At 38.3% G+C, this 104,615-nt stretch overlaps 2 protein-coding genes across 3 annotated transcripts; one reads left to right on the forward strand and one right to left on the reverse strand.

Annotated features, from left to right (window-relative positions):
- The first annotated feature begins 1,010 nt into the window (after positions 1-1,010).
- Positions 1,011-66,479, forward strand: LOC131572728 (leucine-rich repeat serine/threonine-protein kinase 2-like). The gene is made up of 51 exons (XM_058826035.1): positions 1,011-1,491; positions 1,585-1,670; positions 5,907-6,013; positions 9,031-9,119; positions 9,508-9,642; positions 11,267-11,401; positions 14,802-14,933; positions 17,419-17,538; positions 18,660-18,784; positions 20,627-20,706; positions 21,449-21,555; positions 23,211-23,340; positions 23,893-24,017; positions 25,626-25,759; positions 27,236-27,380; positions 27,666-27,805; positions 29,166-29,294; positions 29,386-29,556; positions 30,812-31,067; positions 31,295-31,483; positions 32,919-33,040; positions 33,815-33,884; positions 34,325-34,545; positions 35,067-35,317; positions 36,451-36,599; positions 38,394-38,487; positions 39,524-39,710; positions 40,096-40,277; positions 40,798-41,027; positions 42,028-42,155; positions 43,212-43,430; positions 45,588-45,789; positions 46,455-46,543; positions 47,149-47,336; positions 48,270-48,424; positions 49,326-49,472; positions 49,626-49,817; positions 50,541-50,687; positions 51,023-51,123; positions 51,298-51,488; positions 52,189-52,349; positions 53,159-53,329; positions 54,691-54,791; positions 55,254-55,448; positions 56,424-56,617; positions 56,930-57,002; positions 57,815-57,999; positions 58,771-58,923; positions 59,620-59,828; positions 62,808-62,882; positions 64,749-66,479. The coding sequence occupies exons 1-51, from the start codon at positions 1,332-1,334 to the stop codon at positions 64,868-64,870; spliced, it is 7,599 nt and encodes a 2,532-aa protein (XP_058682018.1). The 5' UTR covers positions 1,011-1,331; the 3' UTR covers positions 64,871-66,479.
- A 7,950-nt stretch (positions 66,480-74,429) lies between these two features.
- Positions 74,430-98,424, reverse strand: LOC131572732 (endoplasmic reticulum-Golgi intermediate compartment protein 2-like). 2 transcript variants are annotated; one of them, XM_058826040.1, is made up of 14 exons: positions 98,273-98,424; positions 92,935-93,080; positions 90,021-90,129; positions 88,495-88,541; positions 87,452-87,522; positions 86,857-86,897; positions 86,066-86,167; positions 84,516-84,611; positions 83,719-83,774; positions 82,644-82,742; positions 81,417-81,514; positions 77,930-78,092; positions 76,992-77,071; positions 74,430-76,177 (listed from the first exon to the last, which is right to left on the reverse strand). In XM_058826040.1, the coding sequence occupies exons 2-14, from the start codon at positions 93,038-93,040 to the stop codon at positions 76,112-76,114; spliced, it is 1,134 nt and encodes a 377-aa protein (XP_058682023.1). In that variant the 5' UTR covers positions 93,041-93,080; positions 98,273-98,424; the 3' UTR covers positions 74,430-76,111. The 2 variants fall into 2 exon arrangements, with proteins under 2 accessions (XP_058682023.1, XP_058682022.1); XM_058826039.1 differs by lacking the exon at positions 98,273-98,424 and adding an exon at positions 95,319-95,500.
- Between the last annotated feature and the right edge of the window lie 6,191 nt (positions 98,425-104,615).

The following is a 104,615-nucleotide window of genomic DNA, read 5'->3' on the forward strand; positions in this document are numbered from 1 at the left end:
TATTAACATATCTTCACTGGAATTTCCCAGAAAAATCCAGGAAAACTACAATATAGATGCTTACCAAGACTACCTCATTCTTTCCATTCTCCTCTTTTCTAATCAATATGCTTCAGACAACTTTTGTCAAACTCTACCAGACTTCCAGAGACTAGCAGAAGCTGGCATCCTCTCCAACCAGCACTCCAGGGAACTGCTACCTGCAGAGAAATGAACCTTGGGAGACACCTATCTCTAGAAATTAGTTCCTATATTTATTCAGGAACCTCAGAAACATTTAGCAGTTTTTTATTGTTTACCAACATAATGGAAAGAAGAGGAAACATTAACTCAGGCTCAAGATGTCTAGCTCAGGAATCTACAACCACAACAAAGTATTTACTAGAAGAACTACAAGTGATCTAGGACTTTGAGCCAGCTGCAAACTGGAACAAGCAGAGACTTCAACAACACAGCATTTACCATCAATGTGGGTAGAAGACACACACTGAAGATTTCAGACATCTGTGGTTTCAGGCAAGAGTAATGTGGTGGGGGCCAAAAAGGACTGTGGTGGGTTAACCCCATCTGGACACCAGCTTCTCAGCAAAGCCACTCTCTAACTCACCTTATCTAGAGGAGGGAGAGAAAACATAGCGAAAGGCTCATGGGTCAACACAAGGACAGGGAGAGATCACTCACCAATCACTATTACAGGCAAAACAGACTCAACTGGGGGAAACTAGCTTATTGCCAAACAAATTAGAGTAGAGCAATTAGAGATGGAAATGAAGTCTTAAAACACCTTCACCTCACTCCTCCCTTCTTCCAAGGCCCAATTCCACACTCTCCCACAGGGCGCAGCCTTTCAGGAGCAGACTGCCTTAATGTAGATATCCAACAGGGTTACAGATCCTCACCCAACCCATACACCAAACCCACCCATCCCACACCACCGCTGGCCGGTTTTTATAGCGAGGCACTGCCGGGCAGACCGCGGGTTCTGCTCGGCAGCTGTATTGGGCAGCCGCGTCGTCAATCACGGTGAGGGGGAGCTGCCCTCGGGCCGGTTCTGTGTGCCGGGCGCTTGCGCGGGGCCCGCGGGCGTTTCCCAGGGGTTACCGGGGGCCGCCCGCCCGCGGGGGCCGGTCCTTGGCCGTGTCCATGGAGCAGCGCCGTGGGAGGGGCCGGAGGCCGCGGCGGGGGCGGCTCGGGAGGGCCGGGTGACGGCGGCCGGGCGGCGGCAGTGCGGGGCCGCAGCAGCGGGATAGGCCCGCACCGCCCAGCCCAGCCCAGCCCTGCGCTCGTCCCGCCGAGCGGCGGATGGGCACAGAGAGGACAGCGGGTCGGCCATGGCCAGTGGCGGCCCCGAGGAAGGGGAGGCAGTGGCGGGGGAGGAGCAGGCCCTGACGAAACTGGTCGTCCGGCTTCAAAACGTCCAGGAGAGGAAGCGGCTGGAGACGCTGGTGCAGACCCTGAGCGACCTGCTGGAGCTGGCGGCCCGGCAGAGCGGTGAGCGCCTGCCCTGCCCTGCCCTGCCTCGCCCGGTCCCGCCCGCCGCCGGTCGCTAACGCGGTCTCTCTGTCTGTCTCTGTCCCCCCACAGCTCCCCGGCTCTTCAGCGGCAAAAATGTCCACGTGCCCCTGCTGCTGGTGGTGGATCTGTACCCGGGAGCGGCGGGCGTGCAGCAGGTCAGGGGCCGGGCGGGTCGGGGCCGCTTTCCCCGCTCCGGCTGCGCTCCGGGATGAGCGAACGCCGGCCCGTCCCGGGATAAAAGTTCTTGTTCCGCTTGTCGATTTCTCCTTAACTTGCTGTCTGTCTCCTGGGCCGCTTCATGAAGTGCTCTGAGCTGTAGAAGGGCGCTGTCACCGCTGGCATTTAAAGGGACCAAGCGCTCCAGCTTATTGCAGGCGCCACTGGCTGCGTCTCTGTTTTTACCGGCAGGAGACGAAATAGGAAATAAAAATTAAGCCGTGTGAATACTGTGTAATATAGGGTTCTAAATTACCAATAATGTTATCTAATATAATTTTGACGTGTCCATATTGAATTTTGCCGTGGTTAGACAACTTTCTGAAAAGCACTATTTTATACTATGAATTCATATATATGTAGCCATATCGTTGAGACTTGTGCTAGCACAGCTTTTTAAAGGCAGGGGGGAATATTTTAGCTACGAGTAAGTTCTGCAATTTAAGGTTTTGCCTGCCTGCTCCTGTAATTTAACATTGGCCCATTTGGACTGGGTGTGGCACTTGCACAATTTGATGTTATGGTAGAGCTGCCAGACTTGTCATATGAAACAGCTTCTTCCTGGCAGGCATATATTAAATTTCTGACTATGCTATGCATAGAGGATGTTTATAAGCTCCAGATTTCTGTGCATCTCACTTGATTTTATTTTTTTTTTTATTCTTAAGCACCTTTATATAGTCACAATATTTTGGGCATGTTTTGGGATTTTTTCAATTCAACTGGAAGGCAAAACATGAATTATATTGCAAATGCCTCTTAATAATGTATTTTAAGGTTTTGGGTTTGGGGGTTTTTCTGTGTACTAGACCTTAGCTAGAGGTCAAAAGCCCAAAATCTAGATTAAGTGTGAAATTGTATTTCTGTAGTGATTAATCTGAAATAAGTGTTCTTGAGATTTCTTTGAAAACTAAATAGTTGTGTCTTAATGTTTTACTTACTTTACTGTATGATTTTCAGGTTTTTAACAAATACAGGAATATGAATCAGCAGTTATTTTCAAGATAAAGTACATTAATTTATAAAACCTCTGCCCAGAAGTCTAAACTTGGAAGTAAAACATAAATCAAAACAAGAAGTAGGTGTGAAATGATAGGACAAGACTCTCAGAGTTGCATAAGGAAGATAGTGATTAATTTTCATTTTAAAGCTCTTAAAATACCTAATTCTAACGCAGAATTTTAAAATTAATTTTAATCTTCTTCCTGCCTACATTTGCAGTCATACAGTTTAGAAGTTCTGGACCTCCTTTGCATTACTGTGTTGTGTTGCAGTGGGAAATTCATAGCCAGTGCAAAGCTCAAATTCCATTCCTCATAAAATGTCTTGGGCAGCTCTTCTTTCACATTCAGTTTTGATGTTTACAAACATTCACACTGTAAGTAGAGCTCTGTCTTCTTGCTTCATTCACTGCTATTTGTTTGTAATCTTTTTTAATAAATTCTCACTTTACAGCAGTGGCGAAGTTAATGAGGCCCTGATTTCAGTGCAGTCTCTTTGCACTATTAACGATTTTTTTATTGAATAAATAATTAACCATCCTCCTTTTTCTTTTGGCATTGTAAAAAAATTGACTCACGTAAGAGAATAAACACAGTCAGAGGCATACCTAAAATGAGAATTTACTTTGCCTCCCCTCCTTAACTGGTTACAAAGCATCATGGGTTGCTGCTGTTCCACTAACTTGTACAGGGTTAATTTGCCTAGTAGGTCAATATTGTAAGAGCTGGCCAAGTCAGACTGCAGGCCTAAACCCTGCAGGCTCCTTCAGAAGTAGTAAGGTACAGGTGTGGAAAGCCAGTAGTTCCTGTAAGTAAAATATATGTCTTTAAGTAAATAGGGTAGTTTTCTGCAGTTTCTCTGGCAATGATTGGAGCAGCTGAGAAACTCTAGAGCAAAATATGAGTGCACTTGTTTAAAGAGCAGTCAGCAGAGCTACATAGATGGTGGGACCTAATATTAATTAATTGCATGCTAGAAACAAAAAGGGTCTGGTTTAAAAATAATGAGCTTCAGTGCTGCTACCAACTATTTCTGTATGTTGGGATTTATTTGAGTCTTTATAAGGACATGTTTGTTTGCTTTATTTCCCTTCCCTGTAACCTTCAGGATTTCTGTTATTTGAAAGACCTTGCTTTCTTACTTAATTATCAAACAGCTAATAAGCTCTCTGTTACCTCAGGTTGTGACTTTAATATTGTAAAATAGACCACATATCGGCAGGTCAGATGTTTCCATTGGTCTTCTCTGGATCACAGATTTGATAAATGTTTGTCAGTACTTGGAGTCCTAACAATACAAATGAAAATGTTCAATGGGAATATAAAATTCATCAGAAACAGTTAATACAAAAAGAAATTTTCTAAAGTAATTAAGCAAGTTTTCATCAGATTCTAAATTTTATAAGAACAGTTAGAATGCTCTTATAAAGTGGGACTTCTAAGATAAAATATTTTCTAAGGAATAAGCAGTTTATCAATTAATAGTCACTTCTACAAGGTTTTTGAAATTTGTACCTGATTGACTATCACAAATAAACTATTTTGTTTGCAACATGGAAAATTAGGGAATTGCATGCCCTCATCTTGGACCAATGGTTATTAAGACTATTCATTGTACCTACACTTAGTAAGGACTCAGTTACACAGACCAGCCTGAATGTCCATAGTAAGACATTTGTAGTCACATGCAGGGCAAGGCAGCTTGCTATCCAAGGAAGAGAAGTGCATGGAAATTGGCTCACAGTCAAGCTCAATCTGCAGACATTAGTGTTGTAATTGGCTTAAAACATTTGTCTCTGCAAATCTAAACTGAAACAGGAACAAAAGTCCTGCAGATATGGGCTATGCTCACACTGCAACCAAATGTGTGAAAGACAAAAGCAGAATTCCAGTCCCCAGGGAGCTACATCACCTTTTACACACTCTACAAAGCTGTCAGGAAAGCTGTCTAGATTCAGGCTTATGCTATTCCTGTGGGTGGCTACACTACCAGACTTGTAATTCCATGTCTCTAGTCTTACTGATTGCAGGGTTAGGGATCATGCACTTTATATGAACTTCGTTGTTAAACACTTTGGAGGTAGCCATTTACATTCCTGTTGTTTGCTGTCCCATCTTGACCTCTTTGCTTTACTTAACTCTTCTGTGAAAAAGCGATCCAGTTATGTATAGAGTCTTTGTTACATATATATCTTCTGCCTTGACTCTATTCTTAAAGCACAGCCTTGTCACAGGCCTGCCTCCACTTTTTAATTTACTTATAGGCTCAAGGAAACTCACATGCCTTGTTATAATTCCTTTTTGTAAAATCTGCTTCATCTTGACTTTTGACATTTCACTGTTCACTTCTTTCAATAGAGGGATTTTCTTTCATCAGTTATTTCTTTGTACAGACTTTGCTTACTCCTTCCTCACTGCAGCCTATTCAGTCATATCAGCCTGTAGATATTCATAAAAGAGCAGATTTCTCTGATACAGAAGATCAAAGAGGAGCATTTTTAGCTTTTGGCATTATTTACAGATGTTTGAAAGTCAAAGAATGGAATAGGATGGAACAGGTAGTTCTTAAGAACAAATACATTTGGTTTAGTTGTCTTTCACTCCTTATGATCTCAAAACTTCTACTGCCTTTGTTATATTTTGAAAGCACACAGAACTGAGGGTTGATGGCAAGAATATGAAATGTATGGTGATTGTTTATGTATCTCATCCCCATTTAAAACATTGAAGACCTTTAAAAATGTATACTTTCTTACAATTTGCAATTAAATGGCAAATTCTTAGGAAAACACACTTTTTTTTTTTTTTTTGTTAAATGTGAACCACCTGTAATAGTACAGGGGTTTTCCCTGGCCTGTGGTAACATACTATGGATCACATCGTATGTTTCTGTTTAACAGCAGCTCATTTAACTGTGTGCCCTTTATCCTCAAGCAGTGCTGAAGCAGATTGAGAGTGATGTGTTCCTGCAAGCAATGCAATCAGAATAATTAACATATGTTTTACTTCCACTTTTAACTTTCCATGCCATTTGTCTTGTGTTAATTATTTTTCCCTTACTGATTTAGCTAGGTAACAGAACAGGTGTCTTGCAAAAGCCAAGGATATTAGAAGACAATGTAAAACTTCCAAGCAGAATATCTATTCTAAAATAGCTGTATTTTTGTTTTACAGATGGGCTGGTCACTTCTTTGTAAATTAATAGAAATTTGTCCAAGTACTCTACAAAACATGGCTCCTAAGGATGTTGGGAAGGACTGGGAAGTACTGGGTGTTCACCAGTAAGTATTTTGTATACAAAGAGTCTGCTAGAGTGCTTGGTCATTTTGGCAGCATATATATGCAATTAAATATATAAAGTTATTACATCAGCTTTTTTTGTGCATTTCTTCAGCCTTCAGAATGTGACACACAAATAGAGATCTTATCTGTGTATTTAAATACCTGGTGCAGAAAGTAAAGGAGATTGAGACAGGCCCTTTTTAGTGACACTCGGTGACAGAATGAGAAGCAAAGGGCCCAGATTGAAATACAGGAATTTCCACTTACACATTAAAAAAATCCTAAGTAACGTTTTTGGCAGAGGTAGTATCACCTGGATGTTTGTGTGTGTTTTTTCAAATGTGAGGAATTATATCCACAAACTTAAGTAGTGTAAATCAAGAGGAGGAGGTTTTGTCACACCTCTTATTATTGTCTTAAAGATAAGTATTTACACTGATCACCTCAACTACCTGTGAGTTCAGTGGATACAATTACCTTCAGAAGTAATGGTTTGTTCTTTTTAGTAAATGGAGCAAATTGTGGGTTGGACTTGCTCAACTCTGGTCTATCAGCTGTCAAAGGAAGCCTAAGCAAATCTTCTTCTGGATGTCTGTGATTAGATGGGATGAACAGCCACATAAGTTGGCTGAATAGCACAAATTCTAATTCTATTCCCAGTAGCACAAATGCTAATTATAGATGTAGGCAGAATGTGCACGGAGGTTGGTTTGGGAACTTGGTTAGGTGTTCTTACTCTTGGACAGATTGCTGCCTTCAGGGCTGATAATGACAGCAGCAAGAACATACAGCCTTATAACCCCGTGAATCTGCCTCCATAGTTCTCACCACACACTTCCTTGGAAAGGTTGCTATTGAAAAATAGCATGAAGATGCATTTTGACTTTGTGGGGGTTTGTTTACTTGTTTTATAGTGGCTAGAATACATGGCAGTAGGGGAGTGAACTCCCTTGAAAGATGTGTTGGCAGTTTTTGTTGGAAAGCAAAAGTGACTTGGGTTGCTTTTCATGAACAAGAGATAACTAAGCTGAAGCTGCACATGCTAGTTGCAATTTCTTTGGCAGCTTAAAAGCTTGTATCCTGAGAGCTGGAGATACTGCTGCTCATTCTCAGGTCCCAGAAAAATTACTTTCTGGGACTGATCTTTCCCACAGCCTCCTCCGCGCCCACGCAATGTGTACAGTTAACAAAGCATCCTTTTCAAACTCAAACTTCACTAAAGATCTGATGATAGCATTGCTGTACATGATTCCTTCTCTGTACCAATATTTTAGCCAACTATATATCCCTGTCTGATATTCTGACAGTTTCCCTTGCTGTGGGAAGACTTAGTGGAGGAGTAGGCTCAGGCATTTCTGTCAGTGCCAAAGGCAGAGCAAGCAAGCTAAATTATGTCTCATGTTCTCTGAGCATGGATTGTACTAGAATTGCAGTGAATCAACACCATAATGAATAGATGCTGTTTACAGCAAGGCAGGAAACTGTTACAATAGATAAGAAAAGGTCATTTTTTTTCAGGAGATTTTTCCCTTTTGTGTATGTAATTATTTCAGGAGAATAGGAATATTAAACTAGAAAAAGCATTTCTTTCTTTTGTCTCTCAGCTATGATCCAACTTGACTACACTGCAGTTACATTTACAAATGGTAGTTTGCTATTGATTTAGGTGTTTCTGACAGTCAGTGTAATAAATAATTAAATAGTTGCTGTAACTGTAAAGAGAAAGAGAATTTCCTTCAGTGTATTTGCATTCTTTCCACAAGCTTATATAGACTTCATGAGATGTTTTGTAATCTCCTATGTTAAACTTCCCTACAGCAGAAGAAGTTTATAAAGGTTTACATCCTTCCTCTTGGTTATACTTGAAATAGGAGGATGTATAGGAGGGAATTTTCTAAAATTATACCTATAGCTGATATTATACCTCTCATCAGATTTTGTCTCTCTTGTCTATTTTGGTCATCATGGCTATGACACTAGTGCTACAACAGAGGAGAGAGAAGCTAGCTGCATCGTAGCATGAAGGGAAAACAGCGATACATTAATTCCAGCTTATAAGTTTAGACTTCAGCAAGGCAGACAACGTCACTGCCAGAGCTGGGATATGAAATTTGGATGAAACTTCAAGTGCTGCTTATGTTTCTCAAGACAGGTCAAGAATATCAACTAAAGTATCACAAACTACTGCACAATCTATTTTTATTAGATATTATATATGCAAAGATTCATATTTGAAGATTATTAAAATTTCAGAATGAAGCTCTCTAAAATAAGGAAAAGTAAAAAAAATAAAGTTTCTTTAGTTTTTTGTGTGTAAGTCTATGCATTTTAATTTAGGTTTTAATTACAGTGCCCCCATATTCTGAGATCTGCTTCATTCAGTGTGGTATCAATGCTTTTAGAATTATATTTTTTGAAGAGGTGTTACAGATTTTTAGTCACTCTTTACAGATGGTAGTCTGAGTAAAGTATGTTAGAAATATCTATATAAATATAGTAGTATATATATAATAATATAGTAGTACTTATATATAATTAATAGTAGGGCTGAAACGTAGGGTAGAGTTCATCAAGATGCTGTTCAAGTTCTTCAGCCAGGAAACTGCTTCTTCTCTTCCACCAGACCTTGGTTGTTCAGTGTAACTGAGCTCTTGCTGCAAGCAGAGCAACGCTGTGCTGTCCCAGCACTTTGGAGAGTAACCACCTCCTAAATGACCCTGCAGAATTAATTTGTATAACTGACTGAAAATTAAAGTAAATTGGATAAATTATGCATCAGTATTTTAATGAACTATGATCACAGTTGAAATTCTGGTATTACTTCATTGGTAACTTGAAAAAAATATAAACTGAAATAAAAGGGTTTTTGACAAATTATTTGAGAGCTTTTTAAGGTTTTGCTAATTTCTGCAACTACTTCTGTTTTCAAAGTAAATATCTGATAAAAATTTGTGTTTGTCAGTATTTCTTTAGCTGTAACTCTTTTCTTCTTTTTTTTTTTGTCTTCAATTTTTAGGCAGATTCTTAAAATGCTTACAGTCCACAAAGGAAATAAAAATCTATCAGTAATAGGACTAAAAGCATTAAATCTACTCCTCATGTCAGGTATTGTGTGCTTTACTTTCCTATTTCATCTATGCCTTTAAAACACAGAGGTGATATGAAGTGTGTGCCTGTACATGGCAGACTGGATTTTTCTGTTTTACTCCATGAAGTCACTTGTCATGTGTTGTTGTATACAAAATAATGAGTACTATTTTGCACCTTTTTACCAGATAGGCATGAACTGTCTTTTGGTGGTGAAGTTTTAGAACATCAGTACTATTTTAAAATGCTACCTTTAGAGAGAACTTTGTCATGGGTTATACAAAGCTGGATTTGAACTGTCAGCTTAAACTTTAAGGACAGTATTAAAGAATTCTGTGTTTTATGGTGTTTCAATGAAAATGTCAATAAATAATCAGTGCAACATGTAATCTCTTCTGCTGTTCAGACATAATTGCTTTCCTGCTCTTGGAAGAAGAGGTGGATGTGTTTTCATTGGTGTTTAATGCCATGCACACCTTCCCTAAAAATGAAGAGATCCAACAGCATGGATGTAAAGCATTACACAAACTTTTTGAGAAAGGTATTTTATCTTGTAGTTTATGGCGTTATAAAAATGTATAGATTGGGAGGGATGACAGATATTAATTTAAATGCAATAAATGAATTCTTGCATTCTGGACTGGTTTGTGGATTATGTTTGTGCTTAAATGAGCTAGGACAAAACAGACTTTCCAAGCAATATCACAAATTCTATAAATCAGAGCAATGAATATGACATCTTTAAAAATTCAAAATGTCCTTTCATTTCTAAATCCACAGTTAGCTGAAAAGATGGGATTTAACACTGGTCAGTAGCTAGAATAAAGAATAGTGACATTTGATTTGAATTCTCCAAAACAGGATTGTGTATTTAAAGACTGGTAAATTTTAGTAACATGAACAGTTCTGAAAGCAAGCAAAATGTTTGTACTTTAGAAAAATACTTGGTTCTGCTTTTTACCCTGACAATGCTAAAAGGGGATAATGTGTCCATACAATATTCCCATTTATTCTGAAAAATGAAGTCACCATGTATTGAATTTTTGCAGAAATTTCAGGAACTGTGCATGTTACGGCCAGAAGTGCCCTTGTAGTCCCCTTGCTTTGAATTTAATTTCTTGAGTCAAAATAAATATTGAGAAATGCTATCGCTCTGCTGTACTCCTTTGCTTCAAAGATAGTCTTCAGTTCTTCAGATTGGTTCTTTTTGGCACCATTATATATTGCTTTTTTAAGTCTTTTTCCCACATGTGTGCTTGGAATTATCTTCTCTGTTCCTTTTCTTCTTCCTGTCCCTAAATACTTTTGCCCTGCTATATTTTCTCTTCAGTCTCCACAGAAGTCTGAACTTCTCATGTTTTCTGTGCATGGTTTTTGTAAGTGCCAGATTTTGACAGATCTGGCTGCAGGTACAGACCTGCATACCTTCTTCTTGATGGCAGCATCAATGTGACAAGTTCCTAGGCTACTCCTGCCTTGTTTCCTCTACCTCTGAGCCACCATGTCATTTTTTGTTATGTGGATGTTTGCATAACCTTATCTTGACCAGATTCAGAAAACAATTCTGCTTGTGAAATTTAAAAGGTGCTCTCTCTCATCCTGGGTCAGTTGCTTTATGTGGTTCATTGCACAGCCACACAGTTATGTCAGTATGAATAAGAGGGGCCAGGGAGAGAAAAACCTTAAGCCATTAAGTTAAGCATGGCTTTATGGAAAAAAGACCATTATTTTAAAAAAAAAATAAAAAATTAGGGTATGCAAAATGGCATTCCCTAATTTTTATTTTTTTTTTCACGGTGTGTTTAGCTTTTCCCTCACTTATATACTATCTTGGTTTGGACTATCTCTGGAAACTTGGTTTGGATTACCATTCTGTGAGAAAGGCTAAAAGACTTCAAAAATACAGATTCACAAGGTAGCATTTAGAAGTCAGAACTCAATTACATAAAGTGTAAGCTAGAAAAAGGTGTTCATAAAGTAGCTCAGTTTTTAGTTAAAAAAGCTATAATCATGAAAGATGATGTGTATGGAGAGTACTTTACTTTCTGTGAAACATAGAAACTAAATATAAGGAAACCTGATAAAAACAGTTGTCTTTTCTCATTATGTACCAGGATAAGAATTATTTCCTCAAAATGTACTTTATCTCTTGCCTTTCAATTTAGTTCCAGAAGAGCAGCTGACTGAATTTGTTGAAAGCAAAGATCACATGATCATACTGAAAGTGTTTAAAGAGTTTCCAGAGAAAGAAGAGGTGATTCTTCCTGCACTTCATTCATTACATTCCTTAGCTGGTCCACGTAAGTGTTAGAAGTTATTTTCAATTCCTTTTCTCCCACAGTGTGCAACAGCTCATGCTTTCTGTCACTGTAAAAAGTAATCTTTGTGTGGCTGCAAAAAATCATTGAGAACTGTTTTGGAGTTGCCAGACAAATCATCTTCCTGTTTTCTTTGGGAAAGACCTTTTTTTTAATGAGATATTTTTTATATTTAACCATTAAAGCAGAAGTCTCTCCTTGGAGTAAGTGGTAGCAAAGATGCTTATCATGGTTGTAGAGACTGAAGTTCAAGACCCTGCCCTGTCATCTTTTACTACTTGAAGAATAAGAAATATTTATGGACTAAATAAATCTTCAATGAGTTCAGGTCACAGGTAAAGAATATTCTCTGCAAAGTCTGTCCCACAAAGGGAAAATTGCCAGTACAAATTCAGTGGCCAGGCCTGGGAAAAGATATCTGAGTTCAGACACCTGCTGTGGTCATTCCATGGTGGCTGCAATTAGTAGCACTGTGCATGTGGTAGTCTTACAATGTCCTCAGTTGTTGTGCAGTAAGACTGGAAGAAAATGTCTTTGTTATATCTTTTCTTCTGGTAACAGCAGTCCCTGTTCTATGCAAAATCACATCCTGAGAAATGTGTTGGACGATTTGTGTCAATTTGTTGGCAGCAATCTGATCTTGTTGACACACAGGCAGCTTTTGTCAGCTTCCTGCTGACAAACTTTAGAAAGCGTAGAGCAGGGTTCTGCTCGCCATGTCTTTCATGAAGTGCATAATGTCATATCTCCTGCAAATGTGTTTACTTACAAAGCCTTGCTTGTACATCCTCTCTGCCTCTATAGGAGCTGTGCTGGCCCCATGAATGCTCACTGAACAAGAACTAGACTGGAGTGTCCTGCATTTCATCAGACTCCAACCTATCTAGTTCCTATTTCTCAAAAGTCTTGCTGTTCCAGTTCGTGTTTAAAAAGTTTAGTATTTCTTGGGTGAGGAATAATTTTACCCTAGCACAGAAGTTACTGCAGTTTTCTAGAGAAGAGGATGCCAGATTTTAAGTTCTTTTCAAAGCAGTAAATATTTATACAAAGTATAACAAGACAAGGCATGAAAAAGACCTGCTCTAAAGTAGGTATTTAATACTCTCATTTCTAATATGAAATATTGAAACTAGCCAGAGGAACAGAGACTACTTGCACATGAATGTGCAAAGCCGTAATTCGTACTCTTAGTTGGTGACATCCCTAAAGAACTCAACAAAATATTATGTTCTTTTAAGGCCACCACAGAGAAGATAATTCAGTGTAAGTGCACAGTGTGCTTTAACTGGTAGCAAAATGTCTCCCCATACCCTGAAGTTCAAGTCTCTATTCTGAATGACTACCTCACTATGCCTTCTTTCATTAATACATACTTAGACTTGGTTCTGGCTCATGTCATAAGAAATTGTAGGGTAAGGGTTTATTCTAAGCTGTACAAGAACTCTTAAATCTCAGTAGTATTTGTGGCATGAGAAAAATGCTTTACTGGTGACTGTCCTCCGAAGTGGAGTGGTGGATCACAGAATGTTACCCATCTAAATGGCAGGCATAGGGAACCAGACAGGCTTGGGCTCTGTTTAGCAGGGAGAAACAGTCACCTCAAGAGGAAATTTACCTAACCCTAAACCAGCTGGGATGAGTCGCCATACGGAGTGCTCAGATCTTGTCATCAGTTGTTGAGAGAATCTAGATGACCAAGTTTTGGTGGTTAAGATTAAATGAGATCCGTTCCACCTCTTTCTGTAACTTGTTCTAGAAAACGGTGACGCTTCTGCAGATGTGCCATTGCTTGGATCTTGCAGATTTCAACATGCAGTTCATTATGCTGTCTCCATAGTGATCAGTTTTGGAATCGTCTGACTCTTACTATATTCATAAGTATCACCTTTGAAATCATAACATAATGTGGAGTGATGCAATACTGTCTTGTGGAATGTGTGTTTTCAGCTGAGAATGACATGATAAATCGCTAAAGTTCTATTAAAGCATTGTGAAGGGTACCTTCCTTCTCTATCAAATACAGTGCTTCAGAAGTGCTTCCCACTAAGAGCTTGCTTTTTCATCCAGTAGGTTGTCATTATTTAATATTTAGAGAAGTATTATTTTAAAGATTTGCTGCTCTTTTAAAAAGGGTAATTATCTTTAATAATATAGTTGTGAATATTTCTCTTATGTTGTATCCAGGGAAGCCAAGCTGCTGAAGAACAATTAAGAAAATTTATAGACCTCAGCAGAGTAATGCTAACTCCTCTGGAGTCTGTGACAGGGAGTTCATTCATTTGGGCCAGGATTTTGGCCAGGATTTCTTGGGTTCATATTTTGTCTCATACTCTGGATAGAAATACTACAAGGATGCTTTCATACACTGTGTTTTAACTACCATGATGCTGTTGTGTCTGAAATTACAGTATATGGGATCACTCTGTCCTGAGTTGTAATGGATACATTCTGTCTTTGTATGGGCTTACGTGATTGTCAGTTGGTTTCTGTATCTAGCCTGAGTAATAAACAGTAAACTGGGTGAGAGTGACCAAGCTCTGGCACAGTTTTCTTGGAGGGGCTGTGAAGTTTCCATCCTTGGAAATCCTCAGGAGCCATCTGGACAACCTGCTGTAGGCAGCCCTGCTTGAACACGTGGGTTGGACACGGTGACCTTTCAGTTGTTCCTTCCAACATCAGCCTTCTGTGATTCTGTGAAATACAGGGTGTGCAATGGCTTTCAAAATATTGCAGGAATATTAGATGAAAATTTCAGTACTCTCAGTACACAACAGGTATACACTACTTGCCCCCTAAAGAAAGGAGAACTCAGAAATACGTGATTAAATCAAATAAATTACTACAGAATAAATTTTATGAGATAAAAGTTTTGAATTTGTTTCTTAATTTTATGCTCCTGAAATACTGTAAAATGTGTACTTGATCACAATCACATTACAAACACTATTTATAACACTGATACAGTATTTATAAAACATTTTGTTTGCATGTAAGAAAAAAGGTACCTAAAATTAGTTTGGGAGGAGGCTTCTGTTACATGGCTTGACACGGAATGGGAGAAAACCAAAATTGTTAATCTGAATTTTGAGTCCACATTGAAAACCATTAGCTAGATAGGAAGAAAAACCCTAGCAGTTATTTACCATTCTCTAGGTGAGAAAGTATTGTTTTAATGAATAATTTCAAAATTATCATAATAATTTTTGTCTTTTATGGCCATATCAAGAAATAAAGCCACTTTTCTTTGAAGATGCAAGGTAAAAACTGCAATACAGTCACAGTTCTCTAAATAAATCTATTTAACTAGTCTGAATGAGGATCCAGTTAACTTTTTTTTTCCTCTCTCGTAACAAGAAGTTTTTGTTTCTGTTTCTTACTTCAGCCAGCAATGTTGAAGTGCTCATGTCGGGAAATGTTCGCTGCTACAATGTTATAGTGGAAATGATGACAAGTTTCCCCAGTAGTGAAAGAGTTCAGGAAGTGAGTTGCTGTTTGTTGCACAAGCTTACATTGGGTAAGTTGACAAAGTTGTTTATATAAAGTCAGTTTTTTGTGTGTGTGTCAGAGTTGGAGTTAACTGGGAGCGTTACAGGCAACAACAGCTACTCCAGTAAATCCTCAGGGTGGTGCATAGATCCATGTGTCTAATGATGCAAAACCCTGGCCACAGTCAATATGGTGTCTTTATGAGGTAAATATAAGTAACAATGAGAATCTGCCATAAAAGACTCAAGTTAGGGGGAAGTAATGAGACAAAAAAGGGTGAGAAGCACAATAGGAGAATGGAAAATTAGTAGGTCTGATTCTGTATAAAGTTATTGTAGAAAAGAAGAAAATTACTTAGATATTTCATTTTTTTGAAGTGCCAGTGGTGAATGTGTGTTAAACAGCTGGTGCTATAGAATTATTTGAAAAGCGTTCTCTAAAACTCTAGTTTTCCTCCTTGCAATGCATTTATTTTCAGAGACCTGTGCTGCATTCCTGACAGTGATGATGCCTGTCTTGGGGCCCCGCTGTGCTGCAGCAGTGAATGAATCACTGGGTTCTGGACTTGCCTTGACTTAAACAAAAGTACTTCAGTTGTCTGGCCTAAAATGGGCTGGTGTCACAGCAAGAGAAATCATGTCAGTGGCAAAAAGTTGTGCCTCTTGGCAGCTCTGTTCTCACACTTGTGACTATAATAAATCTGTTTGAACACTTGCCTATGTAGCAGGTAGTTCAAATGAAAATAAACATGTTTTTTCCCCTGCTGCATACAAACCCACTATGAGCAGCTGTCTGAGCAGCCCTCACTCCATGGCTGGTTCTTCTTCACCAAGAGTTAGACTTCGCAGTTTTTGCAGGTGGTGGCCTGAAGCTACTGCAGATGCTGGTATCAGTGCATGACTCCCCGTAATAAAGTCAGTCCCATCCTTTCACCATCTGTTTACACTTCTTCATGTAGATATGGTAGAAAATACAGATCAGACCTGAGTGCAATCCAGAGCAATTTCCCATTCCCCTTCAGAAAGCCAGATACAATTTCTAAGAAAATGTGGTGGCTGCTGAGGTGGTAATTGCCGGGGTTTTTTGGCAAGAGGTGATGCTAACCTAGAACAGTTTGCTGTGCAAGGCTAACTAAAGCTAGGCAGGGAAGCCAAGCACTTGTGGGGATACAGCAACTTGGTTGACAGGTCTTGATCTTGCCATAAGTGCAACCAGCCTGGTTTCAATCAGATGTTTGCCATATGTTTATGCTGACCAACAACGAAGAGTGGCAGAAAAGCAGCCACAAGATCCATTTCTTCTTTGAGCCCCACATCTTAATTAATATGGAGCAATTGGAGTAGAGTTATGGAAGAGATGTTCACAGCACCACACTGTTGTGGGAACAGATGTGAAATGGGTAGATGCTCCTGGAAATAGTCTGGAAGATTTTCACGTGTATAGCTAGTGCTGCTTCCCAGATTATTCTGTTGGACACTCTTTCTAAACCTGGGTTAACTGGCAGTGAAATGGTGAAGTCAGCATCTGCTAGCTTCCAAAATCACCATCATGCATTCTTGCTGATCTGGTAATGGCTATTCTAGAATTTTAAGTGGCTGGCACCTGTTTGGCCAGCTGCAAGTCCAACAGAATTACTCATCACATAGGCTAGGTTTATTAATTTCTTTACATAAGTAATGCATTTACACAAACTTACCTTTTCCATTAAAATATATTAAGAAACAGCAATGCTGATATAACATGACCACACAACTGATTTTTCGTATTACTACTCCAATTCTTATTTTTGCTAATCAAGATTTAAATTAATTTGAATTTCAAAATAGCTATCAAATATTGATATTTGATTGCTATTTGAATATCAAAATTGGCTCTCAAACCATATTTGACAGAATGTTGGTCTATTATTTTCTACATGATACTTCCAAACAAGGAATTATTTGCATTTGCTTGCTTTTTGGAGAGTGCCTTATATTCAGTTTATAATAAAAAATACTGTACAACTTCAAATAATTGTTATTCTCTAAATATATTTATTATTCAAAGGCTTTCTCCTGTTCCAGAAAGAATACATTCTATATTTATAATGCTGGCCTTGATTTATTTAATGAGGAGGGCAAAACCAGAGAATAAAGGGTTATTCTAGGGTTAAATTACTTTTTTCATAGGATACATCAAATCATTGCAGGAATTCAGGAACAGGACTGCATTTGCTTCCTGTGATACACCAACTGTATTTGTCTTATTTTGATGACTGTTTGTGTTTCATTCTGCATTAAACCTCTGCCTCTTGTAAAAAAAATAATTAAGGCCCACAAAGAATGTAGATCCCAACTGGTTTTTATCCTTAACCTCTTCCTTTCAAAAATAAAATTTTGGTGTGTCAAGCCCCATAGTAAGAAAACCAACATTTGGTACCAAGTTTGTGCATTGCGTGCTGAGAAATTTATGTTAAATGCATGTAAAGCTCTAGATATGTGTTTGTATTAATTTGTTATCTTATGTGGTTTCAGGAAATTTTTTCAATATCCTTGTATTACATAAGGTTCCAGAAGTCATTGTGAAGGCTGTTACAGCATATCCTGAAAATGCAAAGTTACAAGCTGCCGCTCTCAGTTGTTTAGCTCTTCTAAGTGAGTAAATCTCTGTCTACTTGTTAGTTTTTTCATTCTAGTAATTTCCTGTAATAATATCAAACTCCATTTCATTAACACAAAAGCCTCAGGCAGGACAGCTTCAACAAAGCTGGATTTCCTATATAATTACAGTTTACTGTTTCACTATGATAAGACTGTGTTCATATCATATGCCAAACATCTGCACAGTGTTCAGAGCTGGTAAGTTATATTGACAGAGCAGAACAGAGGAAACTGTTTATTCATAGGCAAATTTTGGATAATCCCTTCTTAACATAAAGTTTCCAGTGTTACCAGCACTAATTTGATGTTGTGTTTGCCAGATATGACAGTACCTGTATTGTGACAATTGATAACAACACAAAATCAATGCTTGTGCTTGAGTTCTGAAATCAATTAAAAGATATAAAGTTTTCCTTGAATACAGTTCAGACAGAAATTAGTTATCTAGTGGGAAAGAGCTAAGAATCTGATGTTCTTTGTCCTTGAGTAATTGTTCCATATAAAAGTCAGTAGAAATGCTGTTTAAGAGTCCCCAGCATAGCAAAGATTAGAAATCAGTACACATTCCATTGTGCCTCAGATATTATGCTCACTGTTGGTATCTCTTTTTTTCCCCTTAACTGGTGAAAAATCACAGGTAGAAAATTATATATTTCAAATTGTGTTGCACTTTCTGGAACCAGATATTTCTCTTTTAGCAACTACCATTTGCATTTTGTTTTTTAACAGCATTGCTTCAGAGTGTAGGTGGCTCTGAAATAAGTGGTTCCATGCAATGATTCACAGTTATATTTTATGTCTGTGGTATTCTGTACATAAATATACAACAAGAAGAAGTACATGCAGATCTTTTCAGAGCCAAAGCCTAGACTGATCTGTAACTGTGTGACTCATTTACTATGCTACACTTCAGTTTTTAATTCCCTTTATAACCTGGAAGATATTTTTCAAGTCTCAGAGTTTATATCAAAAGATTTCTCCCTTCCCAGAAAAGGCTTATCTTCCCACTGATTTTTACACATTGCCATTGTGAGTGCCTTCATGACTACAGAAAGGTTGACATAGGTGTTTTGGTTTCACAGTAAGAATTATTTGTAAATATTTTATATTTCAAGCTGAAACAATATTCTTAAACCGGGACTTAGAGGAAAGAAAAGAAGAGGAGGAGGAAGAGAAGTTATGCTGGTTGGAAGCATGTTACAGAGCATTAGAACTGCACCGAAAAAATACAGATGTGCTGGTGAGAAATTATGGATGATGGGAATATGGAAAAAACTGTATTATGTATTGAATAAAGTGTTTAGAAATATGCTTTTCTATATCCTCAGGCAAAAAAAGGCCTTAATGTAGTGTCGTGGTTTTAAACCAGTAACTAAAAAATTACTTATTTCTTGCTGTGAGATATGGATTAAAACAAGAGCAAAACAGGCTTAAAACTTAAAAGGAATAAAGACAGTTTATTAACAAACTACAATAAGAACACCAGAATAAACTTTCAGAAAACCCTTTTATCTCCCATCACTTGACTATTTCTTTGTACACATGACAACATAGAGACAAAAAACTTTAGAACCTTGGTGGTTAAAAACAGTCCCAATTCTTGCTAGAGTTTTTTCATCAGTCTTTGTAGAGAAACAGAAGTCTCTTTCTGCTAATCTATGGAGTTTCTCACAGGAAAACTATTTTTGTTATAGTTTTCTATTTCTCTAATGCCAGCTGCCCAGAAATCTGTCATTAGAGTTCACTCCTCCCATTTCACATCACTCTGAGGTGTGTATGGGCCATGAGTCTGGGGATGTCATTTTAAGGATGAGTTATTCAAAGGCAGAAGTCCTCTTCATCTGTCTCTGACAGCGTTCCTGGAAAACAGCTTTCCCCTTGCCCCCCCAAGGCTTCAAAATCTTCACTCTACCTATTTCCAGCAACCCACAGTATCACAACCACTCTCTCTTTTTCTCAAAAGTCCACACTTTGAACACTCTATTCCTCCCATACTCTAGTCATGAATTAAAGGAGTCTTTTTAAACTACTATTGTCCATCTCCATAGCTTTAACAGAAAGATATTTCAGCTGTAAGCATCTCCTTATTCCCTCTTTCTTATTTAAACTTAACTCTTTTCTTCACTGTTTTTGGTGGTTCTATGATGTCTTCTGCATGTTAATTGTCTCTCTTTCTCTGTCTTTCTGGGAAAAAGGAGTAATCTGTACGTTTATCCAGGTAGTAAAAGAATTAAAAGCTTTAGGAAAGCTGCAAAAGTTCATGGTGTCAGGTTTCAGTCCAGCACCAGAAACTGAAAACTAAACCAGGCTGCCAGCTCTGCTTTCCTTTCCTCCCCCCCCCCCCCCACTTCCCCCTCGTCCTCTGCGGCCTTATCCGGCCAAGGGGTGGGGGGGAATGGAAGAGGCTACCACAGAGCCTCGTTACCTTCTCAGAAGCCGGAAACCAAAGAGAACAAGAGACCTCTGACTGTACATCTTAAGGGGGTGTTTACAAGTTGAATTCACTTTTTAATGGTCAGAACTGCTGTCAATTCTTAGAAATGACTGATAATTGGTCAGGAGGAAAAACTCCCATCAGCCACCGGCAGCTTCAACTTCCTTAGCTCTCAAAGCTGTCTTAAAGGTAAAGCTACCCCATGACATGTAGGGATTAGATTTAGAATAAATCTTACCTTTCCTGCCTTTCTTTGTTCATCTCAAGAGGTTTTAGTTACTTCTACAGATCAAATGTAGGTAGGTAAGATGAGGCTTGTACTTGAAACTTTGGCCATGCAAAGATTGCTGTTTACATACCTCCTTTGTATCCAGCAACCAAACACAGGCCCATCAGAAGAAGAATTAGTCTTGGTCTAAAATAGATATCAAAATGCAAATCAAATAATGAGACTGTCACACGTTTGTAACTTGGGCCTGTCTGAGCTATAAAGAACAGTTAGAGTGTACATTTTGTTCTGTTTCTACATAAAGTATCTTGTACCTCTTTTGTGAACTGAAAAGCAGTCAAACTATTTAAGATTTTTCATATATTTTTAATCTTCTAGAGGTATGTTTTCTTAATCTTCTTCTCTTGGCTTATATTTAGGAAGCTGCGTGCTGGGCTTTGAAAAGTCTGTTTCTGTATCAACGCAACCTTCATGAGAAGATTGGAGATGGAGATAATCAGTCAGTGTTGTCGTAAACTGGATTTTTGGAAATTAAAAGAAATGAATGCCTGTTATTAAGCCATTTGACATTACACTTTTCAATTGGTTTTAGTTCTGTAGTAGATGGAATGCGTGATGGTCAACCACACCTGGGAAAGTTTCTTTGAAAGTGTGCTAAGCTTGACTCAGGAAAACTTGCTAGTGTTTTCATAAAGGGTCAGAACACAGCCTGTTAGAACTAATTGTTACAGTTCATAAGGAATTTTGTCTTCAGTTACAAGAGGGATAAAGAATGTAAAAATTGGGAAAACAGGCAAGATTAAGATACCTAGCATGTAAGGAGTGTAGAAAAACAGTCCTCATTTTCCCACAAATCAGATGAAAAGGCATTGTAGAAGGAGTGCTGCCTCGTTAGGGATAGTCTACTGGGCATGGATAAGATACAAATTTCCGTTTTACTTAAACTGTTTCTCAGAGTTCCTTAAAATTTTAGTTGCTCAATTTTTGTAAGCCTGTTCATACCCCTTTCTGGACCTCAGATCCCTTGGAAAGCGGGGCTCCAAGAAATTCAGAGAGACTCAGAGTAGATAAAGTTGCATAGGTTACAAAGAGTTTTCTGTCAGCTGTTGCTCTGGAAACATATGAGCAATCACCTGAAATTTTCATTATGTTATGTAATACCTTCTTAGGAAAATGAACTGCAATTAAGAAGTAACTACTGTAATACAGTCAATGTGCAGTGATTTGTTTCTCTCTGAAAGGTTCCCAATAGACAGAGCAGTGATGCTTTCCATGCTGATGCACTCCTCTTCAAAAGAAGTGTTTCAGGCAGCTTCTAGTACCTTGGCAATTTTGTCACAACAAAATGGTAAGGGACTTATAATTATCTTTTCTTTCTCATTCAGCAGAAAGTTAGTGCAAAAATATTAAAGAGAATTTAGTGTACTGTTGAATGAATACAATACTTCCTGTGATTAGAATATTACGTTGTGATAAGTATGAAGTTTATTCCTTGCTTTGAAAAAGTTATTGTTGGCAAGTATCAAAAAATATGAGGAAATAAGGAGCTCTCTGCCAGTTTTTGTGTTGCAATTTCTACTTTTTGGATCAGGAGACATGAAAAAAGTGTGCTCTCTTTTTATGCTTGTTTAAATATCACATGTTTGAATTTCATCAAGAGCAGCATTTGTTGAAAAATCACATGAATAAGGAACCCAGCCCAACAAATACACTTTATTGCTTAACACAGTCCTGTTGACTTCAGTGGATCAAATTGTGTAGAAACTTAAGCATGTGCATGACAGTTTTCAAGATTGCTTTACTCCTGATCGTGTCCCTAACATGGTTTCCTAACTTTTTTCAATTTGCAGACCCCCTCAAAATTTTTCAGTGGAGATGTGGATCCCTGAGTAGAGTATTTAAGCCTACTGACAGTTGGCCTGCTTTTATTAGATAACTTGCACAGAATCTTTTGAAATGGCTATGGACCTCAAGTGGTTTGCAGACTGCACATTGAAAACCACTGGCTAGATAGGAAGAAAAATCCTAGCAGTTAATTACCATTCTCTAGGTGAGAAAGCATTGTTTTATCACCAGTTTATTGAGACATCCAAGTACATAAAACCTAACACAGAAAAGGTTTTATAATTATTTATGAGATCAATATGTATCTACACTGAGAAATAGATCTCATAAATGTATGCATACTATTGTCATATACTTTCATAGTATACATGTCAGGTACTTTCATAATGTTACTGACATGTGTAGCTCTGATTCCTTTTGGAAATTTAAAGCAAGTTTTTCTTCTTTTTTTCTTTTTAATTTTAATTTATTTTTTTTTTCACCCTGAGTGAATGTGCTTACAGCAGATATGATAGATGTAAAGAAGCTTAGTAAAACCTTCTGGCATAATGCAGTATTGTTTGAGCTAACCATCTGAAGTGGATGTACTGAACTGGGGATAACAAGATTCAGTAGTAGTTACTATGATAATTTTAATAGTATCCTAATTTTTTTTAGTTAAAGTTATAGCTACAACATGTGCTTGGATATTTGAATTTGAAAAAAAAAAAAAAAAAAAAAAGAATTAACGAAGTAAATAGAATGAATAAATATAAGATATTTTTGAAGTTTAATTTTGGAAGTTAGAAGGTTTTTTAAAGTTTTAAACTCTAGTTTTCCTACATGATCACAGAATGCAATTACAATGAAAAAGTTTAAGAATAAACATTTCTGAAAATAAAAGTAAGGCTATACATTCTCCTTCCCATATGTTAACTTTACCTAAGTAAAGATAGCAGATGTATAGAAACTTATCAGACAGTCAGAAATTATAATGTGTTTGATTAAGCTATGCTAACAGAAGTCAGCTTCAGCTCAAATGGTTTCCCATTTTAATTTATACTATTATGTCTGTTTGCTGAGGCAAAAACATTAAAAAAAAAAAAGGAAAATAAAAATTGGTTTTGAGAAGTACACAGAAAGAAAGATTTACAGAATGCTTGCTATTTTGTGTTTTAGTAAATATTAGGAAGACACTTCTGGCAAAAGGCATACATATGAATGTCTTGGATATAATGAGGAAGCATCCGCATTCTCCTGAAGTGGTTGAAAGTGCCTGCAGGCTTCTGAATCATGTTTTTGAAGGAAGGTAATAAATTTAGAAATGCATGTCCACTTCCATGGTGAAGGGTTTTGAGATTCAATGCCATAAGTGATTACATTTAAATTTTTGACTGATTGTAAAATTGACCACAGCCTGACAGCCCTGTTTAAGACATGGAATTCTGTAAGCCCTGTAGTCAAATGCCCGAGTGGGTGTGTGTAGGGAGCTGCATGTTCTTTCCTTCATGGTTCTTGAGCAGTGAGATTCGAATAGACAATCGCTGGGTGGTCTCCCCTCCTCTTAGCTACACTGAATTCCGTTGAGAGATAAGAAATTTCCAACAAAAATTACTTCTGATTATTAAAATAGCATTTTGTTAATACTACTTTCTTGTTGGCTAGGATGCAATTATTTACATAGACTGAATTAATTGAATGGCATGAAAATAATTTGCTATGATGAAGTTAAGTACCATAGTTTAATTTATGTTTCAGATTTAGTGTTCCAAAGGGTTATCACACAGTGTTAATAAAGGACAAATATATGCAAAATTTAGAAGTGCATTTTTGAAACTTATTTTATAAAAATTATTTTCAGTTTCCCTCATCTGGATGTAATGACAGTGGCAGTATCAGAAGTTGTAAAAGCCATGAGGAAACATGAAAAATCACTCTCTGTACAACTGGAAGCATTTCGAGTCCTTTTACACTTCATGATGCCCAGTAAGTCATCCAAAGGCATGCACCAAATCAGAGAATAGAATCAGATAGCTGGCTTGTAGTCTTTCTTATTTAATGATGCAACTTTTAATGGGACTTCAAAAAGCTATTGTAGTTCTGTGCAGAGCAGAGAACAGCTGTAATTCTTTAGTAACATACAAGATGGGAGAAAATATTTTTGAGGTATTGAAGGTAACAGATCAAAATGATCACTGCTGATTTCCCCTTGATTTCATCACTGAAGAATTAGCTCCATTACTTCTGAGGAATTCAGGGAATGAGTGTGGAGCTATTGGTGTCATTGTGGTTTGCATCATCAATTCCCTTGAAGTGAGAACAAACCATGATAATGACATGAGCATTGTTGTACCACAAAATGCAATTGTTTTGATTGTATCTCTTGGAAGGAAAATAAAAACTGGACAATGATCTTTATATTTAAAGATATAAAATATACAGTTATATACTACTTTCTATCAAAAAGGAGAAACCAAACTGACTAATTTAGAAATTCCTTTCCAAAAACCCTCTCTTTATTAGCAATCCAGAGGGGAGAAAAATGTTCTTTATTAGTTCTATGCCTTTAGTAGAATTTTGGAAAAGTTTTAACTCTTTTTTTCAGTGTACTGCTATATATCCTGTTTTTTTCCCCTGGTATTGAGTGTAGGAGTACAGACATGGGGTACTTGTGTTTTTTTCAGAACAACTTTTTCCAAGTATCTCTCAGCAGTTTTGGCTGAACATTTACAAAACTAATAACTATGAAAATAGTAACCTGGTTAATATGTAGACTGACTGCAGGTTTTCAGTTTCCTTCTATTATTTGAGTTCCAATCCTAATACTTTCCTCTTTTTTCAATGAAGAGCAAGATTTAGACTTGATATATGTGTTCTAACAAGGCACTTTGATTGCCAGTGTCCTGAAAATTAGGCCCTTCTAAAGTGTAATCAAACACAGAGAGCACAAACTGGATGTTGAAACTTGGAGATTAATTAGGGAAAAAAAAGTAATTAATGGGAAAAATAGTAATCACAATAAATATGAATGCTGAACTGACTTTGAAAGGATTTCTGCGTACTCTGGGTAGTGTCGCTTAACTGCAAGTGCCAAAAGCTACAAGAAGATAAATCTGAAAAACCTTTCTCTGGTTTTTTTTATATGCTCACATTGCACTTAATGCCATCTGTGTGTAAAATTTGTCCTGTGATGTGCTACCAAGTGAGCAAGAACAAATACTTTATAGCTTCTCTGTAGTGTCTCCTTACCAGAAGGAAGAGGCATTCTGAAGTAGGTATCAGGAAACTCCATAGCTCAAAAAACTAATATATTGCAATGTACCTTAGAGCAGATTCTTTGGCACAGTTTGTATTTTCATAGTAAACAGTGAGGAAATGTGTGGTGAAATTTTCCTTTCAAACACAGTGTACTCAGATTACAATGTAAATCTGGAGGGATTCCAGTCTTGGCAATACAGTGTTTTGAAAATACCATAAGATCTGAAATATGCTCTCTGAGTCACCTCAGTGTTCATTTGATTGTTACATCGTATTATATGGTGGGGAGAATATGAAATCTGCTGTTCTGAGGAAGGCTGTTTTCCATTGTTGCAGGTACAAAGAATGAACACCAGAATGGTTCTTCCAGAGATGTGGGAGATGCTGCTTTTGCACTTACAGGAAAAGTCATTAAAAGCCAGTGTCTGTTGGAAGGAACTCACTCATTGGTGCTTAATGCTTTAAACAGGGTATGGTTAAAGCTTTATTCTAATGGATTTTTGTCATTGTTTTACACTTGAAATGGTGAATCATTTGTAAGTTTTAGTTCTGCACTGATTTTCCTACTGATTTGATAGAATTAAACTCCAAAGTTTCATGAATCTTTTAGGGTTTCTTCTTGCTTTCTTTTCTGGAGTGTATTAGATGATTCTTTATACAGTAATTCCAAAGGATATTAATTTTTTAAAAAGCTAGGTTTTTTTCCTATAATACAGTTTATTTGCTCTTGTTTTTTTCTTAAAACAGGCTAGTGTGTATATGAAAATTGTCCTTATGCCTACACCTGAGCTACACGTAGAACTGGGTGGACAACTCAGTTGTCTGCATTCTTTTCACTGTTCAACTTTTTCCAGCCCCTGTAAAGTAGAATGATCTCTGCCTTGAAGGAGAAGCTGAAAAAATGAAAGGCTGAAGCAGACTCAGTCTCTGCAAAGGAAACACCTGGAATTTTGCACAGCAAATTAACCTTAAATCGTAGTGATTGGAAATATTTAACTTCATGGCCTTCAGATGAATCCGATCTCTACAAGGTTTTCAAGTTTCACATGATCAAAATGGAGAAATTCCTAATTTTTCAGAAGTCACTCTCAGGAATATTAAGCTTGCCAAACAGATTCAGTCAAGGAAATTTATGTCTCTTACATTTATTATAGAAGTCAGAGCAAATAATGTATCAGTGAAGTAGTTCTAGGCTGTCTAAAGGCCATCTTGACCTGAAGATAACAGATGTAGGAGCTAACAAAGGAGGTAAAATAATTTTTGCTTCAGAAGGTCTTCAGTATTTCATGATCATCCTGATTGCATTTTCCAGTGCAACTGGTTTGTTGTTTGGGGTACTACAATATCAGCCAGAAGGACTAGAAATTGACACATTTAATTAAAAACTAGAGGTAGAATAAGGAGGAAGATGGGCATGATAGCACTGAAATAATTTTGCAGATTTGTTATCGTTGTGGCACTCAGATCTAGGCCTCATCTAGGTTTCCTCCATCTAAAAGTGGGGGATGGTAATAGGTGTATTACTTCATATCTTTTTCTTTTCATATTTTTTCAGTTGCCATCATGTTTATCACTTGTTCCAGTTCTCAAAAAAACAAAAAACCCTACATATTTTTTATTTTACTACCACAGAGGAAGTACAGTTTCTCCCTCTGCTTGACCTGTGTAAACTTATCAATGAGAATTTAACGGGGGAAAAAAAAATCCAGTCAGAAAAGTAGCTATAGATAATTTTCATAATCAAAGATGAAAATCTGGGGAAGTTATAAGCAGCTAAAACTGATGGTTGATAAGAAAATCTTTTTGCAATTGTGATTGTTGTTATTTGTCACATACTTAAGACCAGCATTCACTTGCTACAGAGCAACTTTAAGAGCAAGCAACTCTTCTGTTGCTATTGTGAACAGAACAGTCTTGATCTGATTTTATCTTCCTTTCTCTATTAGTTTATTGGAAATCCTAGCATTCAGAAGTGTGGATTAAAACTACTTGGTTCTGTAGCTGAGTGCACTGGTGCACTAGAAATTTTAACCCAGCAAGGAGCTACTGACACTGTGCTTCACACCCTGCAGATGTACCCAGATGAACAAGGTAGGGAATGTGTTTTATCAGCAGAATGCGAATGGCATGGTAGGAGGGTTTGTAAGAGATCTGTTGCTCTCCTTAGTGCTGCATGTGATGTAGGTTGCATGGCAAGAGAAGGCTGCAGTGCTGCACAGTCCTCAGATTCACCCACGTTGTAGTTATGCCTGGCCCTATAATAGCTTCTGCAAGTAACTTTCTGGAATGTTACTGAAAGACTAATTTAATCATCAGTTCATTCCACTCAGAATGTCGGAATTATCAGTGTCTGAATAATATTTATTTTTCTCCTAGATATACAGTGTTTGGGTTTGAGTCTTCTGCGCTCTTTGATTACAAGGAAGAGTTTGTGTATTGCAACTATGCATGTCCTGTCAGCAGTTCTGGTTTCTACTCTGCGACGATTTAAAGAAGTCACTGAAATCCAGATGCATGTATGTGTCAGTTCTGTCTTTGAAGATGAAAACAAAACTCAAAACCATAGAAAATTATTTTAATATAGTTACATTTGAAGTACAATTCTGTATTTTACTTACTTGATTTTGATTTTATTAAAACTATTAGATTAGTATAAACCTTTGTTAATTAAACTGAGACTTTTGTTGTAGAGATGGTTTCCTTAGAGGCATATATTCAATCCAGAATGCATAAGCATGAAGTATTTATCTAAAACTTCTGAGATCTGCAAACTAAAACAAATTTCTCAGTCATGATCCATAATTCTGTCAATCTGTAACCATTTCATGAAGTAACTGTCATTAGAGTACTGATTGCCCTTCTTTGAGAAGTCATAGAAGATGGTTTAGTTCCAAGCCTTGTAACCAGGAATAAACTTAGTGTAGGAATGCTGTATTTAACAAAAGATATTACTAGAATACTGTCAGACTTTGGACCCACATCTGTATACGGAAGGAGAGTTCTTTGTCTGCAAACACACATTTAATCCTTGTGTAAAGTTCTGTTTCCTCTGCTTCAGAAGTTTTCCCTGTTTGATACTAGTTTCATGTTTGTAGTGGGATAGAGTTTGCATGTGACATCAGCTTTCTGTGAGAGTTTCTATATTTCTCTTTCAGATGAATATGGAAATATCACAAGTCCAGCCTCCCTTCTTTGCTGCTATTTTTCCCCCAATCTTTCCACATTTAGCTTAGCGACCAATGTAGAGAGAAATAAAAACAAAATGCTGAAATAAGGAAGTTACTTTAAGTGATTTAGTTTCAGTTGGCTTTGGACAAAGAGCCCATCATTTACCTAGTTCACCCTTCTAGGTGAACTTTACTAGCAGAATCATGAGATAATTTTGTATTTCTTCTTAGTTTTTAGGTACACCTGTTAATCTTTTCATTTAGCCCAGTAGTTCTTTTCAATTTCAAAGTAATTCAGTGTGTTGCTTACAGAACACACTGGAACAGGGTATGTATCTTCATTCCATATCCTTACAAAGAGATTGTTTCCTCTTTACATTTTCAGGAAATCACAAGTACATTTGTCACTGCCAGGCAGGACATTGTCAGATGTTGTGGTGCATATTTGACTTTTCAAAGTGTCAGTTAATATCTGCTTAAGTGGGTCAGCTAAACAAGCATGAAACTACAATTATATAAACAGAGACACCTGCTATTTCTGCCTTCTCTCCCAATCTTCTCCTATTTGTTAACTATTGCATGTTTAAAAGTAAGACAAAAAAATTAAAGCACTAATCTTTTGGTTGAAATTTGATTTTGTTGCGTGACCTGTTTTAAAGTGACACTTTTTAAAACTGTACTTCTTTCAATGTTTTCATTGTGTTCTTAGGGTTTTCATGCAATCTTGGCGATTCTTGGTTTGTCACCTTGTTTTGCAAAGCTGCTGGTAAATGAATCATTTGATACAATCATTTTTTACCAGATGTCTATGTGTTTCACTGACCAGCGAGATCAACAGGTATCTTCTTTCTCTGACGGTTCCACAGCTGAAAAATGTTGGATGTTGGTGCTTTTTTGTCCTAACTTTTATTGTTTGTCTTCTCATTCAGTTCCAAAGCCTGTGTTGTAAATGTTTTGCTAAAATAGCTGAAAATGATGATTTAAAAAATACAATGCTGGAAAAAGCATGTATGGAGTATAACAGTATTATGGCTGAATGTTTACTTCTACTGGGAGCTGATATTAATAGGAAGACAAAGACAAACTCTTTGATCTATCAGGTAATACATGGAAATGTATATACAATTGTATTGCGTAAAATGTTGTGCTTTTGGGTTCCTTTCTGTTGTAATGTAAATATTTATTTGGCAGAACACAGAAAACAGAGGCTGCTGCCACATACCTACAAGTGTTTCTTGCTAACTGTGACCACCTTTAAATTTCACTTTTTTTTTTTTTTAAGTGATATGCATAAGCACTTCTTTATTTTGATTCAGTGTGAAAGTTTTAAATAGTCTGAGAGAACCCCACCAATACTGCCTGAAAGGAATTAGGAAGTGTTCAGTTCTGCTGGTAGAACTGTCTGAGTGATGAAGCACAGCTGGGTTTGGAACTGACGATACATTCATAGAGTGTGAGGCAAATCAGTGATAGCAAACCACAGTGGACATATACATGGAAGTAGCTGAAAATATTTCTAGAAAGTATTTTTAATATTCACAATCAACACTAATCTATGTAGCAATGCAGGCTTGGAGATTGGGAGGAGCTGACTGAACCATAGAAACATAAAGGTTGGAAAAGACCTCCATGATAGTGAAGTCCAAATTTTGGCTGAACACCATGTTGCCAACTAAGCCAGAGCACTAAGTGCCACATCCAGGTGTTTCTTGGACAATTCCAGGGATGGGGACTCCACCACTTAGGGTTTCAGTGCTTAACCGCCCTATGAAGAAATGTGAAGAAATTCTTCCTGATGTTCAACCTGAACCTATCCTTGAGCAGCTTGAGGCCTCTTGTCCTGTCACTGGTTACCTGAGAGAAGTGGCTGATCCCTACCTGGCTACACTTTCCTTTCAGGTAGTTAAAGCCAGTAGAGCTGAGCTCACTATCATTAGGCAAGGCTTGATGAAACTGATTGTTGCTGCCTGTTCTTTAAATATCCAGATGATAACCCCTAAGTGTCTGTTTTCCAGTAAACAAATAAATAAATAAATGGAGTTGCAATAGACCACATGCAATAACCAAACTAGATAAATTACCATTCATTTCTGCCTGAAAATTGTGTGCACTCATGACAAAAATTACAGTTGCAGATCTAAAGCATTTGATACATTTGGGCAAATCCTTCATGAGAGCGGCAATTGGTACTCAGATGCCTTAGGCAAACATATGCTCCAAGGAGTGACAAATAATTGAGAAAGAGACACAATCCTTATGACAAAGTCACTCTGAGACGAGCATCTTAAGGCAGTCTGAGCTGTTACTTGAATGCTTCATATTCTTGGTTTGTTTTAATTGTTTTTCTTGTTTTAGGTTTGTGAGAAAGGAAATAATCCTAAATTGGTGGAATTGTTATTAGCCAGTGGTGCTCGAGAACAGGATGTTCGGAGTGCTTTGACCATCAGTATAAAGAGAGGAGATAGCCAAATCATCAGCTTGCTCTTAAAGAAGCTTAGCCTTGATGTCACCAACAGCAGTATATGTCTTGGAGGATTTGGTTTTGGCAGATTAGAGCCTTCCTGGCTCATTCCTTTGTTCCCAGATAAACTTACTCAAACAAAAAAACAGAGTGAGTATATATAGAAATTGCTGTATGAAATGTGTCAGTATCTTTTGATGATACTATGAATGTGGTTTTGGTGAAGACTTTCAGTTCAGAATCTCTTCATAGCATTCAGCTTACTCTAGAAAGTTTGGCAAAACTTTAAAATAAATCAAGTTATTTCTGTTAATTTTTTGAAGCTACTTAGATTTCTTGAAGATTATTTTTATCTTTTCCATTTCTTGTACATACAGGTGCAGGTTCTGCACTGGCAAGGATGGTGCTCAAATTCCAGATGAAAAACATTTCAGAGGATAGATCAAGAGCCTCCTCTGATCCAAATTTGTCTGAAGATGGAGTGGATAGAAATTACGATTGGAATTTCATACCTGACCCATTAGTGGACAGTATTTTTCCTTTGACTGATGACATTGATAGTGAAGGTAATTTTTTTCTTTTCTTTTTTTGCTTTTTATAATCCCAGTTTAATGTGCTAGGGCTAGACTATAGCCATAAATCAGCTGTTTATTTGTGTTTGAGATTTAACACTTCCCACGAAGAAAAAAGCTGCTATCTAAAATTTTGTTTGGGCTAACATTGGAAAATAATTTGTGATGAGTATGTGCTTCATCTACGAAACTTGAAGAAGACCTTGAGGACCTTGAAGAATTTTATTTAGTCATACATTTAGAATTATTTTGTCATGCGTTCAGTTTTTGTAGAGAGAAAGAGTAGAGAGATTCTTGCAGCTGAATTTAGATTTTGACTTTTTCTGTCTGTTTCTGAGATGCCTTTTTAGTCTATGACAAAAAGCAAGAGCTTCAGGAGCCCAGTTTGTCTCATCATGAAGTCAGGTATATTGCAATCTAGAAACCCCTCTGTTCCCTGGGTAGTCTGTAAATAATGTTCATACAACCAGATCCGGTATAGAGGACTACGTTATTAACAAATAGAGTAGTTGAAACAAGTCCTATCCCAAAGATAACTAATTGATCAGAAAGTGTAAATGACAGGTTTATGTTCAGCCCAACACCATTCTTTGTAACCAGGTCATTTGTATGCCTTTAACTTCTAGAAAGACAGCATATCTGTCTATAATACCTGCCACTTAATACAGAAAGTAGCCTTAATTTTTACAACATCTTTTTTGTTCAAATTTTGCTTTTGTTTTAGAACAGCTGGTTACTTAAAATCATCACAGATGAAGAATTTGAATTTTGGAGTCAGAGAATCCTAAGGAACTTTTTGATTCTACTTTGTTCTTTTCCTTACATCATTCAGCACCACTTTTTATTTCTGTATGTCTCTTTGTTGCCCCATGTAGAAAAGTTGTTATTATGAAAAAATGTAGGAGTGAAGTAAAAAAAGTGAAAAGTTTAAAGTTAAAAGTTAGAAGTTAAAAGTAGCTTTGAGAAGAGGAACATCAAATGTCTTCAGATGACACCAAATGCCTCCTGAATCGCCAAATCTAGAGTGGCATTTGATGTTTCATTCTCAGTAAATGTGGGAGTGCAAATTTATCTGTTGAAATACAACTCTTTTCTATTTTAAAAAGTTACTTACACTGAAGTAGCAGAAGGATGTGCTATGAAACATACATAATAATCCCAACCCAATGGGAATTTTGTATCATAAATCATCAGTGCTATCAGCTGCAGGTCCTACTTGAAGATTGTCAGGTGAGTATGGCCCCTCTGCTCTAAAACACATTGACAACATTCTTGGCCTATTGCACACAGAATTGACCTGTGAGATCCTGCCAGTATTGATGCTTTTGAAATGCATCTCTTATTTGTATGTCAGCATCTGTATTAAAGTTGAATTCTGAGCCTCATCTCTGAATACATTTTCTTACCTATTTCTGTTCCTGTGTTCAAGGAAGTGAAGGTTCACTTTTCACAAAAAAGAAGTCCAATTCCATTGCAGTTGCCGATTTATATTGTAGAGAAATGGCATGTCAGAGAGGTTCTCCTACTTTGCTGCGACATTCCTACTCTGTGGTAAGTCAGATCCATGCTCATTCCAGGCTTTTAAGTCCATCTGCATAGCCTACTCCAAAATTTTTAATAATCAGGTTTTAGGAAAGGTCATGTAACCATATGGGCTTTGTCTCACTGTTGCCATGCAGTGTTTCCTTGTATTGTGGTGTGCTGTATGGATGAGTTTATCAAAAAAGGATAAACAATGGATGAGTTTAGCAAAAATTTATCGTCACTAAAAAGTATCTTTTAGTATCAAACATCCTTTTGAAGTGTTCAAATTTCCAGTCTGGTGTTCAAATGGAAATACAGGGATCATGGGCCCATTCACAAAGACTTAACTTCCCCTTAGTGAAGCTGATCTTCAGTAACGTTCAATAGAGAGAGGCTGATTCCCTAAGAAGACAAAAGAGGACAAATTGGTGGAATCAAAGTTAGGTTCCTTTGGAAAAGCTTGTCTCTTTCCGTTGACTGTAAGGGAAACTAGAGAGACTGGCTTTCCTAGAGAAAGTTATGTTGTGTAATACTCTGCTCCATCCTATTACTGCACCCTGGTGAAAGTCATTCTGGGTTGCCAGAAATGCACTATTTCTAAATCTACCATTCTTTCATATTGCATGGTTCAATATATTTCATATAGATGAAATGGTTATTTTGAGTGCAAGTGTATAGTTTTTTTGTGTTCTCCCTAAAAGTTCTGATAAAAAGAAATCACAATAAAAAGAATTTTACTGAATTTGGATGATTTCAGAACATTCATATGTTCCTAAATGGTTTTTCTCTTGGATTTTGCAGGGACCTGGCTCAGATCATGAACCATTAATGAAACAAAGACGAAAATTCTTGCTCTCAGATGAATCCCCCAGTAAGTAAACTATACAATTTAAAGTATATAACACATTTTGCATCCTTAATGCTTTCACAAGCATAGCATGCAACAATTTGAGACAGATTATATATATATTTTTAAGAGGAGTATACATTTTGGAAGTACATATAATGCATATATAGGAGTTTTTATTTCTTGATCTCTACAAATAATTTATGTAGGCAGTGGAATTTCATGAGTGCCCTTATAGGCTTTCAAAAGCTCTTTTTGGTGTGCAGTGCATAACCATTCATCTCTTCCCCTTCACTACTGTCTTAAAAATTTCTGAGTCTTAATAGAATTCTTCATGGATTTGTATCTTAACCAATATCCAAACATTCACTGTCTTCTGCATTTTTTGATCCCAAGGTAAATGACTGTAATTTGACCTAAACAATAAATGCAATCATGGTATTTTCACATTTTTGTTTTAATAGAAGGCATCTCGAAATTGTCATCACATATAAGACCATCAGACAGTCTTTCTTCATTGATCTCAGAGAAAGAATATATTAAATCACTAGATCTTTCATCAAATGAGTTGGAGAACATTGATGCCATCAGCCAGAATAGCTGCTTAACTAGTCATCTGGAACACCTTGAGAAACTGGAGCTCCACCAAAATGCTCTTACAAACATTCCAGAACAACTGTGTGAAGTAATTCTCCATATTTTTATGTAACACAAGTTGAAATTAATTAGTGTTGATCGCTAATAATGTAATCCATATGTAATAATGTATCCATAGCAATATTATTCGAGAATATGGGTGTATATTTTGGCATGCCTCATATATTTACTCAACTTTCATTCAGTGGATTCATGTTCATTAGAAATAAAAGTGTTTTCATGGGATTGTTTTAAGTCATTTACTGCAGAGATGTGTGATTACTTTAAGATGTGTGATATTAAGTAGCACAATAATGGCAATGGAACAGAGAACTGCAGGCAATTAATACCTTAAATTTTATGAAATTGAGCTGGTTTTTTTTGAATAATGCCCTATACTTTATTTTTTCATAGAAATATTATAGGTCACATTGGTGTGTTTGCTATTTTCTGCTACTTTTGCATGTGAGATAAATATAAATAAATTAATAATTTGTATAAAAATATAACTCAAATACATATAAATTCATATTTTTTAACTTTTTCAAACAAATTATCCTTTTCTTTCAGAACTTGAAATGCTTGACTTACTTGGATTTGCACAGTAACCGATTTAGTTCTTTCCCAATTTACTTACTGAAAATGAATTGTATTGCAAATCTTGATATCTCACGAAATGACATTGGACCTTCCTTTGCTTTGGATCCTTGCCTCAGATGTCCAACTCTAAAGCAACTTAATCTTTCATACAATCAGCTGGTGTGCACTCCTGAATTTCTTACAAGTGTTGCTGAAAATCTGGAACAGCTCTTGCTGGAAGGGTGAGTAGCATGAGTAAATGGACTGTAGTACAACAAACATAATAGGAAATAAAAGATTTGTCATGCAGAATGATGACTCTTATAGCAAGGAAATGATTGTTTAATCACTAGTGAAACACTGTCATTGTCTTCCAAATGTGTAAATTGCTACAGTTTTCGTAGTTGGATTGCAAAGTACAAGACATGAGAATGACTTTGGACCTTGATAGAATCTAATAGCATTGCTGTTCCATTAACATACTAAATATGTTGTAGTTCAGTTTCTTTCTGCTACTGTACTATTAATCCACAGGGCTGTGTAGTCTGACATATTCAACTAGGTTTTCTGTATACACAGTACAGTTTCCACTGTATTTCATACGCTTTAAAGCTTTTTTGGAAGTGATAGTAATGTAATTTTAGGTATTGGTATGGATATGTTTTAAATGACAGAATCACATAAAACATGTAGCTTTTTGTTTGCCAGCACTTATTATCATATTTCTTAGTGAGGAAATTCATACCTATGTGGAATTCTTAAGAATGCAATTGGTGATAGCTCTGTAAACTGCAGAGACTGTCTCATTCATTTCCTACAGTTCATGCTAAATAAGAGGGTGAACTTCGTTAGTAATACTACCCTGGCAAAACAGTGGATGGATCTTTTATCTCTGTATTTTTGGGATCTTCTACTTCCTCTTTCTAGTGTTCTTCTCCCCAGAATACATTGTATAAAATTATATACCCGTCCTGAAATGCATTCCATACAGGAATCCTTTTTTAAATTTTTTTTTATGTTGTTAGTAATTCTGTAATTATGATATTGCAAACACATATTTTTAGTACACAGGACCTCTCAGAAATGCAACAATCCTCTTTGTGGGGGATTGAACTCCATTATTTAATCAGAAAAATTAAACCTTGCAATACGTTTTCACACTTGGTCTCCAAATTAATTAAACTGATTTTAGTATCAGTCATGGTGTTCCATGTTGCCACATGTACTAATGTTTTTCTGACTGGTCAGTCTTTATGTAGATTTTTCTTTTTGTTTTACTGCTGTGAGGATGACTTTGTCAAATCAACACTACTTTCACCTTTTACCTAATAGTTTCTAAATAAAAAATGGATTGTCTTTTTTCTTGTTATCATAGAAACAAAATTTCATGCTTATGTTCACCCCTATGCTTGAAGGACCTGAAAATTTTAAACATTAGCAAGAACAGTATTTCATCCCTTGCTGAGAATGTCTTCATGGGCTGTACAAAACTGGAGCAGCTCAATGCCAGGATGAATGTTCTTGGTAAGTACCTGTGAAAACAGGATTCGCCTTCTGGAAACTATTCCAAGTCACAAAATTCCTCTGCCACCAACATTAGGAGTCTTGGGAGAACAGAAAAGAGTAATGCCACATGCACATGTCCTTGTTTATACAGTGTCCTAAGCATTAGCTTTTGATCACTGAAGCAGAGGAGTATGCTTCCAGTCATTTGATCTGACTCACCTAACTCATCTTGTTCCTACTTGTTCCTACTTGTTCCACTTGCAGTGGATGCTGTAAAAATGATTGACTGTACTTGAGATTGTACACACTGTTGAGGAAGGTTCAAAGAATAGAAAATCATTCAGATTTAGCTTTCAAATCTAGTACTAATACAGGTTTAATTTTGTATATATACAGGTTTTAATTTTGTTTTGATTTGTACTGTAATACATAGATGCATGCTGGCTTGTACCAGCAATAGTGTGTCCAGCAGGACCAGGGCAGTGATTGTCCCCCTCTACTCAGCACTGGGAGGCCACAACTCAAATCCTCTGTTCAGTTTTGGGCCTCTCACTTCAAGCAAGACCTTGAGGTGCTGGAGTGAATCCAAGGAAGGGCAGAGGAGCTGGTGAAGGGTCTAGAGCACAAGTCTGATGGGGAGCATCAGGGGGAACTGTAGCACTCCCTACAGCTGCCTGAAAGGAGGCTGCAGCCAGGTGGGAGTCAGTCTCTTCTTCTGAGGAACAGGCAGTAGGACAAGAGAAAATGGCCTCAAGTCGTGCCTGGGGGGGTTAGATTAGGTTTTAGTGAAAATTTCTTCATTGAAGGAGGCAGTGAAATAGGCTGCACAAAGAAGTGGTTTAGTCACCACCTCTGAAGGTATTTAAAAAACACGTGAATATGTGGCCTTTAAGTTTTTAGTGGTGGAGTTGGCAGTGCAGGGTTAATGGTTAGGCACAATGGTCTTAGAGGTCTTTTCCAACCTAAATGATGCTATAATTAAATATTTACTACACTATATCCAGCATTATATTCAGAACAAGAGTGAATGTTTGATTCAGTTGTCTGCATGCAGGTGTCATTTGAGATGCCCTGAATCATCCCCCTGGGCTTACAGCATCTGATCCAGAAAAAGCAGAAATAGCTCCTGTGTTATATCTTTAAACCTTGTGCAGACAGCTAGGTAGCACAGAGCAGATCCCCTACACTAGAACCCAGTGTTAAGGAACTGAATTGAGTCCATCCAGAGTGTGTTTCAGTGGCTTAGCATATTTTTTGCAAAAGTGTCAAAATCACTTTATTTATGCAAATTAAAAATTATACAAATTAGATTTTCAGTGATACTGTGGGAGTTCATAAGTTACTGTTAGAATTTATTCTTTCTTCAAGACATAAAATCTTCCATCTAGAAATTATTGTCACATTATTTCAGAAGGTAACTCTTAGAATTGCATTAAACACAGCTGAACCACTAGATTCATTCTTATAAGAATGAATAAGACTGAATGGATAAATAAGAGCAAATAAATCCTAGGTCACATGGGAATCTTTTGTTTACTTGCAGTACAGTAAAGTATAAGTAAGATTATTTTGGTGTTTAATGCCACTAGGTGATGAAGGATACAAATGTATAATTTGTTAAAAGCCAATACATTACTTTTGGCAGTTTAGTTTTTAATAAGCTTTAAAAACAGGATTCAAACTCTGCCTTTAGTAGGTGAGACATTTTAATGAAAATAATAGAGTGACCTTTTAGTCTCTCTAAACTCCAGTCTTAAAAATTATTTAAACCATTTTTAAAAATCATAGGATTAACCTCTTTTTTTGCTCTAGAAAAAATACCTGACTTGTCATCCAGCATAACAAGCTTAAAATTATCCCAGAATTGTTTTAATAATGTTCCAGAAGCAATTCTTCTTCTACCACAGTAAGTTACTCTTTTATTCATTGATGTTAATGTCAAGTTCTAGATAAAGAAAATCTGATGACAAAATTGTTGTTAGCATGTTTTACTGATTTTTTAGGGAATCCTCACTGGTTGAATGAGAACTTCGTAGCTTTTAAACTGAAGACAACATTTTCTTCATTATTCTGAAAAATTCTGTTCCTCAGATTCAAATCACTATTGTTAAAAATATTACTTGACAGCTGAAGCTGACAATTCTTGCTGAGAATACTAGAATTAATCTCATATTTCCTTGGAACCAACAACAAAAAGATAGTAGCAATTTTTCCTTTTTGAGTTCTGCAGACTTTTGCACAAGACTACTGAGATTAGTTTTTCACTTCCCAAATAGCATGGGTTACTTACTCTCAAAGAAAACCACTTCCTCTAGAGTTGTGATAAAGATGCATGTGATATTTATTTCACTATACCTTCAAAGCATTACTTATGTGAAAAATGGACTTCTGCTTTTTTTATAGAAAAATTGCTGACCTTAACAGATCACTAGAATTAGACTGTGGGGGGAGTGCTTGGAAGGGATGATCCAGCAGGTGTGGGGAGATGTGAGTGCTGAGGGCACCATAGAGAGAGCAGATCCACAGATTTGGGAATTTATATGAATGAAATTAACATGATATTGCACAGTTTCAGCATACTAATATTCACAGCAGATTTAGTGGATGTGTTAAAAAAAAATCCAGTTTTCAGGTTCTGCATCTCCCAGCTCAGACAAATTAAGGTGTTGTTGCTTGCATTTTTGTGTGTTTCATGTTTCATGGTAATGCAAACAGCATATTTGTCCAATAGGTGTAGGTGAACTGTGTAATTTCTGCTCATGTATTTGCAAACATATCTACTTGTATTTGGATTTTAGAATCCAAATCCAAATTCTGAAAACCATCTCTTCGGATAGCTAATCTACTTGTTTATTAAAAATTAATACAGCTTTGGTTCCAGCTAACCTGGGTTTTATTTTTCCTTTTGCTAACTTCTCTCTTTTTTATTTTCATGCTTTTAGTTTGCGGTCAGTGGATTTAAGCCAAAACAAGATTGTAAGCCTGCCTGGACCAATGCACTGGAAATCACTAAATTTAAGGGAGCTGTTATTTAATCATAACCAAATAGATGTCTTGGACTTGAGTGAAAAGGCATGTGCATGGTCTAGACTAGAAAAGCTACACCTCTCCCACAACAAGTTAAAGGAGGTAAAGTGTAAGATTCTGCCTAAAGAAAATTTAAATGCTTTTCAGTTGAATGCAATTTTAAAATATTCATTTGATTTTCGTGTCACTTCTCATACCATTTTACATTGTATTAGTGAAATGGTATATAAGTGCAAATAGTACTCTCTGTGAAGGAAAATCGCTGTATTCTCTTCAGCTTTTCTTCCTGGAATGTATCATATAATCAGCTTGTATACTGAATTACTTATAAAGTCTTTTCTCTCCTCCTGTGGGATATTAGGCCTGTTTATTAAAAAAAAATAACTACAGCAGTAAAAATAATACCTAGTTCTGTTAAATAATTAATGTATTTTTGTTCCTCATTTTTTAAAACATTTATTTGCCCATTAAATGTTCTTTTATTTAGATTCCTCCTCAGATTGGCTTCCTAGAGAATTTGACTTCTCTGGATGTAAGTCATAATCCTGATCTGAGATTCTTTCCTGATGAAATGGGAAGACTGTCCAAAGTCTGGGATCTTCCTTTGGAAGGACTCCATCTTAATTTAGACTTCAAGCATGTGGGATGCAAAGCCAGAGACATTATCAGGTTTGTTGCCCTATTGTTCTTGAATATTTCTGGTTTGCTTTCTTTTGCAGTAAGCATTGAGAAGGTAACAAGCTGTTTTGAAAAGACATGCTGGTTTGTCATATGAAATCCAGTATGCTGCTCTGTGGAAGGTTATGATACCTACACACACAGATAAAATAGATTAGAGTGATTTAGACCATACTAGTGTTACCTCTTGAACTTGATGCTTCTGTAAACTGTGCAAAAAATGGTGCTTACCAATTATTTGTAATATGTTTATTGTGTTCCACAGTGCACTGCACAGAGCACTGTTTTGGGGTAATTACAAAACAACAACAACAAAAAAGACATATTCTGAATTAAACCTCAGCTTTCAAATCAGAAATTAGAGTAGACAGTTAAGAGAACAGTAATATCAAAAAGGTACTGAAAATTTGAAGAAAATTGTATATTTCTAGATTTTTCTTTGTTCCTGTGTTCTGTTGGTCTTTTTCTCTGTTACACACTTCTGTGAGTTTTGCAATTTTTTTTCTACCAGATTTCTTCAACAACGACTGAAGAAGGCTGTGCCTTATAACAGAATGAAGCTCATGATTGTTGGAAACACTGGCAGTGGGAAAACTACCCTGCTCCAACAACTAATGAAAAGCAAACGAACAGAACTGGGTTCTCCAAAAGCGACAGTAGGCATTGATGTAAAAGACTGGATCATTCAAGGGAAAGGCAAAATGAAGAAGGAGCTTATATTAAATGTGTGGGACTTTGGAGGTATTTCCTGGGTTTATTTTCCTTTACTATTGTCTTTTCTAGCTTTTTAATGCATTATTTATTCTTAGAGTCAGCCTGTGGTAATTCAAACTGGGGACAGTAGAATCACAAAGGTACACCAAAAGTCCAACAACCACTTATAAATTAGTGAATTCTGTAAATTAGCAACTAATCCCTCAAATTTAATATAAAGCCTCAGGAATTTTTTATCGCCAGATGAGGTTTGACCACTCATTTCAACTATAATACTTCAGAATAATCTTTCAGAATAGTAAGAAACTGCTTGTAATCACCAGAAGAATCTTTCATTCAACTCTGTTTCTCCCTTTTGTAGTCCAGGTCTCTCTAGGCTCTGCAGTATCACAGGTTTGGAAGGTCACAGACAACACAGCACTTAGGATGGGTCTTTGAACCTTGTGTTTCTGGAAAACTTTGAGTTTGGGGGACTATAAAAGCACTTCTAAAATCCAGGGCTATTTGAGGCCATAGAAAAGTTATTTTTAAACAGAGGTCTGTCATCTTCTACATACAGTCTATCACAATGCATAAGCACAGACCAGTGCCATTCAAGCTGGATGTCCAGCTTTAGCTGTACTTTTAAGTGCTTAATTATGTGAATGTATTTTGAAATTGCTGCAAGTATAGGAGAAGGGAAAGGAAGAAGGTAGAAGAAAAGGAAAGAGTGAGGGAGAAATTCAGTATTGGAGTTTTAAAAGAATCACAACCTTTTAAGTTGTCTATGCAGAAACCATGTTTATCCAGTTAAATCTTACACTTGATATAAAACCAGCATGTGTTTTTTAACATTACACTTCAATCAATCACAGAGTGCCTTCATAAAATTCATAGTTATTATGGCTTCCTGTCAATTTATATACATTTCTGCAAACATTGATTTCATTTGTGAACTTGTGGTCTGGGGACGTGTTCCTCTGCTTTTTTGTGATCTGAAGATGTTCAGTCAAGGAAGTACAAAACAATGAAAATTTTTGATCATTAGGACAAGAAGAGTTCTACAGTACCCATCCTCATTTCATGACCCAGAGGGCTTTATATCTTGCTGTTTATGATCTCAGCAAAGGACAAGCAGAGGTGGATGCTATGAAGCCATGGCTTTTTAACATCAAGGTAAGACATACAGAACAGAATTCTCCTTTCCAGGAGGCTGTAGGTGAACAGCAAATTAACCATAAATATTTATATAGGGGAAGAAGGAAAAAAAAATATTCAGAAAGTAAGAATAGTAATATTAAACAAGAGCTGAAATACGTCATGTATTGGATATGAAAGTAGTTTTAGACATAAAAAGATATGATCAGCACAGTTTTGGACTTAAAATTGTACAAAGTGATGTGCAAAAGAATAGTTTGTATATTCTGGCAATATTTTGAATTTACTGATAAAAATAAGAAAGGAGTTGTATTAAAAAAATGAGTTAAACTTGCATTTTTCTTTTACACCAGTAAAAATGTTGGGGAAGCCAGAATTAGACTAATTTAAAACTGACTAGATACAGGTTTGAAATCATGCTATTAAGTGTATGCTTAGTGTCATATTATTAATAGGAATTTTTCCAGAACTATGGTAGGGAATTGACCTGAGAATCTGCCTGTATATTTTTCATTTTTTTCTAAGTGTTTATTTCCATTTATGGAGCCATTCCATGTTGAGTGAGCATTACTTGTCTTTTCTTTTTGTAGGATGCTTAGCCATGACTGGGCAATACACTCACATAAAGAGTTTGTTTACTGATCCTGTTGATGAACTTGTCTTTTTCACTCTTTTCACCTTGGGCAGTGATACAGACACAGTGTTACAATCAGGATAGTGTTGATGAAAATCAGTTCTGATGTGTTCTTTGCTATGCAGTACTTGCTGATGTTTCACTACTGCCTTGTTCCAATGACAGCTAGCAAAGTACCATTTCTTTTGGCTTTTCAATTTTTTTTGGATGGTCTTAACAAATAATGTCCCTCTGTTTTCTGCCAATAGTGTTAATCTGCAAAGAATGAAATCCAGATGTACACTTCTTCCATTTAGAAAAAGCTGATTTTTTAATATTTCTGTTTTGAAATAGGCAGCTCTCTGAATGTTTCACTAAATTGATCACATTTTATATGAATATAAAACACTAAAATCAACATTCACTATCAAGTTAATCAATAGTATGGATCTCACTGACAGGCTCGAGCATCAACATCCCCTGTCATCCTTGTTGGCACTCATTTGGATGTTTCTGATGAAATGCAACGTAAGGCCTGTATGAGTAAAATTACAAGAGAGCTGTTGAACAAGCGAGGCTTCCCAGCAATCCAGGATTACCATTTTGTCAATGCTACAGAGGAATCCGATTCCATTATCAGACTTCGGAAAATCATCATAAAGGAGAGTCTTCACTTCAAGGTAGGCTACATGCTGTTTTTAATGTTGAAAACATTAAAAAACTTCTTTTACTTAAGTGAATACATTTTTGAACATTAATGCATAGTTAAATAAATTTTGTGTGTGATAGTAAAGTCATGTTACCTGCTATAAAATGTTACACACAGCAGAATAATGAAGGAAAATTGCCAGGTTTGTTTTAATTTGATTTTCTTACCAAAAAATCAACTTATTAAAAAACCCAGCTAAGTTCTGTTTTCAAGCACTAGGGCCATAAATCAAGTATTTAATTAAAAATGAGCCTCTTTGTCTTACAAAGAAATTTAATTAAAAGCTTGGTTTCTTGGGCGACATCGTGTAATTACAGTAAGTGTTGCAAAATTTCAGGGGACAGGAAATAAGATATTGTAGTTTGGGAAATAAGATATTGGTTGGGAAAACCAACCAATTTTCCATTTACTGATTTCATTTTACATAACATGAAACTATTTCTGTAAACAGGAAAGTGAATTAAACCAGGAAAGGAAGATCCTATGGGGGCTGAGTGGTCCTCCTAGATTGGAATATCTGTACTTGTAATTCGGTTGTCTCCAAAGTTATCCCAGTTCATTCCCTGCTATAGCCTTAGCCACAGCATGAAGCCCTTAGTGTGAGTGAAGAGATCAGCCCAGGCATGGAGCTTATAGAAAGACAGAATCTCATCTGTGACAAAAGGATATACTTTTTTTTTTTTTTTTTAATTTATGCAGCACATTTTTCATTTATGTCCTAACACATTAAAGAGAAAAGGTGATGTCCTGTGCTACTTAAATCAATGGCAGAGCTTCATAAATCATTCCAGAACCCAAATTTCTTTCAAATGACTGCTTGGAAGATTTTATAGAGCAAATGATGTATTTATGACTAGCCTCACACCAGTGGTGTTACAAATGAGTTAAAGTGTACACACCTCTCTTGGTTCTTTCAGGAATTAGCAATTTAGCCATATCCAAAATCTCCTTAACTTCGTTCCACAGTGCAAAAAGCAGCTAACCAGTCCTAAATGGCAAGGAGGTGCCCTCTTCAAGCGAAATGGATTCAATTCCTCTTCTCATACATCCAGTAGGCATAAATAGAGCTGGTGTTTTTATGTGGCTCTATGTCCCACCATACTTATTCAACACTCCAGAAATGTTCTGCTTTTTGAAAAATGTTTTTCCTTTAATGTCTGCATCTCTTGTGACTATGACTTAAACTGATGTTTATACTTCCACACAGATGTAAGGTGGCCTGAAGGAAATGAGATAATTACCGTAAATGACATAGGTGGTTTGTGAAAGGAATGTTACAAGATATCTGCTTAGAGGTTAGACAAAATGAATTAAGTATTTAGCATTGTCATGAAGTACTCTGAAGTCTTTGAAATTACATAAGGTTCTAATTTCATCTGCACAAGTACCAATTATATTTTTGACACATTAAAAACATCACAGTGCATTGGTGAGAGAATGATTGCAGTTAAGAAGCCAGTTTGTAAATATTGAGAAACTTGTTTCCTATTTCCTCAGAAAGTTTAGTAGGTCAGCACGCATGGAGAAAGGAAAACCTGACTGGGTACTAGTGATTGCCAAGTATCAAAGGAACAGAGGCTCAGGAAACAGGCACAAAGCACCCATTTGTGTCAGTCATGTGGCTAAATTAATTTCATTCTACTCTCTTGTCCACTGACTGCCAACAGTGGAGACTTTTAATTGAGCTACTACTCTCTTCCCCACAGTTCACCTAAAAACACAACTAGAGATATTGCATATTACAAGAAGTATAGGGTTTTTTTATTAATTTGTCTATTGTTTTGTCTTAACTGAAGATGTATATCATCTGCTCATACAGTGAATATTTTCCTTTTTCTTTGAACCAAAGCTTCTCTTTGAAATAATGTCTTTTGAGAAACCTCCTTTATTTATTATGTACTAGCAATATCGAAATATTGTCTTCTCTGAGTATTTATTTATAGAAAGACATTATAGTTCTGAAAAAATAATTACTTATGTCTACCTTTATTGATCACGTTAGTCAATAAATGAGTGTTCTTCTTTTCTGCTACTATTGAGTGGACATACACTTTATATCTTTGTTTTATTTTATGCATTTTACATGAATAAATTAACACATTTTAAATTATTATTCCTAATTTTACAGATCAGAGATCAACCAGTAGTTGGTCAGCTAATTCCTGACAGCTACCTGGAGCTGGAAAAGAGAATTTTGCTGGAACGTAAAAATGTCCCAGGGGAATTTCCTGTAATTGATCAGAAACGCTTGCTGGAGCTGGTACAGGAAGGCCAGTTACAGCTGGATGAAAATGAACTCCCTCATGCAATTCACTTTCTGAATGAATCAGGTAAAATATTCTCTTTGATGTGTGTTTGTTAGCACTTTGCTTTAAATCTGCAGCTGATAGATCTGTACATGTTTTTAAGTCTTTCACAAGGTTGCCACAAAATGGTAAGCTGAAGTGTCTAAGCTTAGGTAACATTAGTTTGTTAAACCACAGTGTTAGGAAGGGAGTTCCATGGCTTGTAGGATCAGTACTGTAACAGTTTATATCTCTTGCTCTCTCTTACGCCTCCTTGAAAACGTTCCGCTGCTGGTTAGGCAGCACAGTTGCTGAAGAAAGATGCAATTGCTCCAATAGCTCAAATGGAATGGTGGTCAGAGGAACACATGTAACAGCTTATCTCAGTACAGTATTGACTTCCTAAAATTAAATAATAAACCACACAGAGCTTAGCAAAGAAAACAAGTCACATTAAAAAGCTAACAAAAAGTCTGAAAATAAAGGTAAAGCTGAGCAAGTCATGCTTGCATTCTACTATTTTGAGATACTGACATAAAGATAGCTGAATTTGTTAATTAAATTTGTTAATTTGTTAATTAAATTTGTTAATTTGTTAATTAAATTGTTTATGCCAAATCTTATAATAAAAATAGCCCAGAGTGGAGTGCTTACTTTGCTTAATATTGATCTTGAGCAATGCATTGCTAATTACAGTATTCTTTGTGCAGGTGTTCTTCTTCATTTCCAAGACCCAGCACTACAGCTAAGAGATCTGTATTTCGTAGATCCAAAGTGGCTGTGTAAAATCATGGCACAGGTCAGACTGATTGCTTTTTGTGTATACATTTATGGTACATTTTTCCTTGTCTAAAGCCACTGTAACTCATCAGTGTTCCTTCTTCACCATTTCTTTCTTGTTTCATGATCTAGAATTTTCTCAAGACCCACATTTTTTTACCTGGTTCTTTCTGTATGTTGCTTTCTGGACAACTGACTGTGTCATGGCTTGTCTGTTCTTACATTGTAATGTCCAACATAATTTAAACTGCAATGGACACAAGAATACATGTAGAATAGAAAATCCCCACAGATGCAAGGTAATCCTGCAATATGTTGCCGCAGGTTGGGATGAAAGCTGGAACTTTGGGCTAAAGGCTCTAAGAAGGGGGAAGAATTGTAATTGTATGCTAGGTACAGATGGCAGAGAAAAGTGAGTGGATAAGGAGCTGGAATGGAAGAGCAGCAGACTGACTGCTTAAGTGAGACTATCGTCAAAATATTGTTCTAGAAACACTCTCAAAATTTATTATATATATTCAGATTTTCTAACCTCTTTCATTAGAAACTTTCATTAGAAACTTCATTAGAAACTTTCATCTAATGATGAATGTACACCTGAAATTGTTTCACTTTTTTTAAAAGATTCTGATGGTGAAAGTTGAAGGCTCTTCTAAATACCCTAAGGGAATTGTAAAGCGTTCAGATGTGGAAAAATTCCTTTTGAAGAAGAGCAAGTTCCCTAAAATCTATATGTCACAATATTTTAAACTTCTGGAAAAGTTTCAGATTGCTTTGCCATTAGGAGAGGACCAACTACTAATCCCAAGCAGGTAAGCAAGGAGCTAAACTCACAAATGACAGCCATAAAGAGAGATCTAAATAGAAACCTCTCATCAGGCTAACTAGTTTCACTGATCATCAGAGCAATTTTTGGTACATGAAAGCATGATGTACTCTGTATATTACATTTAGTAAGTACTTTCAGAAGAGATATGTTAAACTAATCTTGTAGCAGACAAAGCTTATGTTGCATCAATATGGTGGGTAAATGGAAACTATAAATGATAGAATACTTTAAGAGAATAGCACTTCTTTTACAATTACCATACTTCAGGACTACAGAAAGGAGATTATAATTTAGTGTCACACACAAGTGTGCCAGCATTACAGATGTTTATTGCAATATAAAAGACAGCAAAACATTTCCATAACCTATTCGTGTGAAGTGAGAACCACAGACGGGTTACTCAGAGGCAGTATCTCCTTCAAAAAGTGTAGATCCTAAATGTGGTGACAAAAAAATTGTTATGACTTTGACTGTGGTATTTTTGTTTTTTCTGAAGCAGATAACTCAGTTTCTCTGCCTCAGTTACAGATTTCCCTAATGTGTTCAGTAATATTTATGCTGCCAAATGGAGAGAGTGTTGCATGGCTGCACTGATTAGGATTTTTATGTCCTTCAAAGCCCTGGGTTAGGAAGGTTTTATCTGAATGTCTTACCTGCCTTATGTATGTTCCAGATTTTCCTCATATTCACATGAAATATCTGATGATCTGTGAGGTGCTGTTGGGTTTAAATTACAGTCAGAACTTCACTTTGACACAAGCAAGGAGCATAAACAAATACACTATCTGTTAGCTCCCTGACCAACAGAATCATGCATTCATTAATAAATAATGCATTTTACATGATAAATAATATATGTCATCAGCTCAGATATATTACATCATCGAATACTGTCTTAATATTTTTATTCTTTCAGTTTGTCTGATCACAGACCTGTTATAGAGCTTCCCCACTGTGAAAATTCAGAAATTATCATCAGACTTTATGAGATGCCGTACTTTCCTATGGGATTTTGGTCCAGGCTGATCAACAGGTTGCTTGAGATATCACCTTACATGCTATCAGGAAGAGGTACAAATCTTTATCTTCAAAAGGAATAGTGTGCAAGTTTGCCTTGAATGCCAACACCTGCATGTTAAAGCTTTAGTCCCCAGCACTGTTTTGCTTTAGCTAAATTCTGAACACTTGCAAGAAAAAGACAGTGGTCATTTGTGTAACAGAAGTATCCAGGAACAGATAGTGCATGATCTTCACAGTGGTATACAAAAGAAGGTAAAGGTTGCAAGTGGTCCATTTCTCTCCTTCACATTCTAGAGGTAGGGGAGATCCTCATGTTTATGCAATAATGCTATTTGCTTCCACAAAAAATACAGGAAGGGATATGTCTTCCACACAGAAAAACAAACTGCTTCTCTTCAGGTTCATTATTTCTCACTTTATTTAAGTCTCAAAGCTTTGTATTTATCAGAAGGAGGGGAAATGCCTTTACTTTTTTCTAAGAATTCCATGCTTTCACATGCTAATAATATTTTACAAATATTACTTGTAAATGCCTAATGTTCTGGCATTCAAGTTTCTTCTGAGCATCAAATTCCAGTTGCATCCTGCTATTTCATGAGTATGTGACAGGAAAAATTTAAATCAGAGCTTTTTTCATATTTTGCCTGAGATACTCTGTGCTTGAACCTGAATGTACCTAAGCATTTCTGTAATGCCTACCTGCTGCATGACTCACCATCTGATTAAATACTTACAGTTTGTGGGTATGCCTTCTGAAGCTGAACACAAGTTGACATATATTTAGTTTTTGTAGGGCTATGCTGCCTGCAAGGTTGTAGCCTGTATTTTGTTTGGGTAGGTATAACCTTGTAATCATAACTATGTATTCAAAGTACTGTGAATTATTCTGAATATTTTAAAATTGACATTTATATTGGAAATCAGGCTTTTAATCTAATTTTGTATTTTCTAGAGCGAGCTCTTCGTCCTAATAGAATGTACTGGAGACAAGGCATCTACTTGAACTGGTCTCCTGAAGCTTATTGTCTAGTGGAATCAGCAGTATTTGACAACAACCCAGACAGTTTTTTGAAAATTACAGCACCTTCTTGCAGAAAAGGTTAATTATTCTTGAGCCTGAATTTTGCTCCAGTTTGATTGCAGCTTGGCATTTTGGTTTGTTGTGCTTTTGCCTTTGGAATATAAAGTTTATCTTTGCAATTAAAAGTATGGTAGATTGGGTCTGTAATTTCCCTCTTTTTGTTTCTTAAAGGGTGCATTCTTTTGGGGCAAGTTGTGGATCACATAGATTCTCTTATGGAAGAATGGTTTCCAGGTTTGTTGGAAATAGATGTGTGTGGTGAAGGGGAAACACTGTTGAAGAAGTGGGCTCTGTACAGCTTTCAAGATGGTGAAGAACACCAAAAAATACTGCTTGATGACTTGCTTAGGAAGGCTGAAGAAGGTATATATTTCTGCCATTTGAGGTATATAGAGGTACACTTGTATCTACCCAAATACTGTGCAATATCCCCTTTATAGCATTTGGGTACTTCATGGTATTTAAGAATGTTTCATTTCTGTAAGAAAACGTTGCAGTGTAAGTCGAAAGCAACTTGGGAGGTTTATGTGAGAGCTATCCAGTATATATAAGTATAGAATATGAAATAGATTGCATCTACTCTGTGTAGTTACATAAAAATAGCAATAATAGAAAGAATAATTTTGTCTTAATACTGATAATGCAGCTTCAATCTTGGAACTGAATCCAGAAGATAGTAAAACTAATACTTGATCTCTTGGTTGGATCACATAGCACAGTAATTTAAAAGACAATATTCAGTATGGCATTCTACATACTAACAGCATTCTTTCTTTTTACAGACAAAAAAATGATCTCTTGGTTAGTTTAGTGGTGTTACATAGCAGCAAATGTCTTCACTTTTGATTGGTACATATATAGAACCTTGAAAATACTTAAACATGTAGGAGCCAAGAATTTGAATGGCAAGCTTAATTAGTATGTATGTCTGTGTGTATGCATATATAGATATATGTAAGCACATATATGAATCTAATTTTCGGTACATTGATCTTCTGCATTCTTGGAGATCCTCATGCCTTTCAGTGCTTTTTTAGTGATGCCTACCCTTCCTTTCTTTTTCATTTTCTCTTTCGTTTTTCTAAGGTGACCTTTTGGTAAATCCAGACCAACCAAGACAGACCATTCCAATTGCTCAGATTGCTCCTGATCTGATACTGGCTGATTTGCCTAGAAATATTATGTTGAACAACGATGACCTGGAATTTGATGAAGCTCCTGAATTTCTCTTAGGTAAGCATTATTTTGTATGGTGGGGTTTTTTTAACAGAGATTATGCAAACAACTCTATTGAAGTTGGTTCTGCAACATATGAAAAGCATTTTAGAGATTTCTTTTCTGAAGAAATGTATTATTTTAAGGTATTCTGAATTTCAAGTTATTGAGTTTTGAATTTTCCATTAACTTGTGTGCTAGGACACTGTTTCTTTTGTGTTTAGTTTACTGATCATGAATCTTAACACTGTAGATGATCAACATATTTTAAAACTGAATTCCTTCAGCTATTATTTTGGACAAATGGTTGTTATCCCTTTTTTATAATGCTCTTCAATTTTGTTGTTCAAAAGGTGATGGTGGCTTTGGATCTGTGTACCGTGCATCCTATGGTGGTGAAGAGGTTGCTGTAAAGATTTTCAATAAACATACTTCCCTCAGGCTCCTAAGACAAGTAAGAAATACTGCCTGTTGTTCTCTAGTGCTGCTCTTGGAATACCAACCCTAGTGAAGAGTTCTAAAAGTTTAAGTAAATTGCACTTCCTCACTCCAAAACATTCCTCAGTTTATTTCAGATATAGAGATTATGCTATTTGCACTGTTTCATCTGATTTTACCCTTTATACAGGAGCTTGCAGTGCTTTGTCACCTTCACCACCCCAGTTTAGTGTCTTTGCTGGCTGCTGCAATCCGTCCCCGGATGTTGGTGATGGAATTGGCCCTCAAAGGGTCTCTTGATCGTTTGCTTCAACAAGACAATGCAAGTTTAACTAGAACACTTCAGCACAGGATAGCTCTACATGTAGCAGATGGCTTAAGGTAAATGTGTCTTCTGCATTGCTGTAAAAAGAGGATAGACCTTCAAAGACATTATACTGCAAATGAAAAGCTTCTGTTCTCTCACATCTCAGGCAGAATATTTCCTGGGTCAGACAAATGCTTGTATTTTTATGGTTGATTGGCTGATATGTAATATATACTTTCATCACCTGGATTTTTTCTTGCTAATAAGTGATGCTTACATGAATAGAGAAATTGCAAGACTGGGTACAGTTTCCATGTGGCTGTTAATTTCTTACTGAAATGTCAAAGATGTTAATTTAGTGCATTTTTCAAGTTCTGAAAGTCCATGAATCACCTCACCTCATTGCAGTGTGACTTTAAAATTACAAAACCTGCAAGAGAGTTAAGCTTAAGGTTCTAGGATGCATTTTCAAACTATCAGTGACTCTTCAGATGAAACTTGATACTAAAATACAACGCAGTGGTACTAAAATACTGGTACATTGCAATGGTACTAAAATACCAAAACACAGTGTAAACAGTAAATAGTATTTGAGAACAATTCTAAATTCATTATCCAGAAATGCTGTGTCATGTTGGTGATGCTGACATTTTTAACACAATATTTCATGTGTGAAAACACAGTTTACTGTTTTGGGAATAATGCACTCAGTGTGTGTATACAGATGCATCCCTAACTTATGAATGCTTTCAATAAATATTTTTTGATTACTAGGTACCTGCATTCAGCAATGATTATCTACCGTGATTTAAAGCCTCACAATGTGTTGCTCTTTACCTTATATCCCAATTCAGCTGTTATTGCAAAAATAGCTGACTATGGCATTGCCCAGTATTGTTGCCGAATGGGAATAAAAACCTCTGAAGGCACACCAGGTATGGAGATATGATTTGATTTAAAGTCCATTATGTCCAAAAATAGCTAATACATTTTTCATGCAGTCTGTAAGAAGTAACTTGGATCTATATTCTAGTCAAAAGTCACTAAAAGTAGTCCTATTCATATTACAAGTTGTGATGCCAGATTTATACCTCTTGGCCTTTCCACCTGTTCATGTTTTAACATCTTTTAGAAGAATCAAGGGATGTATTAAAGGTTTAAGAAGAAGAAATTAAATTACATGTATTCATAATAATTTTTCATTGTCTTGTTTTAATATGGTTATTGTGCTATTGAAATTATACTACTAAAATATTTTGCTTTAATTTCCAGTAATGAGTACATAAGTCTTAATTTTTTTTAGAGGCAATAAATATTTCCACTGTTCCCCAACTTTAGCGAGAACCTATTGGCATCCATTCTAAAGCACTGAACAAATCAACCACTTTGAAAAGTTCCTTTAGGTCTTCTAAAATGTGCTTGAGAGCGTCACTTCAAGTGTTAAATGTTGTACCTTCAATTAAGACTGCAGACTTGTGCTTGACTTTCAGAATTCATTGATAAAGTAATTGTTTTATATTAACAGGGGCAGGAGCTGTGTAACTGATGTACTATCCCTTTCCTTTATACTTACTGCTGATATTTTTGGACATCTGCCAAATACAAGCTATTGCCAGCCCAGAAATAGTTTGATGTTTTTCCTTGCACTTCCTGTGTCATTTTTATCAATAATTTACTTTTTAAAGTACAAAGATGGCTTCATCTTGATATGGAGCATACTTACTAATGAGTGATTTATTTGCAGGATTTCGAGCGCCAGAGGTTGCCAGAGGAAATGTTATTTACAATCAGCAAGCTGATGTTTATTCATTTGGCTTGCTGCTTTATGACATTTTAACAGGAGGAGGTAGAATAATGGAAGGCTTGAAGTTTCCAAATGAATTTGATGAACTAGCAATACAAGGAAAATTACCAGGTATGCCTTGTTCCTAAAAGTTTTAGCATTTGTCCTGCCTCTTCCAGAAATAGCATATCTTACGGGTTACGTTGTATCTAACAGTGATCATAGAAGGAGACTTAGAAAAATATAACATTCTTCATATTCCTTCTGCATTACAATATGTAGTTACTGGCTGCTGGCAGGAAGATTAAACAGGCTATCAGGCTGGACATGATGTAATCATTTGGACAATATCACTCAGGACAACATAACTTTGGGCCACTTCTGCCAAAGTGTTGAGAGCTGTTGAATTTTTATAGCACTGCAAGTTTAATGTCTGGTGTTCTTATTTATTGCCCAGCAATAGTGGGTATACTCATGAAACATTTTTTAAGGAATGTTTTGCTCCATTTAGGAAAGAGCAGCATCACTCAGTCTGGCATGGCTTCTCCATTATGAGAGAGTGTTCACACATTTTCTGCTCCTTAAGGAGAACAGTCTAGTTCTAAGGTCAGACAGTTTCTTCCCCCTTCCTAAGGAGGATATCCCAGGAGTTGACGACTGAGTATCTCTTAAATGCAGCTGAATTGACTGTATTATAAGCCCTGTGGAATAATTGAGGTATTCGTTTCTGAAGATAGTACAGTTCCATCGACCTATGCTCATCATTTCTTTATTTCAACCAAAAGAGGGGCTGCCTGTTCTCATAAGCAAACAGTGCCTGTCTTTTGCTGCACTGAATATGTTCATTTTCAGGTATCCATCACTAATGTTGCTGTCTGTGTGTCTGAGGAAGGACTGGAATATTTGCTGTGGATTATGATGAACTAAAAGGAAAAGCAATACAGGCACCATCAGGAATGATTTGTTCTCAGAGAGTTCAGCAGCTATAGTTATAAGATACATATTCCAAGCACTAAGTGGGAATTTAAACTTCCATATCTTGTAAATGCTATATGGAGTTGTTTATCTGTTTGCTGTATCTTTTATTGTAAGTTCACCTGTATTCCCTATACTCAGAAGAATAAATGTGGAAAACAGTGTTTACAGGAATTTGAAAGACTGAAGTGACATACCCTTGAATGGTCAGCATTAATGGAAACACAACCCATGTATATCTGCAATTCAGTCCCAGGCACACGGACATCAAAGAAAAAGATAAAGCAAAATCCATTTGCTTTAATTGCTATTAATTAAAAGGAGACTAGTTCTAGCATTATATGCTCTAGCATATAATGGCAGATGAGCAATTCCAAGCTGTTCATGCTGACATTTTACCTAAGAATATGATATTTCTTAGAGCAGCTCAGTAAGAAGTTAGATGAATTCTAAAAATAAGAAGTTATTTAGAACTATGGTAAATGCTGGTTAATAAGTTATATAATTTTACATTCTAGATCCTGTCAAAGAATATGGGTGTTCTCCCTGGCCTGAAGTTGAAAATTTAATTAAAAAGTGTTTGAAGGAAAACCCTCAGGAACGACCAACATCTTGCCAGGTATTACTTAGTATATTTATTTGTTTTTTATGATAGATGGCAGTACAAAGTTGTGGTTTCTGAAAAGGAATCAGGCATTAAGTTAATGAGAAGCACACATTTCTTTCTGTTGTTCTTTTCTGCAATGGAAACTGCCATGAAATATTGCCTGCTCTTGCCATCCAGAATAAACTGTTCCATTGAAATCTACCAACCATATGTTCTAGCTCACTGTTTTCCCTGTGTTGCTGTGTAGCAATTGTAGTGAAACAAAATTCAGATTACTTCTTGGTATTTACTAGAGCTATGCAATAAGGACTTTGTTAAATCAGTGCAGTTACACACTGCTCTGTGGCAGTACAAGTGACCAGGCCTGCTGAGATACTTTGTCCGTATCTAAAAAGTTATGTTATCCATTGCTTATTGTTTATTGATCAACAAGCCATTGTTGTTACCATGGGCATGCTGTGGCTTTCTTTTTAGGTTTATGAGATCCTGAATTCTGCAGAGCTTATCTGTTTGATGAGGTATGTTTCAATACCCAGCACATCTACAGCAGAGTGCATGGTGGCTGCCAATCAAAGCTGCAAGAAGGCAGGAGTCTGGATAGGCAATGGGAACACAGAAAAGGCACAGCTTTCATTTGTTAACCTGAACACAGATGGACATACTTGTGAGGTATGTGGGAAAGTTGACACTTATTCTATTTGTTCTGGCAGACAGATGTATTTCAGAAAAATTAATTACGTTTTTACAGCAGGATATTACTTCTAGAAAGCTGAGTTTTGAGAGAACAAAGATTGCTCATGAGTGAGTCATTGTATCCATGAAATTAAGTAGAAAAGCAGATGCTATTTACTCTCTTCCTGTTATCCAACCTGAACTTTCTCGTAATACTGTCTTTCCACTACTGGATTACTTTCTTCTACTGAGGCAGAAACTTTCTAGCATGGAGACCACACAAAGGAGTGAATAGGCAGACCTTCATATCTGTAACTCCTTTTAACAATTCAGGTTGTCTCTTAACAACTTCTCCCTTCCCACAAATGCCATCTCTTTGTGCCACTTTGGTGATGCCATCCAGCTCTTTTCATTTGATTTTGGTACATCTCAATCCTATCCCATCAGCAAAGGGGAAAGGTTTTACCCAGGACTGATGTGCTGTGATGAATATATGTTCCAGAATTGAGCATGATTCCTCATCAAAGTTGTTTCAGTTCTATTTCTATCTGCCATCTCTTGACCGTGATACATCTGAGTGGGTTGTTTTTCTAAAAATAAAATGAGATAAAGAAATATTAGGCCAGTACTTTTATTATTAGCAATTAGTATTGCAGTAGTTCCATTTTTCAGTTCTCTGATGGCTTGAAGATCTTGATTAGAATAAAAAGAATATCTTTTTTGTCAGCATTCAGCTGAGAGATTTTCCTGTGTACTGTTTGAGAGGTCCTTCCCAGCACATTGAAGAAAGGTGGCCCTGTTGATGATGTATGCTGCTAATAGGGAATTAGATTTCTTAAAGGGGAAGTTAGGCCAAGGTTCTGTCCAAAGTCCAGGAAGATTGTGCTATATTTTTTATCATCAATAATTTACTAGCATTTACCATTACTGAAATCATGACCAAGTTGTTTTTCTTCTTCTTTTCTGACTCAGGATATTGCAGACAGTAAAATTATAAGTTTGGCCTTAGTGACTCTTCCTGCTGAGAGAGAAAACTGGATTGTAGCAGGAACCCAGTCTGGTTCTCTGTGGGCAGTTAACACAGAAGATGAAACAAGAAGGCATCGTCTGCAGAAAATGTCAGATTCTATCACTTGTTTATACTGCAATTCTCTTTCAAAGCAAAGGTATAAATGAATTTTAAATGTTTTTTGAAATGTTTTTAAATGTTTTGGGTTACATTTTGAAAATACTGCTAAACTAAGGTGTTCAGAAAATTACATCTGTACACTCTGCACTTTTGTTCTGATAACTCCTTGTTTTGCCTGTGTTTCCACTTAATTTTGCACCCAATGCAACTGGGAACTACATTCATGATCACAGGGGTTGTGTTTCCTTCTAGCGTTGAATTGAATACTTGAAATACTAGACATTTCTCATTTTAATTTTTCTTACCTGATTAAGGCATTTCTAGAATTAATTATCTTATTTTATTTCAGCAAACAGAGGAATTTCTTCTTGGTAGGCACAGCTGATGGCAAGCTGGCAGTTTTTGAAGACAGAGCAGTAAAGGTAGACTTGTTCTTTTCTGTCTGTTCTATAGAATGTTATCAGCAATATCTAAAGCAGCTACCAAGAGTAGCTTTATTTCATGCCACTTATTTTTAATTGCTTCTCTAAAACCTAAATGAATTTTCTTGTGCAGTCTGTGAGGAACTGCACATTTTACAATAACTGCTTTAAACAAGAGTTAAGAGGTGAAAAATTCCTTTGAAAGGCCTGGAAAACTGGCTAGGGACTGACATTATTGGTTGTTGTTTAGAATATTCTCACAGTTTTAATCTCCTTCATTTATTGCTGTAATAGCTCCTTTTTCCTCTCATTTAGTAAATTTTTATAAAACAGCTATGTTCAAAAATGTAATATTGTTCAGGTTTTCTGTGGATCAGAGTTCTGCTCACAGAACAGATGAAGAAATGCTGGGAGCTGTTTATATCAGCTGGCACCTGAAGGTTTAGTTCCTGACCATATGCATTTAGAGCAGTTATGGGGTTGCAGTGCATTTCAGAATTAGAATATGGTCCGGTGTAGGATGTCTTCAAAGACATAGATGTGTCTTTCCAACCAATTACTGAATTGTGCCAGGGATTGCAGAAAGTGTCAATCCCTTCTCTGGCCTGTTTCTGCTCACAGTCTGTCTCCTAGGGGACATCTATAATGGGAATATGGTGCTTTTCAGTCAGTAACGTTCTGGAAATGTTCTGAGACATCAGAAAATCTGGATGTGTAAATTTAATTCAGCAGGCTGTGTGGCCTTGTTTTAACAAGATTCTGAGTGTTTAAATCCTCCTTGTTTCTAAAGCAGAGTATATTTTTTCTTGCAGTGTAAGGGTGCTACACCTTTGAAGATATTGACTATAGGGAATGTTAGCACACCCCTGATGTGCTTAAATGAATCCTCATGCTTATCTGAAAAAAACATAATCTGGGGAGGCTGTGGAACAAAAATCATTGCCTTAACCAGTGACTTCTCTGTTCAAAAGCTCATTGAAACAAAGACAAGTCAACTGTAAGTTTTTGATTTTTATAAGTGATGTTACTTGGCTCATTTGTTTTCATTAAAGATTTCTGACAGTACTTTGATGTAATGTCCTGTTCTAGAGCTCATTCTTTGAGTTTGCTTGTTTCTGTTCTTTTCTTTCCATAATGCAGATGGAGTACCAGTGAGTAATGTTGAAAGTATTTGTTGCTGCTTTTAAACAAGGAAATACATTTTTACTCCATAAAGGATTGAAGTCAGTATCTATGCAACTGATCAGTTTTCTTCTCCAACTGGCCTTGTCCACTAAAATCCCTGTTTACTTTACTTAGAATAACACATATATATTTATCATAGTATTTGTCCTTCCATGTTTGTCAGTATGATACATGTGCATATCTTTCTCCAATTTAATCACATCTGATTGCTGACTTCTCACTATTTAGAAATTATTGACTGAGGGTTTGGGAGTGTTTGAAGTAATTCTCACATGGACAAATCCTACTCTGAAGTTAAGGGAAGCTTTTCCTGAGCAGGGAAAACAGTGTTTGATGAGAAAGATTCATTAATAGACTTTGAGCATTAATGTGCCTCCAAGGATGTCATCAGCCTAACTCTGTTACTGTGAGAATTTATGTCAAACTGTAGGAAGATTAAAGCAAAGCCTTTCAGTTGTATCTTAGAATAGTTTGATTTTAAGGTTGAATGATTCTGCAAGAGTCAGAGGGAAACTAATCCCACTCATAGTAGTCAAGTTTTTCTACTATTTTCTGTGTATCTAACTGGAGTTTTCTCTTCTAGGTTCTGTCATAATGCTTACAGTGATGCAAACATTATTTCAATAGCAATAGACAAATCCATCTACTTGGCAAAGAAAAACAGCCATTTTGTGGAAATCTGGGACAAGAAGACAGAAAAACTTTCTGAATTAATTGACTGTGCACATTTTCTTAAGTAAGTGTTCTATTTCAGATTGTCAGCCTGGTGGATAGGAAGCTGAATATCAGATTGCCTTCTCTACCATGGTACAGTACCTTAACCTACCAGAAGTAAGGGATTTTCCCAGTTTGTTGGGCAAGTGTGAATTTCTTTTCCTGTCTTTCAGCCCAAAACTTCAGAATATTCCATGCAGAATCCCACCTTTTAAAGACCCTTACTGTATTTCCCAATTTCTCTATGATGTCAAGAAGACTCATTTAGCTCAAGAAAGAAGTCTTTTGCTGTCCTTTAGGTACCCTGAGTATCTTTTCAGTGCACAAATTCAGTAGGAAATCAGATTTTTATTAATTGTGACAACTTTTTCATTTGCATTTAAATTGTTCCTCTGCCTTAACATGCCACATCGGTTTCCTTTTTATGGTGAGGTTAGGAGAAGGTGTAGGTGTGCTCTTCCCACTTCGCTGAGACATTATCCTCCTACAGACTGAGGGAGAACTAAGAAGTGTTCTTACCTTCTATTTAAAGGTCTTCTGAAGCAGACCAGGTGGCTCTTTGGAGTCCAATAGTTTTAATCTCAATTTGTTTGCATGAGAATTTTGTGATTTGACTTGGTGAATGATTGCTTAAAAGTCTGGTATTCAGAGTGTCATTTTAGTAGCTGCAGAATAGGATGCCACCAAATTCCAATGCAAATTCTTTCCATACTTGTAGAAACAAAGTGGAAAAATTAAATAAGGAATCAAAACATAAACTGGCTTATTCTGGAAGAGTGAAGACCATTTGTCTTCAGAAAAATACTGCCCTGTGGATAGGGACAGGAGGAGGACATATCTTGCTGCTTGATTTGTCAACGCGTCGTCCTGTACGAGTCATAGACAAGTTCTGTGATTCTGTTCGAGTCATGATAACAGCTCAGCTGGGTGAGTACTTTGAAATCACTGCTAAGTTTAGGTTTTCTCTGTACTGCTTGTTATAGTGCTCCAGGAACAGATTAGCACTATCCAGGATTTGTTCATTCATTCTACTCCACGGCTGTCATTTTCCATCAGTGTGAGACTCTAGGGTGTAAACTGAATATCAGCAGGCTGAATACCTGTGCCCACATAAAGCAGCAGCTCTTCCCTGCTTGTCATTGATCTGCTCATGTACCCCACCTTCACTGCATCCCTGTGCTGTGCTTCAGTGATGCATCCCTGCTCTCACCATCCTCTTGTCATGTGGTCTTTTCTTACGTGTGTCTGCCTGCGTTCTTTCTCCATCTCATGTGTGATTCAGGAATGGTTCTTTTAGATTTGGGTCACAGACAGATCACAGCAGAGCTGGGAAAGTGCTACACACCTGGACTTGGGGTGTGCACTTGTGTGCTGCTGCTCTCATCAGGGATAGTTGTTTCGAGCGTCTGTAGGCAGACAGGACTTGTGGGGTTTCAGTGGCAGGAATGCAGCTGAGGAAGGGACACTCCTTGGCTGCTGAAACTTCCTTCACACTTCCTTCCTTCCTGTACATTGTCCTGCACCGTTTCCAAAAGTAATAAAGGCCATATCAACTCAAGTTTGTGGTACAGCTGTGGTGAATACATTCAAAGTACACATTACTTCAAAAAGTCCTTTGTGGCATGACATGTGGGTTCCCATTACTTTCCGCGGTGTTTTGGAAAAACTCTGGAGTTTCCCTGCCAGTGTTATTTAAACGTGTTTGCTATCCAAAAAATAAACAAACCAAACACTGAAGCTGTTGTGAATTCAGCAGCACACTGTAATTCTGCTAGCAAATCTCAGTTGTAGGCTGTGAATGTTTTCTTCTTACCATCAGGAACTTACTCTGCAGGCTGTTTCTTCCTTTCTGGCACCAGAAGGATCCGTAGACTACAGTCAGGTCATAGTGCTGGCAATGTTGTGTGGGTCAAATATACTTCACCTTCCTCTGACTTGCCTTTGCCTGAAACACCAAATGCCACAGTCTGTTCAAAGCCCAGCTGTTAATGGTGCCAGCTATAGCACAGCATTGTCATTCCATCTAGTCCTCATAGCTACAATGTTAGTATTATAAAAGGACATTTTATTTTTAGCATTTTGTAAAGAGTAATTACTATGAAAACATAATTATTGCCTTGCTGCAGTCACTCATAGGGAGAATATATTGTATAGAATAGTGTGATTGAAAAAACCTTGAGGCTCAGTCACCTCAACATTTTTAATCAAAATTTTATTTATAGAAAAATTAATATTCAGGAGTTTAGCTGCACAAATCTCAAGAACAGCAAATAAGATTGATATATGCAGTTTGATGTGTACTTTTTTCTTTTGATCATCTTTTTGCAGCAATTATTTATAAGGGCTAAGGTTTTTTTCCTAAATTCAAGGACTTGCTTTCTACTGGAATCTCTGAAAATGTCACTGAGGCTGCTGAGCAGTTTTTCAACAGTACCACATTGCTTATATGAAATAAGAGAAGATAGAGGAAATATTTTTGTGTGAAGTAGTTTTATTTAAGGTTAAACCATATAATCTCAAGAGGTAAATATTTCAGGAAAAAGAGATTTCCAGACTTTGAGACATTAATGTTATCTGTACTTCATATATGAATATGGAAATACAATGACATTTTCCAGTTCTGTCACCTAACACATTGATGTTCAATAGGCATGAGACTTAACACAGAGAATAATTTAGATGTAAATCTGTAGTTTATTTTGCAAATACAGATTTAGATTTCTGTACAGTAAGACAGGACCTAGGTCTAAATAAGAAACATTATACTTAAGTTCCAGTCACTTTTGTAAGGAGTATGGATAGGACTGGCTATAGAAAAAAATTAAATTTATGAAAAATCTGAGCATGGAGGATGTGTATGGTTCCCACCATCCCTCATCTACTGTAACCAGATTTACATCACTCTCAGAGGACAATATAGTGCTGACCTCCTCAGGGCAGGAAAAACCTCTCTACCTTGCAGAGGTCCTGGGACATGTTAAAAAACTTCCCAACTGCAGCTTTCACAGTTAAGCCATACTCCAGTCTATTTATGCCCCAGAAACTGCTCACCCTCCTCATCTTTGCCCTGGGAGTGTAAGGCTCTGTGTGTGAGGCACGGTGCTGCAGCGGGGTGTCTGCACACTGGGGGCTGTTCCCTGCCTGGCCAGATCCTGACCCAGGGACGTAGGCTGGGTCCTGTCCCTACTAGCTGGGAGCCAAGGGCACCCTCACAGTGCTGCCCTGGAGCTGCTGTGGCAGGAGAACATGCAACAGCTTCTGTCTATCTTTGCAAGGCATTTATAGACATGTCTTGTTGGAAATAAGCAGGAAGTTGATATTGAAACACTGGCACATTCTGTTTGTCCTTCTGTGATCCAATCACTTCTGTCTTCCAGGTCTTCTTTTGCATTCCTCAGTAGGCACCTTCTTATGATCTATCCCTATTTCCACTTCCCATCCATATGTCGTCATAAGTTTAAAACTTTTAGTTCATCATTTTTACTCAGTTTTTTGTCATGTTTGGTTGGTTTGATTTTTTCATAACTGAACTGGCACATTTTGCTGTGCACTGCGACTTCACTTGCAGCCTGTCCTTTTGCTGTGACATCTGTTTCCTGTGACTCTACCACCTCTGCCTGTGCTATATAATAGGGTGCTTTGTTCTTGGGCCTGTTCAGCAGGCTGGGTTGGCTGATCCTGTGCTTATGCCTTGGAACCCTGATAAACCCTGACATTAAATGGAGATGGGAACTACATTGTCTTCGTGTCCGGGTTTTTCATGGTTAATGATTTTGAATAAAGGGTCTGGTTGATTGAACTCTGCTTTCTGTCCTCTTAGTGCCTTGATGCCATCTACTCTTTCTGTCCTTAAATTACAAAATTCACATTAAAATTAAGATTTGACATTTTATTTCTTTGAAAAAGGGAGTCTCAAGAATGTGGTCCTTGTTTTGGGATATTGCTATAAAAATGACACCGAAGACAACAAATATCACAAAGGTATCTGAATTGTGTTTTATTAACTTCTATTATTAATAGAGGAGACACTGTTGTGCTTGACTACGCACTGAGAGTGAAGAGTTGATCATCATTTGGCAAAATTTTATTGAAACACTACTATTAAGTACTTTTTGTTTTCTTTTGCATATCTGGGCTCATACAAACTAAAAGTAACTTCCAAAAATGGATCTGAGGAAGCCACTGTTTGAAGGATACAATACAATTTGTTGGGAAACTCTATTTGGAGAATAAATGTCATTGTCTAATTGGAAAGTGTATCAAATGGACTTCCAGAGGTGTCTGTGCTAGGTCAGGAATCCCCAATGTTTTCATGAGTGCTGTGGATGAAAGAATAGTGAATGTACTTTTCAGATTTGCAGACAACTCACAGCTAATACAAGCTCACTGGAGGGCAGGATTAGAACTCAAAGTGAGCCTGAAAAATAGAACTAATGGTCTGTAAGGAAATAGGATACCATTCTGTAAGGACAAATGCAAAATCTTTTATTTAATTAGGAATGATCTGCTGTACCAGCATGAGGAAATGATCAGCTTAAACAGCAGTGCTGCAGAAAAAGGGTCAGAATTGATCAGAGGCTGGTCACGAATCGGTCATGTCATGCGGATGCAGATGAGGCAAACACCACTCTCACACCATGAAAGTGGTGTCTGTAAGCCATGAGTTAATTCTTACACAGAAGGAGCCTATTTATTGCTGAATGTTCTGGACTATTAGGAGCAGTCCAGAGAAGACAAATGGAACCTGTGAGGAAATGTTGCAGGGAGTTAAATTGCTTAACATAAATAAAGCTTAGAGGGGACATGATAATAGACTTTGAATATGCAAATTAAGAGCAATAGAATTAAGACTTCTATATATTCCCTGTGGGGAGGATAAGCACTAACAAGTTTCTGTTACAGCAAGGGAGATTTCAGTCAGACATCAGTAAAAGCTTCCTGACAATTAGGATAGCAAAGTGATGGAAGATAGAAAATCTACATCTTTAGATTTTTCTAAAAGCAGTTAAAGTTGGTGCTCTGATCAATGCCCTTCTTCACCTTTATCTCATCCCAGTTTCAGCGACTCCTAAAAATGTGGCAGTGATAGTATAAAGTTAAGGAGGGCAAGTGTAGGTGAGCTGACCAAAATGAGTCAAACTTCAGAGCACTGGGTTTACATTGTGCTATTCCCCAATTTCTGTAACCATAAGAACATTTATTGGCTTATTAGCATTTTTATTTTATTTAAGAGTTACATTAATTACAGAGAAGAATCGGAGACTCCAGAATCCTTGGGGCCTTAGTTTGTAAGCCTTGACTTGTGTAAGTGTTCTCAATTATCCCTATTCCACTAAAAAAAAGTGTGAATTCTTCATGAGTAAAGAGTTGTTTGCATGAATGGAGACTGAAGAAGTGACCTTTTCTAAGTATATTCACTAGCTTATGAAATCAGTTTTTATTTTACAGTGAATGGGGTTTGAGTCTCATAGACATTCAGGGTGTATCTGCTTGGAAAGGTAGAGGTGAAATTTTAGTAGGCACCTCAGTATTAGCATTAGCTGTAGCTCATGTCAATAGCTTAAGGCCCATAGGCACTAGGAATGGTTTTTCAAGTACTTTTAAATGGGATACTCTAAATTTAGGAACTAGAATCCAAATCATTGTGCAAGTACAAACATCTTGTAACCCATAACTGTATCACCTCAAACATGAAGTGTCATGGAACTTGTCTTCTAGGTCTTAAAGATCATGCCTTTGTTGAGTGAATTTCTGAGTAATTGATAACAAGCAGATCAGCAAAATCATGTCTAATTATGCAATAACTCATCTCTGTTGCATATTTCAAATTTTCTTTTTTTTCTCCAGAGTTACAATCCTGCGTGTCAGTGTGGGACATTAACCTGCCCCATGAAGTACAAAACTTGAAAAAGCACATAGAAATTAGACAGGAATTAGCAGAAAAAATGAAAAGCTTTTCTTTGGACTGAAGATTCACCCTGCAAGTGTCATTTGTTTATCTGGTCTTCCATGCTAACATACTGTGCAATATTTACAACTTCTTCTTCCTGTTGTGTTTAAACTAAAGCAGGAAGAAAATTACCATGAGAGTATTCACAGGATACGAAGAAGAAAGAAGTTAATTGTAATATTTCAAAGGACAGAAAACTGTTGAGAATTTCTGATTCTAAAATGGTATCATGTATCTGTTGTTTACCTGTTCTGCTCTCTGCAGCTATGGCTCAACTTCAGTATAACATTGTTCATCCAGTTTTTGATCCCAGTTAAAATGGGAATAAGCCAGGAGACTATAAATGGCTCTAATTCACTTCATTATCTCTACTGAGTTGACACTCCAATAAGAAGCAAAATTTAAGCCTCTGTGTGTATATTGCAGTTTGCATATATGAGTTTGCTCCTATGATTCATGGTTTAGTAATGTCAGAGCTCATGACCCTATGAAAAAACATGATATTTTATCTAACAGCAGTGTTTAAAGGAATATATAATTACTACATTATTTTTTAAAAACAACAGGCAGAATTGTCTGTGTTTCTTCCATGAATAATTGACTTTTTTTTTCATTATGACTAGAAAACACCCCATTGTGCTACAATAATAAACTGGCTCCAAATTAAACATACCGTGAAGCTTCTGCACATTGGTGTCCTCCTGCAGCACTGCAGTTTGCCTGCTCCTCAGAGATGCAGTCACACCACAGGGAACGCTGCCAGTCACGTAGCTCTCTTGTGCAACTCTCTTGGAAGAGATAAAAGAAAGCACAGGGTGAATGATCTGATCTAAATGCTGCTATGACTTGTTCTTTGTCCAGCTTGCTTGTTTGCTTACCTCAGTCTAAAAAAAGGGAGAACTTTTCCTTTGATTTTTCCAACATGCAACATTTCCACTTACTCATTCTTGTTTGACTTTATGTTGTTTTGGTGGATAATCAGGGGAACCTTGAGGAGTGTAAGAATTGACTGCCTCTTCCAAATTTGTTTCCACACACCATCATTCAAGAATCACTTTTTGCTGCTTTCTGGCTGCAAGTCCAAGCTTCTGCTTACAGTCCACACTGACCTGCTCTAAGGAAGTGCCTCATTTCTGTCCACCTGAAGACAGACTCCATTCTCTTTTTTTGATACCAGAAGAATCCATAGGGTGCTCCCAAAATCTCAAGGAGTGGAGTATCCAGAGCAATTCCTGAGTCTAGGGAGCTGAACAAGGTTGAGCAACCAAAAAGTTCTCAGTTTTTGTTTGTTTTTTTGTTTTTTAAATTATATACGGGGACAACAGCATTTCTTGTTTCCAACTCTAGCACTATTGTACTAGTTCTGTTTTCTGCCAGTTGTGGAATGCATACTCAGGATTCTTTTCAGATATGCATCCCAGTTTCTATGCATTCTTGTAATCTGTGTACTGAAAAGAATTTGCTATTTATATGGGATTTTTTAACTCAGAAAATATATATTATGTTAGAATAAAGATTTTTTTTTTTAAAGAAAAGAATATATGCATTGTGATTAAGTTTATTTGTAAGTCGTTTTGAAATGTAAACCTAAACATTTCTATTAAAACTGTTCTTTGTTAATAATGTAAGTCTACTTTTTCGTTATTGAATTTTGAAGGAGGGGCTTTTCTGTGCAGCTTTTTTGGCATTTAATTCCTTCAGGATGATGCAAAATTTTGGCTTGTAGGTATTATTGACACAGCTGCATTCCTGCTTATGCTCTCAGTGCATGTCTTGAACCCTTTTCCCTTCCCCTGTTTGTCTTCTGCTTGGTGTTCCTGCAGCCTTCCCCAGAGATGGAAGGTGACCTGTAAGGAATATTGTCCTTGTGGTCATTGGCTAACAATGATCCATAGACTGAATTGGGTCATGTATTCAGTATTATAGGGATGGCAAAGAACAAAAGAAACTGCAGCCAAAAGAGTCAGGAGCTCATTGCAAACCCAACTCAACTGGCCACTGCTGATTTATCTGTGGCTGGAGAGAAAAATTCTGTCATGGTGGTAACTCACTGGGACTACTGTTTAGCAGTACAGCACTCATTCACACAGAGCACAGTGATTCCACTGCACCCCCACCAAATACTTTTTAGTACTGCAAGAAAATATTTAGAGAACATCTTGTGTTGATGCTTCTTGTTAGAAGCACTCAGGGACTGGCATCTCCTCCCCAGCTGGCACCTGCCAGCAAGGGCAGGAACAGCACCATTGAAACCTGCACTATAAGAAAACCTGTTCCCAGAAATATCTCTACTGACAAAATGTAAGGAAAGAGGAAAAAAAAAATGATAACTTTGTGTTCACTCTGGTTTCAGTGGAACTGTTTGAAAACCAGTGGAAGCTGATCACATAAGAGGACAAGTTCTGTCAGATACAGTTTCTTGCATACTTAGAGTAACACCCAACATGTGAAAACAGATTACCTTTACTTCAGAAAAGAGCCTTTTCACTCATGGGAAACAATCATGCAGGGTGGTGTGACTGAACACCTGAGCTGGGACAGGTGAGTAACCCCATCTCCCTCAGTGCAGCTAAAAGGTACTGGGGTTTAAACCTAAAGACAAGGAAACTAAACATACACAGTAAGCTGAATGCCTGATTGGATAATGTTGGGGTTTTTTTAAAGTATCTTTCCCCTCTTGTATGACTGCCTTTAATTAGAGTAATTCTTTTTTATTACTTGCTTGCTCTGACAAATTACATATGCAGATGCACCTGGTCATTAATTTTAACCTCATTTCTTTTACAAGCAGTTTCTGTCAAGCCCACTGTAAACAAGCTGCACAGCCTGATTTAATGCTCTTTTTTCCTCTGAACTCTCATACTGCCTCTAGTGTCCCATATTATTACCCTATTACTTCTTCATGCACCACTTTGGGGCAAAACTGGGACACGTAAGGGAGGAGAGAGAATGAGGCCTATTAGGTGTGGCTTAACCCCCAAATGTGGGGTTTTGCAAGACAAATAATCCATTTTAATGAACACTTCCGATACCAGAGCATAAGAAAGTAGTAAGGGAAAATAATGAGTCTCAGTGAATGAGGAAAAGACAGTGATGGTTTATTTCTATTAGTCTTTCAAGTAGAAAAGCATATGAACGATTTTTCTCACTTATTTTCTGGCTTTTGTCATTAATTTAAAAAAATCTGGAAAGAACTCTCCTTACCTGCCTTAAAAGAACCAAATTTCCTGATCAGAACTAGCAAGTATTCTGTTATTTCTGTCTCAACTAGGTCTTTATCCATATTATGAACATATCCCAGGACTGTACTGACCTGCACATTCTCTTATATAAAGCCTTCTCCATGGTCTTTGAACAGGTATAACTCACTGGTTGCCAGCATACTATTTAGTAACTTTTCCAGATTTTTTTTTGTTAGGTAGGCATGTGTCTTTGCAACAATTAGTTTATAAATACAGAGTAGCATAATCACATGAAAATGGAGAATCATAATTATTGCATATCTGTATTTTAAAATTCATTATTTTAAGAGGAAAAAATCCACAAGATATATTAATTATTGTTGTATTAACAAGGGGAAACCTCATTTACCAAAAATTTAGAAGTGAACCCAGGTGAAATTTCTAGCACAGTTTCAGGAATGTTCTTTGCTGCACCTGTGAGATGTGTAGGCACTTTGAGAACACCTGTGCCTTGAGCATTAGGCACCTCAGGAAGACTCCTCAATAATTACACTGGTCCTTGTTTGATTAAGTAGCATAATTACAAGGATTACCAAATGGTGATACAACTTTTCCCCTGCAGTGACCTCAATGCTGACCTACCTTTTTGCATGGATTGTTTGAACTGAGCAGAAAACTGGAATGATTTTTTTAAAGGTTATTAAAATCTATGATATGCCAGTAGATCTATTTAAAAAACAGTAGGGTTTTTTTTAAACTATATCAATATGATTCTAGTAAAAACATTATGAAAGTCAAAAAGCAAGCAAAGGCCTTTTCTTTTTTCCCTTTCCACTGTGTTGCTTTGCCTTTCCTGCTGCCAGAGGTTTAAGTGCTCAGTCCCTACAAAGGCTGTCATTAATTAGTGAGGACAGACATAAAAATCAATGTGCTGTCTTATGGCGTACATGATTATTTACTTCACTTCCACCACAGCCCATTAGTGTCACTGACCTGAAAAGTTAAAGCAGACAGAAAAAGGGAAAGAAATTAAGATCTCCTGGGACCGTTTCAGTGTTTTGCCTTTTCTGAACTATTTTTCCCCGTGCCTTTTTCCGCGTTTTTCCAGTGCCATGTCCTGGCACTGGCTCCTGACGGCACAGCTGTGCCTGGGAGAGGGGCAGGCTGTGCTGGGGGGCTGTGGCACCGCTGCCACCCAGCCGAGAAGCACTGAAACCATTCTGCAAGAAAGCGAGAGGGGAGAGAAAGCAGGGGGGGAAAGAGAGAGAAATAATAACAAGCAGAAGCTGCCGGCATCAGCGCGCAGCAGCCGAGCCGGCAGCGCTGCAGGGGCCGGGGCCCGGCTTCGGTGCTGCCAGAGCCGCCTCACGGATCCCCTCAGGGCTGTCCCCGGCAGCGAGGTCAGGACAGAAAACGCGGCCAAACGGTGCCCGGTGCTGAAGGATGCCTGGGCAGGAGCGAGCGGGCTGGAATCCCCTCCAGCGACACGGGGCTGCATCCCTCCGGAAGCTTCCAGCTCCGCCGTGCCAACACCTCCCGTGTTCCAGCACCTCCGTGCCAGAGCACCCCGGCTCCCTCTCTGGGGCACCCCAGGCCGGCTGGCCCTGCACCGCCTCGCCTCTGCAGACCTGTTTAACAAGGCAGCAAAAGGGACAAAACCCTTCACGACAAGCTCCCTTTTCAAGTGAAGGATGAGCTACACTGCTCATCTTCCTACTAGTAGGAAGATACACTACTTCACTTCCCGTCCCAGCGGGAAGGGGAAGCAGTGCCTCAGCTCACAGGGTTACACCGTTCCAGCATCGCCGCCTCCTCCCCTGCTCGGGGTCCCGCAGAGCCCAGCAGCGCCATCGAGCCGTGAGGACACCGCGCTGCGACAGGCCGTGTGGGAGCGATCTGTGCAGCGGCGACGGAAACAGCTGGCGATTTCCATTATAAATACACCAGAGTAAGGTCGGTGGGTCTCAGTTCTGCTTTCTCTTGCCACGATACCTCTGCAATTGCCTTGAAAACACCTGTTTTCTGTGGAGTTACAAGAAACATCCATCCCCAACACCAGCTGCAAGACTCTTGGGCTCTGATATTTGGACTTTAAATCAACTGAGCTAAGGCTGAGGCCCAGAAATGACAACTTCATACCAGTATTCTCAGAGATCACAATAAATAAGTATTTTTAAAAGCTGCAGAACTGCTCTCAAAGCTATGTGTCCTTGGATGAGCAGCAGCAGAGGCTGCAGCTTGCCACACAGAGGGTGGGTTTGGGTGCTGCTGCTGGAGGACTGAAAGCCAGTCCATTCGCCCCTGAGGTGATGTTGGCCATGTAAAAAGTATTTCCTCTCTCCTCAAGCCTCCAGAGACTGCTACAGTGACCACTCCTTTGCATTAGTCAAGCACCACGAGGTTCAAGTGAAACTCAAAAGATGCTGTTAAACCGCATATGCATAAGTAAAGGTTTAATGAGCTTCCTATTATACCAATGAAGCTCAAAATTTGCAAAGTGAATTTCTAAACTTCAAGGAGGTGCCCACTAGCTGCTGAAGCACAGCAACAGCAACACCTGATGCATGCAACACCTGATGCATGCAGAGCCAAAGGCTGGGGTCACCCTGCCCTGTGCAGTGGCCCTGCTCAGTTTAAATGCCACAATTGTTCCCAGTCACTTTTAATAACCAACCACCAGCCAGGAAACTAAGCTTCAGTAAACAGTAATTTTCCATTACTATCCATGAGTCAAAAATTCAGCTCCCCACACTTTTTTTTTTCTTTTCCAAAGTAGTCTAATGTGTGGAGCACTCTACAACTAGAAAATTTCATGGCAAAATACACTCTCACCTTGTAATTACAGGAAAATTTTCCAGGGGTAAAACCCAACCCCAAACCCTTTCAGTTCCGTTTTTATGGATATTGCAGCTAAACCCAGGAAGAGACACAAACACCTGGGCTCTGCAGGGACTCAGAAGCAGCTGCTGCAGAGCAACTGGTCCTGCTGGAAGAGTCTGACATCTGCTTTGCTGAAGCTGAGGATAGAAGTGGAGCAGGGGAATGCAGGACCAGCTCAGAGCAGCATCCATGGCAGCTCCTGTCTGTGCCTGTGTAGGCAGAGACAGGGGCACAGGCAGCCTGGCTGGAGAAGCTCTGCCCATCCTGAGCCTGCCCAGCAGCTATCTGCCATGGCCTCTTGCCCCCAGACCACATCAGGGTCCTCCTGACCCTAAACTAGTCTGGCTTTCTGATTCATTTTTCACAAATCAAATTACCAGTCCTGCAACTCTGAATATTTCTATGTATATATGCAAAACAAAACAAAAAACCCCAAACCAAGCCACAATGAGATTTCGCTTGAATTTTGATAAGTAGAAGTCCCACAGAGACATGTTTTCAGAGCATGCCTTCAGCTCTCACCCAGGGGAGGCTGCACTACCCAGCCTTGAAGGTTTGTGTTTTGATGAATTCATGGACCAGCTTTCACAAAACTCCTCTGGAAGGCAGGGAAAGGTGACATTGCCTTTCTCTTGGGCCAGAAGCAACCAGAAATGTTTTGGAAATGATGTTAAGCTATGGCAGAAGGAAAAGATGAAGTACTTCACATGCTCCTAACTAAGTCTGCTCAAATGCATGCCAGTGCACTAGCAAGGCGTGCAAGGGCAAATAGTGGGCAGACCTACACTGTCAAACCCTTGCCAGTGCACAAAAGGCAGTAAGCAAAGTCCCTTAAGGCTTTTTGAAGCATTAATTGCTAAGTATTAACTTTAAATGCAAGCATGGATATTTTCTCTAACCAGCAGGTCTACTGCCAAGGCTAAATATCAGACACAGTTTGCATTCACTTGGCAGAAAAAAAATGTCTTTACAAGAAGTATCTTTGCACCAACCTGAGTAAGGAAGGCGTAAATAAAGCCCAGCTTCTGGAGTGCCTTTTAAAAACAGATCTTAGCAAGTATCCCCAAACAAGCTGTTCTCCTTCCCATCTTCCCAGAAGAAAGCAGCATTACTTGGCTACCTCTGAAGAAACAGGGAACAGAGAGCTTTGGTATCATCAGTGCCACAGAAGATCTGACAAGGTAATCACATTGTCCTGCTTCAGTGTTACTGCATCATTACACAAGACATCCTTAGCAACAGATCTTACAGAGAACTCAACAGCAAAAGGACAAGGCAACAGCTGCCTCCCTTACCTTGATTTTGTCTGTTCAGTTAATCACAGCTGCATTTATACACCAAATATAATCTGCCTCTGACCCTTCCTAAGCAACTATGCCCTCTACTTAGGGCTTAGTTTGTCAAATCAGTCCCTGAAAAGCTTAAAAAGATCTTGCACAGGGCAGGAAGGAAAGTCATTGCTCAGTTCCATGCAGGACTGACTCCATCAGCACATGTCCTTGTCCTGCCATGGACCACCCCAAATAGGCACCCCAGGCAGAGCCAGCCACTGCAGAGAAAGGCTGTAGAGCCCCATACCTGCAGTACAGGTCCCCACCACAGAGCTTCTGAGAGGGAAACAGGTGAATTTTCTTTCAAATTAGTTACCTATTTCTGGTATAAGAATTTCAGGGGAAAGTAGCTTGGGTTTGCTTTTTTAAAAATGCCTGCTACATCTCTTAACCTAATCCCTTTCCACCTACAGACACACATTCCTTTCTTCCCCATCTCTACTAGCAAGAGCTCCAGAACATCTGCTAGAAAACTCAGGGAAAAGAATAAAAAGAGCCTGAAGTAGGGAAATTTCCATTCCTATACCCATTTCACTGTCTTCTTGTGGTGTGTCCTGCAGCAGGCTCTAATGCACAAAACAGAGATGGTAAGAAAAACTGCAGCCATAAAGAACAGAGGCATCCATGCCAGCCTGACTCCCACAGCTTCCCCATCCCACTGCCCACCCACACCCACCATAGCCCCTCATACACAACTCAAGAGCACAGCACACTCACCTAGAAGCACTATTATTATTATTATAAGTTACATTAATTTACCCCTTCTCTCAGCTCACGACCAATTTTCTCCCAATATTCTCTTTCACAGCTGGTTTTGATCACAGCCTATCTCTGCCCCCGTTTGCTTTTGCTGCCTTGTCCACAGAGCAAGTACCTGCCCCAACTGAGCCTTCCTGACATTGAAATGGCTCATCCCACCTTCTGCTCTACCATAAAGCAGCAACCAACCCCTTACTCCTGCAGTGCCAGGGCTTTAGTCTTGCCTTTTCCTTTCTCTAATCAGAAATCTTTTGTGAAATACAGCCAGGAACACAGTAGTGAAGTGTCATTGTAACTCAAGAGATTTTCTAGCAATTCTTGCAAATGCTGTGTGATTCTGGCTTGCAGGTTACAATGGCCAAAGATGGTCAGTTCTGTTAAAAACCCAGATCTGTGTTTCCTCTTGAACCGTAAAACCATCACTGGAGCAATATCCGTTCACATGCTCTCCCCAACTCTAGGGGCTGGCACCGGCTTCCCACAACACTGGGGTGAGGCTCAAGGGCCACAGGGGACACTGCCAGCCAGGCACAGCACTCCAGGTCTCAGAGGCAGGCACGGTGACCAGGCACCTGTCCCTAGGGGAGCAGGGCAGCAGCATTACACAACCCAAACCACGCTGGCTGGAAGTGGGGAAGAGTTTTTGGCCAGACAGACCCTGGTCTGCAAATGGTATGCTATGAACACACCTTATGAATGTTAAAACTGTCTTCCCCTGGGCTCTCTCTCTTCACCATTGTGGAAGAGAGCAAAGGATAAAAATACATCATTTTGACCATTTTTCCTAACCCAAAAAATGCTATGATATCCCCCTTTCAGAAAATATATATCACATTAACATCTGGGCTTCTGTTTCCCTTGGGACATCCATTCCTCCCATTTTCTGAATCCTACACTCACTTTTGCATAATGCAAAGAAATGTATCAAAAAATCCTTGCAATAAATTATTATTTTCTCCAGGACTCTCCTGCACATGCTGGTTAAGGTGCTGACAACACAAGGTACCAAGGTCAGTAGTATACTTCCAACTACCAAACCCACTGTGGGGAGAAAGCAAACAGCAGAAGGGTCAACTGATCCTGCATTCACTCCGCAATGCAGCACCTCACATCTGCAAGCTGATCATAAATTTTCTTCCATTAGCAACCAGCCCTCACACAAGCTTTTTTTAGATAAAACAACATGAATATGCCACACAAAGATTTAAGACACATCCAGCCACTTGGCTCTTTTATGTGAGAATAGAAAGTAACATTTAAAGTTCTGCTACAGAAAGTCAACTGAAATCAGTCTCTCCCACTAGTACAGTCTGTTCCACGCAGATAAGAAACAAGTGTTAGGAAAAGCCCAAAGCAGAACCAGTCTGAGCAGAAGTAGGAAAGAAACCTCAGAAGGAAACAGCAAAGAGAAATGGGAACCAAAGAGTTTCTCAAGTTGCTGGAGTTTTAATCAATGTTAAAAAAACAAAGCACAAAAGAGAAAACCCCAAACCTGGCTGTCATCCCCAAGGACCTGGCTTCCTTGAACTTTTTTCTCAATAGCCAAATTCAACAAGTCTTTCCTTATTTCCCACATTTTATTTACTACTTAATTTCTTTTTAGGAAGCCCTTCACTTTGCATAGCAAATCAGCTGTGTTATTAACACTATGCTCATCAACAAAGTCCAAGTGCCCTATAAAGTACATTAATGGAAGTCAGTAAAATCTGACAATGCCACAGAGATTTTTATTTTTCTGTAATTAGTCCTCTTAATTAAAATATTAATTCCATGGTGAGCAAAGCCAGGATCAGCTTCATCTTCTAACATATTATTAAATCAGTTTTGCTGAGAAGGAATCATATTAATAATTTTTTACACTGGTGGAGTAACTGTTCAACCACAGGTGCACACCAGTAGTTCAGCAGTAACATGATGTTCTGTTTCTCAATTCACCATTTGCATTAATAACATTCTTTCTCAGTAGCATATTTACAATACAATATTGCTCTTCATTTAATTTACAAAAAACTTCATGAATAGCAAGGATTAGTTCTGCAGATCCTGTCTCATCACCTGTCTGCAGCAATATGATTCAGATTCCCTGAAGCCACCTACTACCAGCTCCACACTCCTTGCCTGGTCTAGCAGACCTCCCAACTGCCCTGAACTGGCAGCTTCTTGCCCCCTTCTCCCTTCCCCTCTCCATTTCCAGGACGTGGATGTTCCCATGGCTCCCACATGAGCACCACAGCTACAACAAAGATTCCATCAAAGCAATTTCTTTACCAAGAAAAAGCCATAAAAAGATTTCCTGATCTTTTTACTAGGGAGTCCTGCTTTTTATCAAAACTACAGTCAAATGCCTTACTTAAAGGGTTTCTGATTCAAAGTCCAAAAGTTGTGCAGGCTGGAGTGCATCCTTGGAGTCCTTGGGCACTTCCACACCAATGCCAGAAGTGACAGTCTCACTGTTGGCACAGTGGCTGTGTGGAAACAGAAGAACTCCTCTGTTCCACGTTTTTTCCACTAAGAAATGGCGAGGCTGCACAATGGCAGCGGTTGTGACCAACATCATGGGCTTGGGCTCCACCTTACTCTCATGTTCCCCTCTTCAGGATTTTGTAGGATTGCTCCCCAGCTGTATGAAAGGTGTCTTAGCCCTCAGCCCCAGCATTATAAAAGAAGAAAAGCCAATACCCCATTTGCACACTTAAGAGAAACTCCAGCTCAGTTACTGTGCCTCTGTGGCTGCTGCCAGCCCTTCCACACCCACTTGTACTCTTTTCTCCTTGGGGCCTGCAGCCTTCCAGGGCATCACTAAGATGCTTCAGTGGTCACAGGCAGCCACCACCATGATGTTCAGCTTGACCATGAATACTGTATTGGCAGCAACACTCCTTCACTCTCCAGAAGATCATCCACCTCACTGGTCTCACAATTTCCTATGTCTCCACGTGCACTCAAAGACAAAAAATTACACAAATTGTTTTGTTGGAGGTTCTTTTTTTTTTGTAAAGGCTTCATTCTTTTGTTGCCTATCAGCACTGTCTCAGCATATTGCACAATGGTTTCTTTATTATAAAAAAGTCTGTATCAGGCAGGAAGAAAAAAAATTTTCTCAGGAGGCTAATGTGTACTATTGTCTGTAATTAGAGGTAAGTGGTTGTTTGTGTGGCCATCAGGAAGTGGGACCTGGTGAAACAAAAACAAGGTGTTATTAACCAGAAGCTCAACCAGAAGCAGAACATCCACCCGCCCTCCTCAAAAAAACGCACTTCTTTATTCTTGCGCTATTCTTGCGCATTTCCTGGATGCCTTTTACCTGGCCTCTCATAGATATATTACACAAATTCGGTTGCTTTCTTTCCTCTCTCCCCACTCACATACTTTGCCAGATGGCAAACTTCAACTAAATTTGAGAGAAAGGCAGAGGTCTCAAAGGCTATCTACAGGCTTAATTGGGAAAAGTAAAAGTAATATACAACCAAGTAGCTGCTAGAGAAGCAATCCTCGTATTGCCTAATGAAGGGAAAGGTGAAGGCTCAGCTCTTTCACACAGCTTGGCAGTAGCCTACAGAGCAATAACGAGCACCACTGAACCCCTGCAGCACACAGTGCTGCTTCTTCAGTGTGCAGGCCAAGCAAAAGGGTATGTGAAACCAAAACCAGGACAGGGAGACTGACCAGGCTGGGGAAACATATGAATATGTTATATATGTTTTATGAAGCAATATGAAAGTAAGAATATAGCAAGGACAGTGAAGGGAACATAGGACATCTAAGAGACTCAGCTGCATTAATTCAGTTTGTCAGAGAACTCTGCTTATTTACATTTTAGATTTTCCAACTATTTTTAAAAGCTGTTGAATCTATGCTAATATGCATGTCAAGGGGAGGGTTTATTGCAAGTATCTTAAATTCTCCTGGGACCAAGTCCCAAGGTTGTCCTTATCATCCATCCTCTGCTGTTTTACTTAAGGAAATACTTAGAGGAAGTTTTCCTTACCGATGTGGATTTGTAAGAGCCCAGTCTGAAACGGCAAAAAATAATTTCTGCTACAAATCTTCCAAAGCCATGTAAAATTCCTGCAATGTCAAACAAGTTTTAAACTGTCACCAGGAGTAAAAATGTATTATTTATGGAAGCATTGCAACAAAGCTACGCACCATACTTAGGACACAGTGCAGTAAACCTATACATAAAACACTGGGAAATTAACATGAAGAAATGAAATATCAGGGGCAGGGCAGGGGAGAATCCCAACATTCTGAAAGGCATCAAGAAAGCCAAGCTACCAAGCAAATGTAATTCCCTCTGCAAGCTTTCATGGGTGAAAATACACTGTGTGGGACAGAAATATCTACTTTGAAAAGCAGCTCTTAGTTTGAAGCCTCTTTACTGGGCTCTCTTCCAATGAGAGCCAAGGAAAGAAATAACTGGTAATCCAGATCCCCTATTATATCTTGACCAGTAAGCAAATTGTGCCTTTTCAACTTAGTTTATTTTCTTTGATGAAGCAAATCCAGCAGTTCATTGACAAGGAAAATCTTCCCAATTACTTCAGATGGAAATTTTATCTCAACTTTTGTTATTGATTAATTACTGGATCCCAACAATAGCAAATACACAGAATATCAGTATCTGTGTGTGTACATACAAATACATAGATATCTATATAACTATGGACAGATGTAGCCTTGCTTTTCCAGAAATAAATAAACTTTGCTATAGTTACCCAAAAGGAAACAACAGGCCCTCAGAACACCAAAAATGCCATATTGGGACACCAAAACTGAGTAGCTTTTATGGCACATTTCAATGCACACAAATGTGCACTTTGTCTTAAACCTGTTAAGAGGACTCCCTGTAACTTATCCATAGCAATCACCATGATAAAAAAAAAAAAAGCGGCAGAACTTAAGAAAGAAGACACTGATAATCACCTGTCGTTGAAAAAATTCCACCAATAATGCCACAGAGCCTCACTAAGAACTGCCAAAAAGGCATGTGTTCTTCTGTCACTGTCACCATAAGTGAACTGATATCATATTTCATGAATATTCCTGACACCCCATGGCTGCCAGCCGCATGGTTAATTACTCTTTCCTGAAAGAAAAGACAGAAACACTTGTTAGTCACACTTGTTATTACTCACAAGAAAATCAGTCTTACAAGATGGGATGACAAAGAGTTATTTAATCAGAGTTCACAATGAGCAGAAGACTGGGGAGTATCAAGGTCACTTTGACCAATACCTCCTAAAAGTTAAATATCATGAAGTAAAAAATTACTTTCCTGGTCACTGGTCTGCTGTGCTGCTTATCAATATTCACTGTTGTGCTTTGGAACTGTTCTCTCAAGACTCTCACATGGTCCTTTAAACAGGATTTTTATAACTGGATTGGTGTTGGTACCTGGGAAGATAATGCTAGAGTCTTGCCCTAGCCTGTGAACTCAGGGAAGTGCACTGGTGTAATATTTGCTACAGCTCTTCCTACTTTATCAGCCACTATGAATCACTTAACTTGTTGTGAGACCTTAATGAGATTTATGCTGTTGAATGGCCTTAGCAATGGCAGAATCCCCACAGGATTTATATAAATCATAGAATACCAGGTTGGAAGGCACCTCAAGGAACACCTGGTCCAACCTTTCTTGGCAAAAGCCTCTTTTCAAACTTTTTGTCAGTTGTATCATATCAGACAACAGTCACACAGCAAGAAATACACCTAAATAAATAACCACCCCAAGCTCACTATGACTACCAGGCACCTCAGTCCTTATCTGAGAAATTTCTAGTTTCTTTTCTTTGCAAAATTCTTAAACCCAAAGACACCTAAGAGGAGATTGTAGCTGCTATAAATATCTGCTTTTTAAAAACGGTTTCAAGAGAGATCATACCTCAAAACAAGCTTCTTTCAAAAGTCTGCTGTCATTTTGTTGTTACTGAAAGGTGTTGATAAATGCATTGCCAGGTAAGTCTGGCTGAAAATATCTAAGGACAGCAGAAAAGATCATAACGAACTGAAGACAAACTCAGCCATCCCTAAGCTAGTAAGAACCGAGAAGACAAGATAAGCAGGACTGAACAGAAAAGCAATATATCACAGCTCCATTTCTCTGTTTTAACAGTTTGTACTCAAAAAACATGCAGAATACAGTACAAAATAAAAAAGCAGAATACCACTTTGGAAAACGCAGGTTAAGCAACTTCTTCAGTTCGCTAACATTATCAAAAACTATACTGCTTTTTATGGTAGCACATTAAAATTAAAAGGATGCCAAAATAATGCATCAGTAGTGACAGCAGGTCCCAAAAACTTTGCAATGGGTGAAACAAAACATAAAACAAACCAGTAGAAAATGCTTTCCATATTTCAAAGCACGCCAACTGTCAGTATTTGGAGATGAATGATCAGTCATATTAAAAAGGAAGAGAAGACTGAAGGTAGTTAAACAGAACCTTGCCACTGGCAAAGGACAAAACTGTACTTTTGTTTGCTTTTCCTCTTATTTCCCTAAGCCTTACTGGTCTTTTGAGGTCAAATGGTGTAAAAAGAATATGAAGTTAAATCAAACACACAAAACTCCACCCGTAAAAGAAACAGAATTATTTTCTTGCCAACCATTTTGATCTGCTTCCAGCTTCTAGTGCTCCAGAAGATTCAACTTTTGATTGTTAAAATCTGCTAAAAATTACTAATCTTGCATCAGATAGCTCAGTGAAGCCTTGCTAGAATTAAATCTTCTTTACATAAATAACCACAGTATCTCAACCATCAAGAGTAGTGAAGAAGATTCAGCCCACACTTCTCAAACTCTGCTTCCCCATGTGCCCAACACCAGCAATTAAACCTCACTGCATTCAAGTTTAAGTCATGGCTGTCAGACCCCCTTTTTCCATGTCTGCATATGTGCCTACTCTTTCAAAATAAACATACTAAGGTGTTCAGTGAATAGCTGCTCTTTGTAACCTTTCCCAGCTCATCTAATAGACGTGTTTGCCTCCCTAAGATTAAACACAAATAAGCTTTGGAGGCAACAGGGTTGGCTGCTGAGCCGGCGAAAGTAAACAATGGACACTTTACCTCAATTATTCATAGGCTCTTCTCCCAAGCAACCTGTGCTTGTAGCAACTTTCATAAAAATGCATCCCCACAAAAAACTGAAGAGCTAACTTAGACTGGTTAGTTGATGCAAAGAGCCACTACTACACAGGAAGAGAGAAAAACTGAATACAAGATGAAAAAAAAAAGGAACAATAAGATAAGCTGTTGACTGACACACAATAGTTTAAGGAATGCCTTAGTTGCTGCAGGTTGTGCAGGGAAAACGCAAAGCAGATTGCTAAACCAGCAGGAGGTGGGAGTATACTGCATTATGAAATTCCTTTTCCTTCTCTCTTCAGTCCAGCTTTCGTAAGTTTTAGAGCAAACCCTTCCCTTCAGTGGCCTGGCATATCCAAGGCCACTTGGTGTCTTGAACACCAAGACATCACCTCTATCCTACTTTCCCTAGCCCAGTATTTTCAGAAGTACAACATGGAATTGTGAGGAAATAAAAAATTCTCCCTTGGAGAACATCACAAGGTCTAATACAGTGAACTGCCATCCTACTAACACCCACATTTTCTTTCAACCCAAGGCTTTCTTCTCACCTCTCACTTTATCTGTCATTTTTAATTAAACTTTTCACAAAGGTTTGTTTCTTTGGCTTTTGAATAAAAGATGAAACAGAGTTCAGTATCTGAAAATGAGATGTAGTCAGTACACCCAAGGCTTTTTTCCTACTCACAGCAGTCTTTAAATTAGTACTTTGTAATATATACTATGCTGCATTAACTACCTTTGTTATGGACTCAGAATTAAAAGCCTCTCAAAACCCAGAACTGGAAGCTCTCTAGTCTTGAGAGAAATTAAATTTGGTGGTTCAACAAAGGTTAAACAAGACAACTGAGAACAGTTTTTCATATAAACGACCCATTTCTGTTTCTTACACTCACCTCAACCAAGTTAAGGATATTCCAGTGAGCTGCTTCTTGGTTTGCTTCCCACATGGATAAAAAGCTAAAGGTGAATTAAATATTTGTAAAGCTAAACACTAGGTTACAGACCTAGAATTTGGAGGATTTCACCACCATTACTATTACCATCCAATGAAGTGGTAATTACTGTCTATCATTAATTCTAATATCAGACTCCAGATCTACAGATGCAAAACATTAATAGAAGAAGTTTAGATGTGTCACCAAGCATATATATATATTTTACCATCACTGCTGTATGATTTACAGATAATAGAATGTTCTACAAAGAGTCTCTTCATGCTAGACAACTTTTCAAAACCATGTTACTATTTTGACATTTGAACTTTTGTGTTCAATCACTTAGATTTTTTTATCTTCATGGTTTTTTTCTTTCTTCTACTTACCCTTTCTGTCACTGAAAATTGGTGAGTTTCTGCTGAAATTTTGTATGTATGGAGTTTGGTTGGCACAACTGTGATAAAATATTGGAACATCTGATTGTCTAGAAGTAAAAAAAAAATCTTACTGTTGAATCAGGAACAGAGTTAAAGGCCATCTGCGATATTGACAAATAAATCAAAGAAATAATAAATCAGCCAAGCCGTTTGCACTAGAGACATTCTTCAAGGAATGCCAGCACTGCCAAATCTACTTCAGCACCATCTGCACAAAGCTAGTTTCCATGGAAAAGACATACATCCCATTTATGCTCAGAAATTTAAAACTTTCCCATGTAATGAAAAGACGCATTAAGGTCAGGCCACTCAAAGCTTCAAATGAAGAACACAGGTAGTGTTGTCCAGGGCTCTAGAACAAGTTTCACAGCCACATGTTTCATGATATATACAAATCTCAGGTTTGAATAGATTTTGGCCACAGAATTGTACGCACAGTGCTGGAAGCCCTTCTAAACTGGTTACAGATTCTCTCTCAATTACATTTCCAGAGTATTCTTCCAGTGCCATCAGCATGCTCATGCATTTGACTGCTCTTTGTGCAATTCCCTAAGGGAACAAACACCAATAGACTGAAGTAATTTATTTCAACTACACTAAACCATTCTGGCTGTAAGAGCCAAGGAACTGACTGGCTTTGAGACAACAGTGGTTGTAGAAGGTTCTGGGGTTCACTCTCACAGGGAATGCCAGAGGTGAGATGAGGCAGATTACTACTCTCATTTATTTATACATGAGGAAATGAAGTGCTACACAAACCAATCCTGTTTCACCACAAAACACACTGTGGATAGGACAAACCAAATACAGGAATAGAATCTAAGACTCCTGGAGCTATTTTTTAAACCAAAGCAGGCTTATTTTTCCCAAGTATGAATCAGATCTATGATTCTTCACTGTAACATACTGCTGCAGTATGGTCAGACATAGTGTAACTTCAACAAAACAAACCTGGAAAAAATCGCAAATCGCCTCTAAGGAAGGATAGAACAGCAATGCAGATATCAGAAAGAAATGCCTATTTAAGATGTCATGTAGATAACTGAAGAGGACATTGCTCATTACCAAATTTAGACTGACATGCTGCTTGATTTATGAAAAACGATAATACTTTAAATGTAACTATTGGGAAACTCAACAAAACAAGATTTTTTTTTTTAAGCACACAACACTTACGATCTGATGCAATTTTTTCTGTTCCATCCAACGGATTAATAATTCCTGGAATAAGTTCTCCAAATGACAAATGATCTATTCTATGGGAGAAGTTGTAGGCTGAAAGACAATACAGAGAAATTAAGCATTTTTAAACTATGAGAGTCTGTACTTAAGCCAAAAAGATGCATCCATTTCTGACACTGGAATATTCTAATTAGTGCATTTACTAAACACCACCATCATTGGATCTACTACGCACACTTCAAAGAAAACTCAAATCCAAAACATTTAACAAAAAAGTTATATTTTTCTAGAAAAGAGCTTCTAAATCAAATTTTAACTATATTTGAATCAATAGTGGAGCTCAAAAGAGTTATAATTTTATAACAGAGAATTTCTAGTTGGCCAAATACTTACATTATTCTACAGCTCATGTTCTTGTAAGCAACTGCATTAAAAAGACTAAGATTCAGTAAATCAAACGTACAGAGGAAGTATAAGGCAGCTGCAAAGTTATTACACTGCCTATTTTGCAGATACTTAAGATGTATAAAATTATTAAAGTTGTGTTAACATAAATTCATGGGCAGACATTTGGAGGCTTAACCAACTCTAACTGGTTTAATCAAGTTAATTTTGCACAGTAAGTCACGTTTGCCTCACATTAAGTTAAGTCAGCAATACACATTTAGTATCTAGATTCATAATCCAAAAATTAAGTTTCTAAGGAAAAAAGTCAGAAATTTTTAACCCTTTAGAAAGGTCTTCAAGGAAAGAGGTAATTTGGACTGAAATACAGGGTGTGCATTATATGGTGTCTATGTTACAACACAGAACATCTGAGATTCCAGCGTTACCATTACTACAGAAGCAACCTAAAAATAATCCTAATAGTGTTAAATGAATGAAAGCAAATTGTTATAGAGTCATATCATTGCAAAGAATATTCTTCACTTTTTTTTTTTTTTGCAATGCAATTGCACAGCTAGAACATCTTTAAAGCAGCAACCTAACATGAACCTAACATGAACTAGGAGACAGCAGTCTGATTGAAGTGAATCATGTTGGTATGGAGATGACAGAAGGAACTTACACTCATGGCTTACAAGGGCTGCCAAGTGTGCATGGCCTCGAGGATGTGGTATTGCCCTGAAAAAAGCAACAAATGTTTTATGAATCCACACAGGACTATGTAGAAAAATTACCTTTCCTCCTCTATTTCAATCAATACTTTATAAAGTATGTCATATCAACATATGTATAACACAACATATATATGCTTAAATACACATAACATATACATATATATCTGTTTTATAAATTGGTATCTATTGTGTATATCTATATAAAACCCAAATATGACATTTTTATTACTGTCAAGTACAGACAGACTGAACAGTAAGATCAGGAATCTTGGACTCACAAAAACCCTCTTACACAAACTAGTGTCTTGCATTTTTAGAAATATCAAAACCACATCAAGTCACTATGACTTTGGAAGAGTCACCAAGTCCTACTATATGAAAAGCTGCAGAACTGCTCAAGTGACTAATAAAAGTTTGACCTTATTTTTCCTATGAGTAAGCAAGTTAATTGCACTCTGTATTTGCTCTTCTACAAAGCGATTTCAAGACTTTCCATCCAGTAAAACACTGAAATTCATAATGACTATATTACATAAAACAATGTACTGCATGGTTTTGGTAATTTATGAAGAAAATTAACAGTGCAAGAATTACATGTCAAAAACCACCAAGCCTGAGTACAGGAAGGTCAATAAAACCCAGTCATTAACTGAAGCATAAAACCACACACACATGACATACATGCACTATATAGAATGTAGAAGTCAAGGGATTTTTTTATTCTCAAGAATTGGACAGAACATACTTGCCCACAGTTATGTGAAAGTTCCCTGCCACTTTATTGACATAGAGATGACCATGAATTCTGCATGCATCTGGCGACCGTAATGAATTATCTTCCCTGTTTAAATAAAACAACATTGAAAGTACTTGAATATTCACTGTCTAGCAGAAATAACAGCAGTACAGTTAGATCTCTTTTGCCTAGCATAAAGATACAGTATTATCATCTACCTGTCCTTAATGTGTTCTGGAATTATACCAGATATGGTGGAAGGTAGGGAAGCTAGTGAAGGTCAGTTTGATGAAACCAATGAGCCTTCATTCATACTTCTATTCAATGATCTGGCCTACAAGACTGGCTTATATCTGAACATGCAAACAGAAAACATTAGACCATAAGTATATCTACCCCAGGGATTTTTATTTTCCCGCTTCCTTCTACCAAAAAATGGCTTGGAAAATTTTAATGATACAATGAACAGAACCAAATACATTTTGGTCACAATAACAACACTGTAGCAAGAAGGGCTTTCGACTTTATTTTTCACAAAAGCTTCCACTCCTCCTCACTCATGTTGCGATGTCCAGAAAAAAAATCTGTTTCCAAAATCTGCTCCTTAGAGGGAGATGAAAACCAAATTTTTTTCAACACATCTCAAGCATAAATACCAATTCAAATACTGCACTAACAAGCAACACAGAGGCACAGAAGGACTTAATCAATCTGAAGACATAAAGCAAATGAGAAAAAAAAGATCTTTTTGAGCCATCTTTAAAAACTTGCCTTAGGAAGGAAGAATATATCTGATCCTCAGACAGGGAGATTACAACACAAGAAATGTGTATGTCAGCTTTGGTGTTTGGTTTTATTCATTACTTTTTTTGTTTAGTGCTTTTTCTAAGTGGAGAAAATTTCAGCTTTCATCTAGAAAGTGCTTTTTCCTTGGGGGGGGGGGGGGGAAATAAAATCACATAGCATCTAGATTCAGCAGACCAAACATTCTATGCACTAATCTCTTAACACTTCTGAGTAGCTGGAATTAAGTGAAAACAGCAAGGCTTCTTCATACAATCTTAACAGTGCTATCTTAGACTTATCTATCTTAGGAATTTACTAACAAAACACGTTGGTATGCAAAGGTTGAATCTTGTAAAATTATGAAGCATTACAACACAGATAACAGCAGCACTGCTTTTAAAAGCTGCTGGACAGAAAGGTAGTTTAAAAAAAAAGACTCTTGTTTAGCACTGCTCTGGCATTTCTAATTCCCATTAGGAAAGAGGCACCAGACCAAATGGAATATAAAGGTGTGTGCATATATTTACTTGTGTCTGCACATGTATGTGTAAGCACACACACAAAACCTGGAAACCTTCTCCAGTTTGGAAACCTCAAAAGTTTTCAGAAAACAACAGCTCTCCAAAGGAAGTATCAAGTACACTATTTTAAAAGTCATTAAAAAGCAGTGAGATCTTTTCTTACAACCTTGTCTTCTGGGGGTGGTGTGGAATCAAAACCACAATAAAATGTTAAGTCTAATTCATAGGGTTGAAAACCACAGTTTTTCTTACCGTGGTGGCAGTGCTGTAGAAGCACTTTTAAATGCACTTTTGAATATCACATCTTGAAGAGAGTGTTCTTCCTGCAGCCTACTCTGAATTAGTTGCAGCATCCTAAAGATTAGAGACAAGCATGAACACATGCAACAGTAAAACAAAATCTAGCTTCACAGTTCATTATTGGCTTCAATTGTAGGTCGCAAATCAAGAACTTAGCAAAGTTGATGACAGTAATTAAGCATTAAACTTCGGGAATAGTATTTTATACAGAATTTAAAGCTCAGGTGTTCACAGCAGTGTGTTATCTAAATACCAAAACTAGCCAGACCCCCAAATAAGCTTCAATACTATTACAAGACTATCACTATAATGGCACACACAACACCAAGCTATTAAAGTGATAAACACTGTGCCAATTAAGTTATAGGATTTTTTGCAAGAATGTGCCAATTTGTTCCAATGGCTCAGCTTTGACATTTAGATATCTATTTTACACATTTGATTCCATGATTTTAACTTGTGCTACCAAGCATTCATTTGGAAACAGAAGCTGAGCGAGTCCATATATCTTGCTTGCAACTTGCAACAGCATGACCCCATTCTAAAGCCAATTTTCTTTTTCCATAACAGAGATCTTAAATAATGAGGAAAGCAAAATAACTTAGTATCTTTTTGCAGGTTTGCATTCTTAAATTACAAGCAGGAGTTGTTAGACTCAGGACATAGTTATGTCATGTAGCTCTGGCGTACTTCAAAGTCACTTTCAGTACAAATAATACAAACCATGCCTCTCAGTGCTTTACCTTTGCAATTCTTTTTGTTGTGGGGTGAGTTCAAATGGTACCTGAAACAAAAATAACACATCTAATAAAACACACAGAAAGTATCCCTTCCATGAAATCCAGAAGAGAATTGGGGGTGTGGGTATAAAGTTATAACCAACTTCACACTTGGCACCACAGAGTAGTTTATGAAAGGACTTTGCAGACCATAGTTCAAGTATAAAAATTTCTGTCCCTTCCCACGCAGAACTGCAAAGGAGCAATCTTTGAAAGACAAAGGTCCAGGTGCAGATTGCTTATTTCTATGCTGATCCCACATGAAGCACTAAAGACAAGCTACCAGGCCTGCTATACTTCATTAGCATTAGAGGATCACTAGTAACATCTGTTCACCAAGTTCAAACCTAAATATTAGTTAACACAAATGTACTCAGTAAATTCAACTGCAATTAATGCTCAAATGTACCCAGAAGCTATGGCCAAAAGAGATCAACTACAGAATCTTTCTCTACAAGGTTGGTAGAGAAAAAAAAAACCCAAGCAAGTAAACCAGCCCAGTAGTACTTTGGACCAAGAGGAACTCAATTTTTAAATAAAAAGGAAAGAATAGACTTACTGGTTCATAGATTAAGCCATCTGCAGAGGCAACCATTGTTTCTGCTAAATCCAGAACATCAGCCCCCACATCTATTTTAACCAAGGAAAAATATTAAGTCACAGAGATGATCAAGGACAAGCTAAAAAAATTCAAGTCGAAATGAAGTTTTACAGTACAGTGATAAACTTCAGTCTATGTTCTTGTTCCTTCAACCTATTTAACCTTCAACATCAGCTGATGGACACTGACCAAAAACTCTTCAAATATGCAGTATTTTCTCACTGATTTAACACCTACAGAGAAATTGTATGAACCACATATACAAGCTTTCTAGTATCTGCTATGTATCAATATTTTTTCCTGTTTTACAAGCACTGACCAGAGACCAAGACTACTCAAAATAGAGGATAAAAGTTTATTTGCAAAAAAAACAAACAAAAGAAACCCAATCAAAAAAACACTGATCTACCATACAATTAATGCAAGGATTAAACTAGCCAAAACTAATGAACCCTGAAAATTTTCTTGCATTCCTGGTAGAAGTAGTATTCTCTCTTCTCAGTCCAGGACAATCAAGACTGAACACAAATAAAGGTTCATTACCTAAATGATGTCAAAATAATATTAAGAATTGCCTTTATAAGGAAGGCATACCTCTTACATTCACGAGGAAGATGAAATTATGTTATGGTTTCAGCGCTGTTAAACAGTAGACCAGCTTAATATAAACCAAGTTTGTAAATAAATACCAATTGTTATAAATTCCTGCTGCTGAGGTGAGTCTCACAATGAGGTTTTAAAATATTTTAGTGAAAAGGAGACCAAACAACAGATCCTGTTCCTGCTGACAGACAAAGCAAGGTTCTGCAACATGCGAATGAGATGGCACAGATATTCTCTTTACATTTATTACTAATTCCTTCAATGAGTCATATGCCATGAAGATCAGAACACGTTAAACTGGTAAAATATTCCGAACAATATTCAACTATATTGTAAGCAAGTGTGCTCTCTGAAGAGGCTTTAAAGTGTTTAAAAACTTTAACTGATGGAATACTTACACTGACATCTCATGGCAACTGTAATATCAATATTGATCCTTAATTTACTGGAAAGAGAAAAAAAGGCAAAAATCCATTAAGTGACATTGAGTACAAGTATCAAGAAAAAAATCTCAGACTACTTGCAGAAATACAGCCAGGTACCAAAATTTATACCAATAAATATAAAGCTGTTTAAAATTTGGGTGAAGCAACATGGATTTTTAGAGCACATTAAACCACTTTTTAACTTAAGAGATAACCTTCATCACACCAAAAGTCTGATTGTGTGGCATTCCCCAATATTCTGGGCATTTCCTATTGGTTTTCATGTTAGTTTCACAAATGTAATTTGAAATATTAAGAAATAAACCCCCTCACTATAGTCACAGGGTTCTGTTCCCAGGGAGCTTCCTCTGGGACTTAGCTGACCACAAGCAAATCACATAAGCAAGGGATTCAACACTGGCTCAGCTGGGGTCAGACAGGGTCAATAGAGAAGAGCAAAGCAGTTAAAATTATACCAGCCTCCATTGGTTAAAACTGTCAAGAACCACAGGCTGGGCGATCAGCCCACAATCAAACTGGGGAATCAGTAGTAGGACATACCCAAATCCCTCTTAACTGATGGACTACCCTTCCTGTGTGATACCTTCACTTGGGATATAACCTACTTCAGCAAAGACCCAAATGTGAAATTACAGCTGTCTGATTTGATTTACTACCATTGGAGTTTTTGATGCATCTCCTTTACATTTTTCCTTTTTTTTTTTCATTACAGAAACCTTAATTATTTCTGATGTACAAGACATTCAATTAATAAATGTATCTTTAGCTTGTTACCACAGCAACTACCCAAACAGATTTTAAAGTTATTTCAGTTTAGTTTCAGTTAGTTCAGTTCATGGGTGTCTGGCGATGGGCCATTGTCAAATCACAACACAGACACACGACATTCAAAGGTGTTCAGGGCGCAGAATCTGCATTAACTTCACAGGGACTCGTGGGTGCCTGACCAGTTCTGGAAGAAAGGCAAACAGTCCTGACAGGCACATGAAACCATCAGCAAGCAAATCTTCAGGGGGACTGTATTTGGAGACAAAATCAGTGACAATCTCTAATAATGCAGTCAAAGTTCTGAGCACTTCAGGTTCACCTCCAGTAGCACAAAGTATAACGGCAAGATACTAAGTGTATGAACTAGAGAAAGCCTCCAGCCCAAGTTGGGAGGTTTACCTACTGATGTGGAGTTACATCTTATGACGTTCTCTGAATTGTTAGCATGTAATTCCTAAGGGAGCTCCTTCAATAAGAAACCTATACTATTGTGACTTCCTCATAGCAGAAATCTCAATTTATCTTCTTCATAGATTACATAGAAGAAAAAGCTCCAAAACAATCAACAGGTGAAAAATCAAATTTATGTAGTATTTAATTTGTAATTTCAATTATAAATTGCTTTCAAGTCACATGAACATTTTAAATCTATTCTTTCCTGAAATGCAGACAACTAACATTTTAAAAATAATTTTAACAAATAATGTTACCTAGTAAAATCCTTGTCTACTTCATATTCATATTTCATCCATGTATCCCGGTACACCATGAACTCCATTACAGTCAGGAAAGCTATTGTTGTAAATGCTATCAGAGAAACTGGTCAGAGGAAAAAAAAGTAGACATTCAGACTCTGAGAAATGTAATTCAGAAATATAAGCAGAACAGAATTCAAACAATTCCAGAAATTGAGCATTACCAGTACAACACCGTATAAATTAACACAGTATAAATCATCTTTGATTTATAAATCCAAAAGCTGCTCTTAGACAAGTTGTTTTCACACTGATAGTATTTGTTTTTAGACAGGAGTGGAAAAGAGTAAATCCTACTTTTGCATCAAGAAAGTATTTTTTAAGTACAGTTAAATACTGGAATGATTAGGAGGTTGTGAAATTCCCGTATAGAAAATTTAAGAACAGGCTATATCCTCCTCCACATATAAAATGCACACAAATCACTGTCAGGGATGGTCTAGGAAAACTCAATCCTAACTTCCAACATGAAAGAAGAAGGTAGTGCATCTTGAAATCCCTTCAAGCCTCCACTTGTCTAGAAGTCAATTTTTTACAAGATTTTTTAAAAACAAGTCTTAGACTCAAGAAGGTAGGAGACAAGAGAAATAATAAGCATTATAATGCTTGTGTATAGCTACACATAGCCATATATGTCATATTGTCATGACTCCCACCCCAGTATTTCAAACAACTCTCCCTCTGGCAACAAGCAACACACAGCTATCCATTCTGCCAATAAGTGAAGAACTTGAAATTATTTTTAGGGTGGAAACTAACCGGTATATTTTAGTGGTACATGTGCTTCACTTATCTCCAAGGCAGCCTACTCATCACACTTGCAAAGTTGTACAATGCAAGGAGGAGATCTCCCTGCTGCACAGTCAGAGAAACACAGTAACAGATGCACAGAAGCACCTGCTATGCCCCTTTTATTAAGTTATAGCTTTTATAAACTGGAAAATACTTCAGCTATGAAGCATAGTAGCAGTTTGAACAGCTTATTGGCACTGTAGGTTTTTAATTTACATTCTGTGGAATATCTCTGTGGAATCCATGAAGGGCAACTTGAGAAAAAACGAGCTCATTGTTGACAGGCTTCAACTCACTACACAGTGACCCAGAAGCCAGAGGGGGGAGCAGAGAGTCCTTGGGGATCAGGAAAGGAGCTATTGACTGTTGCATAGATCAGCAATGTTTCCAATTCTAGCTTTCAGCTGACACTATGTAGCAATCACACACATGAAACCCTTCATGTCAACTGCACAGATCAATTAATCACTCCGGCTGTCCATTTCCTTTTGGAACCAGTAGGCCAGACTCACCCTGGCTATGCAATAATAGGAAAGCTGGAGATACTGCTATCCAGAGCCATACAAACACAATTAGAACCACAGCTGCTTTCTGGATAATTCTGAGAAATTGTATGTGTTGATCTGAATAGAAAAATAAAGTCTTGTAGATTTTCCTTCCTGAAGGGTTTCACAGCCACAGAGCTGGAGTTTCAGCCTGTTTGAGTAACAAGGACTTATTTTGCAATGGGTCTGAAGGCTGTGAAAGCCAGAGAATAGAGTCTTGGTATGTTTTAGATCCCTATCACATCAGAAAGTAAGTCTGACACTTTGATCATGAATGAAACACAAATACTATATTCAGATTTCATAATGGCACAGAAAAAGACAATCCTATATTGTCAGTTATAAGGTTACTGGGATAAAACCAAAGAATGTTAAAGTAACTTCTGGTGCTGAGAAATCCTTAAGGCACCATTCACCTAAGCAAAGGTCTCAGGAAGGATAGTACTATACTACAAAAAAATGATTCTTTAAGCATTTGGTGGTTTTATGCAAATTACAACATAGAAACAACACCCTTGTTTCCTCAGAAACTGAGACTAACAAAGAATTATTTAAACACTTCTCAGAGATTATATTTATTATAATGTATTATATTTACATACAATAATCCTTTAATTATTAACAGTCCACCTGAGGAAACAGCAAAGTAATATAGAACTTTCTGATATTTTCTTCTACACTATAAGTGGCATAACAACTTCAAAGGCTTATCTGTAGGTTGCAATTGCTTCCTGAACTTTTTATTCAATTGAGTTTCAGGCATAATCACACACATGAGAGAGATTTTTGTCCTCCACTTCCAAGTGCTAGCCGTTTCCTATCTGCAAATAATTCTAAGAGTCCAAGAGATGAAGTCACTATTTTCAGATCAGGCTACCTCTAACTCAGCTCAACTTAAAGACACAATTTTATGATAAGATACATAAAGAAAGGTCATTTTTACAGGTCTAGCTTTTTCAGAGAACCTCAAGTGACTAATATGAATAGTACAAGCACATGTCCTGGATTAAAGTGTTTAGTCCTTCAAAGGGCTTTCCTTACTCTTAAAATCAAGTGTGCCTTCAAGAGAAAAGCTTTAGAAAACTGCTCTTCATCCTGATGCTCAATTTACCTGTCTCTGAGGAATATTTTTCTACTTTTGCAAAAGCATAGTGTTGAATCCCACTATCATTTCGGGTCATGCTCACTCAGTCTCACCCTACCTGACACCAAGAAAAGAGCTTGGTGAGACAACAAATGAGAAAGTTTTGTTACAGGCTTGGCACAGTGCAGTTCCAGTTGCAACTGGTTAGTTTTTATTTCTAACCTTTACATTGGGTTGAGTCTCCCCAGTTTTATACAAAGTCTCCCTTCAGATGAGTGATGGATGCATCTGTTTGGATAAGATACTATGTCTTTACTTGAAGGGGATGAGCTCAGTCAATCCACCCAAGAATTCAAGAAACCAGTTTTGGCTACTTTCAGGTGAACACAGATGCCTGTCTTCCTTATGCTAAAGTTTCTATCAATATCAGCATCTCAAACAGGCTTACCTGTGCCTCCGCTTGCTGAAGTCTCCACATAGCTTTCAGGAACCTTTGGAAAGGCATCCAATTCTTTCATCAAATTCAAGGTCTTCTTCCGATTCAGTCGCCTCATCTTCAGCACACTCCTCCACCTCCTCCTTCATATACTCCCTCTAATTTGAGAATAAATCATTATGATTAAAAGACACAGGCAATACTGCTCAAACTGACTGGCTTTAACATAATGCAATAATAAGGACATTCAAACCCCAGAAACATGTTTTCAAGAAACACATGCTAGACAACTGGATAGTCACTCTTACTTCAAGAAAACTGTTAAGATTGGCCAGGACACCACTGCCTACAATCCAGCCACAACCAGCACATTCACCATTTAATTACTATGCTCGATTTCTTTCTCAATTAAGTTCTTACTTGTAGTGAATATATTGCATTTTAAATTAAAAAAAAAAAAAAAAATCAAACTCAGTCCTGAAGTAAATTTTCTAAACAAACCTGACAGGGCACAGAAGTCACTGACTGAGGAGGAAATATCTAATAGGCTGCATAAACTTTAGAGGACATCAGACTGCTCTCCACATTTGACCATTGTGGGCACAAACTATATCCTAAAGGAAAAAAAGGTGCATTTCACACTTTTACAGGTATAGAATATTATGATCATAAAATGACTATTTTTTTCCTCTATAAAAATACCTTCCAAAGCAAGCTGTGGATTGAATCCTAACTCCATCCTTCAGAATAATTTCTGTACATGACATGATCTCTGCTTGGAGTCATGTTAAGCAGCAGGATGCTGAGAAAAGGAGGTTGCCCTGGAAATACCGTCTTAAACCATTTCCAAATCATGCAAATATGCTCACAGCCTGGTCCTGCCAATAGACTGCAAGTTTTAACAAGTTGACACTGTTGCTTTTCTTCTAGGGAACTGCTGAACTTAACCCTGAATTTCTGAAGTTATGAAAACAATCATGCACTTACTGTATTCTGAGAATATGTCATCTTATTGTTCCCTATTTAAACACTGTAAGGTGGGCAAGTTAACCTATACTGCCAACACATGAGACAGTTCTCATTATCATCATGTAGAAAAAACCTGTGAACTCATCTGACCTGTTTCAAGAGAACATCAAGTCTCTGGCACGTTCTAGTGAAATTACTCAAGATCTATTCCCTGCTCTGCCCCTTCCTGGTGCTGAGCAGGCTTTGTACCATGCAATAAAAAAGCAATAGGCTCTACTGGAAATTAAAGTTCACACAAGAAAAATCATCTATGCCTGCAACATTCTCATTACACGAATTGATTTCAGACAGACTCTGCCCTTGGTCAGGCTGCAGAGATCAACAAAATGATATTGTGTGTTTAGCAGAGGATTCAAATAAGCACCAGTTGGAGTGGTCAGAGGAGAAAAGTGCTGGAGCAGGCTTTTGGTTACACAGCATAAAAAAAATAACCAGGAAGCAAGGTTCTGTCCTTACTACACCACATAACTGTTTTAAAGAATAAACTCAGAGTAGCTCAAGGAAAAGTTGGAAAACTTCAGTGCACAGATATGGCAAAGCAGCTGCTTGGACACAGCTGAAGTCATAACATTCGTTAGCACGAAGGAAACACCAACAGGGCTTGCCTGTTATCCTACACATAAAGCAATGAAGCCAACATAGCACCCTTTCATTCTCTGCATATCTTCCCTGCTATCCCGTGCAAGAGCACACCGTACAGAGGCACAAGATAAACACAGGGAATTTGAGAGCACATTACTAAAAAACTTTCTAAATCACCCTGCATCAGTAAGTATGTGGATTTTTGTAATCCAGCTAGAAATATGCAATCTGTTCATTGGTTTCTTTAATCCCACACAGAGAGACTCACTTTCAGCTACAGACCCAGATGGAGAGCTGATCCCTGCCCCCTGCCCATCTCCACACAGGTACTACAGACACACCAAAAAATCTGGAGTCCATAGCTCCATGAAAGTAAGGTACTGTGAATCCAAGAGCCCAATTGCCTTAAGAAACTATTATTATTATTCACGATAAATAAGGGACAAAGCACAGCACAAATGCCACTCAAGACCAGAGGTCCGCTCGAAGCCATGGCAACTCCGACCCAGCTGAGGGGCTCGGGCAGTTTTCGCTTCCTCAGATAACTTGGCAGCGAAGCCGCTACCGGCGCGTCCCAACACCCGCTCCCACGGGCGCGGAGCGGCCCCACGCCTGAAACCCCCTGCCGGGGACCCGGGCCCGGCTTCACACCGAAAGAGGCCTCGGCCGCCAGCTCGGAGCCCACACACCTGTGAGGGCCGCGGGCGCTCCCCGCCGCCGCCACGCACCGGGTAGCCGCGGGACGGGACAGGCCGCGCCCCCGCTCTCCCGTCGCCCTCCCCTACCTCTCGCTTCTGCCGCCGCTGCCCAGCGCCGCGGGCGAGGCCAGACGGGAGAGACGAGCCGCAACGCGCTGCCCGGCGCCCGCCCCGCTGAGCATGGCACCGCCGGCCGGGGCGGGCTCCCTCCGCCGCCGACGCCCGGCGGGAGCCGCGGGCCGACGGGAGCGGCGGAGCGCCCCGCCCGCCCCTGCGCGCATGCTCGCAGCCCCTCGGGCATGCGCCGGCTGCCGCGGCCCGGGGCGGGCTGGGACGAGCAGGAGCAGGGGCGCATGGCCACGGCCGGGGCCGTAGTCCCCTGGCCGCCGCTCTGCCGGCCTGTGCCCGGCAGCGCAGCTGGGAGCAGCCGCGGGCTGAGCCTCCGGAGCCGCAGGCAGTGCGGCCCCACGCCCCTCGCAGGGCGCCCTGCACAGCCTCGCAGCCGGTCCCGCAGGCGCTTGGGCTCCCGGGCATGGCAGTGCTGCCCCCGCCGCGACAGAAGGGACGTGCTGCTCCGGAGCATCTGTGACCGTGCGAGGTTCTGAGTGATCATTTAAAGCGGTGGATGCCAAGTACCTTCCAAAACAAACCGATGAAGGGCTGTCACGCCGATTGCAATATTAATACTGGTTTGGACACTCTGGATATAGAAGCAGGCAGCGTTTGAAAAGAGGCAGCATCTTGGTTAACTATGAAGGACAAGGCTTTAAGACAGTGACCTATGGTACTGAGGAAGGAAAGATTTTAAGCTCACAAGCCAGTCTTCAGACTTGAAGTGAAGAAAGTAAGAGGGCTTATGTATACCCAAAGTCTCTGTCCTTTTCCCTGCGGTGATGGAGTTAACTAATAGGCACTGCCTCACCACAAGCTTTCTGCCTTAGTAACTGCAGCATTAGTTTATCTGCAGATTTTTCCTTACAATCCTATCAACTCTCATCATGCTACTGTCACTGCCCACAGGTAGCTGACCCAACCTAGACATCTTACAGCCAAAAGGGGAGCTCTCCCAATATAATAGTACTCCCAGGGAATACTAACATCTTTGAAGATATCAAAACGATTCAAGAAAAATGGCTCAATGTAAGGTTTTTAAAGAAAAAAAATATACCAGACATTTATTGTCATAGACCTGGAAAAAAAAGAGACTGAAGAGTCCAGTATTTTTGATAACGAGTCAAACAAATAAAACCCACACCCTAGAAACACAGATAGTGGTGAATTCCACAGCATTAATTCACATTTGCGCTTTTTAATGGTTTGGAGGAAAAAGTAAATCCATGACAAAAGAGTTTCAATAGTATGCTAAAGTACACACAATTTGAATTAAACAACTCTTTGGGTATCTACAGCATTTGAGAATAAAAGGAGCCTGAAATAAGAAGGGAACACAAACAGATTCAGAGTACCTTTTGCTTTTTAGTGATAGGCAGGAAGGAAGGAAACAAACATGGAGCAACATGCCAGTGGTTCTCAATGAATTGTGATCAGTGTGTTTCCATCATTTTAGCAACTATAATAACAGCTGGATCAGACAGTCAAAAAGAAAAAAGGGGAGGGGAGAAGTATGACATTACAAGAGATAAATAACTAGGCTAAAAATATACATATCTGAGCATTTGTTCCCTCATCTCAAAAAGAGCAGGCAGCTTTAGCTCCAGCACATCAAGCTCTTACTTTGACATGCCTAAGTGCTAGGGTATAATTCACTAGACAGGGATTTTTCTGGCTAAGCCCTATTTTCCCTTGAAATGCTCTCAGCATTGAGGCTTGGAAGGAGAAACTGATAGATCTGGTTATTTGCTATGCAGCAGAGATGCTCAACAGATGTTTTCACAGGCAAACAATCTCATCTGCTCACAGACAAACATGGGTTCAGCCTTAGTGCTCAACATCACATTGAGATCCCTCTTACAGAGAAGTGGCACGGAACAAAACTGCTTGCAGCTTTGCATCACTATAGTCTTATAAATAAGACTGCATATAAGACTTCTAACTACAGATATCTCCATGAGATATCTCCGTGAAATTTTAAGGGAAAACACAGGAAAAAAAATTTAAGAATTTAGGAAAAACAGAAAAATTATATAGTGATAACACTGTCCATTACACTAACACTATGTATTTGACTACACTGTGCTAAAGAGAGACAACAGTGATTGCACTGCACCCATCAAGTACCAGACTACTCAAATTCAAACCATGCTCCTTTCCTTATGCCCCTGTGTGTTTCCTGCTCTCCTGATCACACCTAAGTCGTGGCAGCCTACAAGTATCTGCCAAATAACCTCAGCGAGCCCGATTAGGAGGAAGAAATCTAGCTGCAAGTTGCAAACCATGCAGGGGGGCCAACGGGCTGTCCCTCAGCTGCTGCTGTATGCATTTGTTTCAGTTCAGTATGTAACAGGACCCCAAAGCACCCTGAGACTTAAATGCAGCCACCTATGCAAAAATACAACTATCTTCCAAAAAAACCCGGCATTTCTTAACACTGGTGATTTATGAAGTCCCTTGATGTGTGCAAAGGAAGGAAATCACGTCTCATATCGAACAGTTTAGCAAACCACAAATTACGTAGGACAGAAAAAAAATTCTTCAAAGCCCAGGAGTAAGGGCTATGAAGAACATTGATATCAAAAACAGTAACAAAGAGGACGGTAGCAGACCAAACAAGAGAAACAAATGTAAACAGCTATCGCCCACCTGCGTTTCAACACACTTGAGCATTAGTTAAAAAGCTGGAAGCCGTGCGCAGGATATACAAACTAAAATAAAAACCTGTAAAGCATGTCGAGACTAAACACAAGCCCCCATCGTTTACTGCTGCTACAGTCGCCTGCACAGGTGGTTCATGACAGCTGAAAAAGCATTTTGTTAGCACGAAGGGGCGAGGGAAAGACGGGATAGCACGAGGGGGAGCGGCCAGGAGCGCCTGCAGGGCGTGAGGAGAGGCAGGGATTCAGAGAAGAGAGCAGCCGCTTTACCGGAACGTGGAGGCATCGGAGTGGCATTTAGGAAGGAGAAGGAGGAGCAGAGGAAACAGGTGCAGAAGAGCGAATATGGAGATGAGCGGTAGGAGTGGCTGGAAAGGGGGTGGAGGAGAAGAAAGTCCTGGAGGTTGAGAGGTGAGGGCTGGGGAGATGGGAAAGGATATGGCGTGAGGGAGGGAGGGGCAGCGAGGTGACGACGAGGGCGGTCAGCGGCAGCCGTAGCGTCCGTGAGGGCGGGAGGGGCGGCCCTGAGGGTGCGGGCCCATGGAGCGGGCTGGGGCGGGAGCGCCCTCGGCCAATGAGGAGGATCCACGCTCAGGGAAGCGGGAGGAGGCGCCGGGGAGCTCCGGCCGCCCGCGGCCCCGCCCAGGAGGGCCCGGGGAACCCCAGCTCGCCGCCGCCGGAGGCGCCGGGAGCCGGCCCAGGGCCGGGACGGAGCGGGCGCAGTGCCGTCCCGCAGGTGGTCACTGCCGCGGGGTTTGCTCACGGGCTGCCATTTTCTTGGTCTGTCTCTAGCCGGTGTCAATAAAAATAAGGTTTTGATGAAAGATAAACTTGGTCTCTCTAATCTTTAACGTCAGTTTTCCAACTCAACCTTACTTCTGGTCTTCTGAGAGACGCTTTTTTTAAATCGCCCTAGGGCAGATTTCTTGTCATAGAGTCTCAAAAGAAGAACAGCCCTGCTCACTGAAAGGAGAACGATGTTAAAACTACTGATGCGATCTGAAGCAATCCCATTTCCCATTAATTCATTGTATAAACAAAATGGCTTTGTTCTATGTAGTCACCACTGTTTTCGTACATAATTACTTACCACTACAAGTTTTTTTAAAGATAAATTAATCCTAATTCTTATATTGAATATTTCTGTCACGTAGCTGATGTTTAAGATGCAATTTATAGAGCATGAAGCTCATGGGGAGCTCGCAAGGCAGCTCGCAAGGCAGCTGAGATAAGAGCTGTGTTGCACTGCAGGGAGGTACTGTGAAAGCTGTGTTTGAGAAGTGTTACAATGTAATCTTCCTGGGATTTTTTTTTTTTTTTCCTAAGAGTTTAAATTGTTTGGTGCAGACAGATAACCGCCTCGAAGTTGTGTCTTTCATTCAGCAGAGATTGCCGTATGTTGTTGCTAGATTGTATGGTATCTGTGGGGAGGAAAGGAACATCACTCACTGAACTGAATTCCTGTCCAGATTATCAATGTCAGGTTGGTAATAAAGCCTGCTCTTTCACTGCTTGGCTATTTTTAGTGATTAGATCATGATTGCAAAACAGAAGTATTTTGATAATTGATCAAGTTACATAGAAACACAAATCCTTCCACATAATGTTCTTGAATTGTCTAAACATAGCACAAGGCCATATGAGGAGACAAAGACACACTAGTGTATGCCATGACCTTCAGTATTTCTTTCATTTTAATGTTTTATTTTCTGTTCTTTGGAACACAGTTTTCCTGAAAAAAACACGACCATTAATAAACAGGTTTCTCAAAATTTCTTTGAAGCTGTATTCACAATTATACTATATTTTATTCCTTTGCTACAACTTTGCTTGGTCCCAGCATCAAACTTAGTCTTGAAAAATATCACTAGTCTTAAAAACACGGTTGGTAGGAGGTATTTGGCCTTCTGCAGGGTTACCTGGTTGAAAATGGTGTTAGCTGGTATAGTGGAGGAACAAGAACCATTTGCCTTGGTAGAGGAAAAGACATTGCTGTTTGTTAACTGCATTAAAGACACTAAAGTCTTTCTCGGGGTTTGGGAGAGGTCTGGATAAGCCGTATGTGAGGTGATAATGATACTAGGCTATTCATAAATAGTAAATATGACATAGTCTTACTAGTATTTTATCAAAAAATTCAAGTTGTTGTGACACTTGTGTTAGAATTATACTAGTAGTATGCATATAAGGTGATGCTTAGTCAGCAGAAGACAGCATATTTCCCCAAAGTTATTGTAAACTCTGTGTAGTATGCACATTTGGTTATTTGGGCTCTATAAGAAATAAGATTTTTGTATTTTCTTGTAAATTATTCCCATGATGTTCCCGCAGGCCAAACAGATTATCAGGAACTCTTGACAAATTGGTAAGAAAGTTTTGCTTTACAAGAATATTATTTTGATTTTAATAATAAAGAAAATTAACTCCATATATTGCTGAGGGATTTTAAAATTTGTTTTATCATGCTTGTTGCTTTCTGTAACAATTTGAATATGATTGGTGAGAGCTGAACCTTGCAAAAATAAAAACTGGTTATTAAACTTTATCTAGTCAAAGCATAATCTGTCAATCACCAGGGTTTTAATTAATTTTCAGGACACTCTGCAAGGCAATCTGAAGGGGTAAGGATACTCTTAGGTGAGTACCTCATCATGGACCTCAGTAGATCCAATCCATCCTAACTCTTCAAACAGCTGCTGTATTGCTGACTTGCCCACTCAGGGAACAGAGACCCTGTAGCCATGTGGGTGAATTGACCTGGTGTATTTTTAGCCTCTGTTCCTGCATGGCAATACTTTTTTTTATCAACTGCTAGCACATGGCACTTCTTTCATGCCTGTCTGTCTAAACCACTACTTTCAGCTACAACTTTGAACATATTCTCTGTAATCCCCTGCCCAGCTCTCTTCACGTCTTCCTTTCCCAGTCTATGTCTCTATGATTTCCTGTCAACCTTCTCAAAACGTTAAGTCTTTTTGTGACCAGGGTACCTGAATCAGCTGCTTCTCTTCCCTCTCCCCAGTTTCAAATTGATCCTCACTTCCCCAAAGCTCTGCTCCTTTTCTATTTTCTGTTGCAGACTACTTACCCTGTGAGATGTAGCAGAGACCCTGAAGTGCTGTCTGGCTCAGGGTTCACAGGCACCTACTCCCTTGACCCTGCTGCAAGGACCTTGGGACTGTCCTCCACACAGGTGGTCAGCAGGGGAAAGACTGCTTCCTGCCTTCTGATGAAAAGGAACTGCTTCAATGGCTTTTGAAAGCAAGAAGCATTTCCTTCTCCAGCTTTGCTGCTAGCATTTTCCGTGCTTGGCTGGGTTTCCATCATACCCAGCTGCTCCTTCCTGGTGGTGACAATACTTTTCCTTTCATCTGACAAGAAGAGATCAGCAAAGTGAAGTAAGACAAATTTTTTCCACTTTCTTCCGTCTGGTACAATTAAATACTTGAGAGAAAGCAGAGCTTATATATTCTTGATCCTGGGGAAGATATATAAATCTGTCCACCAGTTCCAAACTTACTAGCAGGCAGTGTTATGGCTGTGCTACTGTTATGCTGGTTATATCATTAGGGTCCAAAATCTAATTATTCTTCTCACTTATGTATGACTTCTGTGGGATGCTTCCTGTGTTTGTACAGATTCCAGAAGTTACAGGACAGACACAGTTAAACAGCTGATAGCCAGCCATCATTCTGTCATGTTGTTACATAATTAGCATGCATATGTTGGTAGATTTCACAGAATCTCAGAATAGTTTGAGTTGGAAGGGACCCAGAAGGATCATCAAGTTCAGCTTTTAAGTGGATGGCACATATGGGGATTGAACCCACAACCCCAGCATTATGAGCACCATGGTCCCACTGACTGATACCTCTGGAAGCCATTGAATCAAAGTTCATTTGGGACTGAAAATTAAGCATCTCCAAAATGTCAGTTTAACTGTTTATATTGCCAAGAGCACAGGATCATCTGAGTCCTGTCTGCTCTGTTCTCACTGTCTTCTGCAACCAGGGACCTCATGTGTAACCACAGGAGAAGGGCTGTGTGAAGATGCTGTAGTGGTGCACAGCCAGACACTGTGCCTGTCACAGGTGTTGGTAACATCAGATTTATCAGCAATTTCTCTGTGCAGACAGATCTTTCTGAAGCTTCTGCATATTTCTGAAGATTTATTAATTTCAGCCTAGTTGTGGTTTTTCTGTCTTCTAGTGATATGTGCTACTTTTATTTTTCCAATTATATGAGAAAGAAACCATTTCTTCCAGCCAACGAAATAAGGAGAAAGAAAAGTTATTTCAGTCCATCTCACTTTTATTAACCAAAATTAATGTAAGTGAACCAAAATTGTTTTAGTCCATGTCAATCTGAAACATAATATTTAATTTTGAAGTCCTTGTAAAAAAAATGAAGAGAAACTATGAGGGCAGAATTCTTTCATTTCAGAGAGCAGTAGTTCAGGTGCTTCCCAGGAGGGTGGAAAAGCTGATTTCACTTTGTGCTTCTGACTGGAGAACCAGATCCAGTGGCTCCATGGGAACTCTTTAAGTACTGAGCTCTGGTAGCTCTGCAGTGAATGCTCTTGCTGCTGCTGTCACTGCTATTGTCCTCCAGTGGACATGATCTCTCTGCTGTTTGCACTTCTCAAACTGAAGCTGTCATCCTTCTGTCAAGTTCTCCACCTGGTGATCTCAATTTCCTAGGGTTTTTGCAGGGAGCTGTTTTTCCTTTGATTCATTTTTAAGTTGTGGTCTCTTGGCTTCTGATTTCTGTTTATTCAGTCATCGTCATTGTCTCCCATTCCCCTCCCCACCCCCATCCCCTGCCAATAAAACCCCCCAAGCATCTGAGTTCTCAAACAGACCATAGTATGAAAGGTTTCGACATTGATAAGAAAATGTTTCTAATCCAGTGGGCCAGGGATTCCTCAGGAGCCAGAGAGATTTTCTGAGATAATTTTATATGTTTAATATATTTTTCAAGATAATTTCTAAATAACATCAATTCAACCTTTGCAAAGGAATTTACTTGAACCTAGAGAAAAATACTTAGGACAATTTAGGTTGACATGAATGGAAAATCTAATAATAGGGACAAAAGCAGGACATGGCCACAAATTTGGACAAATAAAAATAGGACAATCTTTTCTTAGCATTTTCAGCAGTACAGAGACCATTAGCAGAATAAGAGCACTGTAATGCTCTAATAACAGATACAGTGGTGCAAAAAGCTTTCCGGTGAGAAGCTTCATGATTAAGGTGGCAATAACATATTCCTCTTCTTTTTTTCTTTACAGTTCTCTCTGCTAAGCTTTCATGTGCATTAATACATTTTTTTTTTCTCTTAAATTTAGGGAGAATAACTATTTCTGATTAATAGGCCAGAAAAGCAATGAAAAATAAAAAAAAATCAAGTCCTTGTTTATTGTTATGAGAAGGTACCCTTGAAAGAGTCTTGTCCAGTTATACTGCATGAACTCACTGAGTAAACTTAACATGAGAATGCAACAAGTTATGTGACAGATTTCAGGATGAGAACATCCTCCCAGTCCTACTGCCAGCAGGGAAGTGTCAGGACCTTAGGAAATAACATGAAACATTGTATCTTGAATATATGTAGCTTGACTAGCACTTTTAAAATCACACTGGTATTTTAAAATAAATACACTATCTTTTTTGTGCTTCAGGAATGTTATTCTCCAGTCAAGTACTCCTGCTAAAACCACACTGCTGCTTCCCCCTCCCCATCCCTCCAATTGGAGGCACAAAGGCAAGAGGTTGAGATAAGAACAATTTACTGGAAACAGCAATGAGATAAGAAAACCAACAGTAAGAGCAACAACATTAACAACAGAGGTGTACAAAAGAGGAAGTGATTCACCTGCAAAAATGCTCACCACGGACCCCTTGACAAATAAACAATGCTGGAGGGATTCTCCCTGCCATGTTTACTTCACTGGAAGGAAAGAGAGTTCCCATCTCCTGCCCCGGGCAACGACCTGAGCTGGTATTGAATAGTATCAGGGTCCTGGCCATGTACCCTCCCAGCTACTGCAAAAAATTAACCTGTCCTGGCTGATACCAGGACAGTCTTTAGTGATGATTACTACTATCAGCAACTCTGTGCCTGCCAGGGAGATAATATTCGAGTTGAAGCTGCATTTCTTGTTTGTGGTGGAAAATCAAAGACTTCAAACTTGCACACAAAAAGTGAAGGGCACTGTGGGGTACTGTGACTGTAAGAAAAAGAAGAAACCGCTCATATCTTACGCATGGACTTGACATCCTTTTGAATTCTGGAAAAGCTCTTTAAAAATATTTATTAAACACAAGTTTAAAAGTAGCTGTTTCTTCCAGGATGCACAATATGGAGGAGCAGTCAGCCAGTGGGATGTGGAGGCAAGGAGGCTGGGGGGTAGCCTTTCTCTCCCATCATATCTGAATCCTTTAGCATATCCCTCTGTGTCCTTAACTCTCTCTTGAACAGATTTATGAAAAAAACCCCTTCTCTTACATGATTGTAAACTTACCATTCATTCTGGTTTTATTATTCAGTGCTACATTCTCCCAGTATGTAAAACCACAAATAACACAGTCTTTGCCTTTGAGAAATTGTA

This window comes from Poecile atricapillus, chromosome Z, assembly GCF_030490865.1.
Source record: "Poecile atricapillus isolate bPoeAtr1 chromosome Z, bPoeAtr1.hap1, whole genome shotgun sequence".
Taxonomy (NCBI): Eukaryota; Metazoa; Chordata; class Aves; order Passeriformes; family Paridae; genus Poecile; species Poecile atricapillus.

Bases quoted from the DNA above. Each gene is read 5' to 3' on its own strand.
- LOC131572732 (XM_058826040.1), bottom strand. From the start codon at position 93,040: ATGAGGCGACTGAATCGGAAGAAGACCTTGAATTTGATGAAAGAATTG. The intron at 86,168-86,856 runs GTAAAGCACTGA...TCTAATCTTTAG, and splicing joins CAACAAAAAGAATTGCAAAG to GATGCTGCAACTAATTCAGA. The intron at 78,093-81,416 runs GTAAGTAGAAGA...CTTTTCTTTCAG, and splicing joins AATTTTCAGTGACAGAAAGG to GAAAGAGTAATTAACCATGC.
- LOC131572728 (XM_058826035.1), top strand. From the start codon at position 1,332: ATGGCCAGTGGCGGCCCCGAGGAAGGGGAGGCAGTGGCGGGGGAGGAG. The intron at 40,278-40,797 runs GTTTGTTGCCCT...TTTTTCTACCAG, and splicing joins AAAGCCAGAGACATTATCAG to ATTTCTTCAACAACGACTGA. The intron at 43,431-45,587 runs GTAGGCTACATG...CTAATTTTACAG, and splicing joins AGGAGAGTCTTCACTTCAAG to ATCAGAGATCAACCAGTAGT.